The sequence below is a fragment of the Haemaphysalis longicornis genome, unplaced genomic scaffold (assembly GCF_048455015.1).
Source record: "Haemaphysalis longicornis isolate Haplotype H1 unplaced genomic scaffold, Haemaphysalis longicornis Haplotype H1 scaffold_81, whole genome shotgun sequence".
In the NCBI taxonomy this organism is placed as follows: Eukaryota; Metazoa; Arthropoda; class Arachnida; order Ixodida; family Ixodidae; genus Haemaphysalis; species Haemaphysalis longicornis.
Window position 1 is genome coordinate 87,881 of NW_027526449.1, and position 134,461 is coordinate 222,341.

Below are 134,461 nucleotides of genomic sequence, written 5' to 3' on the forward strand. Positions count from 1 at the left end.
TTCGGAAGCTCGTTCCGAACGCCACACATCGCTAAGACAGGAGCATACTTTAAACCTATCAAGGCGACAGCTACAGCGCTGCTACATGCGGTTCACTTGCGACAGCCGCCTCCTCTCATTCGGCGCAGCTGTTTTCCTTTTTGGCGCACTCTGCGCCGCCCTTTTTCAAATCCCTTCTCCGACACAGCAATGCTGTTTTCTATTCGTAGCATGGGATCCAAGCTCACGCTCCCAGTCTAACACCATTTTTGTGAGGCGATCTTCGGCTCACACCACCCAGTTCCAGCAACTTGAACATTTTTGGAAGATTCTGTGTAGCTCACTTAATTTTTGTATCTCACGCGTTCTCTAAAAAATAGGGTGATAAACCTTTTCTTTTGTTTCAGCAGGGTATTGAAAGTTCTTGAAAGAATGCCACAATATAAATCAGTTAGAGGTGACACCGTCACCTTCGGAAACCGTTTCATGCAGTGTGTTGTTGGTAAGAGTTAGGCTGCCACGTGGTGAGTGTACTTGTATCTGTTATTTCTGTTCTTGTGTAGCACCAAAAAGCAGGGACTGATGTGATGTCACTTACGGAAGCGTACGCAACGCGACTGTTTATTCAACATGATCTTTTTGTACGGTCTATGCATCGAAGAGGCGTCTCCGTTTTGCGGGCATCACTGCTATTCAAGGACCGGACACGATATGTTGTCCAAAGGAAATGACCTTCTCTGCCTAGTTGGCATTGCACTTATGCCCATGCGTCGGGTCTTTACTATGAAGTGCAGACAGCAGCAGACATCGCCTTAGAAGAAATGTTTGTGCCACCCACGCTGTTTCACTTCGGTGGAGCTTCCAAACCTCAAGAATGAATTTTGTCATTCGGGTACTACCGCTTCGCATGGAGTTCAACAAAAGAACAGAGGAAGACAAGGTGAGAAATAATTGGTACATCATGGGCAGACAGGCCAAAAAAATTCTTCCTACTTTTGGCCTTACTGAAAAGGAGCTTGAAAGCTGCACAATTGTGAAGAAAAAGTTTTATGGCCATTTGTGGCACCAAACGATACAGTTTATGAAAGGGGATGCTCCATCGCTAGAAACAGAAAAAGTCACTGCCCTTCCCCTCTGTAAAAAAGGGTGACCACCAAAGCTGTGCTGCCGAGCCTTAACACGAGCGACAACACGCTTTTACCGTGTGGTAGTCAAAGCGTAATGTGCCCAAATCAAAACATGTTTGTTCGAAATTTGCGATTGGGCATGCTTCTAGGGTAATTACCTGAATGCAACTTTGACTCACTAGATTTTTATTCCAATGGACAAACATGGGGCTGTCCGTTCCCATTTGTAAACGCATGTATAGTCACAGGAGGCGATATTTCCACAATACTTACAACTTCACTGTGAAATATACAAATTTGCAAGGCAAATAAAACTTCCCGGAATATTATAGTCGTCTCAGCGCCTAAACGTTGTGTCATTTGTTTCAAAAGTTTCAATAAAACAAGAGATAGAGCCCCTTTTTCTAATCATACTCCCTCCAAAAATGGACGCGCTTCACTGTGAAACTTTCTGTGTGAAAAAGCCATCTTACGAATACCAAATTTGTTTATTAATTAATAATTACTTAACCAAGTTTGTTTATTCATTTATTTATTCATTGGGAGTGCTTGCTGTTACGATTCAGCGCGCCGCTGTGCTGGAAGCTTCGTGCGGCGCTCTTGTCCTTTGTGGCAAAGCCTACCACTACGTGGGCCTTCCGTGTGGGCCCCTATCTGTCCTCGGTTGAGGGGCTCATGTATCCGGTGGTTGCTTTGTTCGCATTCGTTAGTAGGGTGGTATGGCGTAGCGGGGGATGCGGTGTGAGAGGAAGGGATCGGGAAGTGCCAGCGCGTGCACAACGCGCTGTGAACGCGCTGGCACTGTTTGCAGAAGCAGATGGTCCGCCGGCTAGCGTCTGCTTCGTTTTGGACCGCTGGACAGAGCCGACGTCGTCCGCCGTCGTTTCGGGATGCCTAAGGTGATGAGGGTGACAGTGAAGGCTAATCCTCAATATTGGTGCGTATCGGATTCCGCAACCATAGCATTAAGAAGAAGGCGAAAGACAAAGAAAATAAGGCCAAAGACGGCAAGCATGGATCAGTGCAGTTCGAAGGGTGAAGTAAGCTGGCAGAATTTAAAGATGATAGCTTTTCTTGGGCTACTTTAACGCAGAAAGTTTCGTGTGTGTCTGTCTGGGGCTCGATTCAGCCACCCGGCCAAAGTGAAACAAAATCTGCGCAATAGTCTTTTATACTCACAGACAAATCTCAACGTCTAAGTCCGGTGTCAGTGTTCATACTTGTCAACATTGGTGAAGAAAGAACAATACATGACGCAAATGTAAGGCAGAAAATCAATATATAAGTGATATCTGCGGTGTTCTTTTAGTAAAAAAATCATGTGTGCTTGGTTTTTGCTACAGCAAATGGAATACCACATAAACGGCAGAAAACCGTCTCCTGCTGTTGCCAGCGCTACCTCCTGGCGGTATTTAAAAAATCAAATGGCAATAGCGACGAAGGTGCCCCTAGATGAGATACACGTTCTGCTTGGAACGCTCGTGGAGTAGGGTAGTTTGGTTCTATAAATGTTGTAGTTGGGTGCCTCAATTCACGTGCGTCTCCGCTGTACGGCAGTGCTGGAATCGAGACACCCGACTTGGAACAGTGGAACGCGGTAAATTTAAATTGACATACGCAAAGCTCTTGCGTGTTATCTTGGGAGGAACGAGACCCGAGAGGAACGGCATGAGAGGTGAGCGGGAAACAGAAGGGAGGCCTTTACTTGGCAGGGGTGCCACTCGACTATCGTATTTCGAAGACATTTGCAACAAAAGGAGCAGATACGCGGCCATTTTGATATGTATTTCTGAAATTTCTGTTTACGTTTCCCCTCGTTAAAAATATGAGCCAGTTTTTTTTCAAATCAGTCCGAGTCCTATTCAGTTTCTTTATTAAAAAAAGGCTTGCTGCCAATGATGTTGTAGCAGCCCAGGATGTCGGCTGCTGAAGGTGGCAAGAAATCAGACATGGAGCTGGTTCGCAGTTTCAAGACAGGACTGTTTATTTTCCAAAGATGGGTGCGCTGAGAGCTTTTCCCGTTGAGGGAAAAAAGGGGACCTGCCGCGTCCTTCAAAAGAGAGAGGAAAAAGGCCCCCCGAGCGAGCAGACGACGACGGCGCCAAGACTAATGCCAGGAGTCGGCCGGACACAAGTTAAGCGCTCCTCAACCAGGGAGGAAGCGTCCACGTTCAGACAGCTGCAGAAAAATTCACTGATGACCCCGGTCGTCATGAAACACATACAGCCAGAACTCTATACGAACGACACTTGCGTGTTGTGTAATAATGCTACGGCTTCGACCATCCACTTACTGTGGGACTGTGAAGTGAGACCTAACGAGGCGGCAACCAGGACACTTACCGCCGTGGATCCAAGAAGCAATGCGCAGTTGTGACAAGGACACCCAACTATCAGCCGTCCAGCAGGTCCTGACGGCCCTCGAAAAGCAGCACCGGAGCGAAAGCTGCGGGGCGACGCCCTCCCTTACGGGTAGCGGCGCCTAACCCCGTAGCGAGTAGCGAAGGTGTGGTCTGAGTAGGGGTGTCGTCGGGATCGACGAGTGGCTACGTCCGGGCGCAGTCTACACAGTGTGTCTGTTGCAGGTATTCAACAAAGTCTTTCTTCCGTCTTTCCTTCCCCGAAAGGTGATCATTGAAGAGGGCGGGGTAAGGACCCTAAGCCGGTGGTGGCGTCGCCAATACGCATTTTCAACAAAGGCGCACTGTCATCAAGCCGGCGGGAGAGCGCAGAGAAAAGAATGCGTGCGGGTGCCGAGCGGTTTCCGCTACAGAGAATCTCCCGTAAGTTGCGGAGCTTTTAAAGAAAGGCAGCAGTTGCCAGCGGAATGACCAAAGGTCATAGTCCACTGGTCATCACTGAAGACGTACGTGAGAGGCTGCATGAACAGAAACATCAATATAAGCGGGCTTGGCGCGGTCGAAGGCGACGACTTCTCGTTTGCTGTGCACGTCTATTGTGATGGTCTTGTTATTACGTCCCAAAACTTTGAAACGGCCGTCGTACGGCGGAGTGAGGGGCGGCTTCGTCGCGTCGTGTCGCACGAACACGTGTGTAGCTGAGTTCATGTCGGGAAAAGTGAAAACCGTTGTGTTGCGGGCGATGCCAGGTGCTGTTGACCTGAGTTGCGCAAGCCATGCGCACAGCTTCTCGATGTGGTCGGAGGCTGCTGGGGCGGAAAGTGTGTGGTCGGAGAAGAATTCTCCTTGGAGGCGCAGTATCGAGTCGTACGCCATTTCCGCTGCGCTGAAGCGGATGTCTTCCTTCACTGTTGAGCGTAGGCCAAGAAGAACGAGCGGAAGCTTTTCCACCCAGTGCTCGCGATCGAGTTTCGCTGTAAATGCAGCTTTGAGCTGCCTGTGCAAGCGCTCCACCATTCCGTTTCTGGCGGGGTGGTAGGTGGGTCGAAAGCGCGGAAAAGAGGTTGCTCTGGAACTGCCGTCCCCGGACAGTTGTTATGCGGGCGGGGCAGCCAAAGCGGGTCACCCATGTCTGAAGAAAGGCCTGCGCGACAGTCTCAGCTGATATGTCCGCATTTGGTATAGCTTCGGGCCATCGGCTGTATCTATCGATGCATGGGAGCAGGTAACTGAAACCTTGGCAGGGCGGTAGCGGTCCCATCAGGTCGAGGTGAACGTGGTCAAACCGCTACTGAGGAGCCAGAAATTCCTGTACTGCAGCGCGAGTCTAGCGAGTCACCTTCACTTGCTGAAACGTTTCACATGTCTGAGCCCAACGTAGCACGTCTGCCTTGACGCCGGGCCAAACGAAGCGTTCTGATATAAGCCACTGGGTGGCGCGGATACCTGGGTGGCTGATGGAGTGGAAAGTGTTGAATACCAATCGACGAAAATTCAGTGAGACGAAAGGTAGGGGGGTTACCTGGGAGGTATCGCAGGTTATCGTGCCCTGAACGTAGTAAACTGCCATCTCCGAAAGCACGAGTGGAGATCGCCCACATTTCAGTATCGTCAACTCAGTGTCCTCCCGCTGAGCCGCGGCCATCGCCTCAAAGTCCAGGACTGTTGTGCTGGAAGCGTTGACACGAGACTAGGCGTCGGCTGCTTCGTTTTCGGCCCCCGGAACGTGGCGGATGCCTGTAGAAAACTCAGAGATGAATGAGAGCTGACGAATTTTTCTTTCTGAGTAGGAGGAACTGTTGTTGTTGAATACGTAGGTGAGGGGCTTGTGGTCTGTCAAGATGTAGAACTCACGACTTTCGAGGAAGTAGGGGGAATGCTTAATGGAACAATAGATTGCGATCATCTCCCTTCCAAAAGGGCTGTACCGTACTTCTGCAGGTTTCAGGCGTTTCGGAAAGAAGCCCAGCGGCTTCCACTGTGTACCCTCCTGTTGCTGCAGCACGGCTCCGGCCGATGTGGAGGAGGCGTCCACCATGAGGCGTGTAGGAGCGTCAGTAAGTGGATGGATGAGATAAGGTAGCCGTGGCCAGTACGTCCTTAGCTTTCTGGAAATCATTCTGGTGGTCGTCAGACCAACAAAAGTTTGGGGCCTTTAGGTCGTCTCGGCGCAGCAGGTCGGTCAACGGCTGGAGTACTTGAGCACAAGACAGAATGAACCGCCGGTGGAAGTTTAAGAGCCGAAAGAACTCTTCAGCTTGCGGAAAGATGTTGGAGCAGGAGACTTCTTGACGAATTCCACCTTCGATTCCAATGGCATAATGCCTTCAGCACTGATGTGGTGGTAGAGGAAGTTGAGAGCCCCGACACCAAACACGGAATTTCGAGGTTTCAAAACGAGACCATGCTCATCCAGACGCTGAAAGAGCTGGCGGAGGTGCTGTTTGTGCTCGCTAGGAGTTTTACTAGCCACTAAAATGTCATTCAGGTAGGCAAAGACGAAAGGAAGACCCAGTTTGACTTCATCCACGAATCTTTGAAAGGTCTGTGCTACATTTTTCAAGCCGTAGGGCATACGGACAAACTCAAACAAGCCAAATGGAGTTGTTCTGGCTGTTTTTGGTATGTCCTCCAGTTCGACTGGGGTTTGGTGGTATGCCGCTATGAGGTCGATCTTGCTGTATATTTTAGTACCTGCCAGCCGCGCACTAATATCGTGAATGTGTGGCAGAGGATACTGGTCCGGCGTTGTTGATGCGTTCAAGGTTCTGTAGTCACCGCACGGGCGCCAGTCATCCCCGTCGTCTTTAGGCACCATGTGCAGCGGTGATGAATGGTTGCTAGACGAAGGGCGTAATATTTCCAGCTGCAGCATATGCTCGAACTCACTGCGTGCAGCTTGAAGCCTGTTACTGGACAGTCGTCGTGGTCGGGAGGTGACTGGCGGCCCGGTGGTGACGATGTGGTGAGTCACGTTATGTTTGACTGGCTGTTCCGTGTTGTGGGACTTGGTGAGAGAATGGAATTCGGCCAGTGCGTGGTGGCAGGCAGATAACTTGTTGGAATGCGCAGATGCCAGATCAGCAGATGTTTGATTCCAAACCACTTACTTTGGGGGATGTGTTGTTATCCTTGAGGCAACGGTCACGTACGCTCACGTCCAGGTTGAAGTGGCTCAGAAAGTCTGCTCGGAATATGGAAAAATTAACGTCCGCCACCACGGAGACCCAGAGATACAGGCGCCTGAGTCCGACGGGTATTGTCAGCGAGCGGAAGCCGTACGTAGCGATGGCAGTGTTGTTCACCGCCTGCAGCGACGATATGTTCTTTCTACGTCAGCGATCCTCGAGGGTTGCCGAGGATCGCTGACAATAGAGATTTCGGCTCCTGTGTCGACTAGCAGGCGCGAGTTGTTACGCGGTTGACTACGAAGCACTGGAGGCTGGGAGGGGGGCCGATGGCGTAAGCCGCCGTTAACGACTGGCCGGAGCGTTTCCCGGAAACGAGCAAGGTTGAGTGCAGCGGCTAGCAGCTGTTCCGAAACGACGGTGGTACCGCAAACTCCGTCCTATCTATCTCGTGAATGGCTTCTCTGGAAAGAGCTTAGCTGAATTGAAGGGAATCGGTTGCGTCGTTGCTTGTCCTGTTGGGGAGCGCGAGACAGTAATAGTTCTGCATGGTCTCGGTAAAGTGTTGCACTTTCTCCTCAAGGCACAGTGTGGTGGTTCGTGCGTTCTTGCAGCAGCTATGGGCGAGAAGGTTGGAGGAGAGTATTCTATGATGCGATTGGCAAGTTGCGCCAATCGATCAAGGGACTTCTCTTCTGAACCAGCGAGAACCACGCGCACCGACTGGGGCAGCCGTTGCACAAAAAGTTCCCGAAGTGGGAGGTGGCCGTCCTGACGCACGTGCACACCGAGTAGTTGCCGCATCTGGTGCAGCAGTTGGGAAGGTCATTGGTCGCCCAGCTCTTCCCTACATAAGAGCTGTTTAAATCTGCTTTCTTCAGGCGCCTCGAGGAGGTCCAGCACCGTCTTTTTGAGGGTTTCGTATTCCCCTTGTGGGGGGGGTGAAACCAAAATGTCGCCGATAGCGTCGGCGATTTCTGGGGGCAGGGCTGCGACGACGTGAAGGTACTTCGTCGACTGCGATTCGATGCTCCGGAGCTGAAAACGAGCCTGCGCTTGGCTGAACCAAATTCTTGGATTCATAGGCCAAAACTTTGGTAGCTTCAGTTCTGTGGCGTAGACTGCAGGCGTGGAGGCAGCGGTGGTGTCGTTGGAGCTCATCGCGGCGTATTCGTTGAAGCGTTGTTCGGGTCACTTATTTTGTAGCAGCCCCGAATGTCGGCCTCAAGGAGGCGAGAAAGCAGACGTGGAACTGGTTGGCAGTTTCAAGACAGGACTGTTTATTTTCCAAAGATGCCTGCGCCGAGAGCTTCCCTCGACGAGGAAAATCAGGGGAACCCCTGCGTCCTTCAAAAGAGAGGAAAACGGCCCCCGAGCGAGCAGGCGACAACGGCGCCAAGACTTATGCCATGAGTCGGCCGAACAACAAGTTGAGCGCTTCTCCCGGAATGCGACCATTAAAGAGCGCAGGGGAAGGACCCTAAGCCTGCGGTGGCGTCGCCAATACGCGTCTTCAAAAAGGCGCACTGCCGTCGAGTCGGCGGCATACCGGGGAGAAAGTAATGCGCGTGGGTGCCGAGCGGCTTCCGCTACAACTTTTTCCCGCTTTGATAAATATATTTGGAGTTGTTTATCTGGTGCTGTTCGATGACGTCCATATATGGCGGAATAGACACTCTACAGAAAGGCGGGCCACACTGAATATTCTGCGGTGGCTTTTTGGTGGTTAACGCGACGACGCCATGAAAAAGGAAGCTTCGCGCAAGAACGCCGTTGTGGTTACGCGTTTGGGCCCATCGCTTCACCATTCTGCAGCCTCATAAAGAGTTTATATTTTTGTTGTTTTGTATGCGCTGTTAGTGATGCTGTAGTATTATAAGGTAATATGTCTCCGAACTGATGCCTACCTCTTTGCAAGCCGTGCGTTTACGTGGAGGGATGCTTGCGGAAGGTATGAACGACGCCAACGCCTTTAGCGTATTTCATTTTATTAACACGAAAATGTTTTATTCCGGGATGCACAAACATTTGAGTGACGTCATATCCGTCACGAAAATGACGCCATTACACATTTGCCGAAAAGACCCGCCAGCAGGACGTCTCTCGCCAAGCATACCCACAGGACAGCCACCGACCCGAAAATTATGTAAAGCTGCAGATTTGGCTGCACATTTAACTTTCCCATTTTACTGATTCCTATGACAGAGGAGTCAACTAGTTTTTTTGAAAATCTCCAGATCTATTCGTCCTTTTTTCACACTACCTTGATAGCTGCGTTTCACATGCCGGTCATGACTGCCGCCGTTGTTAGTGCCGAACATTTAGGCAGCAGAGTTGTTTTGGTGCAGGCAAATTCGAGCCTGCATTCGTGCTTCGCCCTGCCCGCGCCTATGAATGTTACAACCTCGTTGAACCGCGAACGCGCTCGCCTTCCGTTTTTTGAGAACTGCTTTGTGGTACAGTTTCAAGTGCAGATCATGACTGCCGGAGCTTTAACGCGAACACTCAGGAAGGCCAGTTGTGTCGTAGCAGCCAAAAATTCGAGCCTGCAGACGTGTTTAACTCTGCTTGTTTTGACATTTATATGACAGTAGATGATGATGATGATGTTTGGATTTTAATGAAGCAAGGCCGGCTGAAGGCAAAGAGCGCAAAAGGAAGGCAGTAGATGAGGAGTTCGGTTTAGGACTTTATTTTTTGCATTGACATTATGTGAATTTCACTCTCTCGTGGTGCTAACGGCGCATACCGTGCAGCGACCACGCCGTACTCGAACTGAATTAGAACCTTGCTTTTCTACAAACCTCGATGTAAGTACGAACCCACTGACGCAATGCACTAATTGTACTACTTATGGGATGCAGGTGGAAGATACATGGCATGTTTATAACTTGCGTAACTTATTTTTATGTATCCTAGCAAGTGTTTCCAACTGACATACGTACGAAAAAAAAAAGATGGATCGCAGGAATCCAGAGAGATGAGAGACAATATATTTTACTGTCTGCAAGGCAACGAAAGATTGTTCGGAGCATTTCGTGGAGACAAAAGCAGTGTCTTTATGTATGCTTTCGTCCTTCGTGCATATGGTTTAGAAAGTTTGAACAGTTTCAACGTGAGAGCTCGGGAAAGAACGGGCCCCGCATAGTCCGTTCATAGCAGCCCGCCGCCACTAGGGCGGGGCAAGGGCGCATCGAATAAACACAATTATAACTCGACGACTAAACGAGTAGGCAGCGGTCAGGCTATTTGTTCTTAGTAACAAATCCTGCATTCGTCTGCTGCTGTTCGGCATCACAGATGACGGTATTCTGCGCTGACATTGTAGGGTCTCCCAGGGTGTGTCAGTCGGCTGCCTCATCGAATAAAAGTCCAGACTATGCTGCTCTTCAAAAAAAGGAAGAACAGATAGGGTATTTTCCTACCCTGTTATGGGAAAAACGACGTTATTACGCCGCCACAGACGCGAGATGCTCTGCGGTTGCTGCTTTTCCTTTGTTTTCTATTCCTTCATGGTGGTGGTGCCCAGGGTTGCCGAAATGGCTTACCGCTCCCCCGCTAGCGCTCGGGACATTTTGCAAACGTCTATAGGCTCATATTCTGCATGTTTAAAGAATGGTTCTACCAATCCACCTGGCTATATTAGCTGCGTTCATTCTTGTTATTGCAAATTCTGTCCTGGAGGGGAATAAAACGAGTTCACTACTGTTTGTTCATTTTCTGTTTAACTTCATTTTTTAATAGTAATAAAATAGTTATACAGCACATTCTATGTATGAATAACAATTAAAAGTTATACACCACAAGCTGTCCTGTTGTTTCCCCGTACTTTCACCCTAACCCATTGATGAACTTAATTCGGGTTAATATTTCTTACTAAAGCTGCCAACAAAACTTCCTCAAAAGGCACGAAAAATTAAAACTCGGCGTTGTCACCGCACATTTTAATATCATGGACCCTTTCATTCCGTTTTGTATAGGAACAGCTGATTATTTAAATGGTCATAACTACATTAACGGGGGTCACGTTTATGCCACACTTCTCGCAAGCCTCAATGTTTCTCCACTAAATAATAACCGGGTGTTCGAAGTGCAAACAACTCAGCGAAGTAGCAAACGAGAGAAAGATGTGCAGTGACAGACTGAACCGCTTTCGCCTTGCTGACGAAAAGTCCTCTCGCGACGACCACCCAAAAACACATTTCATCCCGTAAAATCGTGGGGTCACTCGGCCGGTCGAGCGGTGCGTAGCAGACGTCGCGTCCCTAGGAGACGACCAGGAAGCGCCCGGCAAAATGAACTCAGTAGCTACTCTACGTGTAAACCTAACTTTTTTTTTGCTGGACACGTGCTAAGGCGTCTGGTTTTACAAGTCAAAAGAAAATTTTACTAGGACCTTACCTCAGCGTGAGCAATGTAACACGCGCGCAGCAAAAAAGCACGTGCCGAAGCGGCGGCAGCTCCCGTATACACAGGCAGAAAGACAACTGCAGCGCCCTCCGTTGAACCTTCGGTGGCCCCTAGATGGCGACACAGCACCAATGACGGGAACCGGGGAAAGATTGACTAAAGCACTTCCTTACTGCTCTCGTGCCCGGCCACCACCGTGATAAAGGTGCCTTAAGATCGACGAGTGAGGCAGTTAGACGAACCGCCGTGCGGTCGCCCCTCCGTGGTCTCTGTGGTAGCTAGAGAGTTGGGTGTAATGTGCGGTGAGCTGCAGAGAAAACTGACAGGACCGGGGTCAATGCAGAGTGGTGGCATATTTTTCGGGAAGTGAACTCTCGTAGAAACCTGGTTACAACTTGCTTTTGAAAAAAAAAGCTAACCGGTAATCATTTACACGATAATGTAATTGGTGGAATAAGGGCGTTACAGTATTCAAAGAAAGAATCAATTACTTTTATAAATTACAAAAAAACTATTGATTTCAACTACTCGATTACTGGTAACACGTTGCGTACGGCTCTGGGCACGACCAATATTGTTTCAGGCATCGGTCAGTGGGTCCTACATGAATCTTGTATTTACATTTCAGCTTCCCCATAAGGCATCTGGAAAGTTGAGGCGAAAACTATCATTCGAAAAGAAGCTTCTTGTATCCGAATTGCTGCCCTTGAAAATTGTCCGTGATGGTGATCGCCGACGGTTTGGAAACTGACTGGCGGGAGACAGTTTGAAAATAGATGTAATTGTTTGAATGTCGAAGACGCGGTGCACGGAGAAGAGTGATAGCCACGATACTCTAGGCAGACAATAGAGAAAAGCCTGCTTCGACTTCGCGGAGTTAAAATTTCAAACTCGTTGCACGAAATTGGAAAGTACGTGAAATAGAATCGTGCTTCACGATCAGTTTACGTCCAAAATTTGCGCAAAATATTCTCCCGCACCACTGACATAAATAAAGAGCGTGCCCTTTATATCTCTAAATAACAATGCCACCAAATGCCTACAAGTGTCAGCTTCTTCCGTAAAAACCACCTAATCAGGGATGAATGCTTGGGCTAATGTGAGTCGAGACAATCTCAGTCATTATTTGGATGTTGTAAAAACAAAAGTGGTCAAACTTCAAGGCTACAGAAATCTAGAGTGATAACACCTAGCTCACTTCTTTAAACAATGGTAGTGGTATATACAGGGTGAACGAAGTTAGCTCTCGGAGATATTGAACGAAATGTTTTCAGTTTATTGGTGAATGATCACTTATCTATCATAATTGCGATGCAGCAATTTCCACACCACATCAGTCGAGCAAAAACTAGCGGTGAAACGGAATCTGTAAACACTGTTGTTAGTAATCTTGTTTACAATGACATAATGGCGTGAGGCGAAGTGATTGTCTAGTCATAACTGGGCAGTTTCTAACTCGATCTTTGTGATTAAACAGACAGACGATGTTTCTACTGCATTCGGTTACTGCAATGTACTTGTATTTAAGGTTAACCTAATCATCTCTTAGATTTACGAGCAGTTAAGACTCCAAAAAGCGGGAAGAAGCTGTACACTGAAAACAGCTGTCATTCAATTGCGGGGATGATCTCCGCCACGGGAAAGGCAGGCAGAGCACCGCTGAAGGTCCCGATATGATGCAAACAGGGTGGCAGTAGGGCCCTCTTTTTGGCTTTTTTTATCACAAAAAATACGTCCAATTCCCATTTATGGACTATGTACAACCGGCGCAAACATGCCTTACCTTTTGGCTATGGATTAATTCTCCTCGGTCAATAGGAAACTTGGAAGGAAGGAGAAGAAAAGTTCAGGAGAGGGCCTTGAATATCCCGTGAACAGGCTGAAATGCGGTGGTTGCTAGGCAATTATTTTATGACCAGAGGAAAGGAACAGCATCAGAGTAGCACCAATGGCGGAGTGGTGTTGGCTCATGGAAAGCCTCCGTGTACTGCGCAGTCAAGCCGATATTCAGGGGTTGATGGAAGATAAAGGACAAGATAAGGGAATGAAAAGGTAAGATGAGAGAATAGGGAAAGTGCAGATAGCGAAATCAGGGCTGTCTTAAGGTGTCGTTTCCGGCTTCGGATTAGTGGTCGTAATGGAATGTCTAAGAAGGTTTTCTTTCCTAAGATTAACAAGGTGTGCGCAGAGGTGCGGGTAGATGGGAAGGTTTCGCCTGTTCAAGGAAAATAAGAGTGCATTCACTATCATTTCAGACATTTTTTGTGCCTCAGTATTCAAAACCCAGCGGCCCAAGCACTTGCCGTAGGCACTGGCTTACGCACGATTCCATTTCGGAGGTTACTGACTCTCACGCCACTTCAAAAAACAGCAGGATGCTGAAAAAGATAAATTTAGGAGAATAAAAGTAAAAAAAAAAAACAATAAAAGCACAAAAACAAAAACATCGACATTTAAAAAGCGGGAAGTAGTTACTCAAGCTACCGACACTCATTTCTTTTGTTGAGGGGCACAGCCAATGGCCGATGTTCGTTATGAGAGCGCAGTATTGATGCCTCGTTTGTTCGGTGCTGAGCATGCATTAGAAATGAAATTATGAGTAGTCGTTATGTCATTGTAGGCAGGGGTAATGACTCTGCATTTTTCACGCCCCCACACACCCCTTTAAAATTTTTTAAAGGGGGCGTGGCACTGGTGGGAGTCTTCCTTAAGCGATGGCCCTAACAATCCATCAAACCATGGGCCATTTTATTGTCACCAATAAATCGTTTCTTTATTAGGTTATTACGGCTACCTTTTTAAATTTGACTGGTGTACTGTATTGTTTAAACACTGAGCCCAATCTTGGCTGGAGATTACAAGCTTTGTTTGACGAATGAACAGAAATACTTGCGTGAAAGGGCTGGGAGTTTTGTTTCAAAAGCACACACTGCACTCGCGAAGTGGTTGAAGCTTTCCCCAACTCTGACCGAAGACGCAGTCATAATTTCTCGTTACCGTTGGAATGAAAATTGCGCCAAACTGTAGGTTCTCCGATTACCGTGGGCTACATAAATGTTTCCACCTTGCAGCGAAGTATTCAGCCACGGTTCTGCCTTTTAAAGACGATAGGTTTTAGGGGGCTACTGAAACACCAAAAGTTTGTTCCGTCTGTCTCTGCGTCTCGATTCAGCCTCCCGGCCTAAGTTTTAAGTATTGTTAAGCGAGACGTTTATACAGGAAAAATATCTTCAATCTTATTTAAAAAATTCAAGTATATGCTGAATATTTCCAAAGTTGTTCAGCAAAAAAATAACGTTAGGTTTATTTGATGAAAGATGTAACGCGTAAATGGGGTTCTTCGAGGTGTTCTATTGAAACATAGGTGTATACATTAACTAATGTGTCCCAGTCGTCATGATCAAGTCAAGCAAGCGGTACAGGTTAAAGATAGTACAAGCCTGTGCGCCAACAGCCAGCTGCCATGACAACGTGGACAGTTTCTACGACGACAATGACTCGGCAATGAAGACGGGAACAACAGAGTTTGCGATTGTGATGAGAGACTTACACAGACGTAGGTGAGAACCGAGTAGGTGATAGTTCCGAGGGAAACTTTGGAAGAGATAATAACAACATTCGACGGATGCAGTGGTTGAAGTTGCCGAGAGAAATACCCTCAGGCTTATGAACACATTCTTCTGCAAACGGAATCATAGGAGATGAACACGGAAAAGTCTAAACGGTACAACAGAAAAAAATTCCCCCGCATTTCCCCGAAGGGGAGTATGAGGAAGTGCGAAGCACGGGGTGATGCTATGAGGGGGAGTTTGTTGAAGTTTGGTGGCATTTTGCCCGTTAGTTGCAATTACACCCCCTCGTGATCACGTTCGGCTTAACACGCCTCGTTTGTCCCTCTGCGGAAATCTTGGTGAATTAACGTGTATGTTCGAGAGGAGGAGCGCACCGCACCGCAGCGCACCGCAGCTGCGAAGCGCCGACTGGAGTGAAGGGAGAGGAGGCGCAGTCACGTGAGAGAATGCAGAACTAGCGGGTTTGTAGTATCACGTGTACACCACGCAGTTATCAAGCCGCTATAACGCCGCTGAGTCCCCAACGCACGCCGCTGACAACGTAGTTTGAATGCGTTAAAGATATAAGGCGCGTTACTAACACTGATATCAACTTCGCGTCCGTGGCTTAGTTGGTAGAGCGTCGCGCTGCGGCCGCAAAGTCCGCAGATCGAAGCCTGGCGCCGGATGCTGTTTTTTTTTATATAGTGTGGTGGCCTGGCTGGCACGCCGAGAGAGGGTGTTGCGAGCTGGAGAGTAGTAAAGGGCTTTAGGAGAGGAGGCGCTATGCGAGCGCGACGATTCAGGCTCGCTTAAGAAGTGCATTCGCACTTATTCCTGGCCAATCTCCCACGTGGGTATGTGCCATGTCAGCGGCCAGGCAGCGCGCGCCCATCTCCCCCCGTTGCTAAGGAAGACGAAAAGCGCGCGCACCCGCAGCTGTTGCTATGCGGACGGCGGAAGGTTCGGGGTCGCTTATAAAGTGCATTCGCACTTAAAAAACGCAATTTACTTCATCCTTAGTAGAGAGTTCAAGTGATGTGGAGGAGGTGAAGGGACGAGGCGAGATTTGGAGAAGCGATCATAGGATGTTTGGGTGCAAAATAAAGGTGCACATAAAAAAGTAAAGAAGGAGACGAGCGAAAAGTAGGAAACGTAACATGGAGTAAGTTCGAGGACGCAGAAGTTTAAACTAACCCTTCAGGACAAATTTTTGCTCTTAACCGGTTTGAACAAGAACAGTGTGGGCATGCTAAACGACAACCTAACAAGAGTAATCTCAGAGTCCGCAGCAGCTGTTGGAGAAGCAGCGTCTACGAAAGTGACAAACTAATTCTGAAAACTAAGGAAGATATTGCGAAGCACAAGAACATGCAATTTTCGCGTATGGTGGGTCAAATTTAATTAGGCGAGCTGTTGAAATTTGTTAACAGAAGTGAAATGAATGAACCATTGCCTCGAAGATCACCCTGCGCGTGTTTTGCGAAGCGCACGCGGTCTGATATCAGCGGCCATGCTGCATAGTGGCTGTTATCAAGAAAACGCTTAACGAAGGAGGAAGACTAAAACTAACTATGAAGAAGCTAGCTATGAGCAAATACAGAATGTACGCACTTAGAGGCCAACAGATTAACTCTAAGCAGAGAATGGACGCCATAACAAAAATAGGGGAACGATTCTATATCAGACTGTGGCAGCTACGTAGTACCAGGGGAAGCTACTGAGCCCTACGAAAATATATTTACATGCCCCACTAGTAACCAAAGAAGAAGTAGAAAAGCCTCTCACGGACATAAAAAGAGGAAAAGCTGCAGTTGCTGCCATCATAACCATGGATCTTTTAAAGGAGGAAGGGTGTATTGTTCTAGAAATGATTGCTAGCCAATTTTTCAAAAGCCAAAGCAGTTTTTTGGTGCCCCTAGTTTGCAAAAGCTCTGACATAATTTTCATCTACAAGAAGGGGAACACCAGAAATCTTAAGAATTACACACCCATATGCTTTCTCTCAGTTCCATACAAGCTGTTTACCAAGTAATAGTTAACCGTCTATGCGAAAGCCTAGGTTTCCTACAACCGCGGGAACAGTCTGGGTTTAGAAAACGATACTGTACAATAGATCACATTCATGTCATCGTTAATAGAACAACCCAAGGAGTACAATACGACCCTTTGCATGGCAAGCGTTTAAATCAGTATTCTTCGCAGCAGCGCGTGGGGCATTGCAATACCAGGGAATAGAAGACACATGCAGAAGACTCTAAAACGACATATATGAGGAATTTACGGACAAAATATTCCGTAATAAGACAAGCGAAACGTTCCCGACCGAAACGGAAGTGCGACGGGGCGATATTTTGGCAGAACTGTCCACCGCATATCCGGAGGGGACATTTAGAACGTTTGACGTGGAAACGCACAATTAAGAATAAATTGGAATATTGAGCCTTCTGGGGTTTGGAGACGCCATTTTCTTGCTCCGTGCGTCTGTTGAGCACCCGCAAATATGCTCGAGGAAATGCAATTAGAAAGCTTGGCCATGGGGCTACACATTAGTACTAATAATTCGAAAGTAATGATTGATAAGCCTGCAAAAAAACTCTTTCTCCACGTAACTGAACGCTGAATCCCGTAAAGGATATAAGTGGCTCGGGGAGCTCGTAAGTGGTGATCGAAACCGGGGAGCTCGTAACTGGTGATCGAAACCACGAGAAAAAAAATTCCGGCGCAGATTACGTATGGGCTGGGGAGCACTTGGCAAGCACTCCGACATAATGAAAAGTGAGCTACGTCTGTCACTAAAAACAATAGTATCCCACCCATGCATGCTTATGGTGTTGAGTTATGGAGGGAAAACTTCGCGCCTTACTAAACTGGAAAGAAGGCTCAGGCCGGCCTAACTGGTCATGTAACGGAGGATGTTAGGAGTAACGCCCCTAACAGAGATCAAATTGCATGGATGAGGGAACAAACTCGAGTACAAGATATCATAGTATAAATTAGGAAAAAAATAGACTTTGGCTGCCCATGTAGTGAGACGAAATGAAAACCGGTGGACCACCAGGTTAGCAGAGTGGCTACAGAGAGATGGTCTAGAAGAAGGGACAAAATAAGAAAATTTGGAGGCGAAGGGTCCACGGCAGTATAAGACGGTTGGAGGTCAATGGGAGAGGTCTTCGTTTTTCAGTGGACTTAAATAGGCTGATGATAAATATGGGTGCTCGGTGTTTGAGAGAGATAATTAAAAAAAATGCAACGAGAGTTGTTGTAACCACAACATTAAAAACTAGATTGGTTCCCGAGCCTTGTGCTCATGGCTCGAGCACTAAGCCCACACTGTTTAAGTAGATGTCGCTTCAGCAGTGCCTAGGCGGAAAAATGGAACTACATACGCCTCCAATGGGTACATCAAGAGAGTAAGGAAACAGCGTATAAAGAGGGTGGATGAGGCCACGGAGGCGGTTACGCGGTAGGGGCGGCGGAACACTTGTCGTTTGAAGACATTTGCAGCGAAGCGAGAAGATAAGCGGCCAATTGTTTTTGTTTGCATGTCCGGAAGAGTTGCCATTGCAGGAAGTCCAATTTATGATTTCGCGCTGAATAGCGCTTAGTTGCACAGAGACGTCTCGACGGTTAGGAATTCCAGGTTAATTGTAAGCACTAAAACTGGGAAACGTATCGTTCACTGTAGCCAGCCGGAACACGTATCGTTCACTGTATAGCCGCAATGTGGCTTGCAAGCCACAAATGAGAGAAAAAGGTGGGGTTGGCGATGATAATACATTAACCAGTATTGAAAACTGTAACAACCCATTTATGCAGGCAATGGCGAGCTGTTCTGAAATGCTTGGAAATCTTTAGTAAAAATACAGTTAGTGAATGGAATCGAAAATGGCCTACATTTTTACAACCCACACCGCTGATGTGACGTTTCCTCTCATGGTAAAAAACGCGGTAATCATAACCCATAACTGACTTTGCTGCTGCAGTTTCTGAAAAGCCTGCGTACTGAACTGGTTCTAAGGTCAACATAATGTGGTCACATAGAAAAAGTTTTGACATTCAGAGCCTTTTTCTGAGCATAGAACAAAATGGCGTTCGTGATACCGCTTTGGAATAATATCTTTATTCATTTTTGAAACACTGTTTTGACGTGGAACTTCTAACAGTGCAGCAGACAAAGACTCGCGATGGACAGGAAACGCGATGCGAGTGTTACTCTGAACTACTCTGAAAACTTCCCGTCTATATAAATGATTTGCAGTCGCGTTAAAATTGCATTTATGTTTTTTTTAAATCGAAATATTCAGCAAATAACAGCTTTTATATAACTACATGCATCGAACTCCTCAGACTTAGAGAAAAATAACCACTGAATTCGACGGTTGATGCGAAAAGATGTAAAAACACGGGCGAGAAAAGTCCTCTGATGTTAACACGACTTCAAAAAAAGAACGAATGTAAAAGTTTTTTTCGTTTAAGCTCTGTTCATTCTTTTAACTTCTTTCATCCAGCTATAACAAGAAGGCAGTCAATTTGACATCTTTTGTCTCCAGATCCTTTCAGGAATTGTTCACTAAGCATCTGGTGGTCGTCTTTTTATTGACGTTGCCTTTCAGACACGTCCTTTTGTAGAAAAAGCCTGTTTATGGCCTGCCCGGGAGACAGTTGGAGGGGGGCTTTCGTTTAGGGAGCCAAAGAGCCAGAAGCTATGAAGAAACATCTGGAATTATTCGTGGCCCTTGTGGCCTTCGTAAGCTTCACAAAAGGTAGGCATCCAAACTTCTCAGAGTTAATTGGCTTGAGGTGAAAAATCCAATGAAGGTGACTGAAATTTAAACGTGTACATTAGTGTAACTAAATGTAATATATAGTTATATAGTTTGCATAATTGTCTTTCTTTTCTGCTGGGAGGTAAATAACTGGTACACCTACAGGAAAAAAAAAGGTAAAAAGAGCGGGCCTCATGATCCATTTCCTAAAAGAGATATTTATGATATCTTTCTTTCTAGCTGACGCCATAGTTTGTGGCAAGCACATCACAAATTTGGTAACCGCGGCTATGCAAAAAATATTACCTTCTAGAAGAGTAGCGCAAGTACCGTAAATATTTCTGCAGGAGTACCGCAAGGAAGCATCTCAGGACCCTTGCTATTTTGCATATACTATAATAATGATTTGGCCAATATTGGTAGCTCTGATAATATTATAATGTATGCGGATGACACGACCATGCTTCTTATTACGAAAAACTAAAGTGATGTGTTCCGCATGTCCAATGAACTGTTTGATAAACTGTCACGCTGGAGCGGAGTGAATTCATTGAAAATTATTGCAAACAAAACTAAAGCAGTCCTGTTTTGACCAAGAAATGGTACAGTTCACTGCCAGCACAGGCTAAAACTAGGTAATTCATAAATTGAAATTGTACCTATGGTGAAATGTCTTGGAGTAGTGTTTGAGCAACACAAGTCGTGGAGTGCTCATGTTGACCTCGTGTGATCAAAATTTTCTCGCATTACTGGTGTTCTTTCTAAACTTACGTTTTTTTTCGCCCAAAGGTGTGAAGCTTGTGCTATATCGGGCCATATTTTTATCGCATTTGCAGTATTGTAACTTGGTATGAGGAACAACAACTCAGGCGAATATTGCTAAACCTTTCAAAGTACAAAAAAACAGTTCGCATCGTCATGAACGCAGCATACGATAGTTATATAAGCTCCTTTTTTGAAGATATGAAGTTATTACCAGTGACCCATTTCTATAAATCCTTGCCACTCAAACGCTACCAAACCAATTTAAAGAGAAATAATAACGTACTATGCAGTGTTTCCAGACTTCAGCCTAAAATGTACCCGAGAAATATTCGCCGAGTTGACCGCTGGCACATACCGAAGAACCGACCAAATTACGGTGAACAAATGCTATGTTATCAGTAGCCATTTCTATTGAACAATGTACCATGTATATGAGACTGTTCCTGTATCATCCGTTTTATGTATGTGAATTTTATGATGCACCGTGCGTGTGAATTTCATGATGTGTTGAATGTGTAAATTTTATTAAATACCATGACTGCTAATCAACCAGGTGTTACATTATTGTAAATTTTATGTCTGTTCTGGTTGCATCTGCTTCGTATTGGGGCCGTGGACCCTGTCGAGCTCTTTCTGAGGCTTTTTGTTTACGGTCCCCAGCACTTTGTGTTGGAATAAACTGATTTGATTTTATTTGATTTGAAATTGCCTGTTTTTAGGAACGACTTGCAACCACAATACACAGGCGTAGTTCATTGATAGCGCTTTTAAATGTGTGCCTGACTTAGCAACGGGTGACTAAAAATACTGATCTCGGCACAGAACGCTTCCTATATATAGGCTTTGCGGAAACAAAGGCCCCATATTTCCAGACAGGGGGTAAATATGCCGGACAGAGGGTAGTTCGATGAGTGCTAAATAGATTTTGTGGCTATTACGAACACGATTCGGAATTAAGTTCTTGTGCCGTTTTTAACATCAAAATTTTGTGTAAAAAACAGTTCGCCGAGTTCGCCGTCATGCGAACAACCTGACCGAAATATTCGCTTCATGCCTGGTACCAAACATCTCTAAAGCTCACTCGTTAAAAGGTTCCCTGCGCTAAAACGTGCGGGAATATCGGGGTTGGTTTTGTACATGTGCCAAACTGAAACAAAACGGAAAATATTGTATGTATAAATTTCTCCTTACACTTCCATTAGCGCACATCGTATATTTTTGTGGGGAAGGCGGTAGAAAATGGGGCGCGGATTGCTTACTGCATGGAACGTTGAAACACTTTCATGGATATGCTGCGTGCACTTCAACTCTAATACAACTTTATTGTAATACTACGTTTAGACTTCGCGGTTCCTGGCAGATTACACACTGACATCTTTCTCCTAGGTGTTGCTTTTGTCCTAACCGCTATTCAAATTTCACCATCCTTAATACTCTGCCGGTAGTACTATCGGTTAGTGAGCGTAAGAACGTTTCAAAGAACAAAAATATGATGAAATATAAAGGCATGAATCATCTTTTATTGCCCCATAAAAAGACGTTGTTTATTGATTACTTGTATTTACTCGACACAGCTGAGAGTTCATATATTGCTTCAGAAACTCATACATGCAGTCACAAACGAAATGAATAAGCACTGAAAACGCCCTGTGAGAAGAAAATATGGAGTTCTGCGGCTAGCTTGGTGCATTTGTTTGTTTACGTGAATAAATATATATAAAAAACCACCAGTTGAAGATACTTCAAAATTGCAAACAAATTACACACGAAAAAACGTCACCATTTGGTCGTTTATGAGTACACTTACGATAGGTTCACTGGATTGGGTATTCACAGCTATCCGCAACAATATATCTTCCTGAAGTGCGATTCATGCGAAATGTAAATCTTCATTATAAATCGGAAACATATCACGCTTGCACAAAGTACTAACAGTGCTGAATATAGTATAGTTCAAGAACTTGTGACTGGATGACGGATGTCATTTGATAGCGAATTTGAGGAAAAGCGCGTCATAGGCGATATTCGGCAGTACTTTTAGCAAGAGTGATAGTGCGTTGAGAACACACGAGCCATAGTTTTATTGTATTTGTTGTAGCCAAAAAATTTACAAAACTACGATAACATTAACCATTATAAGATAGATGGTAGAACTCAAACTAATTTTTAAACTACTCATGCCCTCGAAAATGTGGGTCTAGTTCTTGCGAGTGGCGCTTTTTTCTGTCACGTAGCCAACCTTGGTGTTCCGGCAAGTGAGTATTCTAAATTATTCTATATTCCCAAATTCACAGAGCAACAAACGGGAAAGCGGGATATTCAAGCGCTGAGTCCGAACTAAGTAATTGCTGTGACTTCTGTCACTTAAACATGACAGTTATCATGACTCGAAAAGAAGTAGAAGGACATATGACAGGACCACAATGTAATAATATTGTCATAATAACAGGGCCACCATTCTCTACAAATTGTTGGGACAGGCAATTTTTTGGGCGCTAATGCGACAGAAGAGGGACTTTTCTTTTTCTGCTATTTGTAAGCATCAGTAGTAGATCTTGTACGTTCTTCGCTCTTGTTGTCCACTATTCTGGTGCAATCGAAGATAGGTGTGCACCTATAGCTTCTGCAATGTTTGCCGGGATGACCATTGATACATTTCTCCATGACGTAACTATCCTCTCTTAATCTCATTCACGCATTTCCACGTTTGTCATATATATTTTCGCTAGACAATAAAGGGACGCTATAAACAAGGTTTGAAGCCCATCGAATGAACCATCGTTGGTACCTGTTCCTACCGGCGGGAACAAGAGGTGTTTCTCTATTATCTTGAGTGGACAGCCAAAGGATGTTACAAGAGACGGAAAACAACAAAATCTTGCACACGTTAAGCAATCGTATTTAGATAACGCGACACTTTATCAACATATGGTAGCACTGCAATTCCTCCCTCTTTATGTTCTGTGGCTTTTTCTGCTATAGTCTTCGTCTTCTTAAGCACCCTTTTCGAACTGAATTTCCTGAGTTTCCGAACTCCCTCCCAAATTGTTTACTTCATGTCATTCGCATTCTGTCTGAGCCACAATTAATTCGTCCGCAGCTAAGCGTATTTTGCGGCTTTTACTTAGTGTTCCACAGCGAAAATCTCGCATATATTTACCAGGAACCCAACACAAGTGCTGTAGATTATGCAACTTCAGAATAAGTGAATGAGAATTTAATCTTGGCCAAACATCGCGTGCTTCTTCCGCCTACTAGAAGTGTGATTACGCGAAACGATGATGTGAGCGCTGTACAGGGAAGCTCTGTATTTGATTAAGGTGGTAATGCGCTTTGCTTTAATATGAAACCGTGTATTGACTCGGAAACCAAAATATCTCAGCACCGGGCATGGCAATTATGTGTCTCGATTCTGCGTGAAGTTTTTTTTGCACTACAGTGCAGACTTGCACTCGCCAATAGCCAAATTCGTGACTTAGTCTTGACGTGAAGGCTCGGCCATTGCTCTTGAATACATAATTTCAGGGGTAAATATTCTCATCTTCACTCTGGAAAACTTGATAAATGGGTAAACGTACATCGTTTTAACGCCGATACAGAAGCGGGAAGACTAAAGTGGAGGAACACTGGCAGGGCTGCGTGTCTGACTTGCGTCTGTTCGTGTCTGTCCTCACCTTGCGAAATTTTCGCGCTGCTGCCACTAAGTAGAGGATCCAAATGACCCACGGTATTACTTCCATATGAAATTTGGCTCTTATCTAAATAAGGAGACCCTACGTAGTTATATCATACCAAACAAATTTTGGGTTGGTTGTACTAGTCGGTTGCAATTAAAATAGGGAATCGCAGATTTTGTTGAATATAACTTTTAACAGACGTTAAATCTCGAAGTCTAGGGCTGAAGGGCATACTAGCTATTGGTAGCATACTACGAAATGAGAAACTGGGTAAGTGAACAAGTCAGGAATAAAGTACGACGTTTCAGGAGGGCTACGGCTCCCTTGTTCGCCATGAACGCAGTCACCGGAAGGCACCAATATTTGCAATCTTCTGTAGTTTTGTCAGAAATTTGGTTCAGCATGGGAGCCTGTGCCGTCATGCAGCCGAGGTGCGTCATATTCCTTACAAGACTACTAAAGGATAATTGTATCAATGCCTTCAAGTGACTGAATTTATTGTGAAGAAAAGCCGCAGCCTTGCCGAACGACAAATCTTATTTTTGTCTTCACGTCTATTTTGCCGGCGAAATGCCCATCTGGTTCACAGGAGTAATTTAAGAGAAAGTAAATGATTTCTGACAATATACTTATTTATGTGTATTTTTTATTAAATCTGGAATTCACCGTTTTTGCTTCAAAAAGTGGTTGCCAATTTTGCATTTCCTGTTTGTTGCAGGAAACGGCTTTGGAAGATTTTATCAACCACAACAGCAACAACAACAAATGCTACCTTATCCAGGCCTACAGCAACAACCACAACAGATACCACAACAAATACCACAACAGCCACCCCCCCAAATGGTACAACCACCATCACAAGGACTAACTCAACCACAACTACAACAACAGCAACAGCAGCTGCAGCAACAGCAACAACTACAACTACAGCAGCAACAGCTACCACAACAACCCCAACAACAAATACCACAGCAACAACAGGTGCAGCAACAACAAATGCAGCAGCAACAGCAACAACTACAACTACAGCAGCAACAGCTACCACAACCCCAACAACAAATACCACAGCAAATACTACCACAACAAATACTACAGCAGCAGCAACAACCGCTACAACCACAACCACAACCCAGTTTCGCCGCTCAGGGATTTCAAACACAGCCATCCAGAAGTCGTGGAGGAGTTTCGGGCGATGCTTTTATAGGAGGACTGCGAGGAGGGGTTGGCTCAGTGCAAGGAGCCGGTCTTGGAGTCCCGAGAGGAGGGAGTGAAGTGGCAAGCGCAGGTATTGCGAGAAAGTTTAGCTGAAGCGTCCCCAATGGGGGTCCTGGGGAAAGGTAAGAAGACGTTTTCAGCGCAAAATCTGGTGCAGGAAATGTCGGACAGCTTTCAAGCGGCGTGGAAACCGGAGCAATTGGAGGTGTTCCTGGCTCTGGCACCTTGGGTGGTGGCAACGGTGGTGCCCTTGGTAACCCGGCTGCAGGTCAGTAAAAATGTGACGGCGAAAATGCATCGAGCATCACACAGTTATTGATAAATAATTGAATGCTTCAGGGTTCCACTTTGCATGAAATGAGGTGATATTAGAATTTTGAACTGTAATGCTATACTGAAACCTAGAAAAGAATCCGGAGTGTAGAGCTCCGAAAGTTGTGCTTGTTTGTTAGTAATGACACTCTATTTGGTTGATTTATATGCATCTTGAGGCCGCCGAAGCTTCGAATAATAATTTAGAAAAAAAGTGAACAGTCCACAAATTTACGTTGCTTGCCTAGTTTATTGACGTGAGGCAGATTAAGATTATGAACGTTAGTAGCGTCCGCACTTTTCAACTTAGAGGGACAGCAAATTACGCCCCTCAAACGTAAGTTTAACACATCAATATTGTTTGCATAATTTGAATAGTTATGGCTACAACATTCTTGTTCCAACAGTGGGTTTGGAGCGTGACAATAAATTTGTAAATGCGAATGGTAACCTGGTCGTCCGTGAGAACGAATAGTACCAAAAAGGACACCGCTGTAAAGAGAAAAGTATAAAGGATGATTCATTCGGTTTCCTGAGAGATTTAAACATGTGTCCCTAAGGAAGGGGGCAAGTGCGCTAACACCTGGACTAACGCGGCACCCTGCAGAATGGAAAAGGAATTAGCCTGAATCATGCCCTACTACAGGTTAACGTGGCACCCCGTGAGTAGAACATGTCCTTGTGGAGTACAGCTTTGACTCTGGGGGAGCTGCCGCATATATGAACCTTTCCATAGATTATCTGCGCATGCGCTTGCAGCCTCCGTCGTAGCTTTTGATGGATCGCTCTCACCCAAGTCCCCGCGCCTCATGGGTGGCGTGGACACGCCGTGGTAAACTTAGAGATTTTCAGTGACATTTGGTGGTCACAGCCAAAGGGCTGACTGGACCACCAATCATTGGTACTTTGAAGCGTAATAATTTCCCAAATTGGACCGACAATAATTGGCTCTCCGAAGCGTAATAAACTTCGCAAACTTCGCACCAAAGGAGCAAACTTCGCGCAGGTAGTTAAGAGAGCGCATCCTGATGCGCATGCAAAGCAAGCATTTCTATCGCCTTGGTGCGTCCGGTGATTCGCAACGTTGGATGAGAGCATTGCCGGTTGTCGTAGTCAAAGAAGCCAGCATTGGCAATTTTCGTGTTTTCCACTGCGAGCACTCTTCTTGGCTTGGAAATGTGGATTGCTGCTAGCCAGCTTGTCGAAGTAATACTCGTGAAAAGCGAAGAAAAGAAAGGGAAGAGACGTAAGCACGACGCAGCAGTTAAGACGTTTCTGAGGATTGCTAGGCAGTTGCCTTCAAAGCGGGTAAGTAGATTTAGGTGCAGTTGCGCGCTGTTTATTCCTTCTCATCGCCGACACGCTCCCCCACCGCCAAGGTGCACAGGCAATCACTATAAAAACAAATTGGGAGCTGTTGGTGAGAACAGGTATTGCACCAATGTATATCGACAAAACCCGTGATCAGAAACACTGTCTCTACCAATGAGTGAGCCAGAGCACCGCGACGAAAGGGCTGCAGGTAAAAACCGGAAAAAAGAAGTTATGGAGCCGGCACCAGCATACGTGCCTTTTTGCCTCCATCCCGAGTTCGTCCACAGAGTTGAGGATACCTAGATACATAAAACTCAACGCAATTTTCTTCAAAATGTCAAGTTGGATTTCCTCAAATGACCAGACGTATGCCATCTCGACAGTGCCCGGCGATGGCATTATATTGTTGAACGTGGAAGCTGTAGATACCTAGAATACGAGGTTCATATCATGAGCAGCTGGCCGGTGCGAATGTTCCTGGTGATATACAAGAGCTCCAGTAGCCCGTTTTTCACCGTGCTCACAAAAAGAAAGACAGGTATCCCTCCGAGTGACTTTGCAGATTTCTGCTTCGATCGCACTCTCGTAGTTTGTGGGAGATACAATGTTGGAAATCTTGACGAGGGTTCCTTCCCGGGTTAACTTCAGCAGTATTCATTTTACGGCACTATGCCCTCATTTTTTGAAGTCCAGGTTGTGCATAAACGTTAGGATAACCCCAAAGTAGCGTACTGTGTAATCGCTCATCAGTATAGGGGCTGTCACCTGTCGCGGATGATGCGCTTCTGCCTAGTCACGGAAAGCACTAGACACCATAGGAAGAGGCCAGCCACCATCATTTTTTCAGCGTAATTTTTCCCGCTTGCTCAGGCTTGCTGCAGCAGAATTCTTCGATCGCTGGGGCCTTCTCTGCACCATCCTCCGCGTAACCCCTAAGACTTGCTAATGGAGCCTTTCTGATGGTCCGTGAGCACCACATTCTGGCCGTAGTCAGCATTAGGGCGATTCATTTTACTTCATCCTCCGCCATTCGTGCCTCCTATTTTTTAAAATAGCTAGAACGCGAAGAGAAAAAACGACACAAAAATGACGGGACGAGCACTGTTTCTGTTCCCGCTGTAGCAAATTTAAAATAACTACAAACTCGACAGGCAGTACAGCTTTCCAACTGGTCCGCTGTAGCCGTCGGTATTATAGAGAAATTTCACTGCTGGGCCGCCTTGTTTTACTGACAAGCTCAGGCTTGTTTTCCCCTTGGCAGGCACGCACGCAGCCGGAGCAGGGGAGCATGGCAGGCAGGTGGGCACAGGTGAATACCCATTATCGTTGAGTGCTCCACTCATCGTGGTCGTGAGCTGTGCCACCGTGCCTCCATAACAACAAATGTGGCGGTGGATATGGAGCCTTCAAGGAGCCTCCCAAATGTCCATCAGGCTGCCCTGTTACCGTTCACGAGTCCGCCACCACCGGGTTTGTTTGGAGGCTCGCGGGATCCTAAAGCCAGTTTGATGCTTGGAATTATGGCGGAGAATGCTGAGAGCGCCGACGCCAGTGGACGTTTCAGCGGGCCTGCGTCTTTCAGGTTGCAAAAAAAAAACTGCTAGTGGCATCCATCGGCTCATGCGACCGCCACACAAGAGCCATAGTGACATCCGGGCTGTCGGGGCACAATATTCTGCGCCAGTCCGAGTAACATGCGCCATCGTAGGTAGTGGTGGCGTTGCCCTTAAAGAGACCGCTGGCCTGGTCCTCCGTGAGGACGTCGGGAGCACCGAGGCACGCCCAGTACTTTCTCGATGAGATATGTAGCTCAACTCAGGAGTTCCTCCGGACTATAAAACTCCTCTGTAGTTGTGAAGACGTAAGCCACAGATGTCGTACTCACACGCAGCTTGCACTTCCACAACCTCATCAGCTTCTGCTGTCGTCTTACTATAACCGGATAACGCAGCCCTGTTTCTGTGCCTTATAATGGTAAAGTCACTGCTTGGTCCTCCGGTATCCCCCGCAGTTTTATAGAAATTAACCACGGAGGGTCAGGCGACGTAGACGGGCGTGCGTGTCCTGATAACCTTGGGGCCAAGTTCATACGCGGCAATCAAGTCAGTACCCAATTAGTCCAAGTCGATGTCCTCTTTGATGCTATTGTCACGGCTCATCGTGTATTTTTGCTTGCTGCTGACGGCGCACAGGTGCGTGCGTAGCCCGACGGTCGGCGTGTTTGGATCATTCAATAGTGACTGGGATTTAGCTAGGCCCCTTGTGATAGCATCTCTCATATTCACGGCAGCGAAGAAGCTTTTGCATGGAAAATTGTCCGGCCAATAAAGGCGACCGCGTGACCTCATCCCGAGCTCAGGTGGCAGGCAGTGGTCGAGGACAAAGCCCTTTGAGTCACGTGGATTTAAATGAATCCAGGGCCATGCATGCCTCAATGCTCGTGGCCTCCAGTCAGGCCTTCTCATGCCTTTGGGCTGCAGGCTAACAGGGCACAAGATGTCGCATAGGGGGCGTGAATGTCATAGAGCAAGTCGCCCGATCACTGGGTGGTTGACGAGACAACTGCCCACAAGGCGGGCTACGCTCATGCCCCCGCGTGACGGTGCAAACCGCTTGTTGTATTTCAGTTTCCTCAACATTACCTATAGTTATAAAGCCGGTGGTTAGCAGCAGGACCTGCCGCTGTGGCTCAGTGGCTGAGGCGTTGTGCTGCTACACGAGAACGCTGGTTCGATTTTCGTCCACTGCGGCCGCTTTTCTAATGGGGGCGAAAAGCAAAAACGCCCGTGTGAACGAGATTTTGGCCCATGTAAAGATCCCGACATCGTCAAAATTAATCCGGAGCCCTCCACTACGGCGCGCCTCATCGCCTGCTTTGCGTCGGCGCGTTAAAACCTACAATTAATCAAATCAAGTGGTAAGCAGTAGTTATGTAACCAACAGAGCCGTGGTTGCTAAAGATTTCTTAGATTTCTCACCTGCAACGTTAACCGCACGCCCTCAGTCGAAGGACTGCAACTTAAACATGCAAGTGGAATCCTTTCAACCCCTTCGTAGCATAAAAATGGCCTGCAAAGGAAAGCAAAAAGTTCAGTTTTATAGAATAACTCTTTGTAATGACCTCAACCAAATTAAAGTGCGTAGCGTTCTGTCCTAAGCAATAAATAAAAATAGCATTAAACCATTATTTTTGCGCTGTCGAACACCAGTAATGTCAAATTTGGGGACAAAACGGAATGATTACCTTGTTAACCGTATATCGAGGGTCAAGTAATGCTAGAACGCGAACTGGAGGCACCACTGAAATTGCAAGATCATGTTTGTCGGTGGTGGGGTTGGTCAGTGGCCGCAAGTTCTACAAACAAGTCCCCGTTATGGCATGAAGGGTGCGCAAGGAAGTCGACTTGTGTCGGCTCTGGTTTCACGCAATCTTCAGTAGTTTTCGAAAGCTTGCGCAATATTTCTGATTTGGATAAGGTAGCTCTACACGGGAACCAATTTTATTTTCATATTCTTTTTGTCTCCCTCCCGGCGAAGTTGCGAGTATCAGTGACGGCATGAAGTCGCGGAAACATTACATCTCAGCACCCCTGGAGGCTAGTGGCTGCGAAAGCATTGTAGTCGTATTTAAGAGCACGCCTTTTAATTAGTCATCATGCTTTGTATTAGTGTCTTCCTTCCTCTCGAATATTATGAGTAGGCCACATACCCTTGTTTGCATTTCCAAAAATATTACTCTAAACGGAAGGGAGATGCTGTTCCCGTGTGGGCTCAAGCCCGCCACTTTCTCAAGCCACCCAGCGGAACATACTGGTGTGCTTCATACATTAATTTTGTTCCTTTGAGCAACCTATAAAGTACTTCCGCAGGTCATCCTCAGTAACCAGGAAGTGGAATCACAGTTTATGGTGCGAAAGACATGGGTTCGATTCCCAGCAGCTCCAAAAAATTTGCTACACCCGTGATTTTTTTACTATAAAACGTTCTTTTCGGTCAATTCTTAACCTTTTTGTAAGTGAGCAGTCTACGTGATTTGGTCTCGTTTAAATGCTCTTAAGAGCGGGGCGCGGCACATCAACAAGAACAACAGCGCTAGTTTTTTGTACAAATCAGCACCTAAATGTTCATCCTTGCAAAATCTAACTTTAGTCAGCTACCATAACCGAGCTGTGTTTAGTAGGCGATTCCTGGTTGTTTTGAATTCTGAAGTCCCCTGGTTCAAATTCGTGCCTAGCCGAAATGTGTCGAATTTTTATAACTCAACATCTAGCATTTGTTAGCAAGAGCTTTCATGAGAAATTTTGTGTAAGTGCGAGCGTATACCTTATATGTTTTTTTCACTGTTTGAGTCGTTGACCATTTTACGTGGAGGCTGCGTTCCTTGGACGCGGGGGTTTAAACCCACTCAGTTGGCGTGAGCTTTCGTGTTCAATGTGGCAATATTGTGGTGATAACGAAAATAGGGTGCCAACTTGGATCCGCAAATACCTAGCGCGGAGAGTGAAGTAACAAAACAGAGAAAGTTAGAGGGCCCTGTAATTGGGATTAAACAAAACAAGATGTTCAAGTTAAATGTAGCATAATCATGCACATATATTAAATCATAGCTTTCTTGTCGGATGACGCTGTTGATAGTTTTTACAGAACTGTAGATTAGGATTTCAGTAATGGAAGCACCCAGTGTGCCAAAATTACAGGCGGGTACGGCGAAGAATAAGGAACGAACGGGTAGGGGAACGAACATGCCGTTGTAACAGGAACAGGTGGTCATTCTGCCGACGGGCTCACTGGTAGATTTGTCACCGCGTCAAATGATTGCACCAGTAGCCTAAAAATACCACTAGCTAACACTAACACGAGCTAACTCTAGCGTAAAAGTCAACACTATGTTTTATTTCTTATAGTAATATAGCTTTCCGTTATTCTCTTGAATGACCTAATATTTGTTTAGGTCACATCAAACTTTAGTATATTACACAGAGAAGAATGAAAAAGTTTGAGGGGTGGTTTTTGGAGCAAATATGCCTTCTGGCAAGACGAATGTTCAACAGGAAGTAAAATATAACAATGTTTGATAAATAACACTTGTTGTACCGGTTAGCACACTGAGGCGATTTCCCTGCATTCTACGCAACAGATGACATAGCAACCAATGTGAAACGCCGTATGCACCGTGATAATTAGCGCATAGAATGTTTGCCGCCTCATTATAAGGCGAGGAAACAGTGCTAAAACGCTAAAAGACGTAGAATAACATTGACTGCGTGCGCTCAGCTGTTTTAGTATACGCCTTGTTTTTGGCATAGCATATTTATAAGGTACGCAGAAAGAAGCTGAGAGAGAGAAAGCCACGCCTGAAGATTGGATAGATAAGCTGTGCCATTTTTTCTTCACATTCAGAACAGTTTTTTTTGTGTGCGCCTTTTTTTCTGAAATGGTGCTGCAATTAAAAAAAGATAAGTGTGTGTCTTCCAATTGATGTTCCAATATCAACAATATATTTCGCGAATCACATATTAAAAATGCATCTAATGTACACATTTTGTTGTAATGTAGGTTTTAGAATGCTTTGTTGTCCCTCGCAGGGCATTCAGAGGTTAGTGACAGCTTTTTGCTCCCCTCTCTGAGCTACTGTGTGGCCTAATTAAACTTGTAAAACAGGTATAAGCATTTTCTGTTCTGTGCATCAACGTATATTCTTCTGATATGGGATGAAGCTGTTTGACCATGTTCATTCAGTATTGACAATTGCCACGAAAAAATGTAGTAACTGTGCGAGCTTTGTAGACGTCCTAATTAACTGCTTTTTAAAGTGTAGTGTTCCGGATCTCACTGACGGAGTTCGTTACGTCTAAAACATACTGCAGGAAAGCCACCTTTTTTGACGATGATGATAACCGTGGTTGAAGTGAAAAAAAAATGCTTCCCATGGTCAGAATTGAACCTGAGCCCGTCACGTTATAAAGCCGATGTCTATCCGATACAGCATTCTGACAGGCTCGGAGCAGTTTGGATTTGGAGAGGGGTTCGTGGACGTGCAAAATTAGAAAAATCATGTACCCTTCTGTGTAACGACGTCGATGGTTCGACGCGAAGATTTCTTCGCGCGATATCAAATGTCGAAGGAACAAGGGGAAACCGCGTCAATCAACAGATCAACCTCTGTGCGAGCCCAAGTTGAAACTCAATGAACCAATGTGCAAATCACCTGAGAGTCAAAGTTCAAACTCAGACGACCACCAAGGAAACCTTCACAAGGAAGCTTCGGGTTCAAAAACCGTCCTTGTTAGGCACAGTGAAGCAATATTTTGTATTTATCTGACACAGAAAAAATTTTGCAATGTATGATTGTTTTCTAGTATTTAGAGTGGGATGCGTTGCAACATCATTGACGTGTTATTTTAAGGGCGCAAAATTACTGAACGCGGAAATTTCGACATGAACAGGATAATTTTAGGCGAAAAAAGGCTTTAGCGATTTGTTGTTTTATAATTCTTCTAACGCAGATATTATTGAATAAAAAGCTGTATATTAACATAACGTATAAAGAAATAGCTCATGAAGGCTTTCTGTTTCCTGTTTCTTTGCAGCAAACGGCATATATGGACCACCACCAGCGGGACCACAATTACAACAGCAACAGCCACAAGACCAACAACCAATGATACAACAAGAGCAATTGCAACAACAACAGCAGCAGCAACAACTGCTACAACAACAACAACAACAACAACAATTACAACAACAGCAGCAGCAACAACAACAAGACCAAATACTACGACAACAGCAACTACAACAGCAACAACAGCAGCAACAGCTACAGCAGCAGCAACTACAACAGCAGCAGCTACAACAACAGCAACAACTACAACAACAACAGCAACTACAACAGCAGCAGCAGCCACCACAGCAACAACCACAACCGCAGAGTTCAGGAAGTCAAAGCTATCAAACTGGACCTGGCGGAATGTCCGGAACAGGTTCGAGCAATGGTTTTGGTGGAAACCTCAGTCCCAGCTTAGGGTCAAGTTTTCGTGGAAGCTCGAGGGAAGGGATGAGCAGCGCAGGTTTTGGAGGGAGATCACCAGAAGGATTTGGCACACAAGCTGGTCGCGCTAGCATGGGAGGCGTTTCGGCAGGGACCTCTGGTGCCGCAATTGGCGTTGGGGCACCAGGACTTCCTGGAGGTAGTTCTGTCCCTGGCTCTGTGCTTGGTGGCAGCGGTGATTTTACTTCAGGTGAGAAAGATTTTTCGTTGTAAATTCATCGAATGCCACTCAATTGTGTAATAGTTTTCAGAGGCATTAAGCGCCTGCCCGAATCAAATGCTTTGCGGGCGCCATTCAATTAAAGCTTGACAACTTAAACCTACTATTTTAGCCTAATTCTAATGCACCAAAAATTGCGTTTTCTGAATCACGCGCTTTAGTATCATCTTTTGTTTCTTTAATATAGGTAAAGGTAATGATTTGTGGCACTGTCACTCACTTCGGCATATAGATTTTCCCCAGTGATATAGTTTACGGTTAGCTTTATTCTCCGAAAGCATGAACGATTGCCAAATGCACTTTATTTGCTTTATATACAAGAAAACGTCTGTGAAACGTTGGCACTTTAATTTGATTGAGAAGGGTAGCAGACGACAGCCTTTTTATTGTGAGAAAAGGCAAAATTTGATTGAAAGAAGTAAATATCTTGCCAGATCTAACATTGCAGTATGAAGACTCATTTTTGTGAGTGTCACTATACTACTAGATAGAGTGAGAGGAGTATATTATTCTTGTCAAACATGAGCCATCCTACATAGCTAAGCCTGAAGCCATGCGTGTTATCTTGTGATCAAGCGGGCGCAGAATAAAGGAGTAAACGAGAGGTGCTAAAACCTCTGGCTCTGCCGTAGAGTCCCAGCGTGGCCATGTTAAGCACAAGAACGCGTCTAAGCGACGGCAGTATTATTCCATTAGAGTACCCTCAGGAAACAAATGAAATGCCCTGATATGAGGCGAGGCTACACCCGAACGACGTATGAGGGCGTTAAAATGTCAAATTACGGAAATACTGCTAGCTACCGCGGTCGTTAGGGAACGAGAAATGTGGAGTGGGTGCATTCGGCATGACAAACATTTTGTGAACGACTTCTACTGTTTTAGCGGCGGGGTCGTGGACATTCACGTGAAATCATATTGGGCATAGAAGATGATGATAGCCCAATCTTAAATATTTGCGCGTAGTGTCCCTACCAGATCAAGCTGGTGACGCACACATGAGTATGTCGAATATAAATAAAGTAAGCACACAGTGCATTGATGTGATGAGAGGCTCAGACACAAGAACAAGGAAAATAAAATTAAGAAGAATGTTCTGTGGGAAACTGGAGTAGGTGATCGGAGCAGTCGGGTTTGTTATCGGAATAACTAAAATGAATTGATATACGCCTAGCATAAGAACGTTTGAAGGGAACTTCCAGCGCTTGCCTTCTTTAAGAAGAAAAATGTACGGTATATTGATGACTATCATATAAATACGTTGGCATCATAAAATTTTGGTGCTTTTGGACCTCCTAAAAATGGTTTGTGTTCGGCAGTGGTTTTCTGGCAGAAGAAAGTTTACAAACTACGATTTTGGTCGCAATGCCATTATGGTCAAAGATGAGATGGTTACACAGTGTTTTTATATTCTCCCGTCACAGTACACACCCAGTCGAATGTTTTCACTCCACATAGGTAGTTCCATCGGGCTACGTACTTAATGGCAGCACCTCTCACTTTTAATTTGCTTTAGGACATACTGGTCATGGAATGCATATCGCATAATAGTTGAGAAGTTTTGAGTGGTCGTATTATGCACGGTTGCGCCTGGACATGTTGCTGATAATAATCCACGTTACGCGTAAGGTATTTTTCTACTTAACGACCAAAATGTTGAAGAATTAGGAAAAAGAATTCCCATATTTTTTTTCAAATGACTAGCACTTAGGATCAAACAACAATAAGAGCTAGTTCATTATTTTAAATTCTTAACACTAAAACTAAGCGAGTGAAAATGTCTACTAGGTATTGAATGGTGTCACGAAATCGCGGGGAACGTCAGATGCCTTTATGTAGTTTTTAAAAAAATAGTTTTGTATAGTTATATGCTACTGCAGTTCAATTGCATTATTTCGAATTGGTTGGTTGCGGAGACATTCAGAGGGCTTTGTTTATTATTATAATCTTTACCACATTAAAATCAGCCAGTCCATTTCCATTTATGCTCCAAGGGTCTGTCGAAATGAAACGAAACAGCTATTTTCAAGTATACATACCTTTTCCTGCAGATGTTACGTGTGTATTAGAACTGTTTGCTTTGAAGTCGGCTTACACAAACTTGCATTTTTTGTTAACAGGAACAAGCGTATCGGGAATAAACTCACCACCACCTGTGCCATACCCACAACAGCAAATGCAGCAGCAGCAACAACAACAAGGACCCCAACAACAACTACAAAGACAACAAGCCCAGCAACAACTACAACAGCAGCAACAGCAACGGCAACAGCTACAGCAACAACAGTCGCTGCAACAACAGCGGCAACAACTGCAGCAACAACAGCAACTGCAACAACAGCGGCAACAACTACAACAGCAGCAGCAGCTGCAACAACAGCAGCAATTGCAACAACAGCTCCTGCTACAACAACAACAACAACGACAGCCGCAACAACCACAACAACCGAATTTAAACAATCAAGGGTATCCACCGATACATGGGGGAAGCCCTGGACAAGGTCCGGGCAGTGCCGTCAATGGAGGCTTCGGTGCAAACCCAGACCTGTCGTCAAGTTTACCGGGAGGCGTTAGCGGAGGAAATACAGGAGGAGCATTTCAAGGAGGTACTCCGGGAGGTCCTGTAATGGCAAGCTCAAGCGCTGGTATTGTAGGAGCTAGCAGAAACTTGCCTGCGGGGCCTAACGGTCAGCAGTCGAATGTTGGGGGAAGCGGCCTCAGTGGACGTGGTCCGGCCCGTGGCTCCTTTGGTGGTGGCAACAGCGGTGGCCCGAACCAAAGTTCAGGTAAGTAGAATTTTGCCATAAAAATTCATGCAGAGTACATATGCATATCACGGATATTAGGTATTTAGATAAAGCCATGCAACTCTAGATAGCGTTACAAAAATTTGCTTGGCTTTTAAGCAAACGTTCATAAAAAATGGGAATTTGCATGCGAATTTAAACATGCAGTCCTTCGAGTGTCCGCACGCCTAGAAAGTTCATGCTCAAATAATTTTCAGTTGCAACCTGAGCACTTACGCTTATCGCGGTGAGGTAGATACTGGGGCCTTCAAATGTTCCTTTTGTGCGTCATTCCACCTTGCTTGAACTTAAGTTGCTCAGAAAAATCCTTAGTTTTGAGTAGATATTCATCAGGAAGAGACTCGAAGCTTCGCAATATCGTTCTGAAATCCTTAATGATCCTCACCACCCTTTATTTTTGCGCTTTTTTTCACGTGGGCAAAAATAAAATGAGCGTCCTTACACCGCCCGCGTTTTATTAGGACTTAGATAGTCAGCAAGAAAGAGAAGTTAAACTCTGTGGGCAGGAGTGCTTTTTTAACCAATATAGACATTTTATAGCGATAACACTAAAGTACTAAAGGTAAGTTTTCAGGGTCAGTAAAACACTAAGAAGGGTGGCGGAAGGATGTTAACCGCATTGAAATATGAAATACCTTAAAAGGTTTCTTCACCTATGGAAAAAACTCAATTGTGTGTTTGAAATGTATTATGTAAATTGCTGTATATAAAAGTACCAACTATAAACTACGAAATCTCCGTCCTTTAGTTTGACGACGGTTAGAGCCGTTACGCTGCGAAAAACGTTCGGGACCTATAAACACTGAAGGCTAATGTAAACGAATATCCTGATTTTGATTTTTATGTAAACGAATATGCGTAAACAATCGTGTAGAGGCTGGAGCGCTGAATGGCCATTCATTCTTCCAGTATGCGTGAGGTATATTTTTGGTCGCGGTCATCCCCGCAACAATGTAACTGCTTCAATTATTTATGTTGTAAAATAACAAGACTCACACCTAGAAATTCCCAGACATGGGGGCCGGCCTTTTGTCAGGCTTCATGCGTGGCACTCGAATTGGTTATTTTTTGATACCGCAAAGAATGGAACCAAAAACAATACGTAAGATATTATAACCACCATGTTTTCTATTGTGTCAAATTCAATTTTTGGGTGGTGGCTAAATAAACAAACCACACCTTCCTATACAAGAGATGTGATGAAAAGGAAATATGTACTAAAGTCTTCCATTCGTCGCGACTGGTGTTCTCCAAAACGTATACGGCGTAAAAGTCGTCGGCCATGATTTCAGTCATTTCAGTTAGGGTGAATACATTAACATAACAAAGTTATTGGGGGGGAAATGTAATTGTGAATACTATGGCTATACAAGACCCTGAGCAAAGTTTAGGCGTTTTGTCTTACCCCATAAATCGTAAAAAAGTGATAGTAGGTAGAACGACGGTGCCTCATTTAATGGTAACTTTGGATTCTGATATAATTTAGAGCCCGATCTTTCCGTACTAGATGAAGGCTTATTGAGATTGGGGATACTCCATGAAAGCAAAAGATGCACGTGCGCAGCAAAAGAGCTATGTCGCCGTGTTTGGTATTTGTAAAAGGACTGAGTTCTTATGCTATAGTTCACATTATTCGCAGAAACAGTGCGTTTGATTCTTTAACATCAGCATGTGGTTCATAGCCACCGCCTAACGAGTGGCAGATAGCGTCAAAAACTGCAGTTTGTATAACGCAGTTTTGGTACCACATATGAGCTTTCGTTTGCGGAAGGTCTACGTTTAATGCTGCGTGCTGATGCTTTAGCGATAATAAACCCGGCTTTACTTCGCTTGATTAAAGCAAAGGAACTGTGAAACTTTACTGAACTTTTCTGAGGCTCTGCTATATGTCATTAAATGTATACGCTGGTACTCATAGACACAGGTATTCTACCTGCAGCTGTAGCTACCACCAATTAATCCCTCCAAATATGCGAGGGCTGAACTCATGGCTGCAAGATAGTTGAGATTTATAAAAAAAGTCGGTGATTAAATAAAAGATAGAGCCTAGTGTGCTAATATTATATAAACTGGGGTAGGCTACCACTGAAATTAAAACCTGCAATGGCCAACGCTGCAAATCGGCCTAGCGATGCAACCTATGTCGCGTATTTTGGTGTGTTTGTGAGATAAAGTCAGTTGTCTTCGGATTGCGGGACGTTGTAAAAATGAATGAGGGTAATGATATTTCTCTTATTGCTCTCCACATGACAACAATAAAGGAAGTATTAAGAGAAGGCTAGAACTCAAAATGATCAAAAAGATACGGGAGTCAATAATTTTAAAGCCTTAGAGAGAGGGTCGCCGCAGGAACAAAATTTAAAGGCACAAAACTGACAGTAATAAACAGCCTGTGCACAAACGTTTAGCAAACAGGTCTAGGTTGTTGACGATATCTATCACGAAGTCAATTCTGCCGTATATAAGGTAAACACTCAGTGTACGGAAGTGACGAGACGCGTTAAAGAAAGTGGAAGAGACGCGAGAAGGGCGAATTGACTGGGGAAAACTGGATTTAGGAGTATAAATCACCGAGTAGATACACGCTGTAGATTCCTGAACAGAGAATGGCATCACCCACACGCCTAGAGACCAGCCTCAATGGGCAGTTTAGGGGGGGGGGGGATTCCCTGAAGGAAACTCTGGCGCAGGTTTTGCTGGAGGCGTTGGCGGAGGCTTTAGCAGGCAACCCGGCGTTAGAAGCACTAGCCCTGGCATTACAGTAGGTTTGAGCAGTTCCTTTCTGCGCGAGCAATGGAGTTGTAGCTGAGAGTGCTGGTTTGAACAGCGCCATTCGAGGCGGTGCTGGCTGTGGCTACTAGGGTGTTAACGGTGACAACGGAGTTCTGGAAAGAACAAATTCTGGTTAGTAAACCTTCTGCTGAGGAATTGTGAAGACCGATGCCAAATTGAGCATAAATTTTTTCTGTGCGGCGTTTTGATCCTCAACCTAATATTTGTAGCACGATCGTATGCTCGGGAAAATAAAGACACCTTTCTGCTTCATATGACGGCAGTTAACGTTAGAAGAAGCTAGAGTTCTGATTCAGTGTATTTGTTGGGCAAAAAATTGCAGTTATATACTCAAAGCTTCGTAAATCTAGTATAGTGACCACCATCAGCCGACGTGCTTCTATTTGCGTGTTATATTCTCCGGTGACTAAAATGACATGCGGACCTTAGCACTACCGGTCCTTCATTTGCACAGAGAATGACAACCGAGCAATGCGATATAATGGCTTTTTACATCTTATGCAATATACATCTTGTAAAAGACGGGTAGGTTGTAGCAATAACACAGAACAGTACCAGACTCTACCTCGTAAGCCTAAAAAATACACAGGATTGCCTCGATCGCACGAAGCATTAGGTAAATTAAAATACCGCTGATACTGTTGTACTTTAAGAGGTGGTTTGGCCCTTGTACTGTAAAATAGAATAGACTGATTGCCTTACCAGAAAATATCATCTATAAATGATGTAACTCTTGCAGCTTGTTGTGGAGGTCAGGTTTATAGTACGGTTCACTCTTATAGGGAATACGCTAGCGCGTGGCTTGCGGTCCCTGGAGCGCTAGCTGCCGTCAAGATTTGTAACCACGGCGTATGCGCTAATGCGCTCGTAAGAACGGCAAGTGGCCCGTGTCATAGAGATTCTAACAATAAACACTAGAGAGGAATCTGGCGCTAGCGTCTATGCGGCTTACATCAAGGCCGTCGGTGTTATCATGGACCGCCATTAAATCGTGTGCTCGCCTAAGTTTTATTATTGGCTTGTACTGAAATGTTTTAATGACATCAAAATTAAACAAAATTTCGCACAAATGCGAAAAATAGTGGGCAATTATGTAAGTGAAAATTAAAACCGGCTGTTTTAAAACTGTGAAAATATGCTTTACTAGGAAGTAAAGCATATTTTTGCCGGGACGTTTGTGCCTGCTATTTTGCAGGCAAAGGTGGCAGTTACGAACAATGTAATATTTCCGGAGGAAACTCATTGGAGACTCTTATTTTATTACCATTAATCTTATTTATATAATCAGTTGTTTGAAGAGTTCAGAAGGTTTTTTGAGCGTGCCTATGAAAACGTCACCTTCGTAGTGAACCGGTGCACCAACCGTCAGATACAGTTTAACAAGAAAAAAAACGTGGCGTTAAACAGTATTGCACGATGACAAGAAAGGATGGATTCAGTCGCCCGTATCTGTCGTATCTTGTCTTCGTCGAAGTACCTTTTGTTTATTTTTTTCGTCGGCTACAAATTTTGCGGCGGCAAATTACCCACTCAGTCACACGTCCTTCGAATGGGGTATGACCAACGTCAGGTGCGATCACTCACTGCCTTCTGTTTCACCGCACATGGCTACCACAAACTCAGAATTATTTCGGCTTCCTCGTAGCTCGTAGACGTGTAATGCATAGTGAAGAAAGCCAATCCCCCAAACCCCTTAAGAATCCATTGTCATGCCAAGCCCAAGCCAAAAAGGGGGGTCTTCCCATAAACCCTCACGACGACATGAATTACCAGACACAGTTTCCTCTCTAGTATACTTACTAAGAAGCTCTATGGCCCACGAATTTCCTGGACGTGATTTGTCTGGCTACCAAACTGCCTGGAGTAAATCGTGGGTTTCTCGCTGCAGCCGCTCAATTGTTTTAAAATTCGGATCTATTCTCATTGGAACAAAGTCCGCACAAGATCCGTTCTTCGGCTATGTTCGAGAAATGGAACAAAAAGTTTCAGGGAAATTATTCTGTTAACGCGTGCGCGCATTGAAGTAAGTGTTGAAAGACACATGAGAGCAACCGTAGAGGAGAAAATTTATTGCTTATATTTTGTCGAAAAATGGTATATGGGGGCCAAATCTTAAAAGAATACTTTGTAATGCAAAGTAATGCATTGGCAATCATTAATGCTCTGTAAAACGGAAGCAATGTCCACTTGTGTAAAAAAAAAAATCCGCAACAATCCACCATGCAAATGGGGTTGGAATGCAAAGGTGTAAATGGCACCCACAACGATTACCCATGCGACGTAACTTAAATTCACTGACGTGGTTCTACAAATAGTGATACCGGAGACAAGTGAAATGCACTTAACCACAGCCTTTATTACTTCAAAGAGATATTCTTTGCTAAGGTTAAATCAATGCATGATGCATGAACGGTGGTCGGGTGAGTTGTACTGGTATAGCACATGAGTGCAAAACTATTTTTTTTATAAAATTAGAGAAAGCTCAAATTTGCCGTTACCCGATGTTACTTTTCCGTCTCTGCCGGCGCCGACGGAGGCGACGAGATCAGCAGCAGAGACGGAGGACGAGCAGGAGGCGGTGGAGGGAAAATGCTTTTATTCGGATTTCTATGTGGTCCAGAGGGCGGTGCAGGAAAGTGGTTCCTAGAGTTCCTCTTTATAGCTCTCGCAGGGAGCTAAGAGTTGCGCGACCGGCCGCCATCTTGTTATCCGGACTGCTGCGGGAAAGGCGCCCTTCGCGAGTGTAGGAGCCTCGTCGCAACGCTTCCGACGGCGGCCGACGCGTGGTGGGGGCGCTTCGGTCGGCGGCGCCTTACGGCGGCTAGTTCTAGTTCACTATAGCTACGCTGGATTCCTGCGATGTCGCTCACGCTGCTGCTGTTCCTGGGCGGGGCGCGGTGCCGCCCGCGTCGGCGGCTGCGGCGCAGCCGTAGTGGGGGCTTCTCTCCGCGGCATGGATAACCGGAGTGACGTCATCACGGCGGCGCATGGAAAAGGGTCGCGCAGCTCTTAGCTCCCTGCAGCAGCTATATAGAGGAACTCTAGTGGTTCCTTCACTGGAGCCCATATGCAGTCCGCGCCTTCTGTGCTCTGTCCACCAGCTGAAGCTTGGTAGGCAGAGATGGACTGGACAGCAGCCTCTCCCATTGGTCTTGTTTGTGTAGCTGACGGAAAGAAAGGAGGGTGTTCAGGGCTAAAGTTGCAGACCCCATTTATGAGGCGGAGTGTTCCTACTTATGATCAAAATTTACATTCAGCGTCGTAGCGATCCGGGTGCATTAATTGAAGACGCGTAGGGTGTAGGAAGAAGCCGGATTGTATAAGCCGTAAGGTAGTTTGTCATGTCGAAAGTTCGGGGCAAGGCGAAGGTAGGGTCTGCCGCAGAAGGCGATAATGCTGGGTTACGTCCCTGAATGAGACAAGCGGATGACTGTCCCCGTGCAGCTCCATAGCACGGGCGGTAAACGTGCAGGTTTGGTGGGAGGATTCGTTTCCCTCCATGAGAGCGTGAGCGGGTGTCCAGATCAGCTGAATAAAACCATTTGGGGAATGGTTTTTTAGCACACGCAGTGCAGGTCCGGACACCAAACCCGACTGGTAATTTCTGCCGGATTGTTGGGAATAGGTGACTACCTTCCGAACCCCTGGTTGAGTGAGAGCCAACGCGATGCCTGCCTCTTTTGCTGCCGCCATGTCTTTGGTCTTGAGTGAGGCCCACGCAAAGAGGTTGGTTCTGGGGATAGCCAGGATGATGGCGTATTGCTACCCTCGATGTTGGGAGGCGTCTGTGTAGATGACTTGCATGATCCCCGCCGATGGTGGTGTTGACCGCAAGAGCCCGCGCTTGTCGGTAACCCTTGTCGTGCGAAGGGTTCATATTTCTAAGCAAATGCAGCCTCTTTAGTTCTTGTCGCCAAGAGGCCTGGAGTACGTCCCGCGGTGTGACATCCTGTGCTGCCTAGCCAGTAAGGTGAAGGATGCGGCGACCCACTGCAGCTGTGTTCAATCGGAGCTTCTGGTTAGAAATATGGCCCTCTATGAGGTCTTCGGTGTTGTGGAGCCCCATCATAAACAGACTCTCCATGGACGCACTCATGGGAAGACCAATGACCTGCTCAACCGCCTTTCTAATCATTATATCAAGCATCCTTATGTCCTCCTTGCCGGGAAGAAGACAGGGGGGTGACGTAAGTGATTTGTGAGTGGGCAAAAGCTTGAATGAATCGAAAGGTATGGCCTTTCTTGAGGTCTCGCTTCTTGATGGCAACTCGCCTTATCCTGTGCATTGTTTGATGTTGTTTTTGAGTTGCTGAAAAGATACGTCACTCTTAGTGTTGGCCTGGAGATGTAGGCACAGGATCTTCACGCTGGGGCTTGGAATGATGGCCTGGCCATCAAGGAGTATATGAATGTCTTCCTTGATGTGGCGTTTGGCGTGAGGGCGGACGACAAGGATATCTGGTTTTTGTTGTGTATACTGAAGGCCACAGGCTTTAGCACATTGATGAAGCTTATGAAGCACATGAAGCTCACAAGATGCCATGCAATATTCTGAGCTTCCTTTAATTTTTGTAACTCCTTGCGCATGCGCAAGGCATGCGCACGGCCGATACACGTGCCGTGGGCAGAGCGCAGCACGGCACGAGAGGTCACGTGACGCTATCACGTGGCATTCAGTGAGAATGCAGAAGGAAAAGGCGCAGATGTGCTTGGTGAGTGCACCACCTGTCTTCGCGTCTCTGCGTGGGCTCGTAGCTCTCATTCGGTAATCAGAGTAAGAAAGCTCTCGCTTTCTTACTCTATTAGTTCCAGGTTCCATTCCTGGCGGTGCCAGCAATTTCTTTTATTTGTTCGTGGGGCTTTTCCGCTGACACCAACGGTTGCGAAAGAACCCTTGGGGGGTAGAGGTAAAAAGCTTTGCTTTAAGAAAGGTCGAAACGGGTATCTCAGCGGAGAACAATGCAGTCATGAAGCCACTTAAAAAGACAAGTTGAAAGGCCGCGGAAAATCTGTGGCTTCGCTTTTGAGAGTGAAAAGATGCGCACCGTTTGGTTTGCTTTTATTTCATTCGTAAAGTGCGTAACAATAATCATAAGTTGTTCTTCGCGCAATGTTTTTATTTCTTCCTATCTCAGCCTTCATAAAACCTGTGCAACTTAAGCTATGCACACTAGACTTTGGCGATTCAGTAGCGTGTTACGTCCCATCCAGCGTCAATCACAGCCCTTATCCTTCTAGGCAGGGAGCAGTGGAGCGCTTTCATGAATAACGTATCGCGCTTTATCCGTTTTAATTCTGCCAGTGCAGCAGCCCACAGGTCATCTGCAGGGTTCTAGTGGAGACTTAGGCGCGAGAAGCGATGACATCATCCTGCACCTCACATTTCTCATTAGATTTAGATCTGGGCACTGCGGGGGCCACATGAGGACCACCACTCCGCGCTGCTGCAGAAGGCGGTACAACTTCCCTAGCAGGGCGAACAGGCGAGCGGTCATGCTGAAAAAATGCGGTCATCTTCCGCAGAAATACTACTAGTAACGTGGAGAAGGCCCTGCGTGTCCGCAATATGGCTGTATACGTCCGCTCTGAGTTGTTTTTGAGTTGTTTTTGTATACGAAGAAGGGTTCCGAGGCCGTCGTTAGTTATGCATTCCGAGCGCTCAACACAGTTCGTCCTCGGACTGCGATCGCTGTAAGAACTCGGGCCTGAATCTGAAGTCGGGATAAAAGCAGGAGCTGCGCAAGTTGTATAGCAATATTGTAAAATGTAGAGCGCTTATTGGGTAATGCAGTCATTACATAAAGGAGGGGACACGCCCTTGGAAACAGGGACCAGTGATTAATTCTCGGCCGTCCTGACATTTGTGATGCTGGCATATTCCCGAAACCGCCCTTGTGAGTCACTATGATGGTATCAGAAACAGCCTAGAAAGTGTAAATCCGTTTTGACCCCGGCACTTACGTGAGCCTTATATATATCTTTTCTACGTCGGCGCATTGAAACCCAAATATACACTTACAGTTACTGGGAAAATTGCAACAAAAATAAAAAATGGGAAGGATTCGGGATAATACGCTTGACACGCTAAAGACGTGTCCTCTGATCACATTTTGTGGTGAAAGAACATTGAGCAGTGGAGACAATTCGCCTCCGATTCTCAGTCGTCCATGTTTTATGCTGCCGTGCACAGGTCAGGCGCTTCGACGTATTCGCGTTAATCAGTATAGACTTTTGCACAGTGATCTGGCTCTTCGGTTCTGAATCAGCCAGCTGCCGTTCTACAGTCGCTTTCGAAGAAGTAAGTTGAAGACACTTGCCTATTTCTTGCACAGAAGCTCATGAGTTGTCATCCACAACAACCGTTTCACCCATATCTTCTTCGCGACTTGTCACACGTAGCCTTGGTTTGCGAGGGGCGTCCTTGATTCGGTTTGTGTGCCTGAAAGCCTGAATATATCAGTTAACCGTCTTTAAAACGTCGGTTTTCTATGGTAGCGAAAGCCTGTTGACTGCACTATTTCGTATACAACTGCACTATACAGAGGCTTTCGTCCTCTGGTACCCTGGCCCCGTAAGTTTCGGAGCCATCAGCAAAAAACTGCTCGCTAGGAAAATCCGCCCCCAACGGTGGAATTATGCCAAAGTGATAATAAAGCCTGCAACTCATGCAGCCTTGTTAGAGAGTCATATTTTCCTCACCTACTGTTCTCACCAAGTGGCCCCTTTTGATAACAGAGGAAGCAATCGAACCTTAATATTGAATTGAACCGTGCATACCAACCTTGCTCTTCCAAGTATAAAATGTTTGTCGAATAAAAAGAAGGTTCCTATGTCTCGCTTAAGGAGTATGTCGCGTCAGTATGCCAACTTTCACTGACTATGATGATGATCGTGGGTAAATAACAGAAAAAAAATGCGTCACGTGGTCGGAATCGAACCTGGGTTCCTCGTTTTTTTGAAGCGAGCGCACCTCTATCCGATTGTTCTATTTCGACACGGTAGAAGCAATTGGGATTTGGAGAGGGGTGTACGAACATGCAAAATTTGGCAAAATAGGGCGGCACCCAACCGTGTAACGACGACGACGGCTCAAATCAAATTCAAATCCGTGGTCGTCCTTAGGCTGTTTTTATATTTAGTATAGAAATTCTAAATTAATGAAGGCTACCTGTTGTTCGGTGTATGAGAAGATTGAAAAATACTTTTAATAGAAAGAGGTTGTATCTTTCTTATAAAAAGAGGGCTGCTTCCTTGTTCGCGATACAAAAAAGTCTGAGAAACACGTGGTTATCTGTTCGTATGCAAGAGCAAATTTAACTAATCCAACAATGCAATACACATGACTGAAACCTGCTTTCATAAACATTGAAGTTGTAGTTTCAGCTTCAGCTAGCTATTTTACTCAGGTTTTTTGTGACATAATAAGGTAACCGATAGCCCTAAATCCGTAGCACCTGTACACCGCAGCGACAAAACAGGACAGGAAGCTAGGATACTTTGGTTCATAGATGGTAGTATTGGAATCAATACGCGCCATATTGTACCATTACAACGCAGACTTTGGAAAAACACCGCGCTGATGAATCTTGATAAGATGGAATCAAGTGATAAACCCGAAGTAAGCAGTTGCGACGGTAGGTTCTGACGAAAAAATACACTACAAACAGGACGGGCTATTCGGTGTGAAACATTGAATGGGTAGTAAGGATAACTGAGCGAGTAAACTGGCTGGATTTGTGGAGAGAGATTGGCATGGGCCACATGCGAATGGCAGCGGTCTTGGAAAAGACTGGTGGATGTGGGAGCTGGGGGAATGCGTGCGCAGGTTATGGAGGAGGTTTCGGCGGACAACCCGGTGTTGGCGCGCCTGGCGCTGGAACTGCGGCAGGTACCAACGGAAACTTCGCCCTAGGAACCAGACCTCAGATGGCAAATGTAGGAGCAAACGGCCCTCTTCAAAATAGTTTCACCCCTAGCTTCCAGGGGGCTGCCAGCGGCAACAATGGAGGTGAGAAGAAAATTGCATGAAAGATTATCTACGATGCATAACAAAGAGACGAATCATGATCTTGGGGTTGCTCATGCCAGAAAAAAATGTGTTTCTTTCGATGGCTTTAATTTGAAACTAACTAACGCCAACTCACAGGGGCCTGGTGTAGAGCAGTGAAAGTGAGGTTTTGCGATATTATTCTCATGCTTCATCTCACGGTAATTTATTTTGGCAAGAGATAGGTGGCAGTTTGATTGTAATATCTGCAGCCGTGAGATATCGCAGAGGCAAGCGCGGATTTGCATTCTTGAGGTGAAAGTGTAAATATTCCGCGAGCGTGTTTTATATTCTTCTTTAGACAAACTTGCCTAAAACAAATTAGCTATCTTTATAAAACCATAGACCACCTTTCAATTTGAAATGGGGGTAACAAAGTCGTTACAAGTGCTTTCATGATGCTGTGCATATGCCATGTGATCATATGTCGTGCGTAGTGATCTGATAACAAAACCAAACCCTAATTTATAATGCCACCTGAAAATAAAGGTTCGGTGCTTCTGGGACACTATGTACTGCAATTTTGAAGTTAATCTGTGGTTTCGTGGTTGCGTAAAAACAGCTTGCTTTCGCTCTCTTCCTCCGTACGTATACCTGAAAAAATCTGTAAAAATAGTGGTGCGCAGCTCAAACCCGCGTGTGAATAGGACAGTATTACGCGTATCACGCACGCTTCAAAAAGCGAAAAAAAAATTCAACCCTACCTCCTCTAATATTGATGAATTTTTCAGCCTGCGCAGGACTTAGAAGGAACTATACCAAAAGTCAAACACTCCTGTCACCGCGTTACCGTGAAACATTATCTGGTTTTTTACACTTTTCAACAAAAAAACTTGATACCTCTCAACATGATTGATAATGTAGTTGTTAGCGAAAATACAGAGATCTGTGGAGCCGTGAATGTGTTTTTAGTGTTTAACTCTGATAAAGCACCTAGTGTTTATGTCTCCTAACGGTAGTACTCCTGAGTTTGTTCCTTGTGTTGCCGCCCCACCTATCGACAACGTATACACTAATGAGGACGGGATCTTTTCGTTTCCTAAACTGGAATAAAATAGTCATCAGGAACAGATGTGATGCCGAATGCTTTTCTTGAAAGGTATGATGAGTAGCCTGCTAAATATTTGTGTTAATGTCCCAGAAATCACTCTCACGAGCTGTATTCCCGAGCATTTATGAATACGCAAACATCAGCCAAATACCACAAAAAACGAAATATATCACTGCCCAGTGCAATAGGCCTATCTATATACTGCTCCGGAGTGTCAAAGTGTTTCAGCACATAACATTCCAGCTTATCTCAGATTATCTCAAAAACAATACGTTACTCGATAATCCCCAGAATGGGTTTCCTTGGCGCTTTTCTATGGTAGCACAGCAGCCCGAAACTAACTATGACCTCGCATCCGCTACCGACAGAGAACTTCAAGTAGATGTCATATTTTGGGAATCCAAAAAAGCTTTTATCTAGGTGTAGCACTCTAAACTTATCCTAAAGCTAAAATCAATGTTGAAAAATGATTCATTGCTCGCTTGGATTCCAGCGTGTGTGTTAGCTATGCGATATGTGGTAGGCGTTGGAGAAAGAAGTTTTGAATCCGTCCACGTAGAGCGTGGAATCCCCCAGCGTCCAGTTTTAGGACCAGTTCTTTTTGTAATATGAGTAATTATATTACCTCAACATAGCAACAAAAGTAAATAATTTGCAGATGATTACATTTTGCACCATGAAATCAAAACTTCTAGCAACCCAATTACTTCAAATTCATCTTAAAGAAAATACAGGAATGGTGTTCTACGTGGCAAATGACAATAAATTCGAGGAAGTCGTTACACAATGACTGTAACTCCCAAAAACATCCGTAATGTTCCAGTATTATGTCAATAAATAATGTATAAAGGAAGTTCGTACCTACAAACACTTAGGCGTAGTTTTTACCTTTGACTTCCGGTGAATCGACCACTTAACACACACTGTGAATAAGACAATAAAAAACTCGAATACCGCAGAGGAGCTCTCGGAAAATGAAAACGCAAAATTGAGCGACTAGTATATAAAACATATATCCGGGCTGTATAAGCATATACAGCTGCAGTCTAGGATCCATACACTCAAACTAATAATAAGAAGATACAAAAAATGCAGGGAAAAGCTATTAAGTTTATTTTTAACTCTTACAATTGGCGTGCACCTCCATCAAGTCCTCTACGGACAGCAAACATTGAAAAAATGTAGGCCCGATGTTACCGGGATAGGTTAAAGGTGTGATATCTCATATATTGTGATAATATTGGCATAGCACAAACAAAGCACATCGAACCAAACCAACGGCCCTCAACACGCTCCTACCACTAAAAAAAGTCAATTTTTTATGTCGTACAGATGCGTCTTAGCAGTTTTTTCTCCACGCACAGTAGCTGATTGAAATGCTTTACCTTTCAGCACGGTGGATTTGAGCTCTGTGCTTGTGTGTTCTTAAAAAAACTCCCGTAATTTTTTTACAGTTTCTATTGCGGCAAAAAAGTGGTGCACTGCTTCCCTGTTTTTTTAGTTGGCGTGGAGCGCGTTGTGCCCTACTTATTACACTGTTTCTGCGACTTTGTCATTAGCATGTCACGTAACTAGCTCTTACGCCCATACAAGTATGTGAATGACTGTTTTACATGTTGAATAGTATTGTTCCCGTTATAGTCTATCAAACTGTATTTCTCCGCGTTGTTAGGTGGTGAATGTGCTTGTACCGCGTTCACCCACTCCTGCTTAAAGCTCCACACTCAGGCCAGCAGTATGTAAATAAATGTATTTATCAAAAGATAGACTGTTGTAATATTGATTGAAGAATGAATGATTGATTGATAAGAATGTTTGACGTGTCTACACTGCACAGGCGATTAGGCACTCCGTAGTGGAGGGCTTCAGATGAATTTAAGCAACCCGTACGTTTTTAAACTTGCCGAAATCTCGAACACAGTGCCGTTTTCGCTTTTTGCCTTAATCAGAAAAGCTGCCGGCGCGGCTGGGAATCGAACGGATTGACAACTATTTGCGACAATGCGAATCAAGAAAACATTGTCCTTTTTTGTCATAATAAGAGCATGATCATAAATCACATCACATATAAACAAAAAAAACTTACATGGCCATTCCTCACTGTATAAAGCACTTGATGCGTACAAGGCCAATTACAATCCTTTGATCTAAGCATGCCACCTTTTACGTATTAATCAAACTAGGAGAAACAGAAGTCTTGGTTGTCGTAGTTAGACTAACTTGCATAATGCTGTCTAATCAACATTTGTTAGATGGAGGCGTTACCCATTGTAACAAATTTGGCAGAAATACCATTACTCAGGGCAAAGCCCAGATGTTTTGAAAGCCCTACGAAATTGGAAAAGCCTAACGTATTTGCAGGTTTTTAGGAGGCCTGACTCTATAGTCGCTGGACAATATAAAATGTCTCTACGCTACCAGTTACCTGCCCAAGAAGATTTTGTGGAGATGGTAATATTTTATTAAAACGTTCTATTCACAGTAACTAAAAAAGACTATGTCACCGTGTTCGCGAGTTTTATAGACTGTGAGTAAACACTGAGAACTACGTATTCGTACGTAAAAAATGCAGATTAATCACAGCACCACTGTGGTTGGGTATTTCTCGGAAGCGGTTTCACTTAAACATCTGGTAATTTGTCCAGTAAAATATTTAATATATTTTTCTGAAAAACTGCCATTCATTTAGCACTGGTTCGGTCACACGTGATAGCTATCGTTTGCGGATGTTGTGCGTCAAAGTGCTGCGTACGTTTACCACAGTGCTGACATTGCCAGTTAAGGAGGAGGTATTCTTGAATTACAAGGCTTATGAGAGCCTCGTTTACTAAGAAAATTGGGATTTTGTTAAGCTTGAACTCAGGAGAGAGAAGGTGAATGCAATACAAAAAAAAAGAATTCAGTGTGTGTTTTTAGACGTTTGGTGTAGCTAACTGAATGGATACATTTCATTCAAAGTATCCGGTATAGCCAACCTGTCGCAACCACAATTTTTTTTATAGTAGAACATTCGAACTGCTTTAACAAATTGGCCACCAATCAGAAGTAAATTCTGCTTTTAGAGTCACTAATGCTGCACGTTCATGCTGGGTTACCATGTTAAATCACCCTTTTCATGAAGGGAAGACAGAGAAGATTGGTCTGACTGGCCTGGATAAGAACCCCATTTCATCAGACGGTCATTAAATTATCCTAGTTAGGACAAGGTACAACATAAATAAAATTCTTACGTGCGCCACTACAGTGAACCCTGTTGCCAGTTCCTACTAGGCCAACTAAAGCCCGAGGAACAAGGTAACCGCGTTTCCCAATAGGGATGGGCTCGTCACAAAACGATAGGTTTCAAACAGGGAGAGGCCATCTCGGTGGAATCCGTACGGAATCAGCGCACACGCGCACACATTTGACTTGTGAAAAAATTGGGCGTTCCGGATTATAGTAATAGCTGTCTTGGATAAATCTTTGGTGGAGGCCTAAACGGAGAAAACGCAGCCGCAGGTTTTGGAGGCGGCTTTTCTGGACAATCCGGCCTTGGAGCTCCCGGCACTAGCATTGGACAAATCCCCAACGGAAACTTTGGCACCGGAGGTGTTCCTGCTGGTGCGACAACCAGCCCTACTCTAGGCGGTACTGGCCCTATTTTCACAGGCCCTGGCAGTGGCGGCCGCATGGGGGGCAACACGATTGGAGGTGAGAGCGAATTGGAGGTATGATTTTTCTCGGAGAGTCACAGCAAAATGTAAAGCGTCAGAAACCGCCAGTAAATAAAAATGGTGTGAGGTTTCATTCGGGTTGAAGGTAAATAGCTCTTACTTCCCTAGAACGCGGTGTAGGGCACTAAAAGTGTTTTGCCATCACCTGTCTCCGCTTTTTTAAAAGTGTATTAGGCCCACAAAGGGTAGCTGCATGTTTTGGTGTACTTTCCATGGCAGATTGATATTGCAGGATATCGAATGCTTATATTATCAAACTGAAAGAACATACAATTCGTGAACATACCTTATTTGGCTCTCTTCTTTTCGTTTACCAAATTAAGTTTGATATCCATAGAAATCAACCAGCTTGTTTCAACAAAAAATTGTGGCATGGGGCAGTTCTGCAGTTTATTTTATAGTGGTAGATATAGCCTTTAAACGGTTGCTTTGCCACTTTAGTGTAAAAAACACTACTTTTCGAATGTTGCTTGAAATATAGAGCAAAGCGGATGCTGGGTGTACTGAAGCATTTCCAAAGCTTTCTCAACTGCGGATAAGAGCGTGCCTTTTTTTTATAAAAATGCATAGAATATCCCATTACACTTGGAAAAAATAACTGCGGGAATAAAAATGGAAATTTTGATTTCTGAACACAGGAGCCAAGTAGAAAGCCAGGCAAATTTGTAGGCAGATGCAGCAGCACTGTAATTATACGTTTAAGTATGATGCTCAGGCACACGGTCGGCCACGATTACATTAAACACTGCATACGTAGAAGGTTGTGAAAACCCTAGGAAAGAAACGCGTTTGATTTATGTAATAATTAGTAGTACCAATATACGATTTATTGTAGCAATTATGATCACTCCTTTAGTATCTTTTAATAAAAGAATTGTAATAACAAAACGTTAATCTCTTGTAACAAATATTTTCCCAATGCACCGTGACTCAGATTGTACATTAGGTGTTTTAAACCAACACCGAAGTTATTTTGTCTTAAGGACGCTGCAGGTTTATAATCTGTTTTGAGGTATATTTGTGGTATATGGTGGTTTAAAATATGGCGGTCCTGTAGACGGCAAATTTTTAGCACCTTTTAGTTAGTATTGTGAGGAAGGTGATGTTCTGGGAAAAAAAATCTCGGGCCATCCCCACTAACGCAAAACCTTGCGAGGGGTGAAGCCCGCAGTGTATAAGTGCATTCAAAGATTGTAAGTCTCTCTCTCCCCACACGGCACGCGCTGATTGGGCGCAGGAGAAGTGCTGGTGGGACAAGCAATAGCGCACTTTCTGAGGCGGTGGCTCCGTCTGTTGCGTTGAATGGGACTTAAACAGCTAAATGATCGACGGACTCGTCGTAAGTTGTCTTCGTGTCACACGCCGAAGCATGCTAAAAAATATGCTTTACAGGCTACAACTTGTCGTTTCAAAGGAAGTTTGAGACGGAACTTAACCAATTTCTGTTATTATTGATATTCAACCCTGATTGTTCCTGTATTTTAAATAGTTTAAATTGTGTTAGCGTATTTTAAACCGGTTTTATCCAATATAAACTTGTTTTGACCTTAATTTGACAACTTTATTTATCGTGAAAACTTGAGACGACGACATGAGACACCGACAGCCCGAGCCCCTAGGGTTCTTCGCCCTTAAAACTGGGTTTATATCGGCGATGGTGAGTTTTTTCGCCGTGTTGGTGATGTCTACAGGTTTGGAAAAAACAAGGGGGATTACCCGTTCGAATGTAACTGTCCACCTTTCTTGTAGCAGCGCTTTTCTTTAGTAACCAAAGGCAGTGGTTTTAAAAAATATTGTTCCCGCCAGCAAAATTGGTTTCTTCAGTCTTCTACATACTGTGGTATGGTTGCTCAGGTTCGGTCATAATATGTAGGTTTTGACAGTGGAATTTCTGCATTAAATATTACGTACTGATGTCACAGTTGGGAGATTGGCATACAGAAATAGGCTGGGCAGTTGCATATTATGCCTACGTCTCAAACAGCATCGATTTATATATTGTGGATTTATATTGTGCTCGCACTCAATTTGTAGCAAGTAAACGAATTACAGACACAGACTGGTAATTTTTTCTGGAGATTGGGTGCATGTAACTGAATGAATGCATTCATGTAAACTACTCAATATTAGCAGTTTGCCCTAACAGCAACATTGAGATTTTTTATAGGCGTATCCAACCCGGTTCAAATAATTGGTAGTTAGTGAGCACTCACAATAGACAGTAACGTCCTACTTTATAATGGGGTTACCAAGTCATCTTAGCAATTTTGTAAAGCAGTGGCAGAAGAATTTGCAGTGAGTCACAGCCGCTGTAAAGCACTTTAATGTAATAGCGGTGAAGTGAGCAACAAAGCAGAAGAGATTGTGATAAAAGTGTTTTCGTGTGAACAGGCCATTGCTGCAATATTTCACGCTTATGTTTTTCAATACAGCTTGCTATGTTGACAGAAATATACGCTGCTGACAGTTTCAACGGGGGAATTGGGTCAAAAATGCTTATAGAAGCATGCAGCGCCCGATAGAGTTAGAGGCTTTAATGAACAAATCGGCTATCAACAGGAAGTAACTGCTCTGCGGGACTCCAGTCAGACTAGTCAACGTGGTAAACTCGCAAGTTTTTCGGAGGGAGAATGCAGGAACTGCCATTCGGTGCCATCGGTGTTGAGGAGGCTTTGGCGAAGAACTGAGTAAAAAAATGCAGGCACAGGTTTGGAAGTTTGATTGCGGATGTTTGGAGACTTCTGAAGGAGGCAGTGGTAGACAATGTAGTGTTTGGGGCTCGGGGATCAGTTTCTAATGGAATATCCCGCACAGGAAGTGGTGCGAGTGGACTGGTAACTGGTGGCACAAATCTAGGCGGTTCTCAGCTTGGAATATCTGCTTCTGGCGGCGGAGGTGGTGCAACTGGAGGTGAGAACAAAGCGGAAGGCGCACTATTGACGCCGCGTAACACACTTATCTAGAAAAAAATGTCAAACTTCAGGTTCTGCTTTACATAAACACGTGTGGAGGGTTATATAACATAAAGCCTAAATCACCCCTAGTTGTGACGACCAGGTTTAGAGCGGTAAATTTATTTTTGCCATCAGCAGTTTTAGATTCTCGTCACGATAATTTAATCTTGCAAGCGCTTCCTGTCTGTTTTTGTAATTTCTTGGCCAGATAGGAATAGGTATATTTGCAACTTGCCTAGCTGGTTTGAAATGTAGGAACAGCAGGTGGAGTTCAACTGACCTTGCGCTTGTTTGATTATTGTTTTTAAATGTGAAATAGTTTAAAATATTGCATAAAAATGCAAGAACTAGGTTTAAAGTGTAACAAATATCTACAGCTGAATGCCTCGAGTTTACTAACATCCCTAGAATCGTAATATATTTGGTAGGCTTTCTTGACTGCAGAGGAGGAGAACAACATTGATGTTCCAAAATGTATTTGATAGTTTGAGGGTCCTGAAAAGGACAACCGATCGAGGCTACAAGCACTGCGTTTTTGTTTGACGAACCGAGGGAATAGTTTCCCTACGAATCAGGCATCGGCTGCTAGGAAAAGTCTGTGCAGAGTTGGTTTTGAATTTTAAATTTGTGCCTACGGTTAGTAGTATGACGCGATTCCTACTGAGCAGATGCACCGTTTTTTCCTCGCCAAGAGCTTGCTTGCCCTTCCGGTGCAGAAATTTAGCATAAGCTATTAGCAGTTGATATGTAATTCTTGTGTCACAGCTATATAGCTGCGGCTAAAAACGTTCAGCAGGAACTATACACATACCGTAATATTTTTTATCTGCCTGGAGGCTCGATGCTTCAACTAAAACAGGTGTCCTTAATTTTTCGGCAGATCTGAGACCATTAGTGGAGAACAGCAATTCGATTTCTCTTGCAGGCCCAAATATATTTTCAGAAATTCAGATTGTAGAGAATTATTCTGCGACAATAGCGCTTGGTCTATAAAAGAGCTTTCCCTTGTTGTTTTAAACATAAACGATAAATCATGGGGCCAAAAAAACAAATACCTATAAAATGTCAATGTAAAATGTTTTTTTTTTGACCAAACCAGGTAGGCAATAAATTTTACTTTGAATTTTCCCCTTAAACACTACGACGATACAGGCATCATTGAATCTAATGTTGAATATCCTTGTAATTGTTATAATTATTTTACGCATCACCATATCCGTATAACCCCCACAGCTAGATAATTGCAGCTAAATAAAGGGAGATAGTATGAAAGTTTTGGCGCACTACCAAAAAGCTTGTATTCAAGACGTTTTTTCGTCAGCAGGAATAAACTGAGCATAATAACTACAGTAGTAGCCATTGAGCGTAACAAAATTCCCAGCAAAGTAAATGTTTCCTTACTTCGTTTCCTGTGGTCTGTGTCTCACCAGTGGACTGGCTCACGGGAACCATTCCAAGGGTGATTCGGGTGAGAGACTTAGTGACCGCCAGACAGACAGAGAGACAGACAGACAGAATTCGATAATAACGTGCGCTGCATATTTTGTCGGGGAACACGGACAGTGAAAAAAAAGACAAAACCATACGATGGTTCGCAAAATAGCAACAGGTTTATTGAACGCTTTATCGTTATTTATAAGCATGCGATGGTGAGTGTACGTTAATAGGGTAAACATGATATCTTCGTGCGCGTGCGCTCATGTGCAATTGGACTTTTCTTTCATCATTTTTATCTCTTTTTCTGTGAGCCTTATTGTGGGCAGGCTGATACATTTCTGAGGTTCCACAGACAGCATACTGAAGACCTCAATCACTTCCCGAACCCTTCGGTCCATCGAGCTTGACAGCACACTTGCTTGCTTTAGCTTGGGTTTACATCGGAATTTGAGCAGTGGGCTGCAAGGTGGCCTGGCGATTGTATTTGATTACAAGCATTCGCACGCGCACAAGACTTCGCACGCGCACGAATATATCATGTTTACCCTATTAATGTAGACTCACCATCGCATGCTTATAAATAACGATAAAGCTTTTAATAAACCTGTTGCTATTTTGCGAACCATCGTATGGTTTTGTCTTTTTTTTCACTGTCCGTGTTCCCCGTCCAAATATGCAGCGCACGTTATTATCGAATTCAAGAGTGCACCAACTAACCCCTAAACATGTCTTTATTAAGGCAGACAGACAGACAGACAGACAGACAGACTGTGGAAGCCCAAAACTTTTGCGTTTTGGTAAAAGAAGTTATCAAATCGACTTTTCCCAGAAAGATTGAATCAAGCACAAAGTTGCTGTAATTTAAACATTGAGCTAGAAAGAAATAAAGGAACGAAACGCCGCTTCTAGAGAATATAGGCTACAGATTTCCGTTCATGATTCTCCTTCTTTGAGCTGTGAGAAGCCGGCTCTAACGAGGGGCGTCAGACGTAATCAGTTGAAAATTGTTTCCAGTTTGTCCTGGTGGGAAACTTAAACATCTAACCGTTGTTACAATTAAGCGGAGAAAATTTGACTCACTTAGTATTTGCGCGTTGGATTTGTTATGTCAATCGAAATCCAGAATACTAAAAGTAATATTAGAGAAGGGTCACACAGGACCTGCAGTCATAAGGTTAGGCATAAATATAAAGGCATCAAATACAAGGCTTATAACACGACAAAAAATACTCTTCAGCCTAGGTAACGACTTTCTTGAGTGAGTGGCAAACATTACTATTTAGAACATAAGAGGAGTAGTAATCCACAGAAAGACATAAAACCATGCTTAGAATTCCTCACTGCTCGGGTGAAAAGCGAAGAGCCACTATTTGCGTGAACAGCCTATTGGCAGGCCCCGTATTTTAGCGTTACAAACCTTAATTGCTGGAACGCATTCCATCGTATTCGCGTGATGAATTGGTATGCGTATGCCCTGAGGACTGAACAGTCGCGGTGGTGATAGAACAGCCCTGCGTAAGTCAGTATTAAAGGGACCCTGCAACACTCTTTGAGCAGTGCAAGTAAACCTGCGCAACGCTTAGATCACACTGCCAGGAATACCTGAGCCAAATATTACACGTGCACGTGAAGCGGTGAGCGCGCAAATCGATGTGAAAGACGCGGAAAAACAAACCGCTCTCTCTTCAGTTGTCCTCATTATGCATGGCCTGAGGGACGTCACATAGGCCATGGCTGCCCGATCGGCTGTCACTGGTCAACTTCGCGGGTAGATTCTCCCATTTCCGTCGTCGTCATCGCTGTGTACGAACCTCTTCTATGCCTGAACCTGTAGGCACAGTTTTGCTGTTTCTTTTGTGTTTTGAGTGCGCGCGGAGTTTGAGTGATGAGCTCAATACTTCCCTTTCAACGGGACCACTCGACTACAAACGTTTATTGCTTCAAAAACGCCCTACCAGCCCGAGCGCGCACTTGCGAGCAGGCACCCATGCCTGCTTTTTTGTGGCACCAGACCGGAAATAGGCCCCTCCGCGTTGCCGAGAAAAGGAGAAAACTACCCGGCATGTGATATATCGAAGGCCGCCGAAGAGAACGCCGCGAGCCGCCCCCCTCTCCGCTCCGGGAGAGAGCGCGCAGCTTTCGTCGCGTTGCCCGCGGTCGAGTTGAGAGGGAACGATTATGCGCGATTTCTCATCGCGCGTAGTTTCGTTAATTGTGAACGGATTTTCATAATTCTTGCGGGAGGAGATTTCTGGGACAATAGACTTTATCCCAAAATACATTACTAGTAGTCGATGGCAAGTGTTGCAGGGTCCCTTTAAACTCGGTGTAAGTGTTCGAATGATTTGAGTGAGTGTCAGTGTACAATGACACTGACAGTCCACCCTGGAATTTCCAGGTTTATGGGCACTGGTTTGATCTTCCTTGTTTTACACATAAATTCTCTTGTAATGCGCTATGTAAATAGGAAGCTTATTGTTGAAAACGTATGAGAAAGTAAAATGAAAGAAATAAACACTTTTCTCCTAAATGGAAACGTAAAACACGCTATGCTTGATGCACTACAAAAACTGATGCTTAGCTTCGTCCAACGCACCGTATAAGTACATCTATGTTTAATGCTGCGTCAATTTAAACTAACCTCTGTTTATTTATTTATTTTAGGTTATTTTATTTTAATGTAAATTCTAAATATACATTTTATTTAATATATAATGCCGCTTTTATTTATTTAGTGATGTTTGGTCTCAATTCTTTTTCTTTATTTTTTTACCTCACGCGCGTGCCCACATAATGGCCTGCTCGTCGGCGAAACGAATCAATCGTGGCTTACCCATAGACCTTTGATCGTGAATTAATGTCATCATCTACATCAGAGCTCCTTACGGTTGACATTACGGCATCTTGCTTAGCATACACACATTGCACGTTCAAGTCAATTATTTCATGGTTCATTTGGAAGTAAGGAACAGTTGTTCGCCAAACACATTCTAACTTGAGAAAATTCAGATAAATTGTGGATATAATGCCGATTAGTTAGTTCTTCCTGATTTTGCCGTCGTAAATTAGGTGTGTACAGACGCTCAAAAATGAAAGGTGATCATGCGAGCAAGTGGCCTTCAGTTCAGTGCGCAAAGAGAACGGTACATGCTTTGAAGCATACTCAAATTCATATTAGTAGGACATGCAACCTCGCGCCATTCGTACGAACTGTGCGTGTTTGACGTTTCCAGTGGGCGGCGTTAGATCGCGCACCCTGTAGTGAAGGCCACACGCTGGCGGGATCACCTTGCATTTTTGGGTTACTGTATATACAGCAAAGGCAATCACGTGGTGTATACAGTCAAACTTTCTTACAACCTTCATCCTTTTATTGACTGTAATCATACACCCACGATGTTCTTTCCTCTTTATCCGCGCAGAATAGGTGGGTAAAACATCGGCAATGATTGTATTATCAGCACGTTTACCTATCCTCTGCTTTAGCATGTTTCACAATTTACACAGTAGCTGAAACGAACTCTGACCGTGACAGCTATTGCGATATGTTTAGTTGTAATGTGTGAACTGGTAATTCACTGGCGATGTAAAATTTTCGAGAGAGTTTAGATGAAAATTATATACATTTTCCTTCTCAATTGCATTCTGAATAACGCTTGCTATATATTCCGGGTTAACTGGGCCAGAAAGGGTTAAAGGGTTATGTTACAGATGTTTGAATGTAACTTGTGGTGAAAGTAGATTTGTCGGAAAACAAATTAGGCATATTAAGACAAAGATATTACATACATATTCCCGGCTTTTCGTTCTGCAGGTCTCCCGCAGCCCACTCCTGCTCTTCGCGCCAATAATCAAGGTAATATATAGTGATTCCTTGTGTTAGTTTTTGTTTTGGCACACGGACGTAAGTACTCATTCTGAAAAAGACTGTAGAACACTTCCTATAAACACTTTCACTCTTTCGTTGACGTCTGGATGCGTGGTGAATTTTATACAGTTATCACCCAGCATAGAGCAGCACTCCGTGATTTGCTCGTCGCAGCAGAGCCATCTTCCGTTTCGCTTTGCTTTTGTGTCTTTCTTTTTAAAGTGGCTACTACACAATGCGTTTATTGCTGCAATAGTAAGGACGCAAGTCTGGCCACTGCAAAAATCTAATAATCTAATTCGATCGTTAGAAAAACTCCAAAACCTGGAGCGAAAGAAGAAGTTTTTGAGCAATTTTTAAGCTATGTGATGGACAAAGAGCAGTAATGTTTGTCTCAGGTACACCGTGGAGCGGTATTCGAAGAAATGAATTTGTTTGATTACTACGTCCGGAAAGCATTCGGGATTTCGAAAAAACAAGTTGAAGAAGTGTTGAAATGTATTTTTAAGATTACAGTTTGAAGCAAATTAAAGCCCTGAAAACGAGTGAAAATTTTGCCGCATCAGACCACGGAGAAGCAGTTGGCCGCGCGGTAGCTCAGTTGTCACGCACAGAGCGCGCAGTGAACGCGCATACAACTTAACAGCAACGCTACTCGCAGCAGTTGCCAGTTAGTCGCGAAAGCGCAGTCAACGTAAAGGCCACCAGTGCCTCCCGATATCAGTTTTGGATGGTAAGCACCCTCATACTTCCTCGTTATCCCCATCTCCACATGCTAGCACTCCACACAACGAGCGAGGCCCTGGTATTACCTTGGCTGAATCGTAGAGGTCACATTGACACTACGAGGAAGTGACAAAATGAGGCGTTTTCTGGGTTTGCAATGGAGTGCGAAAACTTTCGACCGAAAAGATTTCGGATAGCCAAAAGACTGGAATTTGAAAAATCATGCGGAAAAAAGGCTGTCGAGCGGCAAGCGTACTGTAGAACATAACATGTCAAGGATGACCACCTGGCTGCGTTGCCTGCTTTCTTACGAGAAAAAGAGTATTGATGATGTCTAAGGATTAGAGTTTAAAGGAAAGGCATGATTTCTTTTGTAATATTTGCATAGGCTGGCTGCTTTAGATGCTCACACCAGACATAAAAGTTTCTAGTTAAAAGGCTGAAGCGGATTCCAAAGGTTTTTTATGTACTCATTGCCGGTTTGTTTGTAAGAGAGCAGAGGAAAGCTTTACAGACCACTTCGGTTTCAAATTTATATAACCATTTGGACAGACACCTTCATGTGGTTTTATTTAGGTTATTAAAAATATATTTCCCAAAGAAACCAAAAACCATTGAAGGTAAACCCAGAAAAACATCACGCTGAAGGCTATCAGCTACGAAGTTGCCATAACTAAAAAGATTACTTTTCGCTTTCAGTTGGTAATACCCAGTCCAGATATCCAGAATGTGTCAAACACAACCATACATGACCCATATAAAATCAAGGTATTAGTAAATGAGGCGAAGAAAACATAAAAATACTACCGAATAAATGCTTGAACATCAGAATTTGCTGTTCTCCACCCGCACATAGTGAATGATGTTTGATGGAGTTACTAGGGCATGTTTCCGAATCACTATGAGGGCAGTTTACCAGCACACATGTTGCATATCAATATTGGCTCTTTCGCGAAATGATTCCGAAATTATTAGGCCCCCGTGCCAATGTTTTCGTTCCTGTTTTCTTGTTCAATAACGTCAATTTAATATCACAAAACACTCATGTATTTTTACACTTTGGCTAAAGAGCGGCTGCGTGGGGCGCTTATAGGAAGATAGTATTACTTACGTGATGACGAAGGAATGTGAACGGTTGAAATGACTCCGCTTTAATCCGTTCTGTGGAACAAAAAAGGTACCATGCCATCACCATGAAATACACTGTTTCTAAAGTGTTGACCGTCTGCATAGTTCTACTAATTGTCAAGGCAAATTAATTATAGAGGGAATTTTGTACGGCGCACACAATAAATTGAGCATAACGTTCGGGTGTATAAACCGCATGATTTTTTTTGTTGTGGAAAACGGGGCATCTCGACGCTTTTACTTGTGTATCATGAATATTGGGTGCTGAAAAAGACGCAAATTTTTATGGTATTTTATGCGCTACTTTAGGGAAACCATTGGAAATTGTGGCTTTCAAACTCGTCAACTTTTTATTGTACTTCACTGTGAACTAACGTTACTGTTGAACTAACTTGAGTACGTTCAGCACATAACAGGCTTGACGATTGGCTCGTTGATGAGATGTAACAATATTGTGGAGAGGGGCAGATCACACTAAACACTTATCTAAGATTTTTAGCTGCCTACGAGCCCTATAGTCGCATTTAGATTTCTTTTACAAGCTCATGTCGTGCCCTAATATAAATATTTCAGTGCGGTACTAAACAAATTTGAAAAGCTGTGACAACTGTGAGAATAGCTTCCTGTGCATGTGGAGCAATGTTTGAGCTGTGACCTCTTGATGCGACCAATTTAAATAATTCAAATATTTACACGCAATAGAATGGTTAGAATGAAGGCGGCATGACATTGACATAACAACTCGTTTGTGGATTGAGGGGCTTGAAGCCGAACTGATGAACTTATCCCGCACGCTCATCGATGCCCAGCTATGGTTGGACGTGACCTACGACCAGCTTTGTAGTTAGGAACGTCCTCATAGCAGCCGGCGACAATTGGGGCAGCGCGCCAAGCAAATCTAGTGTAGGGAAGGTGCGCTCTGTCAGGTAATGCTAAGTTTAAAGGGCCCCTGAAAGGCGTTTTGAGCACACTAAATGAAGTAGCGCAATCGTTAGATTGGGTCGTCAAGGTCATCTGGGCCAAGTATTACTCTTTTACGCGCAGCGGAAAGCTCACACTTTTGTTGCAAAGTTTGTCGCTTTTTTCTCACCCTTTCCTTCATGTTTTTGGACGCCGCCATCTTCACATGTCTACATCATCGATTCCCAGATGTTCGTCATGAGATGTTCGTCATGCGAAACAAAGGCGTCCACAACACACACACCATCGCCTCCTGTAATGCCAAACGCATCTCACACTTCCCAATGGGAGTGAGTAGTACGCCTGCAGTGCCCACATGTCGCGAGGTGGGGCCCCGAGCTGAACCGGGATCACGCGACCGTAACTGACTTCTGGGTAGGTTTGTGCCTTGTTGCCAAGGCAACCGATGTTTGAGATTGTCAAAGAAATGGCGCTCGCTCCAGCACTAGAAAGCTCAGAGCCGCGCCGGAGCGTGTTTTGCCAACGTTGCCGCTCTCCACCACGCGTCGCCGCAAGCTTAACTGGTCACATGATTCAAGCGTTTCGTGCATGGGTTCTGTATCGGTTTAAAATGCCTTTTTCACATGCCGCCGGAAGAATTACCACCACCGCAAAATAAGACCCTGCACCAGCGGGGCCACATCTGATACGGCGCTTTTTGGATAAACAGTGCGCGGTGCATGAAAGGGACCGAGCGCACGATCCACCCTGAGCGGCTGCGAGTTCGCCGCCGATGAAAAGTCACGTGCTGCCCTGCAGCAACGCACACCGCGAAAGGGCAAGGCCAGGCCGCCGCACAAATGCGGCCAGATTTTTCGTTCGCTTTTCCAGCCTTGAGCGGAGTGAGGGATTCATGGTGTGAACTAGTTCACTCTAGTGTGAACAAAGCTTGCCCGTAGCAGACGGCAGTATGCGGAGCGCCATAGCGGAAGTACGTCACCGCTGAAGCGCGCAGCAACATGGGAGGGAAGGCTCTCGCGCCATCAACAGCGAAAGGAGGAGGAAACGCGGAGCGACGATAATGCGCGGTTTTTGATTTACGATTTCTCAGCTAATACTTATCGCTTTAGCAAAATTCTTGCGGGAGGAGATTGCTAATACCTTGTCCTATTTGGTTACATGTACATCCTCTGTGTACATGTACAGCTTCTGTGCGATCGCAATGCGACCTTAGATTCCTAATATGAGTTTTAGCGGTGATACCAATCAACAGCCACCGTACATATCAGTACTATATTACCGGTCAGCGCCTACAATCTACTGGTCCGTCCGCACCTGCGTGTTACCTGTGCCAACATCAGCGCAGACAAGAAAAGCGCACTGGTGCCATACCAGCCTGCTCGACTACCTTACTTTATTTCTGAGCGTTTACGTTCATTGAAACACTCGAAAAAATTATTGGCTCTGAATTTACGTTGAGAAGCTTTTCTTTTACGTAAATCTCTTTTTCACATGTGCGAAAAGTTGCAATTGAAAGGAAAGGCTCAGATTTGAGTGAAGCCTCTGTATCAGACAATTTTGTGTGTAACAGCACCGACGATTTTGTGAGAAAACAAGCTATTTTTCAGGGAAAGGTACACTAGTCGACACACACTTTTCCCGTGGGTCCTTCAAAGCTTTCACACACTTTGTACCAGGCTTGTACCCTTGAGGTGGGTTGGAAATCCTACAAATGGTAAAATTGGGTATGACGGTCATCAATGGTGAGGGCTTGCGATGAGACCCGTATTTACCTTCGAGATATCTTTTTCAGGGCCTGCTTACGCGCCGAAGCGATAGGATCCATGTCAAAAGGAACTTCCTCAGGCCTGCAGCATCTGGCCTTGCTTAGCTGTCCGCAGCAATACACAATCGTGTACTATAAGGCGTTCTCTGAAAATGCGATGCAAAAACATTGCACAGAATTTCTAAGTAAACGTTCCTGCTTTCTAAGCAATTTCTAAGCAAACAGTGCGAAGGCATTTTTTTACTAGGTTTCCCGCCGAGTGTTCTGCCGATTTCGACTACGGCATACAACACGAACATCAGACTCTGTGAAAGTACTTGTCGCAGAATCACTATCACGCTACTGTGACATTGGCTTGCCTGAAGCTAGCTAAGGCCAACTAAGTCTGCAGGCATGATTCCTTTACAAGCCCGTTTCTTTGTGTGGCTTTCTTGTGAGACAGGTGCTATGAAACGTGCCTCAAACAAATGGAAATTGAAAGTGAACATCCTTTAAAGAAATATGTCTGCTAGGGTGAAGCGTGATGGAAACTCAAATAGACGAACCAAGGGCTTTATTTAAAGGGATCCTAAAATATCGGAGACCATTCGGCTCCTTCATCATGGGTGACTGTGTTCGACCTTTAAACGCAATTTTATAAGGTAGCTTCTTTTAAACGAGAAAATAAAAAAAACCTACCTTACAAAACTGGTATTTGTGGCTGAACACAGTCACCGCTGATGAAGGAGCCGAGTGGGATCCGATATTTTAGGACCGCCTTTGATAAATCTCTTCCTTGGTGTAGTTGCCTTTTCCTAAAATGAGCATTGACCACGCGTCATTTCTGTTTCATTTTTCCCGACGAAGTATATGCAACAGTGCGAGAAAAGTGCTTCCTTGTGTGTATTTTTTCGGATTAATGCCCTAGAACATGGGTCAGCAACCTGCGGCCCGCGGGTAAGCAATATGCAGCCTTGGCACGACGTCGGATCTTTTCTCCCTTTGTCACTTCCTACCTTAAGGCTGACATGGCAATTCTAACCTTCAATGGGGTTATACACGAATCAACTGAGAATGAGTCCAGTTAGTCCTTTCCCCATCTTCACACTTAGCCATATAACGCCTTCACTTCATTTCTTTGCACCGGTCAAAGAAACACCCTTACCCCACCCCACTGCAATTTCCCGTCCGACCCTTCTCATGTCGGCTTCATGCAACTTGCGCCTCCACCTAGAAAGGTTGGCGACCCTTGCCATATCAAAAAGCGCTCTGTATATTTCTCCATGTTTTGCTTTCCCGCTGTAGACGTTGCTCTGAAACGGGTGGGACGCTATGGAACGCATTAAAAAATTTTTACCATTTGTGGGCGCTTTTTGCGGCGACGCCCGAAATTCGGAGTATGCCAGCGAAATTTTTGCTTTCGGTAATTATTGCAAGTAACTCACTAAGCACGCCATCGAGCCCGCAGAATATGTGTACTTCGCGCAGTGCGAGTCGGCAAATTAACGGCAACAAACTGCGAAAAAGTCGAAGCAATATCAACGGCAACCCATACAGATGTGTATGAAGCAGCAAACGGCGCTTGATACATGGAAATTAAAAGCAGAGCCTGCCACTGCAGTGGTATCGGAAGGAACCAAAAGCCATACAAGCAAAATAAATTTGGCACGTCGAATCGACGAAGATGAGTAGGTCGTTATCATAAAGCCGGTATTTATTGACCAAGACGAAGCCTAAATATCAGTCAGTTTTGTTGCCGAGTTTCAAGACACATGTAGGAATAGCGACTTCGAACTCCCTCAACGTTTTCGATGCGGAAAACAACTTTTGCATCTTGAGCTCATATCTCACAAAGGCTCCGCTAGTTATTTAGCCAGATGAAACTATTTTGTCGATCGACCAGTCGAAGAAAACTCGTACGTCGACTGGTTAACACTCCACCAGCACTAACACATAACTTTATCGAAGAAAGCGAAGTGGTCCCCATGATTAATCATTTCAAGGTGTGCTTAGACAAAATTTACAGATTTAGGTAATCATGTAAATATCTTAGGTTAGTGTGGAGACAACGTCCTTCGAATTGGAGCTGCAGCTTTTTCGGATAAGGGTGTTAAAATAAATTTTATTTGTTTGCATCCGTGAGAAAGTTGGCTACTGGGCCACATCCGACATCAACCCTCGCGTGAAGACTTTGGGTTGGAAAGCCGAACGTTTCAGAAACAGACGCGCGACCACTGCCGCGTATCGTAAGGTTCCTTACGAACACATACTTCTGCTTCGACAAGGTCTTCTACAGGCAAGTCCACGGTATCGCAATGGGTGCCTCCGTCTCTGTTACTGCTGCCAATCTTACGATGGAATGGCTGGAAAATCGCGCACTCGCTTCCTTCAGTCCACGCCCAAGAATTTTTCTGCGCTATGTGGACAACTGTTTCTGTGTGGTTCGACACAGCGCCTTGGCTTCGTTCACTGGGCATCTGAACAGTCAAGAAAAGGCCATCCAATTCACACTAGAGACTGAGGTCGGCCATAGACTCCTATTTTTGGACGTCCTTGTCAGCCGATGCAATGGAACGCTCTCGTTTAATGTGTACAGAAAGGATACGCATACTGGCTGATACCTAAACTTTCGGTCCGTTCACCCTGACGCTCACAAAAGGTCTGTTGCTGCCTCGCTCTTCCGCCGTGCGAACCGCTTTTGTACGAAAGCAGAAGACCATTTCACCGACCTCGACAGGGTACGAAACGATCTCTCGGCAAGCGGCTATCCCCGGGCGTTCTTGAATGGGGTGGAATGCCGCCTGTCCAATCCTGCCGGACCGGCTGATCCCCGACCAAGAAAGCGTGCTGCCATTCCCTACGTCCCTGGTGTAAGCGAAGCCTTGTCCCGCGTGCTGCGTAGTTATGACGTTGAGGTGGCTCACGTGCCTGCGTGTAAGCTGCGGAACGCACTCGTGGGCGGTAAGGACAGGCTTCCAAGAGAATCGTTTCCTGGCGTAGTCTACAAGATTTCCTGCGCAGATTGCGATTTCGCTTACATAGGTGAATCGGGTAACTTCAAACAGAGATTACGGCAGCACCAGAACGATGTAAAAAACAAGCGTGTGGCGTCGAATGCTCTTGCCGAGCACGTGGGTGCAACGGGCCATGGGATTGATTGGGATAATTCCACAATCATCGGCCAAGAAAGGCACTTCAGATCGCGGCTCTATCTCGAGTCTCTGGAAATACAGACGACACGTCATACACTTAATCGAAATGAAGGATCCCTCCCCCCGTCGTACACACGCTGCCTACGTCACGTGCTCAAGAAAAATAAGCGTGCATGAACTTTTATTCGCCTCATTGTGAACAAGGCTTCAGTAACGAAGCCGAAACGTCTTGTTGTTGTTTTAAAGTTTTTAAGTTTCTTTTGGTCGGTGTCTCCGCTTCTACTCCAACATGTTTCCAGACCAGACGGGTTTTCGTCAAACCCTCGACTTCATCTTCCTTACACTCAGAATAAGAGATGGATTGGGGAGGGGGGGGGGGGCAGTTAGACTGCTTGCACGATTATGGAGAGGCCTGTGACACTGATTTCAAATAGTTCCGAGAAGCCAGGTCTGGAGCAGGTTAGGGATACCATGATGGAATACTTTTTATACGCCTCGAGCGCTACCTGTAGGGGCGCCACTGAAATCCCCCTAGCGGCCCGTTTCGAAACCAGCCGTGGGAGTTGCCGTCCCGCTCCGCACTCTCGCCGCTGCTTTTGGGCCACGTTCGTGGCTGAGATTTACCATTTGCACGCTTTTCAAATATGAATTACTGTGAAGCAATCGCTTTGTTCGCACATTTAGTGTATTTAAGAGAGCGTAAACGTTTCTGGTGCGATCTTAGTGTGGTACATTCGGTCTGTATGAGCGCCAGGTGTGTGTCACAGACCTATGTCGCGAAGCCGACATATGCATGGAGCTGATTGTAATTCCACTGTCCTGAAATTTACTAACAGTGTCTCCGTAAGCAGTGTTTCCTCAGATGGTCATACGTTGCCTGTACATCATGATGTAAATCGGTTTTGTGCGCCTATATATCCCAGCGGAGCGCTCATACCTCACAGCACGCTAGTTACGATTGATAATATAATACCTGAGATATTGATCACTACCTTAGACAAACAATGTGGCATGAATTGCACGAACGCTCTACAAACGAAGGAAGGTAAATAATACAAAACTATACCAGGGGGTATGGTTTTGTATTATACCAGGGGGTATAGTTTTGTATTATATTAGATATAGTGCTGGGTCGTCTTGTCCTGAGGTGAGCGCTTGCTGCTACAGATCCATCATCTGCTACAGATATCCTCCGCGTCCAGCGTGGCGGCGCGTCCGCGACTAAACGCGTCTTCGAAACATTACACAGGGAGCCTGCAGAAACTACCACAAACCTAAATCAGATGGACTTATTAAATACCACAACTCTTCCAGCGACACCTTTTATGATTGTGAACTCCCTGCCCTGTACTTCGAAAATGTGTCCACCGAGTGATAAGCTGTGCGTTGAAGTCGAAAAACTAAAGGAAATTGAACGCGCAGCTTGTGTGTGTGATTACTAGATCGTCCATTTCTTAATTTCGCTCTGAATTTGTGCCCAACGACAGTTAAGCGTCCACCTCGTCACCTCCCCCCCCCCCCCCTCTCTTGCGAAATATCAATGCATTTCGCATCTAGTTGTGTAATGACCACGACCTTACTAAAGTTTCGACAAACGTTTTTAGCATTTCAGAAGCTGCACTGGTTTGTTTTCATTCCCGTACGAGCCGTACTGTTTCTTCCAGACTTGACAGGTCATTTATTTTTCCGTTATCTCATTAACTTTCCAATTTGTCCTTGCTATATGGCGTGAGCGGGCACATATTTAAAGAACCACAGACTTGGAATATACTTAACATTTGCGCATAAAATATAGTTAACGTTCCCATAAAAGGCACAAATTAGTGCCTGGTGTTGAGTAATCACATCGCCGAAACATGTTTTTCTGCGATGTATATATTCGAAACAAAGGCGCATTAGTTGTCCCCGCTGCAAAACGAAACCAGCCTCTCAATGTGCCAGTATCAGGTATAAGCGAGGCGACAACCGAATTCACTTGTGCCTGACGTATTCGGAGGTGACAGTGGTGATATGCTGCTGCCGTCGCCGGCGCCCGTAAGAGCGGCCTAGAAGCGCCCAGAACCGCACCCCAGATAGCTGTGGTTGGCGTTCGAGCACACTACCAAGACGCAGCTGTTAAAGTGCCCTAAACGTACCATTTGCTTACGGATTTCACAATAACAAGTTTTTTAGAGGGCGGAAAGGCAAAACGAAGCAAAAGAGAACTAAAACCCTGCGTGAGCCCCAATGAGCCGCGTAGCGCTGCTCTCGTAAGCGCCGCGGAGAAGCGGTGGCAGGCGGCGCAGCGATCGCGAAGCTCGAGACGTATAGCGTACGCTGGCAACAGCGGAGCGTATATTACAACTTCTGGCGACATTATGACATCGTTTCCTGCATGTGTAACTCTATTTCGGAAATAGTTCTAGGAAGGGTAGGTAAAGCAATCTGTGTCGCTTCACGGTTGTCGCTAGGGCCGCTACACCTCCACGAGGGACTGACGTCATGCAGTGTAGACACCCTGGAACAACACAGTGGTCTGTCTCGGATTGTCGAGCGCCCAAAAGATGGTTTCTTTGAAACCAGACTTATACAACTCAAATAGCTGTGGAGAACCACATACACCGTTATCGACCATGTCTTGTATCTTACAACAAAAACAGGCTGAGAGATACCAGCTGCATCGGAAAATCAAGCGCCACCGAAAACTTCTTGGCACCACGCCTTCTAACTTTGATAAGAGTAGGGAGCAGTAGCTGGTTGTGTTGAAGCAACATTTACTTCCTTCCTACAAAAAAGGCCAGAATCGCCTTTAATTAAAATAAAAATTAGTCTAGTTGTTGAACTCCTAATGTTTTATTCATATGATAAGGTAAGTGTCCGAAAGTGCCCGAGAAAAATTTATAGCAAATAGTTCTTGTTTAAACTTCCTCAGATTGTTGCGTATTTCCTGATGTGTCTTGAAAACAATTGCTGCAGAAGAGTAAAACTCAATATTTACGGCGCGATTACAGCCTCTTCTCACGCTCTGCACGATGCCTTTTTAATTATGCAAGAAGTTTATCAGGACAGACAAAATATTATACACACAAACTCAGTGCGTTTATTAAGCAATCTCTTTTCATCTTTATTGGTCGACAGAACCTGCTCAGTTGTGTATTATGCATCACGAGTAGCGCTGTAGAAAAATACATGTTCTCAGAGCCTGTTAAGGAAGATTACTGAAAAAAAAATTGTGATGCCGTTTGTCGACGCACTTAGATTTTCTCGCGTGTTGGAGTGGTCGCCTGACTAATATCTGTCGTTTTAACATATTGAACAGTCTTTATGAGCAGAGCAAAATACTCTGGACGTTTATAAATTCACAGCAAAAGCTCTTTGCAGAGATATCGGCGATGGTGATAACTAACGTGTACTAAAATTTGTAAAAAGTCTTGTCAAATAAAAATTGCCATAAGCAAACTAGAATTGCCAAAATGAGGCGCACGTTTTTTCATTTAGTGCCATTGAGAGTCATTTATGGTGGCTCGACATATTGCGTATGGCTACCATCAATATTCCGCCTTCGTGCACCGCTTAAAAAAAATTACGTATTAGTGAGCCATACGCAACCAGATACAACCTTCCTAACTTAATTTGAACGCGTATTTTATTTTGTCATTTCACAGCAACGTCAACCACTAAGCGCCGAAAGAAGAGAAAGCACAGCTACCGGAGACAGATTGTGATAGGTAAGAAACCGGGTTTTTTAAAGAAGTAAATACCACGCTTGATTTCCCGTCTTCGCTACCCTGCATAAATATCACTATAGATCCTCAGACACGTCGTTTCGTAGAAGCATTAACGCTTTTATTTGTTTTTTAAGTCCCAGGCTGCAATAGTTAGAAAACTAGATTTTGCCCACCCTCGGGATATGGGCACAAAAGTGCCGAATGCCCACATCATCGCTGGGCAGGAAGTTGTAACGCGTCTCGGTAGAACCTTCACAAAAGAATGACGACGACTGTGTCCTGGTCAATCTTGTATAGCCTAGGGTGACAGAAATGAAAAGCGTGTACGGTTGTTATATGTTGCTGCCGTGCTGTTGCAGTTTAAACCATGTTTTACGGCACTATTCATTATGCTTTTTACTGATTTATGGTCTTAGTATTTTTATAATTGCTGGCTTATACATCGCTTGGTGAGCTCACAATTATCGCAGTAATTTAAACGTTAAAGAGTGAACCGTTTATATGACGCAGAGCCGTATCAAATGTATTTATTTGAAGTGTGCGATGCCGGATGAGGCCCACAATATCTATTAATCTAAGACCAGGTAAATTTAACCAAACTTGTAGGTGTAGTTTGGCCCAAACAATAACACAAACAAATCTATCTGTTTCCAAGAAATATACCAGAGAAGAGTACAAAAAGGTTGTATGTGCTTTTACAAATTCGTAGGGCAAGTTGAACACAAAAACCTTTAAAATGATCGAATATCTTGCGAACCCATCAGTTCAACATTCTGACCTACCCCTCTTTGCTCTCTTGCAAAAATGATTTCAAATGTGAGGTATCACGTCCATGTTTGTTGTTAAATTGTGCGCAGCTGCAGTAGACACGAAATATTGAAAAAAAATTGTGGAAGAAAAAAACCAAAGAATAAAGTAGTTGAAGTACTCATTGAGGCCCCTTTTAATAACGAACCTCGCACCACAGAAATTTGACACTCAGTGCTTGTGGAAAGGAAAGATTCTTGCTCCCTCCGCCAATGATTTGAAAGGTATGGTCTTGCTGACCAGAGCTCCTTTGACAAGGTATTCTTGTTTGCAGTACTCCGCCACATATTCATTTGCCACAGCGTATTGGGCATCATCGTACTTGAGTAGCAAAAGAGCGAGCACGTGGCTAAATATTGTCACAAAGTTTACAACAATTCATAGTCTTTCTAGTAAACGAGGTTGATTGAAAATATTCTATGCAAAAAAACTACAGATAAAACACAAGCGTTGAAGAAACAGTCAGCAAAGTACATGCACATACAGCGTCGGTAAAAACGAATGTCATGGCGTTTGCCCCGCGAGTACATATCTCTTCGCAATTAATGCTTCTGCAATTGTCGAGCTGCATTGGGAACACCGGCAGTCAGAGACGAACGCTGCGGACTGGGGACGACAGCGCCACAAACTCTCCCTAACAAGTCACATCGCCTGCGCGGCATATAAAGGACAGGGAGAAAACGTGCGCTTTGAATCCAACACAGAAAATACAGCCGGGTGCATACAGACGCTGGCAACAAAACCCACAAGTTAAAGAAACAGAAGACATTGTTCTTGCCAATATATTAAATGTTTTCACAGCTTAGCGTCAATAGAAAAGGCGGATTGTAAACATAAAAAAAACTTTTGCAGAATGTTCCGGCGGCGAGTGTCACCGAGTACAGCGGTAGGTTCAAGAACCAAACATGCCTGCAGAAATCTTGGACAGTATTCCGAGTACGTATCAGCTTTATATTTCGCTTTTGGTAGAATAATCTGGAGGATTTGCTAAATATTAAGGGAAAGTTGTGAGGAACTGTGAAAATAGCCTAGCAAAATGTAAATATCCTACGGACTTTGGAAAGGCAGACATTGTAATAAAATTCCTAATAACGAACTGACCTATGTAATACTATATAGTACGCAAAAAGTATGAACTGTACATGCTGCAGCAGGCGACCTGACGGAGTGCATGCTGCCCAAAAGCTATCGTGTACGGACTATACCATTTTAAAAATTGAAAATTAAAACGGGTGGAAAATCTTAAAAACACTTCATTCTAGAAACTTTTGTATAGTTTATGTTTGCACGCATACAAATTTGTGCTCAAATATGAGGCGAAAGTGAGTTTCTTCAAAACAGCATTTAGAAGCTTCACACGAAGAAACCTGATGCGCTAAATTTCAATTATTAAATTAAGGTTTCTGCTGATTCCAGAAATTTTGCGGAGAAACAGCAAGCGCGGAAAAGTCGAGTTCATCCAAATAGAGTGATGCAAACAAAAATCATAAAAATATCACAAAGCCAGCTGGCATTTCATCAAAAGGCCGCGTCCACCCCTAGTCCAGGGGCTTTGAGCCACTGTACCCTGTTTTCCCCACAGGCTGGCGTTTGCTCAGGCGAGGTAAATTTCGCCAGTGCTCAACCTTCCCAGAGTACAAACCTACGACAAACATGTTCTCTGAAAGGTGGCTACAGAGTCATTCACATGCTGCTGCATTAATGTCGGCCATGGCTCCGTACCAAGATGGGTGTCGAAATCTGACTGACTTTGACTTTGACATCATGTGTTTGTAGACTACAGGACTGCTTCATTTTCACGAATTCACGTTTGTGGCCACAGACATTATAAGTTGCTTAATGAATGATTTTCTTCCTTTTGGTGAAGCGTATAATCTTGTTGGGGATACAGAGACACCTTCAACAAGCCGCTTGGTAATTTTGTTGGGGTTCGTTCGCAAAGTTGAAAATTTTCTAGGCTGGCACATGTTTTTAGGGAATTCTGTTGGTTCAGGGATTGCCAGATGGAAGGGGTACAATATTGATTCCCGTTTTCTAAACCGTAGACAAGTATTCTAAAAAAAGTTCTGCAATTGAGGTGGCCACCACTCAACCTTAATTTGTATGACTCAAAAGTACACGATTTTGTGCGAGTACGCGTATCTCCCACAAAAGTTATAGCGCGCACATACAAAGAGAAAGGCGAGAAGGCGGAAATACATAGCAATACCTTCCATTTATACTTATTTGAAAGACACGTCCATACAAGACTTAACATCCTTATCATGGTCTTACAATCAAAGCCGATGTTTTGAAGTAGTACGAACAAATGCGAATTTTTTATCCGGTAATATATGCAATGGCACAACCACACGTTTCCTGATGACAACGAACGTGACAAAAGTGTTATCCAAATTTTGCTGCGGTAGAGAGCAGGCAGATGACCATCGGGATACCTCACCTAATTAGGGCTGTCATAAGAAAAAAATACGCAAGCTGCTCTTTGGAAACACGCTGGTGGCAGGAATATAGTGACGTACGTTACACAAGCCTGCCAAAGGCTCTGGCACGCCAAGCCTACGTTATGCAGCTGAAGCTCCTTAATTTGAACTTCAATAATACGAATTAAAAAATAAGTGGAACGGTTGTAGTCCCACCAAGCACCACTATGTATTCAACAGCCCTTCAATTGGAACGTCAGTACGTTCTCCTTCGTATAATTCAAAGTACGTGCCACAGAAATGACTGTTTCGCGCTCCCGCTGGCTATTGTCATGAAGCCAAAGACGACGCAGTTGTTTTCCAGGAAAACAAGTTTACTGCAGCGAACTTGTGCTCCCCTAACCTCTAAAAGAATACACAGGCGGCCAAGGAGCAGTCAAGAAAGTGACGTCCGCAGACGAGCGTCAGCGAGTCAAATGCTGCGGCGTCTGCTTTGCGGGCATATATTACTCGGCGCGAGGGTTTCTCGAACAGTCGAATCGCATCCAGAACACTGTAGATCGAAGAAGATTATTCTGGGCTGGTGACGTTAGTTCGAAACACTCTCCCTACCAAAGGAGATAAGACATGCGGTATAAAGAATGAAACATGCGCTTCACTTGGCCTACAGATAACAGATAACATCGCCCGGCGCTGCCTGTCGGCAGAAAAAATCAAACAAACCCAAAACATTGTTCGTGGCAATACCTTCGCCTCTAAGAGGGCATCTACCCGATTCTAAAATAAAAGACACTCCGAACAAACAACAAAAATGTCCATCATTTTGCGTAGTAAGGTTTCAGGCGAACCACGTGGACGACTTCGGGTCGCGTGCGTCGCGGTGATGTTCCGGAATCACCATCGGAGATCACCTAGTAGGAAAGTTGGCCAACACGTAGATTCTGGTAGTGTCCGAAATATCGTCGTAGAATCTTCTCACTGAGTGCGAGTCATCAGATGGGAATCAAAACCCACACACGATCCCCTTGGTGGTACTCGGCGTCTCGGCGTCAGAGGTTGTAGCTGCCGGCATCTACCAGCTGCTGGTTCGTTATACGAACTCGAGCGAGCTGGCGCGCATCCACCGCCCGCTGAAGCTATCCTTGGACGTGGGCGTTGAGGTCGTCCTCCTAAACATGCGGAAGCATGGCGTCAAGCATCGTACTCGGCCGTCTTTCGTAGACAAGCTCAAACGGTGTCATCTGCGTAGTTTCCTGAATCGCCGTGTTGTATGCAAACGTTACATTTGGGAGGACTTCGTCCCAAGTCATAAGTTCAATGTCGACGTACATAGACCGCATATCCGCGATCGTCTTGTTCAGACGTTCCATTAGTGCGTTCGTTTGGGGGTGGTATGCCGTCGTTCTTCGGTGATCCGTGTTGCTGTAGCGTAAAATTTCTTGCATGAGCTCCGCAGTGAAGGCCATTCCGCGGTCCGTGATTAGGACTTCAGGGGCTCCATGTCCCAGCCCAACATTGTTTATGAAGAACTTGGCGACTTCTTGTGCAGTCCCCCTCGGAAGAGCGGCGGTCTCTGCGTGGCGCGTCTTCTAGTCTGTTACAGCGACAATCCACTTATCGGATCACGACATAGCCAAGAGTATAAGAAGGTATATTCCAATTTGTTCGAAGGCCTTGATGGGACGGAGATCCGCTGCAGAAGTCCGGCGTGTCTCCTCGGTGGCGTTTTTGTGGCTGGCAGTCATGGCAGCTCCGAAGGTAGTGAGTGACGTCGGGTGTAAAAGGGGGCCAGTAGTACTTCATCTTGATTTTTTCAATTGTGCGAGCTCTGCCGAGAGTTCCGGAAGACGGATCGTCGTGGCATGCTCCCAAAGGTTTGTCACAAAGGTCTGATGGGATGGCAAGAAGGTAATTCGTTCTCAATCCGGGGCTGAAATTCGTCTTCACGAGGATGGAGGTTTTCAGGCTGAATGCTGGAGAGTTCCGTTTGAACGCTCTAGGCACGGCGACGTTGCGTCCTTCAAGGTAGTCGATCATGATGCGTGAGTCTGGGTCGGCCCGCTGCTGGGCGGCTAGATCACTCTCCGTCACGAGTACGAAGAACGCGATGTCTTCCTCGGAGTGTTGTGGTGGCGAGTCGATGGGGGCGCGGGACAGGCAGTCGATGTCGGAGTGTTGCGTGCCGGATTTATAGACGATTCTAAAGTCAATATCTTGCAGGTGCACGCTGCACTGCCCTAGATGGCTAGAAGGGTCCTTCTAATTGGCGAGCCAACACAGTGGTGGTCTGTCATAACATTGAATGGTCTACCATGCACCTATGGACGAAATTTTGAAATGGCCCATATCATTGCGAGCAACTCTTTCTCAGAGGCCGAGTAGTTTTTCTCCTCCTTCGACAGACCACGGCTGGCATAGGCATTTGTCGTTTCGCAACCAGTTTGCTTTTGGACGAGGACGGCACCCAAGCCTATAATCACTGTCGTCTGTGCGCATTTCCGTTTCGGCGTTTTTGGCGAGATGAGCGAGCACGGGTGGGCTTTGCAGGCGTTGTTGCAGCTAGCAGAATGGGTTTTTTTTGGGCGTTTTCCTAGCTGAAAGGGGTGCTATTATTCGTCAAACGCGTGAGTGGCTCCGCAATCTGTGCCAATTTTGCGACGAAGCGCCGTTAGTATGCGCACAGTCCGAAAACTCTTCGCACGTGCGACGTTTGCGACGAAGCTCCGGTAGTATGCGCACAGTAAAAAAAAAACCGTCGCACGCCCTTCTTGTCTTTAGGTGTTGCTATGTTCGCTATAGCTGAAGTTTTCGCCGGGTCAGGCAGGACTCCGGCGCCGTTGATGACATGGCCCAAATCTTGAGTTCCTCGTATGCGAAGCGACACTTTTCAGGCTTTAGGGTTAGCTCCGACGAGCGAATAGCCTCGAGTACAGACTCGAACCATGCAAGGTGTTTCTCGAAAGTTCGGGAAAATACCTTAACTTCATCAGTGTATACAAGACAGGTATGCCCCTTCAGGCCAGATAGCATGGTGTCTATGACTCTTTTAAACGTTGCTCGTGACGTGCACAAATCTAACGGCATAACTTGAACTCGTTAAGGCCGTCCGGGGTTACTAATGCAGTTTTAGCTCGGTCTCTCTCGTCCACTTCGAATTGCCAGTACCCTGTCTTTAGATCCATTGATGAGAAGGATTTCGCGTGGCAGAGGTGGTCGAGGGCGTCGTCAATTCGTGGCAGGGGGTACACGCCCTTTTTGGTCATTTTGTTCAGTCGCCGTTAGCCAAAGCAAAACCTGATGTGCCGTCTTTTTTCTTCACGAGTGTGACTGGCTCAGCCCAGGGTCATTTCGGTGGCTCTACAATGTCGTCGCTGAGCGTGTCTACCACTTTGCGCCCGGATGGCTTCACGCTCGCGTGAAGACACGTGGTACAGTGACGGTCGGCTAGATCGGGCTCCATCTTTGGTTATATTTCGGTGCTTGACTAGAGGAGTCTGACGTAATTTTGAGTTGGAGAACAACACTCGCTGTAGCGGGCGCAGCAAAGACAGTAATTTGTTACGTTCTTTTTGCGGTAGCACCGCATTCACGTCGAAAATATGCGCAAGCTTGACGGCATCTTCGGGTGTACGTTCAAAGTCTGCGACCGCGATCACGGCACTCGCTTCTTGCGTTTCTTAAAGGAACGCAATTACAGCGCCCGTTTTTTAATGCTGCTACCCTCGGTGAAACTAGCGACCAAAATGTGGTTTATTGGCGTTGCTTAAAGGGCGCAATGCCTCTTGCGACAGGGACACCGCGGTCGAGAAGCAACCTGTGGTCAGTCGGTACGGTAGCGTCGACGTCAGGAGCAGCATTTTCACAGTAGACGGTGATCATCAAGCTTGCGCGGAGTGGCAGGTTGACATGGTCATCGGCGATCCTTACAGCAGCGCGGAATTCGGGGTTCGGTTCCGGCGTCATGGAAAGATCGGAGGAAGCCGTTACCGACTTGTTCTGTAGATGAATTATTGCACCGTTGTCCGTCAGAAAGTCAATTCGAAATATTAGTCGCGGGAGGAGTTAGGCAAAATGACGAACGCGGCAGTGTACGTTGTGCTGGCTATGGTGATGTGCGAGGTGCACCTTCCACTTGACGTTATGAGATGGCCTTCTGCTGTGCGTATGTGCAACCCGTCCGATCTTGTCGTAAGTTTCTTCAGCTTAGACGCTAATGATCCGCTTATTACTGAGCAGTCGGCCCCCATGTCTATGAGGGCGACTACATCAAAGCCGTTGATGGACAACTGTTCGCCGGACGCCGCCTTCCTTGAGTTCCAGGTGCGTCAAGGCGTCGTGTCTCGGCTTGTACGTGTCGACAGTCGGGAACTATGCATCGTCGTTATCGTCGGCTTCTCATCAGCAGGCCCGGTCATGTCGGGTACGCGTCGCACCATTGGGCTGTCATCGCGTTCTGGAGTCACGTCAGGGTAAGATCGTGTCGTGAGGTGGAGGGCACGGTGTTCGGTGCGTGCTAGCGTTGTTGGAGGGTTTTCGTCTTTCAGCCATTGTGCAACTTCATTTCCAGAAGTTGCTACATTTATTTTCCCCCCGTGGGATGGTGGACCATCCACGTGAGAAGTCAGCAGTGCTACGGCGGTTCGGCGACTGGTATGGTAAGGCGACGGCGAATGGTTGAAAAGCGCTGGACCTTGGTTGGTGTTGGACAGGTATTCTTCCATCTCAGTAGGGCGCTGGCCGGGTAGAGGGCGAGGTGCGTCGTCAAAGAATCCTCGCAAACCGAGTCTCTTGTAAGGGCAGTGATGGTAGATGTTGTCGGCCTCTCCGCAGTGGAAGCACAGCGGGAGTTTATCGGGAGTTCGCCAGACGTCAGTCTTCCTCGGCGTCTGGTATTGAACTACAGGGGGTCGCGCGGACGATAGTGGATGGCGGTATGGCTGGGCCTCTTGACGACGGGTTGGAGCCGCGCGGGGTCGACGAAGAGCTGTGGAGTAGGTTATCGCTTGCGGTTCGTGGGGGGCTTCGGATGCCGTAGAAGTTCCCAGTGCATGCTAAGCCTCTTCGGGGATGACGACAGTCAGGTGAAGCCAGTTGAGGTTGCGGCGTCGTTGGACAAAACTTTCGCAGTTCCTCCCTCACCCCTGCACGGATGGTCTCGCGCCGTGTGTCGGATTTAACAGCCCCGCACCGATCGTCTCGGAAATAAGCGCATTGACCGGGCCATCGTACTGCCACATTCGAACTTCCAGCGTCTTCTCCATCGCGGCCATCTAAGACGCGAATTCGGCCACCATTTAGGATGGTTGCGGCCATGGCAAGCAAAAATCTCTTTATTTACCCCTCGCAGGAGAAACCTTAGTTTTTTACTTGTCATTTGGGGATCCGCACGTCGAGACAATCTCTTCATCTCCTCAACAAAGATCCCTACCCTTTCGTTGGGGTGTTGTGCGTGCGTTTCGAGCATAAGAGGGGCTCGTTCCTTCCGCACGAGAACGTTTTCAGGAAGTCGCTCTTGAAGAGAGTCCAGTCAGTCAGAGAGCTTCCATGGTTTGCGAACCAAGTTCGAGCTGCATCCTCCAAATAGGACACATGACGAAACGTATCTTCGTCGTCCCATCTCTTAAAAATCCGAATACGCTCCACTTTCTCCAACCAGTCCTCAGGGTCTTCAGCGGGAGATCCGCGGAACCAAGGTACTTCCCGGAGCTGTGCAGGGCAATGGGGCGCGTGGCTTCATGAACCATGATGTCGGTTGCGGCGGTCATACTCCTCGTTCTTTCTAGTAGACGACCAAACTTGGCCGGTAAACCTTGAAGTCGGCGGCTTGCACAGCTTGGTTTGTCATGAACCATGTTTTGGGTTGCGTTGTCGGATTACAGAGGGCGTAAGGAGCATAGAGGGTGCGTACCCAGCACCTCCACCAGACTTCACGAAGGCAAAGACGACGCAATTGTCTTCAGGGAAAACAACTTTACTGGAGTGAACTTGTGCTCCCCTAACAACGAAAAGAATACACAGGCGCCGAAGCAGAAGTGAACAAAGTGACGTGCGCCGGCGAGCGTCGGTATGTCGAATGCGGCGGCATCGGCTATGCAGGCATTTATTACTACGCGGGCATTTATTACCCAAACATGATGGTTGGCACTATTCACGTGGCTGTGAGTAACAAAAAAAGGTGGTAAAACGGGATAAAATTGATATAATGTCCCAATGGCGGCCGTTTTGGAAGATTTAATGTTTAGACGTAGATGTAGACGTTACTCCAGTGTTATGAGGTGCCCTCACACATACAGACATTACATATAAGGTCAAGAGGGCAGATCTAGTCGCTACCTGTGACGACTAAAAAGTGGAGTACGAAGGAGCAGTGTGGCCGTCCGCCACAAACTCAAGACCGGATTAAATGCCGCTCGCCTCTTGTTGGGCTTTTCAGAAGACTAAGCAGCTCCTTTGGCTGCATTTTCTTGTAACGGTAATAAGGGGCTGGATGTCCGTTTCGTGGGCAGAAAGCAGACTGCAATCTCGGACGTTTAAAACAATAAAATTGTAACGTGAATTGAATTGAATGGAATTTATTTTGATCACAACTTGTACACGTGTTGTACAACAGGTGTGAGGGCAAAGTGGGAAAAAAAGCTGCTTGACGGCAGCTCGACGCAGCCCCACCCTCCTGTGTTCTACAAACGACTGTTCCGAATGTTCTCCAAACACTGTGTACTGTAGTTCCTTGCTTTTATTAGTTGAAAGTTTCAATTATTTGAACTGAAATGGCGTCGCTTTACGGTTCGAATGAACGAGTTTATGCTTTATACATTTATGCGGCTGAAAACCCACACCATATGCAAACTACAAAAGGACTAATTCCTGTTTTGAGGGAGCTATACATCATAATCGAAACAAAAATGGCTGGAGTAATAAACAACCAGCCAGTACCAGTCACTGCCCTGCAGTTTGCTCGGCTGCAATAAATCTATGCAGCCATACTCCTTCTCCGTGCATGGAAATACCCAATTATTTACACATGCAGCAGCTTTCCTTACTTCAAATTCGTGAAATTATACGAAAAGAGCGTTACCTCTGCAAATAGGGTTCTCGTTTGTTCCGCCAAAAAGTAATCGTGTCATTTTTAGTGAACTCAGCCCTGTACTTTCTTGTCCGTTTGCATTAAAAAAATAATCCCAAACTTAGTGCATACCAATAACAGGTCGCATTTGGGTTTTTCATTCGATAAATTCCTTTTAGAGAAAATTGAAGCTTCCGGTTAATTGCAATAACTTATACAAACATTTCTTAAATTCACATTTCTGTATCTGTACCTTCATGTATTGAGCGCTGTTGCTGCTAGCCAAATTTTCCTCTATAGAATGCTTAACACTCCTTTTTTCTTTATGTCTCTGCAGGTAATTTCCAGCAAGCCTACTGATTCCTGCTTCTGGCTACTCGGAGCTAGTGCTAGGCACTTTACTCAATTTCTAAAGTGCAATGGCAAATAAAGTCGCATTTCACTATTTTGTAAAACGTTAAAAACCACCGAAAATAAAACGACACTACTACGGCTTCGTGTATTGTGACAGACGCTGCACCCACGTTGCAGAGACCTGTTGCTGGGTGACAATAAATTAGAGTTCTTATGTATGTGAAACTAATTGGGTTCGTAAAATTGTCAAAGTTTTCAATCATTGAACAGTCGTTACCAGAATTGCTCTGAGAAAAAAAAGCTTCTGCCTGCGTAGCGATTTTCATATTGAATATTAAAAAATATCACTTTGGTGTTAAACTGCGGCCCCCTGCTTGAGAAAAAGGAAATACTCGGCGTGCTAAGGTCGCCCTGGATAGTAGTTGTAACACAGCAGAAGTACATTGCACTGACGCCATGTAACAAATGACGTTATACACCCTGGGTAAATATGCAGTGTTTGAGTCATTTGCTCTATGTGACCCATATTTGCCACACATAACCCGACTTACGGGAAAACACGAGCATAATTCTAGCCAGAAAGTCCTACATAAGTTTTTAGTTGATAACATTTATGGTTGATGGTTATGCTTGACTTGCTCCAAGTGAAATTTATACACTCTTAGGCAAAAAGGACTAAAACAGGGACTAAAATACAGCCGTTAGTCTTCGCGGGCGACCGTTCATCTTCAAGGGGAGTATCTGCGGCAGAGTACGTGCCGTGTGCATAAATGCGGACTAACTGTTCGTCCCCGCCGATCTATAAGGAGTAACGGGAAGACCAAACGCATGCAGTTAGTCTTTCTGCTGCGTCGTTAATCCCCTAATGGCGTCGTCGTTGCCCTTTCGCGCATATGTCTCCGAGCAGTTTTATATTTCCACAACACAAGCCATTGCAGCCACTGGGTGCTTTAGATGGTGCCACCGGAGAAAATATTGATGTTAGTTATAAGAAAATCGCCCAGGGTTAGTAGAGCGGCGGTTAATGGCAAGGAGCGGCGAACCGCGATTGCCATACGCTTCTCGGCGAGGTTTTGTTGATACGCTGTGTTGCATACGATTCGTGCGAGGTAAAAACGGCCAATGAAAGCTTTCAAGCGCCTTAACAGTAACGCAAAAATTAGTGACAATAGCAAAAGTGGATTCCTGAGCCTAATGAATATGTATGTGTTTAACAGACGAGAAAAAACGCATGTTGCTGATGACAACTGCAAAACAAAATAGCTCGCTACAGGTAAGCGTCTCGAAGTTATCTTTTACACTCGGTACATAATTGCCTTGGGCACCAAAGTTATGACAATGCTGCAACTGCTGTAAAACCCGCTTGCATTTCCCAGTCGCAATCGTCTAGCGACGCAAATTTGAAGAATTCAGGCTAAGCAACACCGAATTCGCTTTCGCCGATGCAGGAGAATATGACATGTTTCCTTATTCTGACACTCACACAGACGACACCTTTCACATACGTTACATAGAGCACTTAACATATGTATCGAACACTAAGAAAGCACTTAGCTTGCGCTAATTTGTGCGGAAACAAATGAGTCGTCCGATCACCCAGCCACCTATCTCAACAAGGCGACGACGAGTTGATTGTTATTTACGAGAAAAACTATGGTTGTGAGGCTCTACTTCGAATCGAACTGAGAAATAGTCTCTAAACCTAGCAAAGCGCTAAGCGCAAGGCGCAAAACGCGGTCACGTTCGCTTGCACAGATAGAAATTCGGGCACTAGTTGCAATGGATCTGTTGCGTTATGCACAGAACTACATGCTATACACTTGAGTATTATCAGAGTCCTTCAATGCTTTGCAAAGCATTGAAGGACTCTGGTATTATCTACAGCTGCAACCACCTGTCGGCGTGGTCCAGCGGATAGCGCGTCTGGTTCCTTGTGTGTATTCCCGGGCGTCAGGGGTTCGATCCCTGCCGGTTCCGGAATTTTTTTCTTTTCTGCACTCTACGCAGTTCGTCCTTGGGGAGTATTGGAACGGACCATCCGGGTGGGGGACTAACCGTTCGTCCCCTCGCAGTTAGTCCCCAAAGGGACTAATGATTGTGGCAGAGGCCGTTAGTCCCCGAAAGGACGAACTTTTAGTCCTTTTTGCCTTAGAATGTGGGCACTTAAGCAATCTACCCGTAAATGATCTTGACGACGCTTCGCTGTCGTCAGGATCATTATGAGCAGCAGCGCACTCACATCACGATACCAGTGCCCATTGGGATTGCTACTGTGTTCTTCACCACTGGCAGGGCAACTTCTTCCATACCCCTGTAATGGAGAGTGGGATTTGTGGAAGGCGTGGGGATTCGTCGTTCGCCGATGGAGGATTACCCGCAAAATTCCAGGGGCGTAATCCAGCACTTGTTTTCTCTGTGTGCTCTTACCGCAGCAACTTTGCGTGGAGAGATTGCTGGGGCGATTGGGTAGGAGAAAATCCAGGATGCTATAGGCTTGCAGCTAATGTATAAACTTTAGATAATAAACGCATAGCAACGGCAATTCAGCTCACGGTAATCACATGCCCTGTTATCACACCTGTGAATGCCGATGTTGCGGCAATAATCACGGATGACTGATTCATCAGGTCGGATGTATCGCGTGAGATTCATGCCTCAAATGTCTGCACTTGAAGCACTGGTTAGAGCTTCCGTGTGTTTTTATGATTTAGATTTATCATAATTTTACGGTATTCTGGGGCTGGCTACCGTATATTCTGTGAGAGTAGTGACTAGTTGACATTCCGTGATACCCACATCAACAAAAATAACAAGAAACCACCCAGAGAAACAAGCAGCGCATGTGTGGGTCTATTTCTCTGTCCTTTGGTTTTTGCGCTGTGAGGATGGAGAGATATTTTGAGTTTGAGAAGTGTAAAGCACACAATTTTTCAAATCTCAGACGAGCAAACCCTGTATATTATGCTAACGAATTGGAAGCAGGAGGTTTCGCCGCTGACTAGCTGACCGTCGACTGTGTGAGGAAAGATGATGACACGCAGAGAAAAGAAAAAGTGACATGTTAGAAAAAATGACACGCAAATAAAAACAAAGTAAGTATACAAACCAATAAAAATTTGTTGGATCCTTCGAACTTTCTAAGAATGTGAATACAAAAGCATAATTAGACTTTCTATGGATCTGCTCTTAAATTTCACGTGATTTGTTTCCGCGCCCTGCATTACTTGACTAGCTTACTAGAGAGCACACTTCGAAGCTTGTTACACTCCCTAGCCATCACAAGGAGTATCTTTAGCTCGTTCTCCTCGCTAGTCGTCGCCAGGAACATACGCTCCACCAATCAAAGCTACCATGACAACGCTCCGACGTACTGTTCTCTTGTGACAGCGTCAACACTCCTTTTGCGCAGCTGTGTCTTTTTTGGTGAGCTGCATCTTCGTTTCTGAACGCTGTCCTCGAACCCCTACCGCACTACTGTTGGCATTTCCGGCCATGTGATCCGTCACTCACACATCCCGGCTCTGGCAATTTCAAGTTTTCTTGATGATTCTGTGTAGCTCACAAAATTGTTTTCTATTGGTCTTGATCCATGAAACATTCAGATGTAAAGAATTTTTCGTGAAAAGCTTCTGTTCGAACACATTTGGACGTGGTGCTGGTAAAGGGGAAGTACACGATGCCAATTGTTAACGAGGGTACTAAAAGTTTCTGAAAGGGTGCCCTAATATAAACTATTGATCAGTACCATCGTTCAATTGGAGTACCGCTTTATGAAGGGTGTGCTTGGGGACAGTTAGGCTTCAAAGCGGTGAGTGTAAAGCTGGGCTGCATAGCTTTAAGGGTTAAGATACGCTGTAAAAGTTAGGCTACACAGCGTTGATCTCTTATCTCTAGTCTCGCCACACATATTGCCTTTGTGACGTCACTACCGAAATTGGCTCAGGTTTAACACTTTCAAACATAGTTATCATGAGCAGCAGCAAAGATAATGGGCACATTGTCTTGTGCAATTTGCCTTTTCTTGAGATTTTGTACGCTGCCGTATAGCTATATCTACTGGATGATAGAGTTCAGACTTTCGATTGTGCAGAAGGGCACCGATCACCACCCAGCCGGTGCGCCATCGATGGCGAAACTGAGGAATGAAGCACCGGAAAGCCAGCGGCAAAGGAGGCGTTTGTGGGCGTGCACTGAGTGCTTCTCTTGTATCCGTTCCTGGAAAATTAGTCAGCACAATGTTTCAGTGCGCAGCCCTTAAGCGTCTGCTACAATTGCTTGGCGGCGGCGACAGCGTCTTCACGTAACGCAGCTATATACTAAACCCCAAATCGAAATTTTCCAAAGGTAACCCAACAAAAAATTATTTTATTGCTATTTCAAGATCTGCTACCCTAAAAGTTTCGCCAAAAGTTGCCCAAACTAGCTTTCCGGACACATATGCAACTCCTGATGCGAATACGCGTATAATGTATTCAGTGGGGCATTTAAGAAATTATATTTTGAAGATCTTTCGCTTAAAAGAACACAATAGCTGGAGGGCCCTCAACCATGGGTAACCGAAAGTACCAAAGTGTACGTCTCTCTTAATAGGAGTTTCTTAAGCGCTTTACAAAAAAAAAGGAACACCGTAAGATATGTTTAAGCAATGCAGAAACAAAACCATCGCGTTATGAAGAAAAGCTCAAAGGAATTATATCAACCACTTATTAAACCATGCGGAAGCGGAATAACCGGGTGTTTTTCGGGAGCATTTGAACAATTTTTTGAGGTTTAACAAAATCCATCTCTTCAAGATGTTGCTTGAAATGACAAATTGCTGCATGGTCACGAACAGGCAAAGGCTTTTAATAAATGTTTGTGGCAGGTATAAAAGCATTATTTATCTTGGATGTTTAAAATATATGGCCGCAAATGTGGGCGAGAGTATATTCGTGACGCCGGTCACTAGCCATGGGGATACCAGTTAGATTCAGACTATGAGAAACAGCAAACGTACAGATATTGATGACCTCCAAATCCAACCGGTGAAGTTTGCTTGTGATGTAATCGCACGGGTTCTTGAGTATATCATCAACCTGATTTTTTTAGCGAGTATCTATCGTAGAAGGGTGCGGGCCTCCAAGGTCTCAGTTATATTGAAATTGGAGATAAATCAGCTTTTTTCTCATCGCAGTTCATTATGAATCTTTCCAACTATTTCTTAAAGTATTGCAAAAGTTTTCGGTGACAAGATTACTAGTTTTTTCACAAAAAGTACAAAAGTTTAATCGATTGGCTACATACAGGGCTATGTAAAGGGAAGTCCACCGAAACAACATTTATTGGAGTCGAAAATGAGAAACACACTCTCAGTTGAAATTATTATTTCAAAAGCATTTGATTGCGTTAATCCGGAAATATTCCTTTTGAAGCAAGGGTGCAACCTTTTCCGATATACCTTCCTAGATTTAACTCGCTCATATTTTAGACAACATCAGCAAGACAATATTTGTTCACGGACAGCCACTCTACAACACAAGTAATGATTGTGATGCAACTCACAGGAGCCTACTTGGACATGTTTTTTTAAGCCTTTATGTTTTACGATACTGCGTGCGTCGACCCCAACGCCAGGGTAAGGAGAATAATATAATAAAAAATATTTACCGCTCCAGAAATACAGACACAGAAATACAAACCATACAAAAAACCTGTTGTAGACAGCTTGAGGAGGCCGCAGCCCCCTTTCAACTTAGCAGCGTCGTGAAACTGCCAGCCCACTTATAAAAAAGAAAACCAGAGAAATAAACAATAAAAGCTTACAATATTACATTTCTTTTCATTACACGTAATTGTCGTCATTTTTCCGGGCGCACAACAAAAAGAAAAACCAGCAAACAAGGAATTGTAAAATGCTGACATAACCACGAAGGAAAATTTGAGCTGCTTTTGCGCGGTGTAGCGGTACTTTTAGAAGAGTTGTCTGTATCACAGTTTCCATCTGACTGCCAAGCAGCGGTGTTGCAGTTTCTGTGGCAGCAAGTTGAGTTGTTTTTTTGGATGATGCAGTCAGCTATCCGACAAATCAGTTGTGTTTGCCAGTACTTTGTCGACAATATCACCACACGCTTATAAGTTCATGCAAAGCACGTCAAAGGAGAAGCAAAGCACTTCGAAGGTGAAGCTTGCTCTTCCGAACACTATTAGGCGTGTTTGTGCAGCATTTAGCATTAGCCCTTCGTAAGAGCAACAAAATGCTTTATACTTTTTATATGCAAAAAATGGTGTTATCACTGAAGGAAGATGAAAAGGTTGAAGATCATGAAACACGAAATTAGTTTTAGGTCTCATGTTCAACATACATGTGGTTCTTTTGTCACAGGGGTAGCCACAAACAGCAATATTGCTGCCAAGACAGCGTACGTCTTCACGCTTCAGAGTTTTTTTTTCGCCAAACGAGGACATTGTGCGTATTCTACGCGTTGCGAAACTAGACGCAAAGGACATTCATTTCTTTCTCAGGCGCCTCATTAAAAAAATAGAAGAAGCTCGCCTTTGGGCTATCGCAAGTTGTGACAACAATGCCATAAACCGGAAAGCCATGTCTTTTTTTGTCATACCACCAAATGAAATGTTGGCTTCCACACCCATCTGATCCTTCAGGACCTTTGTTCTTTGTTTTGGACAGTGTTTATATTCTGAAGTGCATGCGTAACAACTATAGTTAAATCAACGTAGTCCCAGAAATCGCATATTTTTTCCCATATCAGGGAGCTTTCCAGTAATGGGAAGGTGCTAACGGCATCATTTGGTACTTTGAGGTAGGTACATGAGCAGGAAAGGAATGAGCTCTTGCGGTTGGCCCTTGCGTTATAACTAAAAGCAAAAAATCCATCCCATCCAACGTGGAGCGGCAGGATGTCGAATTCGTCCTGAAGATTTTCCGCTGTCAACTAATGCAGCACTAAACTTAGCTGAACTAAAACACGCCAAGGAACAGCCGAATTTAGCTGCATCATCTTGACATGGTGGAACATTGTAAACGTCAACACGCCTCACAGAGGACAGCGCCTATAGGGCAGCTTTTAAGAACCTGTCAGAAGTATGTCTGCCCCTCAGATCGACTGCATGAACAGTGTAATTGACCGGCTAGACTTCTGAGAAGGTCTGAGAATGATGAAGGTCACCTGACCCATGAAACACACATCGCATTCCACCACACTTCACATGCGCTTGTAGAAGTAACCCAGTACGGCATTGAAAACCTTGGCTTCTCGTACCTGTTGCTGGGGAAGTTCTGAACTGACTGCCTTGAGTAGAGGTTAGGAAAATATTGTCAGTTGTCGCGAGCACCGTGTCAAGTGTCTATTCGACAGATATACGAATATGAGCACAAGCGGAGACTGCAGAAAGTACTTGAGCTGCCCAATGTACGGTTCCGGTTCTGTTAACAGCCTAGAAGAATTACAGCATTTAGACGTTCTTATGAGAGGGCAAGATGTCGCAAAAAAGCAGCTCATGCTTTGTGCCAATACGTATGTGGTTGGTTACTGTGCACATGGTGCTACAAAACGTCTTACACTTAGCTCTTGCCAGGACAGCCTGGTAGTCGAAAACCGGAGTTTTGACAATGATGAATTTGCACTCTTTGTCTCTGCCAGGAGAGGTTGTCTCGTGTTCTGTCGCTGTTGCGATGTAGGTGCCACCGCAATGAGGCAGAACGCGTCACACATTTTCAAAGCAGCAAGTCAGCTGAGACCGGCGCCAGCGTATGCTGCTCTCTGATTTCAGGTCATCAACCTTTTTTTGTTGCGCACAGTTTCTCCGTGTAAGCGGTTTGCGTGCTGGATGCTTTACGCTTCGAAGAGGCCAAGGAGTGGTAGAGGACAAGGAAGAAGAATAGGAGACGCGTCGCCGTGGCTACCACGCCCTCTCAACTCTCGAAGGCAGGCATCTTCGCCCACTGCAGTAACCATGTTTTCGTCCTGTACTGCCCGCTTTAATGACACAGCGACATGGTTGCATTTACAGAGCGACGCGAAAATGTTTCGCACGTGCCAAATTTATATGCCCCATTATATGGCCCCCAGAGAACACCCACAAACTCAGCAGACTAGAGAAATGAGAGGAAGCTGGCCAACTACGCCCTCGACACTCAGCGACAGCTGATCCGAATAGCGAAGATTCGGGCAATCGAAACTAGGGCCCTAGAAAGAAGGCTGCACTCGCTACTCTAGCCCCACCTTCCCCTTGTCCCTTACATCAGTCAAGTTTTGTGACTTACCGCTACGAGAGAGAAAACGTGCGGAGCCGTGCACCGACCTGTATGACTTGCTGGAATCGCGCCCCGGGACAGAGCTATTCGCGGGTGACCAAGATCTTCTAGAAAAGACCATGGTGTTAGATCAGGGCAAGTAGGCTGCGGCAGAAACATGCGAAGACGCATGAACTGCCGACTGCAATGCTCCGAGAAAATGGTTTCACCCCTTTCTTTGCGCTCGGCTCACCGCGAGGCAAAAGTACTCAGGACTCGGCCGTTCGACGAGAGTAAGCCTCAAGTGGAAGGTAAACTGACTGGAATCTATCGGACAAGTAAGGTAATAGTGAGCCTGAATGGAAAGAGCGCCAAACGGCGAGCAGTAAAAATTAAGGGCCAAAGTAATATCCGAAAACCTGGTAGCGCAAGTCGCAAAGTACCGGATGCATCCCGCTGGTTTCGAAGTTACAAATGGGCCTGGAGAATCAATCGCAAGGGGAAAATTGCGGAGGGATCCGTAAAGCGTTGTTTTCAAGCGGAACCCGTGAGCCAGGCTTCATGGCTTAGGCGCAAAAAGGTGAAGTTGAAGTATAAGATCAACGGATTGAATTGAGTTAGCTCGAAATGGTTTTCTTAATAAATTTAGACTGAGGTAAAACATATTGTTTTTTAGCAATTAGAAATACCGGATAGTATTGTATAAAGGGAAGGGTTGTACTTTGTCAAATTGAGGTGAATGTTTTGGAAATTGTGAGTAGCTGAGAAAATTACATGATTACACCTTGCTGTTCGCAAAATATGAAATTGCAAACGTTGACTTTCGTGTTTTGCTTTGTACTGTACTTTTTACGTCACGGCTTAGGTAGGTCATTTGTGGCACGTCGTTTACATATGTCAGCAAGGTTATGGTATCGATAAATAGCTGTAGTTTAACTTCATGGTTTCTCTGCTTCTTGCGTTACATTGTGTAGGCAAAGTGCTGCGCCGGTTTGGGTATAATTAATTTGGAGTTTATAGGCCATGAATGTTGGTTTAGTGTTTATTTTTTTAGTGTTTTCAGCGTGCTATACAAGGGAACTGTGTTGGTGATATTAATGGTATTTGTGTGGAGTGCGTATGTGCAAAGTAGCCAATACGATCAACCCTTGTTAGCACAAACCAAGTTCTCATGGGAAAAGTGTTTTCCCAAAATCACTTCTCTTGTTGGGGGCAGATGTTAGGACGCGCTTGTCGCAGCGCTTGGAAATGATGAAGAAGAAGCGTTTGTGCCGTGGCCGACGATGATTACGTGAGAAAAGAAGAACAATGGAAGCGGAAGCGAGGTGGTAAGTCGCAGGCAGGAGGAGCGCGGTGATCGGTGAGTTTTCAGCTGCACCGCAGCACTCAGGCGACCTTAAGGGCGATCAACATCCTCCTCCTGGTCTGCAAGATTCAGGACACCTCTACAGCGACCGCAAGTCAGCCCTCTTCTGGAAGCAGGGAGCAGCGTCGGTAAGCCGATTGGGACTCGCACGGAATGGGGTGTTAAGGGAGCTACTTGCAGGGCGCCACCGTCCAGGGTACCTGCGCTTTGCGCTACACCTCCTTGCTTATCTACAAGACTGGCGAGAATTTGGCAGCGCCGACAAGAACGGGCAAGAGTGTCGACCACACCAACGGCCAGCGCCCCACTCCAGTACTACGATTTCATAGACGTCAGCACAAGCTTTATTCAGTTGAACATTTTTTCATAAAGGCTCTACTCTCTGCTGGTTTGATTTGTTGTTGCACTGTGTTTGTGTATTTTGCCACATAATTGTCTTGTTAAATATACTTTGTCCGTGTCCGCCATCAACACGCCTCATCCTTCTCTGACAGTTCAGCCAAACCCCCTCACCAACAAACAAGCCGCATTACAAAGATGGCGTGCGCGACGGGACTCTGAGAAATTATGAGGGATTTGAGGAGGCAAGTCTCGGAGGAGAGGAAAGTACTCGGCGCCGGACATGGATTACGAGGAATTGTTAGCGGTTGGCAAAGAGCTGGCTCCGGATGGAAACGAGCTCCGAGAGTGGATCGGGAAAAAGGCGAATGCTGCGAGACAAGAGAGGGCGCTAGCAGGAAAGGCTGATTATCGGAGGTTCGAGCTCAAATTTGATATTGCTGACTGCAAGATGTGGCCCGCGGAAAAGTAAAATTTGAAGCAGGCATTTGCAGACCTTGATATGGGAACCGCAGAGCTAGAGTGTCGCCTTGCAGAAAAGGGATTCGAAAACAAAACAATCAACTGCCGCACGTGAGCCAGCACATTTTTATGTCGGACGTTTTATGTAGGCTATAGGATAGACTAGTTACTAATGCATTTGTCTTTTATAGTTGTCTTGTGAATACACCTTGTCCTTGTCCGATGTCACCCGCCTCACTTCTTCACCGGCAATTCTACCGTAACCTCGTTCATTACGAAAACAACTTAGTTTACAAATATCTTGTTTTGACCGTTAGACCTAATACTCCATCCGAGAACTTATTCGAGGGATTGGCATGGGCATAAAAGTGACTGTCCTGACCCGTCAGTGCAAATATTTCACATGCTCGAAACAACCATGAACGTATGCTGTGCATGCAGGGAAGCAGGCAATAAAATTAAGTTAAGGCACTCTACCTATGTATAAAAGAAATGTAACGTCCTTTCCTCGACGTGAAACGACTTACGAAAAACAATTTGCCTTGCAACACTGCCTACCGCCCCCCTAAGAAGGCAACGCTGATCATCAGCAAGAGGCGAAAGATGGCGCGCAAGTGGTTGAAAAGACCGCCGTAGCAAACAGTGACCGTTGGCAGCTGCTTGAATGACATGCATCCAGAGGCCCGTTTCTGCAAAGCTATTGGTAGTTCTGCATCGTTTTATTTTTGAGAGACTGTGCGTCACTGCACCCAGTTGGAGTTTTCAGTTGCAGAGAAAGCTTTATATATTCCCCTCCTTCGTGCTATGAAGAACACGTGTCTTTTTTAAAAGCAAAGAACACAGATGCTTGCGTTTGTGACAGGCTGTTAGGATGTTTTTGCAAATGTACCATGCTACATATTGGAAACAAGCAATGTTGCCAGTAAAATGATCGAACTATCGGTCAGGCTGCTGCGCCTTATTTCGTCACGGCTTGCTTTGCTTGCACCGGTGTGTGACATGCTGCATCGTGATTATGCTTGCCCGGAACATTTGTCGTTTTTTTGCGGTACACACGAGCTTGATAAACAATTCGTAGCTTCCATACTTCTCTTCTGGATTTGCTGCTGCCGAATACCTATTCCGTTACGCCATCTTTCGCATCCTTAGGTTTGGAGAGGACGTTGATGAGGCCGAATATATACCACATAAGATTCACGGGATATTTCTTAAGAATATGTCAGCATCTGATTCATCTTCCACGAGAAATGATTAGCAGCAACATTGGTTGCCTCTCTCTTCTTTGGTTGTCTACAGATATGCGAATTTCTTACCCCTTCTTCCCGTTGCTTTCTCTTCTTTCCCCATGCAATAACCACAGACTCGACTTTACAACGAGTACGCGTGGCAGCGGAAGCCAACGTCTAAGGCACCCGTCAAGACGCCGCGCGACCGAACGGGCGCGTCGGCAGAGGAACGGGCCGAACTGCACTCGGCAAGTTACAGGTCACCAGAACCACCAGATTTGAAGGCCAATAACGCCAAGTACTGAAATGACCATACGACCTGATATAGTGATGCAGCCTTATATCCACATCACTCAGTTCACGTGGTCTGCATTGTTAACACCAGCAGGACAAGAAATGACCACGCTGACACTGCGTACAACATCAACCATGTCGGTACAACAGGCTGTCATTGTCCTGGCTGCGAATACCAGCAACAATGCCGTCACAACATTGAAGGACTCGCAAGCGGCATGCGGAGATTGTCAACGAGGACTCATCAGTGCATCAGCAGTGATAATTTTCAAAGCCACTGAAGAGCAATCCTATAGTTGTACATAATCTGGGAGCCTGGCCATGAATTCTTCAACTGTGGACAAAGTGAATCCCGCTATAGCCCGCACGTGCATACAGTAGCCCGTTACCCGAGAGGGGCAGTCAACGTCCCCTACTATCATAAAAAAACAACCGCCTTTTCCAACCCACAGACATCCTAGCACACTATAGGCATATCAGTAGAAAATTCCCACCACCTCATCGTGGTCTATGCAGACAAGAAGGCACCCTCTTTCTGGATACTGCACACGTTTGCCTTTCAGAATAGCACCCTCCTCCGTGCTATAACCGACTGTATACATCCCTCCCTTTGAAATTTTCGTCCCACGCCTGTTACTCTCCGCCACCAGATATGGGAGTTCCAAAAATATTCCTACCCTACTCCGCATCCCTTCTCTATTCAATAAGAAGATTACTCGTGTCTCCCACACTGACCACGGATTCAAGCCTTCGAAAAGGCCTTCGACGGCAAGCCGCGGTCTGGGTATCCCAGAGAAGAGATTCCTTCAAGCGCGCGAATCACCTGCCATCAGCACTTATGCTCATAAATCAAGATTTATTCTCTATCTCTCCTCACGTTCTCTTGACTGCATCGTAATCTGCGTTTTGTCACTTTCTCTAATATATATCAACGCCGTCGTCGTAAAAATTTAGGCTGAAATGGCCCGTGTATTTCTCACGCAGCCCGTTCAAAGACCAGCATGACGCCTAGTGCTATGCAGTGGTGTGGCGTACATTTGAGAACCCACTACGGATAAGATGATATGGTTCAGAAATATATTTGTTCACATTAAAGTTTTGTATTGGTTTACATTTTAATGTTTTACATTGGTGTGTTGGGTGACACCACTGCTTCGATATAAAGGCAATTATCTCCCAATCACCTTGTTTTCGATGGCCTGACCTTAGCACAGGCGCACTTGCATGGAAAGAAATGAATTTTTAGGTAAGGGCGTTTCATTGAGACCCCGAAAAGCCCCCTTCTTGCTCTCTTTCCAAGATACCAACTTCGGGGCCTTTAGGGAAAACAAACCAGGCACGCAGAAACGTCCGCAACAACAATATGTATGGTAAGTCACGGGAGTGTATTTGTTCGTTTAGTTTTTTTATCTGATATTCCAGGCAACCGCGTTTGGTAAATTCGAAGAAAGCACCGTTCCGAACACACGCGAAGCAGGCCATCACTGGATCTAAATTTTCTTTTTTGCGATGGAATAAGTCGTGGTTCTGTGTCCTGGTTGTGTTTACATGCTAGATTGCAGGTATCTGACGCAGCTTTTACGGTGCGATACAGGATGCCATCTGTGAATGAATGCGATTCTGAGTTGGCGTGGAGCTGCTGAACCCTGTTAAGCTTGTCGATGTCGTATTCTTCTAGTTATAATAGGCCATCACGGCCAAGAAAATAGAACATAGATGGGGTTGAGGTTGTTGTGTCCAATCGGTAAGCCGAAGTAAGCCATGAGTTCGAACAGCTTGTGGAAGCATACGGTGATAACGATGGACATAATATTTCGGTAGCATCGCATTTTTGGAGCTTTCTGTTAGATGTATTGTCGACGTTGTTTCATCGTGGGTGGAGAGTGCCTCCTTTGTAAGGTTTGCTGAAAGGGAAGCAACATGCCGTAGGGCTTTGTTGTCGAATATGGGTGCGGCTTTGCTTATTTGGACTTTGTTCGCGTCGTTCATTGGTTAAGGATGCGAGGATGTGCAGTAGTTGTTAGGTCGATAAAGCGGGGTTGGCTTGGAGAGAGTGGCTTACGTCTGGTAGCTTTATTGGCCTCCTGAAAACCAAGTAGTTTATTTAAAACAGCTTCCCAAAATGTTTTTTTGGAGTGGGGGGATTGCGGTATCTGTGTACACTTCTTCACCAAGAATGGGCCAAGTTTGTGCACGGCTTAGTGTGCCTAACCGTTCGTTGAAGACGAAGCGCAATTTTTTTCTTTGCGTTGTTTGCACGTATTAGATTGTCTTCTGAGTGGTCTCAGCAGTTTTGTATTTTGGAGCAGTCTGGTTTTTTACGTATTCCAGCTGTTGACAGGGCCGCATCGACGATGTCAATGCTGCATGTTACGTCTGTCGACTCGGGTAGGAGGATTCAATAAGGTATTGTTTCTTCTCCCATCTCTTGTCCATTCTTCAACGAGCCGGCACTATTTTGGTGTATTTAAGCTGTGTTATATAAAGGCCCATTCAAAGCACATAAATATTCTCAGTGCAAGCCGCCATTATGGCTACAACCGAGAGGAGAAGATATTGAGAACAAACGAAAATGTTGTGGACCCCAAGGTGTTCTGACACCCGTTAAACGTACCGAAAAAATATATGAACACATCTCAGCACTTTTTGTAATTTGTGACTAAGTAAGCCCTAATTTGCTGCCCCCATTCGCCGAAAACGCCTAGTTTTGTGCTCATTCTAATTGTGGCTGGTGCAGCGGTGTGCTGGGAAACTGATGCGTGTGCTTTATATGCTACCGGACACCGAACTGATATCCTGTGCTGCTACTTTTCTTTTTCCACCTGGATATGCGTTGCTTGGGAGCCCAGTCCTCAACTTGAGTTTTTATTCTTTTTCAAAGCTGGTGCTAAACAAATCTGGAAGGCGTAGTGCTTTGGAATACTCCTAGAACAGCTAGTGTCTGTTCTACAGGCCAAAGCCAAATGCGGGCGCGGCCTTTTTGTGCAAATGTGTCATTTTTTCCGCACGAATAGATTGGCAATTCTTCAACAATTTTACAAAAAACTATTTCAGATAAAACAAAGCAGCGTCAGTTGTTCTTGCAAAAAATATCTATAATGACAAACTTCTGTTCATTTGGTGAAGGGTACACTTCCTGATCAAAAACGCTACAGTGCCATTTTAAGGATGTATCATGTACCATAAAACATTGCGGGAAATGACAAAAGAAAAATAATCGGTGCAACTGTTTTCGTAATAGGCCTAGTGTATTATCGGGCACTAACCGCATTTAACGAGCCTATTCTTATATCTGCTTTTGCCGGTCCTTTAGGGATACAATAAATTCATTGCGACGCCAATGGAGAAAACTTCGGCACCTAAGGTAATTCCAGTTGGGGCATCATACGGGTGACAACAAAATTTATTCAATTAGCTGTAAGAGTGCGTGATAACTTTTTGGCAGAGCTGTTCTGAAGGCAAATAAGCAGTGGAAACCGCAAAATACTTTCACCCACACTTTGGTTGACTGTCATGGAGGTAAAATATACATCAGGAACACTAAGACCAAAAGTTTGCATGTTCATTGTGGAGAAAAAAACGTAATCATTGTGTACATGGCACTGTTTTTTATTAAAGGTGTGCAAATGACACATTTGAGATAAAACTTCTGTTTGTCACATGAAAGGCTTTCCGGCTGGAGCACAAAAAATAGCGCAAAGAAAGGGGCGATGTCTGTGCGGGAGGACAGGCCACTGAGAACACTGCTGTGTGTAAAAAGATTTCGCTTCGCGTCCACTAGTTTTTTGTCCAAAGCAGTGATAATACCCTGTCAAAACAAGCGGCCCCCGGACGCTACTCCCGCTCCCCTGTTAAAATATAAAATACAGCCGTGCGCTGTTCACAGAAGCCATTAAACCGCAATAGTTACATCATGCGGTGTATGAACAGCACGTCTAGTGCTGCTATAACCCTTTTATCGCGGGAAGCATGAAAGCAAGAATTGTTTCTCATGTAGCTATTCTGCCACAACCTCCCTGGCGAATTTGTTGCTTGTGATTTCGTTTTCATCAACAAGTGTTATCCAAGCGTCGTAAAAATCCTTTTCTCCCACTTCAGAGATATATTGCCGAGAAAGCGGCCAAAGAAAGCATTTGTAGCAATGAGAACCAGGCACAACGTTTTTTGACCAGTTTTTTTTCTCAGAGTTTGGTAGTGGTAGGGACTATGGCTTTGTGATTAGTAATACAGATTGGAAACAGCACTGTTTTATCCAGAAAGACAAACATCAAGCTGTCCGCTTCGCTCCCGTTGAAGCGCATATAACGGAACCAGTTCAAACTTCTGTAATGTTGACAACTTCGCAGTGAACGAATAGTGATTTGTCAATAAAAGCAGCTGTAAGCATAAGGTCGTCTCTGCAACCAGTTGCCAAAAAATGTTTGATCAAAAACTTCGACTAAAATATGTGTTACAGTCATTCTCTGCTGCCATACTCCACCCGTAAAAGACCGTTATTCTAGAATGTTTACAGCTTTACTGTGCACAACTAACCAATTCAAGTAAGTGAGACGTGAAATAATGATGCATAGGTCGTGTCTGTAAATTGTGGGATACTGTTTTCTGTAAAGTCTCAAAAGAACAAAAGAAACAGCCATTTCTGCTGCACAGTGGGGACTAAACGGGATTTGCCGCAAGATGTGTTATCTGCCCTAGATTAGTTCTGTACGAAAAAGTTTAGACAATCTACCCACTCAAGGTTTTGTTGGAAAAACACCTTCGCAAAATGTTTAACGACGTCTTGCGTGTTGACCACTAAATCATAACCTTCATAACCTATCTGTTATTGGCGGTGATATGTTTGAGTGGCGCCCCCTGGCTCTGGCGTCGGCTGATGGACTCGCTCCGCTGTCGTCTGCTACACTCCATTTGTGAGGGGCAGCAGTGTCTGGGCTAGAAATCGCCCTATTTGATGCTTTAGTGCACTAAAAAACGTATTTATAGTAATTCGGTTATTTTTGCCAGATACTGACATATCTGAATAATTTGAAGCTGCATTCCCCACAAGTTTGCAACACACGAGGAGAGAGAGAACAACTTTCTTCAGAGCAACGTTCAGAAGATTGTGTACAACTCGTTCTGTCTAGCTTATTCGCGAGGTTTGGCACCCAGAGCTCCTCGATAAGTACATATTCAAAATGCATAGGCTTTCCTACAGTATTTTTGAGATGCTCTTATGAAGACTCAACAGTCTAATGCTATGCACCAAGCAGCGGGCCCCTACACGCGCATCGCACAGCAGGAAATAAAGCGGCTGTCTTCAATTTGTTTTCTTTGTGTTGGCCTGTATCAGATGAGGTTCTTTTTTTTCTGTGCCCAACCCACTAATTTTTCTGCACCGTCACAAACGTCTTATTAGTAGGTTTGGGGATGTTTGGGAGGCTCACAAAGATCGTGTGGATATTTTCTTCAGGCTGTATGGCATAAATTCCCTACTTCACAAATTGGCTTTTGTTGTGGCTGCGTGCAAGAACGTGCATATCCACAGCGTGTGTTGTTTATTCACATGCAAATACAATGATAATGTTTCTCCTACGACACCGCGATCGCGCCCCAGACAACACTGTCCAGAGTACTCGAAGGCGGCTTTTGTGCTCCGAATTTCTATCATATAACTATAGTAATCATAACGATCGGACTCTCAACCCGAAGAATTATGGCGTGATTACAGTGTTGCAGGCTTATTATACTCGCTAAATAACGCAACAAATAGTATACGTGCGCATATTAGAAGATTCGAAACCGATCAATATTTCCAAGCAGCTCTATATTGTTTTCCAACCCTTCCAGTCATAACGAACAAATCTTGGCCTTCTCGGGATGGCGTTCTATAAATTTAAGAAAATTACTCGTACTCTCTTCTCCTGCACTGAGGAACGGCCGGCACACTAATCAGCTCGATTTTACTCTTAAATCATTTTTTTCTCCTCCTCGTCGTCCTCCTCTTGAGTGCGGCTTTTCTTTATGCATATCTGAATAACGGGGAGAAATGGCTGTGGGAAATGTACCTAAATATGCCTCCAGGTCTGAACAAAGATAGTGTTACCGTATCTCTAACGTAGACGTGACTCGTTTTGCTAACTAAACGTCAAACCAGCACGCGCGCGCACACACAGTAGGTTATTTAGACCTCCACCTACACTTTTCGCGCTATAGTGCATGTCGGCATACTTTCATGCCGTTACAACGTAAAGTGATGTAAAACAGTTCTTTCTTGCGTTCGGAAAGGTTTCAAAAACTGTTTTACCTTACATATGATTACCGGGAATCGTAATGCTTCTGCCAAAGCCGACAGCCCCGAAGGCCGGGAATTTCTTTTGATCTTGTATTTTCGCTCTTGTCTGTTACTAGCAGCTGGCTGTTCCGTTCGTTCGAAATACTGCTTAATGCGGAAGCTCACGCCCAGCTCCGACTCTTCACACTCCGCACAGGACCCGATTCGCAAGGAATGGGGCGACGCCGGCAACGTTTCTTCCGTAGCGATATCCAAAACAATACTTTAACACGCCTTGAGCTAGTGTGTGCGATTTTCAGCTTATTATTATGAAAAAAAAGTAACGCACAAGCAAACATCAAAAGTCAACCGAGCGCAAAGAAACAGCAGGGAGAGCGCGCCCGGGTGAAGCAGACGACAAATGCGAGAATCCCTAAGCCGACGTCACGAAGGCGCGCTTCGCAGGGCCTCCCGAGCTCGCGCTCAGCGTCAATTGCGATGCTCTAACTGACACAGGCCATCCGTCGAACATACTGAACAGTTCAAGGCGCAACCATAATTGCCCAATCCTATTTTGCGTGTTCAGCCCGGACAAGATGACATCAGGCGACTGGTGCGGCCAGTTATCGTGGGGTTGATCCTGATTTCACCTTCCGAAATAAACGGGAGAGTGTAAACGCAATGATCTCCCGCTGGGTTACGTTCATCTAATGTTCTTATTATTCGACCGATTGATTGATTGATTGATTGATGGATTGATTGATTGATTGATTGATTGATTGATTGATTGATTGATTGATTGATTGATTGATTGATTGATTGATTGATTGATTGATTGATTGATTCATTCATTCATTCATTCATTCATTCCAGGTGGGGTTGAACATGCGGAATCTACACATGGTCTCTAAGGCGTGCTTTAGTTAGTGGAAGATTCTTCAATAATTTTGATAACTTGGGATCTTTAACGTGTGCCGATATTTCGACAAAGGACTGTTCTAACTTTTTGACGCTATCTGAAAAGCAGCCACCCCGGCCGGGATCAAAACCGCATTCTTGGGCTCACCACCAGCGCAGCGGCTTAGCCATTGAGCCACTACGGCTTGTTAATGAAAAGCGAAAATAAAATTAGGTTACTAATCAAAAGAATGGAATGCTGTTACCTCTAGTCTAAGCAAGGTAGTTCAGTCTCTTCGTGCCACAACGATTACCCGCGTTTCATCAAAACTGTTCTATATTTCGTTTGTCTAGATACAATTTTTCCCGCCAACGTGACATGAGATGATTGTGTACACCCTGTTGTAAAAAGGTATCTCACACCTTAACGGGGGAAACGGCTGATAAATCTCGTGATTCCAAAACTGGCTTACTCTAAGCGTTTTTGTGCATTCTAATGGTCACGATACCATCAATCATTTAGGAGTACCGCAATCAGTTTTATCTGTGTTAGCTCTATTTGCTGAAAGAAGTCGTAGGTATATTGCCGCGAACCATACATTGGGTTTGTTTATTTGTGTTTTGCTTTTACCGCCTGGCTGCGCCGGTCTGTGTTATCTCTGCGCCAAGGGAAGCGCGTGTTCCATTCTTTCTTTCTGTGCCGCATGTGTTATCTGTTGTGATAGGGAGAGCATTCCGATCTAACGTGAACAGCCCAGAATAATGTTCTTGGATCTACTATGTTCTCGATGCGAATCGACGTTTCGAGAACCACGCGCGCCGAAAGATAAAAAGCCTGCAGTGCGGACGCCGGGGCATTCGATTCGACGACACTCGCCTGTGCAAGTCACTTTGTTGACCGCTGCTTCGCCGCCTCTGTATTCTTTTGAGTTGTTAGGGGAGCACAAGTTCACTCCAATAAACGTGTTTCTCATTCAAGACAACTGCATCGTCCTTGTCTTCGTGACATCTGGTGGAGGTGCTGGGTACGCACCCTTCATGCCCACTACAACCTCGGGAAGCCGCCAAGCCAGTCCAACAAGAGCCAGCCTCCGCCTGCAAGATTTACCACCCGAGTCCGGTCTACTACCGGAGAAGACGAAGAAGAAAGACGTCGAAACCAGCACCATGCTCAACCAAGCCAATCCTCCTGTCGTTCTGTAGCAGCCACGGGAACCGCCATCATTCCGAGGAGCCCCCGCAGAAGACCCAGAAGAATGGCTGGAGAAACTGGGGCGCGTCCGGAAATTCAACAGGTGGGACGACGCAGAAACGTTCCGGCACGTTTTCTTTTACTTGGAAGATTCGGCTCGCACTTGGTTCGAGAACCACGAGAGCTCCTTGACAAATTGGGCTCAGTTCAAAAGCGAGTTCACTAAGACCTTCACTACCGTGGTCAGAAAAGAACGCGCAGCGCTTTTACTTGAAACTCGAACGCAGCACCCCAACGAAGGGGTAGTGATCTTTGTTGAGGAGATGAAGAGGTTGTTTCGACGTGCGGATCCAGAGATGACAGAAGAAAAGAAACTAAGGTTTCGCATGCGAGGGGTAAAGCAGGAGCTTTTTGCTTGCCTTGTCCGCAATCCTCCCAAGACGGTGGCCGAATTTTCGTCTGAGGCGGCCGCGATGGAGAAGACGCTGGAAGTTCGAACGAGGCAGTACGATCGCCCGGTCAACGTGCTGGTTTCCGAGACGATCGGTGCCGGGGCTACAAGCTCCGACACACTGCGTGAGACCATCCGAGCAGTGGTCAGGGAGGAGCTTCGGAAGCTTTTTCCGACGACGCCGCAACCTCAAGTGGCTTCCCTGACTGACGTCATCCGCGAAGAGGTCCAACACGTTTTGGGCACTTCTATGCCATCCGAGGCACCCCGCGAGCCACAGGCGATGACCTACTCCGCGGCTGTTCGTCGACCCCGCCCTGCTCCAACCCGTCTACAAGAAGCTCCACCGTACCGCCGTCCACTCTCGCCGCCGTCCCCACTGTCACCGCTGTCGACCGAACTGCCGTACACAGCCCAAACCCAGACGCCGAGGAAGACTGACGTTTGGCGAACGCCAGATCATCGTTCGCTGTGCTACCATTGCGGAGAGGCCGATCACATCTATCGTCGCTGCCCGTACAGGAGACTCGGACTGCGTGGTTTCTCCGTCGACACCCCACGCCCCCGACCCAGCCAGCACCCTACCGAGATTGACGAATACCTGTCCAACACCAACCGAGGACCAGCCCGCTCACACCGATCGCCGTCGCCCTACCCATACCAGTCGCCTAACCGCCGTAGCAATGCTGATTTCGCACGTGGAAGGTCCCCCAGCCCACGCGGGGTTAACTAAAAGCAGCAACTTCTGGAGGTGAAGTTGCTCTACGGAGAAAAACTGGAAACCCTCCAATGACGCAAGGACGCTCTGAAGACAGTGATTCACGACATGCCCTCATCCAGACGACCCGACCTAACCCTGACGAGACTCCCGAACACGACGACAGCTACACGGCGCGACGCGTACCCGACCTGACCGAGACGTCCGTTGAGAAGACGACGACAACGACGATGCACAATGCCCGACCGTCAACACGTACAAGCAGAGATACGACGCCCCGACGAACCCGGAACTCGAGGAAGACTGCATCTGACGTCAAGGTGTCCATCGACGGCTTTGACGTAGTCGCCCTCGTAGACACGGGAGCTGACTATTCGTTAATGAGCGGACCATTTGCGTCTAAACTGAAGAAAGTTATGACCAGATGGGACGGTCCGCACATACGCACAGCAGGAGGCCACCTCGTGACGACAAGTGGAACGTGCACATCGCGCGTCACCATAGACGGCACAACGTACCCTGCGGCGTTCGTCGTTCTGCCTAACTGCTCCCGCGACGTAATTCTTGGAATGGACTTTTTGATGGACAACGGTGCAATCATCGATCTGCAGACTAAGTCAATAACTTTTTCCCCCCATCACTCCATGACGCCGGAACCGAACCCCGAACGACGTGCTGCTGTAAGGATTGCCGATGATCATGTCACCCTGCCACCCCACGGAAGCTTGATGGTCGCAGTCTACTGTGAAGATGCTGCTCCTGACGTCGACGCTATCGTAGACACTGATCAAAGGGTGCTTCTCGACCGTGGTGTGTCTGTCGCAAGAGGCATTGCGCGCTTCAAGGAACACCAATCCCACATTTTGATTACTAATTTCACCGAGGAGTACCAGCATTTAAACAAGGGCGCGGCAATTGCATTCCTCGAAGAAACGCAAGAAGCAAGTGACGTGATCGCGGTCGCCGACTTTGAACGCACACCCGTAGAAACCTCCAAGCTCCCGCAGCCCTTCGACGTGAATCCGGCGCTACCGCAAGAACAACGGAACAAATTATTGGCTTTGCTCCGTCGCTATAGCTAATGTTTTTCGTCGAGCGCAAAACAACGTCAGACCCCTCTAGCGAAGCACCGTATAATAACCGAAGATGGAGCCCGACCTACCCGACAGTCACCATACCGCGTCTCTTCACACGAACGGGAAGCCATCCGGACTCAAGTCGACGACATGCTCAGCGACGACATTATACAGCCATCGAAAAGCCCCTGGGCTGCGCCCGTCGTACTCGTAAAGAAAAAAGACGGCACATTAAGGTTTTGCGTTGACTACCGGCGACTGAACAAAATCACGAAAAAGGAAGTGTACCCCCTCCCCCGAATCGACGACGCCCTCGACCACCTCTGCCACGCGAAGTGGCAGAGGCGGTCGATGGACCACCTCATCGATGGACCTGAAGACCGGCTACTGGCAAATTGAAGTGGACGAGAGAGACCGAGAGAAGACTGCATTTATAACCCCAGACGGCCTATACGAGTTCAAGGTGATGCCGTTTGGGCTGTGCACAGCACCAGCGACGTTTCAAAGAGTCATGGACACTGTGCTAGCTGGCCTTAAGTGGCACACCTGCCTCGTATACCTCGACGACTTTCGACGAACACCTTGCAAGGTTGGAGTCTGTACTCGAGGCCATTCGTACGTCGGGGTTGACGCTGAAGTCTGAAAAGTGCCGTTTCGCATACGGGGAACTCAAGTTTTGGGCCACGTCGTCAACGCCGCGGGAGTCCTACCTGACCCGGCAAAAACTTCAGCCATTGCGAACTTCCCAAGTCCGAAAGACAAGAAGGGCGTGCGAAGATTTCTCGGGCTGTGCGCATACTACCGGCGCTTCGTCGCAAACTTCGCACGCATTGCAGAGCCACTCACACGCTTGACGAAAGATAGCACCCCTTTCAGCTGGGAAAACGACCAAGAAAAAGCATTCTGCGAGCTGCAAAAACGCCTGCAAAGCCCGCCCGTGCTCGCTCATTTCGACGAAAATGCCGAAACAGAAAAGCACAGCGACGCCAGTAATATAGACTTGGGTGCCGTCCTTGTCCAAAAGCAAAGCGGCTGCGAAAGGGTAATCGCCTATGCCAGCCGTGGTCTGTCGAAGGAGGAGAAAAACTATTCTGCCTCTGAGAAAGAGTGCCTGGCTATTATATGGGCGATTTCAAAATTTCGCCCATACGTGTATGGAAGGCCATTCAAGGTTGTAACAGACCACCATGCGCTGTGTTGGCTCGCCAATTTGAAGGACCCCTCTGGCCGTCTTGGGCATTGGAGCTTGCGCCTGCAGGAGTTCGACGTTACAGTCGTTTATAAATCCGGCAGGAAATACTCCGATGCCGACTGCCTGTCCCGCGCGTCCGTCGACCCACCACCACAAGATTCAGACAGCGCGTTCTTCGGGATCGTGACGGGGAGCGACCTAGCCGCCCAGCAGCGTGCCGACCCCGACTTACGCGTCATAATCGAGTACCTCGAGGGATGCAACGTTGCCGTTCCGAGGACCTTCAAACGCAGCTTAGCAGCATTCAGCCTGAGAAACTCCGTCCTCGTGAAGAAGAATTTCAGCCCCGGAAGAAGAGCGAATTACCTTCTCATCATCCCCGCGGACCTTCGTGACGAAATTTTGGAAGCGTGCCACGACGACCCGTCTTCCGGACATCTGGGCACAGCCCGCACTATTGGAAAAATGAAGGCGAGGTACTAGTGGCCCGGCCTTACCTCTGACCTCACCAACTACGTCCGGAGCTGCCGTGACTGCCAGCGACGAAAAACGCCGCCGGCAAGACCCCCCGGACTTCTGCAACCGATCGCCGTCCTATCGAAACCATTTCAACAGATTGGAATGGACCTTTTAGGCCCGTTCCCTACGTCACGATCACAGAACAAGTGGATTGTCGTAGCGACAGACTACATGACGCGCTACGCAGAGACCACCGCTCTTCCGAGGGGGACTGCAGAAGAAGTGGCGAAGTTCTTTATAAGCCAAGTTGTGCTGCGACATGGAGCCCCGGAAGTCCTAATCACAGACCGCGGAACGGCATTTACTGCGGAGCTGATGCAAGGAGTATTACGCTACAGCAACACGGATCACCGAAGAACGACGGCGTACCACCCCCAAACGAACGGACTAACAGAACGTCTGAACAAGACAATCGCAGGTATGCTGTCAATGTACGTTGACGTTGAACATAAGACTTGGGACGAAGTGCTCCCGTATGTCACGTTTGCGTACAACACGGCTATCCAGGAGACGACGCAGCTGACGCAGTTCGAGCTCGTCTACGGTAGAAGGCCGACTACGATGCTCGACGCTATGCTTCCGCTCGTAGAAGACGACGACCTCAACGCCGACGTCCACGGATATCTTCAACGTGCGGAGGAGGCCCGCCAGCTCGCTCGAGTTCGTATAACGGACCAGCAGCTGGTGGATGCGGGCCGCTACAACCTCCGACGCCGAGACGCCCAGTACCAACCAGGCGATCGTGTGTGGGTTTGGACTCCCATCCGACGACGCGGACTCAGTGAGAAGCTCGTGCGACGGTATTTCGGACCCTACCAGATTCTACGGCGTGTTGGCCAACTTACCTACGAAGTGATCCCCGATGGTGACTCCGGCACATCACGACAATGCACGCGGCCTGAAGTCATCCACGTGGTTCCCTTAAAACCTGTCTACGGACGATGACGAACTTTTCTTTTCATTTGTTCGGACTGTCGCTTATGTTAGCATCGGGTCGATGCACTCTTAGAGGGGGGTAATGCCGCGAACCATACATTGGGTTTGTTTATTTGTGTTTTGCTTTTACCGCCCGGCTGCGCCGGTCTGTGTTATCTCTGCGCCAAGGGAAGCGCGTGTTCCATTCTTTCTTTCTGTGCCGCATGTGTTATCTGTTGTGATAGGGAGAGCATTCCGATCTAACGTGAACAGCCCAGAATAATGTTCTTGGATCTACTATGTTCTCGATGCGAATCGACGTTTCGAGAACCACGCGCACCGATAGATAAAAAGCCTGCAGTGCGGACGCCGGGGCATTCGATTCGACGACACTCGCCTGTGCAAGTCACTTTGTTGACCGCTGCGTCGCCGCCTCTGTATTTTTTGAGTTGTTAGGGGAGCACAGGTTCGCTCCAATAAACGTGTTTCTCATTCAAGACAACTGCATCGTCCTTGTCTTCGTGACAATATGTTTAAAATACCTGATGGAGAATGTCAATTACGGAAATGTGTTCTTTGAAGAACAATTAAAATACGTTTCTTTATAGCTACACATGCAGTGTAAAATACTGAGTAGTAAGCAACAATATTGAAGCAGTTCTCACTTGCTAGCTCAATGAAAGTCGAAAAATAAATTATTTTACAAGGCATGAGAATTCTTTTTAAGCGCTCTATAAAATACTCCATGTTTGTACCTATACATAAAGTATAATAGAAGAGGAAGCGACAAGTGTTTAAATACTTTCAACAACATCTGTATTGCAACCACGATAATGAGTTACACCGGAAGACATCGGAAATCTTGGATTCTTGATACGGCGTTTTTGAACCATTCAAACCCTCCAACACTGCCTAATTAATGCAAACCTAAAATTTTGACCTCTTTACTTTCAAACTGGGAAGTTGCAAAAAGGTGTAAGTGAAAGGAAGTTTCATTCATGAAAATATTCATTAGGGTATATTATATTAGGTGCGCCTGAAACGATTGTCGTGTTCCGGTAATTTGGCCGCAACACCGCAAGGAAACGTTTGCTTTCAAACTGCTGCTACTTTCGTCTTGTAGTCACGAATCTTTTGATAGTTTTTGTGAATATTGTCACGAAGACAAGGACGATGCAGTGGTGTTGAATGACAAACACGTTTATTGGAGCCAACTTGTGCTCCCCTAACAACTCAAAAGAATACAGAGGCGGCGAAGCAGCGGTCAACAAAGTGACTTGCACAGGCGAGTGACGTCGAATCGAATGCCCCGGCGTCCGCACTGCAGGCTTTTTATCTTTTGGCGCGCGTGGTTCTCGAAACGTCGATTCGCATCGAGAACATAGTAGATCCAAGAAGATTATTCTGGGCTGTTCACGTTAGATCGGAATGCTCTCCCTATCACAACAGATAACACATGCGGCACAGAAAGAAAGAATGGAACACGCGCTTCCCTTGGCGCAGAGATAACACAGACCGGCGCAGCCGGGCGGTAAAAGCAAAACACAAATAAACGAACCCAAGGTATGGTTCGCGGCATTACCCCCCCCTCTAAGAGTGCATCGACCCGATGCTAACATAAGCGACAGTCCGAACAAATGAAAATAAAAGTTCGTCATCGTCCGTAGAAAGGTTTTAAGCGAACCACGTGGACGACTTCAGGCCGCGTGCGTCGTCGTGATGTGCCGGAGTCACCATCGGGGATCACTTCGTAGGTAAGTTGGCTAACACGTCGTAGAATCCGGTATGGTCCGAAATACCTTCGCAGGAGCTTCTCACTGAGTCCGCGTCGTCGGATGGGAGTCCAAACCCACACACGATCCCCTGGTTGGTACTCGGCGTCTCGGCGTCGGAGGTTGTAGCGGCCCGCATCCACCAGCTGCTGGTCCGTTATACGAACTCGAGCGAGCTGGCGGGCCTCCTCCGCACGTTGAAGATATCCGTGGACGTCGGCGTTGAGGTCGTCGTCTTCCACGTGCGGAAGCATGGCGTCGAGCATCGTAGTCGGCCTTCTACCGTAGACAAGCTCGAACGGCGTCAGCTGTGTCGTCTCCTGAATAGCCGTGTTGTACGCAAACGTGACATACGGGAGCACTTCGTCCCAAGTCTTATGTTCAACGTCAACGTACATTGACAGCATATCTGCGATTGTCTTGTTCAGACGTTCTGTTAGTCCGTTCGTTTGGGGGTGGTACGCCGTCGTTCTTCGGTGATCCGTGTTGCTGTAGCGTAATACTCCTTGCATCAGCTCCGCAGTAAATGCCGTTCCGCGGTCTGTGATTAGGACTTCCGGGGCTCCATGTCGCAGCACAACTTGGCTTATAAAGAACTTCGCCACTTCTTGTGCAGTACCCCTCGGAAGAGCGGCGGTCTCTGCGTAGCGCGTCATGTAGTCTGTCGCTACGACAATCCACTTGTTCTGTGATCGTGACGTAGGGAACGGGCCTAAAAGGTCCATTCCAATCTGTTGAAATGGTCTCGATGGGACGGCGATCGGTTGCAGAAGTCCGGCGGGTCTTGTCGGCGGCGTTTTTCGTCGCTGGCAGTCACGGCAGCTCCGGACGTAGTGGGTGACGTCAGAGGTAAGGCCGGGCCAGTAGTACCTCGCCTTGATTTTTCCGATAGTGCGGGCTGTGCCCAGATGTCCGGAAGACGGGTCGTCGTGGCACGCTTCCAAAATTTCGTCACGAAGGTCCGCGGGGATGACGAGAAGGTAATTCGCTCTTGTTCCGGGGCTGAAATTCTTCTTCACAAGGACGGAGTTTCTCAGGCTGAATGCTGGTAAGCTGCGTTTGAAGGTCCTAGGAACGGCAACGTCGCATCCCTCGAGGTACTCGATTATGACGCGTAAGTCGGGGTCGGCACGCTGCTGGGCGGCTAGGTCGCTCTCCGTCACGATCCCGAAGAACGCGCTGTCTTCATCAGAGTCTTGTGGTGGTGGGTCGACGGGGGCGCGGGACAGGCAGTCGGCGTCGGAGTGTTTCCTGCCGGATTTATAAACGACTGTAACGTCGAACTCCTGCAGGCGCAAGCTCCACCGCCCAAGACGGCCAGAGGGGTCCTTCAAATTGGCGAGCCAACACAGCGCATGGTGGTCTGTTACAACCTTGAATGGCCTTCCATACACGTATGGGCGAAATTTTGAAATCGCCCATATAATAGCCAGGCACTCTTTCTCAGAGGCAGAATAGTTTTTCTCCTCCTTCGACAGACCACGGCTAGCATAGGCGATTACCCTTTCGCAGCCGCTTTGCTTTTGGACAAGGACGGCACCCAAGCCTATATCACTGGCGTCCGTATGCATTTCCGTTTCGGCATTTCCGTCGAAATGAGCGAGCACGGGCGGGCTTTGCAGGCGTTTTTGCAGCTCGCCGAATGCTTTTTCTTGGTCGTTTTCCCAGCTGAAAGGGGTGCTATCTTTCGTCAAGCGCGTGAGTGGCTCTGCAATGCGTGCGAAGTTTGCGACGAAGCGCCGGTAGTATGCGCACAGCCCGAGAAATCTCCGCACGCCCTTCTTGTCTTTCGGCCTAGGGAAGTTCGCGATAGCTGAAGTTTTTGCCGGGTCAGGTAGGACTCCCGCGGCGTTGACGACGTGGCCCAAGAACTTGAGTTCCCCGTATGCGAAACGGCACTTTTCAGGCTTCAGCGTCAACCCCGACGTACGAATGGCCTCGAGTACAGACTCCAACCTTGCAAGGTGTTCGTCGAAAGTCCGGGCGAATACCACTACGTCGTCGAGGTATACGAGGCAGGTGTGCCACTTAAGGCCAGCTAGCACAGTGTCCATGACTCTTTGAAATGTCGCTGGTGCTGTGCACAGCCCAAACGGCATCACCTTGAACTCGTATAGGCCGTCTGGGGTTATAAATGCAGTCTTCTCTCGGTCTCTCTCGTCCACTTCAATTTGCCAGTAGCCGGTCTTCAGGTCCATCGATGAGAAGTACTTCGCGTGGCAGAGGTGGTCGAGGGCGTCGTCGATTCGGGGGAGGGGGTACACGTCCTTTTTCGTGATTTTGTTCAGTCGCCGGTAGTCAACGCAAAACCTTAATGTGCCGTCTTTTTTCTTTACGAGTACGACGGGCGCAGCCCAGGGGCTTTTCGATGGCTGTATAATGTCATCGCTCAGCATGTCGTCGACTTGAGTCCGGATGGCTTCCCGTTCGTGTGAAGAGACGCGGTACGGTGACTGTCGGGTAGGTCGGGCTCCATCTTCGGTTATTATTCGGTGCTTCGCTAGAGGGGTCTGACGTAGTTTTGCGCTCGACGAAAAACATTCGCTATAGCGACGCAGCAAAGCCAATAATTTTTTCCGTTGTTCTTGCGGTAGCGCCGGATTCACGTCGAATGGCTGCGGGAGCTTGAATGTTTCTACGGGTGTGCGTTCAAAGTCGGCGACTGCGATCACATCACTTGCTTCTTGCGTTTCTTCGAGGAACGCAATTGCAGCTCCCTTGTTTAAATGCTGGTACTCTTCGGTGAAATTAGTGACCAAAACGTGAGATTGGCGTTGCTTAAAGTGCGCAATGCCTCTTGCGACGGAGACACCGCGGTCGAGAAGCAACCTTCGATCACTCTCTACGATAGCGTCGATGTCAGAAGCAGCATCCTCACAGTAGACGGCGATCATCAAGCTTGCGCGGGGTGGCAGGGTGATGTGATCGTCGGCGATCCTGACAGCAGCACGGTGATCGGGGTTCGGCTGCGGCGTCGTGGAGTGATTGGAGGAAAATGTTATCGACTTGGTCTGCAGATCAATTATTGCGCCGTTGTCCGTCAAAAAGTCCATTCCGAGAATCACGTCGCGGGAGCAGTTAGGCAGAACGACGAACGCCGCAGGGTACGTTGTGCCGTCTATGGTGACGCGCGATGTGCACGTTCCACTTGGCGTCACGAGGTGGCCTCCTGCTGTGCGTATGTGCGGACCGTCCCATCTGGTCATAACTTTCTTCAGTTTAGACGCAAATGGTCCGCTCATTACCGAATAGTCAGCTCCCGTGTCTACGAGGGCGACTACGTCAAAGCCGTCGATGGACACCTTGACGTCAGATGCAGTCGTCCTCGAGTTGCGGGTTCGTCGGGGCGTCGTATCTCTGCTTGTACGTGTTGATGGTCGGGCACTGTGCATCGTCGTTGTCGTCGTCTTCTCAACGGACGTCTTGGTCAGGTCGGGTACGCGTCGCGCCGTGTAGCTGTCGTCGTGTTCAGGAGTCTCGTTAGGGCTAGGTCGGGTCGTCGGGATGAGGGCATGTCGTGAATGATGGTCTTCAGCTAGTCGCTGCGTCGTTGGAGGGTTTTCATTTTTCCGCCGTTGTGCAACTTTACCTCCCGAAGTTGCTGCTTTTAGTTTCCCCCGCGTGGGCTGGGGGACCTTCCACGTGAGAAGTCAGCAGTGCTGCGGCGGTTTGGTGACTGAGACGGGTAGGGCGACGGTGAACGGTTGAAGCGGGCTGGTCCTCGGTTGGTGTTGGAGAGGTATTCTTCGATCTCAGCAGGGCGCTGGCCGTATCGGGGGCGTGGGGCGTCGACGGAGAACCCTCGCAAACCGAGCCTCTTGTAGGGACAGCGACGGTAGATGTGGTCGGCCTCTCCGCAGTGGTAGCACAGCGGGCGATTGTCGGGCGTTCGCCACACGTCGGTCTTCCTTGGCGTCTGGTATTGGTCTACAGGGCGTCGGGCGGGCGGCGTTGGACGGCGGTATGGCTCAGCCTCTTGACGACGGGTTGGAGCAGGGCGGGGTTGACGAACAGCCGAGGAGTAGGTCATGGCTTGTGGTTCGCGGGGTGCTTCCGACGGCGTAGAAGTTCCCAGTGCGTTTTGGACTTCTTCTCGGATTACGTCGGTCAGGGAAGCCACTTGAGGTTGCGGCGTCGTTGGAAAAAGCTTCCGAAGCTCCTCCCTGACCACTGCTCGGATGGTCTCTCGCAATGTATCGGAGCTTCCATTTGCAGCACCGATGGTCTCCGAGAACAGCGCGTTGACGGGGCGGTCGTACTGCCTGGTTCGAATTTCTAGCGTCTTCTCCATCGCGGCCGCCTCAGACGCGAATTCGGCCACTGTCTTCGGAGGGTTACGGACTAGACAAGCAAAAAGCTCTTGCTTCACTCCTCGCATTAGAAACCTGAGCTTCTTTTCCTCGGTCATTTCAGGGTCCGCACGACGAAAAAGTCGCTTCATCTCCTCAACGAAAATCACGACTCCTTCGTTGGGGTGCTGCGTTCGAGTTTCAAGCAAAAGCGCGGCTCGCTCTTTTCTCACCACGGTAGTGAAGGTCTTAAGGAACTCCCTCTTGAATTGAGTCCAGTCGGTCAAAGAGCTCTCATGGTTCTCGAACCAAGTTCGAGCAGCATCTTCTAAGTAAAAGAAGACATGCCGGAACGTTTCTTCATCGTCCCACCTGTTGAAGATGCGGACGCGCTCCAACTTCTCCAACCATTCTTCGGGGTCTTCAGCGGGGGCTCCCCGGAACGATGGCGGTTCTCGGGGCTGCTGCAGGATGATTGGCGACGTTGTTTCTTGCACCATGGTGTTGGTTGCAGCGTTCCTTCTCTTGGGCCCTTCTGGCAGAAGACCGAACTCGGGCGGTAAATCTTGCAGGCGGGGGCTGGCTCTTGTTGGACTGGCTTGGCGGCTTTTCGAGGTTGTAGTGGGCATGAAGGGTGCGTACCCAGCACCTCCACCAGATGTCACGAAGACAAGGACGATGCAGTGGTGTTGAATGACAAACACGTTTATTGGAGCCAACTTGTGCTCCCCTAACAACTCAAAAGAATACAGAGGCGGCGAAGCAGCGGTCAACAAAGTGACTTGCACAGGCGAGTGACGTCGAATCGAATGCCCCGGCGTCCGCACTGCAGGCTTTTTATCTTTTGGCGCGCGTGGTTCTCGAAACGTCGATTCGCATCGAGAACATAGTAGATCCAAGAAGATTATTCTGGGCTGTTCACGTTAGATCGGAATGCTCTCCCTATCACAACAGATAACACATGCGGCACAGAAAGAAAGAATGGAACACGCGCTTCCCTTGGCGCAGAGATAACACAGACCGGCGCAGCCGGGCGGTAAAAGCAAAACACAAATAAACGAACCCAAGGTATGGTTCGCGGCAATATCGCTTTCGGCAGAACATTGGCCACAAGACAGCAAAGAAACGTTTGCCTTCAAAATGCTGGCTACTTTCGTCTGGGAGTCATGAATCTTTTTTATTGTGTTTGTGAGGATTGCTTTCTGCGGGGTATTACGCCAATATTTCTGTCTGACTGTTCATTCTGCCTAGTGATGTTACTAATGGGGGTGCTTGTCGTGGTGCGGGAAACACAAAATGACGTTTAAGCCGTCAGTTTGGTCTTTTCACTTTGTATACTGTTGGAAGACATATGACTAGCTATACAAAAAACGTTTCAAAAAGATGTGACGTACATAAATGTCGGCCATGACAACCCGAGCAGGACTACGCGCCACATACTCCTTCGTCTTCGTCAGCGGTGGGGAAGCAGAACGCTATGCAGCATTGTTAGCTTTGTCTTTTCCATCACAATACGTACAGAAAAAACTAAAGGCAGATTGAGATTGAGGCATTTACCTCACCAATCGACGTACAGCAAGCCCTGAGAGTAAGAAAGATTTTGGCTTAAAAAATGCAGTTAAATTTCAGGAATCCTCCCTTTCAGGGGAAATACACTAAAGCTGTTCAGACCCCTATTTTAACTAAGACGTTTGACAAAGCCGAACTGTGTTTGAATTTTCTGCAAGTTCTGGTGACACTCCCTCGTCTCCATAACACTAAAACAAACAAGTTCATTGTTTTGTTGGTTGTGCATTCAGCGTTCGCGGTCAAGAAGACGCTTTGCTGCACGGGTGAAAGGAAAGCTTAATAGAGGCCCGTAGCTGTTCTCCGCATTGCTAGAATTGTGGCGGAAACACTGTTTATTACGTCATTGTGACGGTCGCTCGAACAGCGTCGCCGCCACAGAGCTAAAGGCAGGCTCACCGAGATCTAGCATCAATCCTCGGCCTCGCCAGTGAGGAGTGGTTGAGTGGAACGGTATAGAAAAGACGAGAGTGAGCATGGGGGACGCGAACAGTGAGGGCAAACGTGCGTGAATGGGCGCCCGCGTAGGGTCTCGTTTTGCTGCGTCAGTGAACGAATACGTGGCTACTCTCAAGCTTTTCTTTTTTCACAATGCTTGGCAGGTTTTGAGCAGCTGCGCTAGAGGATATCAAGGTCTCGAATGATTGCTGTGAATAGGAGCACTCGCCTCATCATACAAAGGCGTATGTTTCTGAATCAACGCGAACCGCCATAGCCAGGGGCAAGGCCGTGTCTGGAAGGGACACGAAAGTGCAAAGCAAGTGGCTTATATCAGTAAGTTAGGGTCAGTAATATTTTCCAAAACTTACGGTATCAGCAGTTGCTGAATGACAGTGATAACGCCTAATGTGTGAAAAGAGGTATTTTCATCTAGTGCATCTTCCAAGCACCAATTTTTCACACAGGGAATCGCAAATGGTAAAACGACTGGTGTAAAATATTTGAACGTTATTCCGGAAGAAACCAAAGGCAGAGATATTTAGTTCCAAACAAAATATATGCAGTAATATATGAGGGGCCCGTGGTGCTTACAAGCCACAGAGCTCTGCAAGCAAGCATTACAAACTAGTAGGCCTCATCGTAAGTGGAAAGCTATGCTTCCATGTGAATTTTGTTGAAATGTGTTCCCTTGCGGTACAAGCTGAGTGAGATGGTGCATGCGGGAGAACGGGAGAGCCTATGGTAGCTACATACCGCTAACGGCTATAAATGTAAACAGTATCCTCAGGAAAAAAATTGTGACGATTTGTACAATCGGCTACTCTCTTTAGTCACTCTGGCAGTCAGCTTCATTGACGGCGAGTTGAGCGTCTTTTTTACTCATTCTCTCAGGAAGCAGTACATCGACAAAAATAATTGTTAGGAACCACGAAAAACTGGTGCTCAATGTCTGACTTTGCCTTAGCGCCTACTTTTTAAGACGCCCGCAATACTTTTTAGAGCGACACTAATTATTTATAGCCGGTGTGTGTATCTCTTATGCGTTTTCTGTAAGTACCCAGTCCAGAAAACGCCGGCGAGCAAAGGCCGGGTTCGGAGAGAGGATGTGGCGCAGCCGCAGCTGAGGTGCGGTAGATGGTGTGGATTTATGTAGGTGGCGGTGAACCCCGGATAAAGGTGAAGGATGGAAGTAGAGCATGCAGAAGCAGTCAAGTGTCGAGAGAGGGTGGACTGAATGTTACGTCACAGAGTAGTAGTGCGGGAGTGTTGGTACATACTCATAATCAACAACAGCGCTTGAACGGGACCTAAGTGACAGCGCTGAGCCTTTCCCTTCTTCTGTCTCGTTAAAGCACTGTTGTTTAATATCAGTGACACCGAAGCTTGGTGCTTCATCGGGGAACTGCAGAGAATAAGAGAGAAATGGCGCAGAGTGGCGCCATTCGAGGCTCAGCAGAGGTTGCAAAAACTGTGGCACCAGTGTTCCGCGCAGCATTAGGGACATGAAGATTAGGGGGCACGGCGGAGCTGCAATGGAAGCGCGCCCAGGAAGAAGAAAGTATCACGCCGAACGCGACACAGCCGCTCTTGCCGCCAATCATGACGACACCGCCGGGCGGCCAGAGGCAGCACTTTTGTGCAGTACTCTTGACGGCACCTTGGTCAATCATGTTTTGTTCCGGGAAGATGTGTTATCCAACAGAACCAAAACCAGTTAGCTGGTTAACACTCACCATATCAATGGTTCGATCCACCAATTTGGCCGAAGCACAACGTTGAGGGTCCTCTGGTCTGGCGAAACGTGGTCAAAAACTATCTCAACCTACTTGATGACCCACACCCCTAGAGGAAAAAAGAATCTTTTGAGAGTAGCCTAAGTTCTATGACTATGGCAAAACTATATGTTACCTCCCACGAGTAGATCACTAAAAAAGCGCGCATTAGATAAAGCCCATGTGCAGGATGGGCAATTTAAACACTTACAGAACAGGTACCCCTGAGAGACAAAAAAAGTGAAAAAACAGAGAAAAGAAAACAAGGGTCTGATAAGTACACGATTAAAGATTGGGTAGTACGAATTTTAAAAAGTGCGCCATTTATTTTCTAGTGTAGCCACTAAAATTATGTTTACTTTTAGTTGCCTCTAATCTTTGCGAGAAAATTAAGAGCCAGTTAGAAGAGTACTCGAAAACGGAGGTAACCAGAATCACTTACGTAGAGAACAAGGCAGCGGCTGGGCGCTGTGCGACGTGCTCTTACTGACACAAATATATAAAAGTGAAAGCAAAATTTTTGTGTTTGGGTATTTATTTTGTAGCAGGCGAGGCAGCCTTCCGTTTCAAGGCAAAGCCTAGAAATATCGGGCACGCGGGACCTTGTAGTTGAGACCGGGTTATCCAAGGTTTGCCGTATTTCATTACATCAAGCCGGAAGGTTGCCGTTCTCCACGTATTTGGCCGCTATAGGATGTTCAAGTGGGCAGAATAATCAAACGTGTTTCGAACCTAGGCTGTATATGGTTAGGATCCAGTAGACTATCTCCGCAAACGTAAACCAATAGATTTCCTCTTTGCTACAACAGACACCTCCTTCAGAAGTTAGGAAAATTATGAAAGGAGACGCTTATACAGCCAAAACCATTCCGAACCACGTACTTGTAAACATTGTGCCTTATTCATACTTGAGGCAAAACATGGACATACGTTATGCTAGCAGCTGTCTTTTATTGAAATTATATTTACGCTTGATTTTTCTGATAGCTCATAAAAATGCGCCATGAAAGCAATATTTTGTTCGAAAAATACAAAAAGGTCTCGTATCTGAGCCTAGATTTAATGGCGATTTTTCAAGTCTAACGGTGACAAAACGTTCCAATAAATAGCGCGCGAGCAGTGGGACGCGAGAAACTGAGATTTTTCCAAAGCTAGCTTGCGTTTGTCGTGCGAAGAGTAAGGCGGAATGGGGTTAGAATAAGAGGTCGGCGGTGGTGAGAGGCATTTCCGCTACACAAGAGGAAACAGACTGTCATCTTTGGACGACATTTGCATCAAAGTGAACAAATGCGCGGTGCATGTCATTCGTTCTGAAGATGAAGAGCAGCAACAGAAGGAATTTCGGTGCTTTGTTTGAAGGTAAACGATCCAGGGACGCAACCGACACTCAAAAACGAACTATAGCTACATCTTCGCTGGCTTACATCTTCAGTGAGAAGTACATTTGCAGTGAGTACGCCTGTGGTTGCGAATGCGAGCTGGGTACAGTATTAAAACACAAGGCCCAGTAGTCATTGCAGGAGATAGCAATGCTTTTCTGTGATGTACTCAATGCGTGCCACAGTCGCAATCCACGTATTTTAGTTTTGATGTGCATAACAAAACACCCGCATATTCGATGAATCTAATCAGCGGAATTCCCGCACAGTTGACCAATGTCTTAATCACAAACAAGCAAAGACGGGCTAGTCATGTTTAGCTAACGCCTAAATGGCAAAATTCTAGATGCTAGGCGTTTCCTAAAGCAACAGGAAGCATGTAAAGAATGTGCTGTACCCCGCTTGCAACCAGTGGTGTTAGAAAAAGATTTGTTTTGCAACGTTTATGTACTGTAGCAGCTGTCGTATGCAGGCCTTCAAAGGCTTCCTTATATTGTTATTCGGCCTGCAGGAAAAACACGGTTGCTGATAGAGCATAGGGAGGATGTGAAGTGTTACACCACTTTTGTAAGTCAAAACCACTCTTTTTACATTCCGTTTTTGTTCCGGTTACAAAACACGGCAATATTCATCCCGTAAACCCTTCGCTAATGTTGTATCTGAGAAGTTTGTACGGAAGTTTGTGTTTTCGAAGTTTGGTACTACCCTGTCATAGAAACATCTTTTCAATTTGGGTTCTCTGTTTCAGAAACGGAAACTGAAATTTAAAAGCGATAAAGTATACGCGGAATGTTTGTTGAGGTACCTTTTAAATATGGCTCAAAATGGTGCCAAAACTGTAGTAAATGTATTGTTTAGTGGCCGGAATTACTGGAAAACTTCGCAAATAAACGTTGAATATTTGGGAATTTCTTAAGACTCAGGCAGAAAACCGCAATTGAATTCAACGTGGTAGAGGAACAGATATAAGCCCACACGCGATAACCGTACAATGACGTAACATAACTAAAAAAATGCATCAAATATGTCTTTTCTTAGCAAATCTCATTCGCTCCGGTAACTCAGACAGCTGTCAATTTGACGTCTTTTTTGTCTACGTCTGCTCTCATAGGCATTGTTCAGGAGGCTTTGCAAATCGTCTTTGTATTGACGCGGGTTTTAAAACGTCTTTTTGTACGAAAACTGTCCGTTGGCTGCTCAGGAAGACATTGAGACTGGGCTCGCGTTTTGCGAAACCACGGAGCCAGAGGCAATGAAGAAACACCTGGACGTTCTCGTGGCGCTAGTGGCCTTTGCAGGCTTCACAAATGGTAAGGGTCGCGCAACTTTCAAGGTGATTTGTTTGACATCTGAACTTCAGTGTAGTGAATAAAAATTCCCAACTCTTATCTAGGCATTACCGAAAATTAATGATAAAAATAATAAATTTCGCAGCTTAGCCTACCAAAAAACGCATGGCCATTACAATTACAACAATGTTATGAAAGCAAAGCATTTCTGAAGGTTGCCAATTATTTTAATGGTGTCTTTATTACCAGGGGCCACCATATCTGTGGAGAAAAAATGTTACAATCACTTATTATGATTCGAAATACATGTTTATGAGCATCCAAAATTTGTTCTGTAGCAAAGCCTACAACCCCAAATAATTGGCGTATGATGTTCACCTTTGTCGTAAGTGCAGTGTCTTATTGCCTGCTTTTGAAGGCGCAATACCGGTTATAGAAACCTATGTTGTGGGAAATGGTGTTGCTGCGTACGAACTCTTCGTAAACCGAGGTTAATTTTCCTTGAAAGGGAGGTTTGGCAAATATGCTCTGCACAAATATATATTACTGCTAAGGAAGTTGCTAAACGTGATCGTGAGAATTTTTCATTGAATTTTCCTATATATTGAGCCTTACGTCGCGGGAAGGCAACAGAAAATATAAATGCCCAGAAACGCCAAATTATTTGAAATATAAATGATTCCTTCTAAGTTGTACCTTACAAAGGTAACTTCTGCTCGCTTCAATAGGTTTGTGTTTGTGGGACCTAACAAAACATGGTGGTTTGTTCTCAAAAGTTCGTAAAAGTTCACATAATAAAACCAAATAAAATACGCTACACTTTTATATAGCCTTATCCTTCTAACAACCACCGTTTATACGTAATGCATATGTTATCACAAATGACAGAGAAACGCCTAACAGCGTTTCGGCATTGCAACTTTTCATCAGCCTACCAGAAAATTATGGCTGAGGCGTTACCAAACATTGGCCTTACTCATTATAGCTTTGATATCCGTTCATTGAAAAACTATACCTTGCATTATTCAAATCCCATACGATCCCCCTAAGCCATATTTGCGCGTCTGAACAGGGGCCACTCAAGACGTAGTAAAGGGAATGCAGTACCCTAGGTTAGAGCTTGTGAAAAATATTTGTTCCAAGACTCGACTGCACTATAAAATTATACTTCCTGAAACATTGCATTGTGCTTTGCAAGGTATTCGTTTGTTCGTTGCTTCGTTTAGTTCGGAAACAGCAGAGAAAATATATTGGTGTATATGTTGATACTCTGCCACTAAAACAGTTAAGACAAATAACGCAAACACGTTGCATGCAAATATTTTAGGTTCCCTTGCGACAATGGGCATACAAAATAGCCGATGTAGATGATTCTTCGAACTTGAAATAGGCTGTTTACGCGGTACGCGGAGTAAAAATGAAATAAACAGAAAATATTCACTCAGGTAATGGACGCAATTTTGCGAAAAAAAACTAATTACAACTTCGAGAATGTGCGTAGCCTGGCGCCTGGTTCGTTCAGTGGCATGTTGGCAAGAAGTAGCGGCGATAATCCTGGCCCACTTGCTTATAAAAATAGAAAGAAATGTTCTTTTCACACCACGAATATTATACGCCGTGACAATTACGACGTTATTTGGAAACTACTTAGCTGCATGCCATGTTCAGCTTCATCCCCTGCGACTAAAGGACTTGGTAATTGCTATCGCACTCGGCAGGACCAGTTTTATCGCAGAATGGTACCGAGGACCTGCGTAGGCTGAGGTGACATTCCCTGCTGCTCGTAATAAACTACTGCTGGCCCTAGCGCACACTACTCATATTTTTATTGCTGTTTTTCAGGAAGCAATCACCGATTTTTAATAGGACTTTTCGGATAAAGTTTTACCATTAAGCCCACAAACAAACTGGCCGACGCATATAACTTAAGAAAAATCCTGCTCTAGATGCAGCAAATTTAGGCTCTCCTTTTATCAGTCCTTTGCGTGCCGGTTTCTGTAAAAAATAAACAAAGTGGTTTAGTCATCTTTGAGACAATCATTTTTGCTTACTAAAAATTTAGAAATTGATCTGTTTACCAACGATAATACTGCTATAAATAGATCGGACGTTTGCTGATGAATATGCTGTGAAAACCACTACGTTTGCGACAAAAAAATCATGTTTTTCGATAAGAAATCATGCATAGACAACCTACCCCAAAAAGAAAAAAAAAATTGTTCCCTCCCTACTTACTAAAAATACTTAACAGAAAACTTCCGGACTTGTTGTGCAGTTTCTAAACGTTTTAACGATACGATGTCGGATCGTTTAAACGCGCCATCGTCATTCCTTGATCCTTTTTTTCACCAACAAGGAGAGGAAAGTGGGCGCGTTTGCCTACATTATTTTGGCAAGAAAATAGCGCTAAAAACCACAGGGACCACAGAAACTAGATGTACACAAGCCACTGTAATCAATTGGGTTTAGAAGGTTACATCTTTTTTCTTTTGCGTGTTTTCCTCTTCTTTCTGTTTACAAGAGAAGCCATGAATAAGCGCCTTTTTATAGGCATATATCTCGGATTGACAATCGTATGCTCGTTTATGCTCAGCCTCATGGCGTGCCAAGCACAGTCAAAACGCCCTTAATTTGGTGAAGTTACGCTGAATAATATCATCGTAAACTTTTACTGATCGGAATATACTCGTTTGACGAGTTTTATACCTAACTCCCCTCTTTTGTGGTTGCCAGTTGGGGAGTAGCTCGAAAAGCGAAAAACAACTCGTCAGAATGCTTTTTCTTTCTGCTATGCACCTGGGGAGTTTGCGCTTGAGCAGCGAGTTTTTTAAAAGCCATCAAAAAAAGGGAGGGGGCGATGGTTTTGTGTGGACATCTATTTGGGGCCCCATTTGTACTTTTGTCCCCATAGACCGACAGTATAAGTTTAACACGTTTTTTAGAAGTCGCAGGTAGAAATAAAAGCGATGGTTTTCTAATCGGTTGTCCACGGATGAGGAATTTCAGAATAAGTATAAGGTGGACTGCATGCACGTGCGTGTGAAATGTTATTTCTGCTGATGTTTCGGAATGAAAGCAAATGTAAAAATATCTTTCCGGCCTATTCGCTGTTTCCTGCACTTTTACTGCTCTGCTTGCCGTGGAATTGTTTCATTCCGCCCTTTGCGCACCTAATGCGCCTGTGATTTTTTCTCGCTAGCGTTTGCGACGTAACTACGATCTACTGCCGTATGCTGCGATATGGGAGATGTCCATTAGATGAAATTTTGCTGTAGAAAAATGTGTTTCTGTGCACCCGAGCACAGGAAAAATATCCGAGGTACCGTTTGTTGCGAAACAACAAAGACGCCTCTTCTAGTGAGGTTGTCGCTGATGGGCAAACTAAGGTGTAGCTTGAGTACAGAAGTCCCGAAAGCTGCACATGCCAATCAGTGATCGGGGGAGGGGGGGGGGGGTTAGGGAATAAACCATTCGTTTCAAGGAGCACTAGTGTTTCAGTTTCTTTGTACGGCGAAGTCTGTCCTGTGCTTGTAAATGAGCGGTTTTTTTTTTTGTAAATGTGGGGTTTTTTGAATAAACCATTGCTAAAGCAAACAGTTACGCAAAAGCGCAGGTACCATATACTAAAAAAAACTACGGATGATTACAATGTGATTGTAGTCCGAAATTGGGACTGCAGCTGTTTCAGTATCTTTTTATAGCGATAAAATTGAGGCAAATAAAAAGTTGGGAGATGCATGCATGTCACTCACAAAGAACCCTATTTTCAAAGCAGCTCTGGGTTTCTGTAGAGAGCCCACGCTGAGCCTCAGCTAGAGTAGCGCGCCTTAGCAGCAGCGGTTAGACGAAGCGCTTGCACGGGTTTGCGCTAGCCATTATTTTTTACAGAAGCGGCGGAGGGACTATTGTTTCGAGAACTGGACTGTGACAGAGGGGACGGGCCTTGACGAGCTCCACTCTAAAATACCAAATGGACGTTTAACCTGCCTTCTGTCGTGCGAGTGTAATCTGGGAGTTTTTCAAGTGGATTACATATGATTACTTAAAACATGCACCCCGCAGTAGTACGCGGGGGCAGTCGTAAATTCATTTAAAATAAAGTAATAAAAGATTCATGGGTAATCGTCAAGAAACGTGTTAGCTTTTTTTCCTGTCACCCTCGCGAAGTTTTATGACCGGGTCAATAGGCACGCCCGTGGCTGGTTTAAAGGACCGCTAAAATACGGCCATTTTCTCGAACGAAGCCCACGTTTTTTGGTTTTTCACCATGTCAGCGGTAAACCTGTTTCTCACCTAACAAGCATCATTGGCTGCCTATAGCGCCATTTTGCTGTTTCACGAGTGTCGGTGTTTTTTGTTAATGCTGCTTCCCAATACATCCTATTTTGTGCCGGCTCGGCGCTTGCACTCCCTTGGCCCTCCATTGTACGGTGAGACATACATTGATTTTGATTGAGTATGTGGTTTAAACGCGCCCCACGCTACACAGGCGATAAGGCACGCCGTAGTGGCGGGCTCCGGATTAAGTTTGACCACCTGAGAATCTTTAATGTGCGCCGAAAATCTCGAACACGCAGCCGTGTTTCTCTTTTTCGACTCGATCAGAAAAGCGGCCTCCGCTGCTTTAACCGCGTCCCTTAAGATCAGCATATACTCTTGGACAAACGGCAAGGAAATGCAGCGAAGGCGTGCGGAAGTGAAGAGCCGTGGCTTAAACGTGCAAACAGGCCGGCCGTTTGCACAAAGTCATTGTCCATTGCTGTCAAACTCGGCTTGCCGTCCACCTCTCTTCGGAGGATATACCGTTTTTTTTTGTGCATCTGCGGTTTTCTCTGAAAAAACAGATTTAGGGGCGACATTTTTTGCCGAAGTGGCCTCAGTTTATTGCTCACACAGAGAAGAGCACGAGCCGTGAAAGGCCCACTAGCGAAAATGCACGAAGCAGCGTAGCCCCCTAGTCCACCCACTTTGCCATTGCGGATGTTTGATATTTTTTGAAATCATTGATATGATCAGATACTCTTGTGAGGACGGGGCTCCTCAAACGCCCAGCGAAGGCTGCCGGATAAGGATACACGTGATTTTCTGGGGTGTATTTTAGCGATGTGAAATGAAGGGAGCGATTCCTTTAAAAAGTACAGATAAGACGAAAGAAGACGAACTTTCGCAAATGCCTGGGTATTTTCGCTTGGTAGTGTATAATACTGACCCGCCCTTTTTTGCTCATATTAGCAAACACACGCAATGTTTTTGTTTTTGTTTTTGGCTACGCATACGAATGTGTTTTCCGAAACAGTAAAATAGCGTTTTAGAGGTGAAAATGCTAATTACGGTTTTATCAACTGACAAACAAAAGCGTCAATGGACGCTCTCTTTGGGTTGTAGGACGTAACGTATCTACTTATACTCCAAGTGGGCCGTGCTAGCAATGGTAAAAAAAAATACCAGATTTAACTTCATTGCTCACATAAAAAAATCAAAATACATTTGCTATTGTATTTTAGTGTAAGTAGCAATAAAAAAATTTGTATTTGAGCATACAAGGTTATTGTACGCAATGACCAACGAATTTATTTAAAAAACATGCACCCCTTCTTCTCACAATCACAATGCTTGAACGTGAAGCTTTTCTCGTGAGAGATTCCTTGGCTGTCGTCCCGGGTAGGACTTTTCACTCTTTAACGGTTTTTATAAACTTGACTCGGTGAGCTTGGGACTTTCATACGCGCGCAGTTTTGCACTCCTGATCACAGGCGGCTTTGATTTTTGACCCTTGGCCATTTTGATTTCTCACCAAGGCGTCCTTCGCGCTGAAAACCTCGTCGTCGTTTGACAAAAGGGGTGCATAATTTTTGTAGCGGTGAGCTGCACTGGCCGAGCCTTGAGCAGTTTTCGCGTGGCTCCTGGAGAGCCATGCTGCGCATGCGCGAGGAGCAGTGGACGTCGCCACGGTGCACAGCTGGCGCTCTGGTGGCCAAGCGTAACGGTGCCCAAGGGTGAGCCTGTGGGCGTTTCAGCTTGACGAAAGTGGTGTGGTCCATCGAAGCCTTGCACGTGTCGCCGAACAAGTCAGTTTAAAATAGATTTATACGCCCAGTGGCTACGTCTATACCTAGTCGTGAGGCAAGTTATCTGTGTGTGGTTTGCTGGTGGACTTCAATGGTGCTCCAGACTCTCTTGGTTTTTCCTTTTAAGGGACACGTTTTAACCTGGGACTTAGCCAGTGTTTCCAACTGTACAGATGACCGAATGGGGGAAACCACCATTGATCTTGTGTATCAGAGGACAGACAATCAGTTCCAAATACTGCTTTGGGGCCACAGAGACGGCAGCGTGTTTACTACACTGACCACCAAAACTGTCCCTTTGTGGCAATAGAGAAGCAACCAGATGTTTGGGCAAAAAAAATAAATTTTTACGTGTGTCCCCATAAAGGCGTATACCGTGTGGGTCAGTGAAAACAGCAGTAAGCCTGATAATCAAGCTAATCCTAGACAAACCAGGGACACTAAGAATAACCAGCTCAAACCCTTAGCTCAAGCTACGTATATCCTAGCATAGCCGAGCTAAGCCACTGCTAATTTTTTTTTCTAATGTTTCCATGTCCCATGCACCCCTCTCCAAAATCCAAACGTCTATTGTGTCGGGAGTGGACGCAATCAGATACATCTCGGCCATCATAATGCGAGGGACTCAGGTTCGCTTTTAGACACAGGAAGCGTTTTTTTTTTCTTTCACATCTCCCACGACCATTTATCATTAACTGAGAAAGCTGGAGTTCCTGCAAAGATAGAAAAAAGCTTCGCTTTAGAATCGCACTAGGCTTCTTTTTTTTTGCAGAATGGACTTTTTCCTCATCTCTTTCACCCAATTTATCACTATATTGATAAAAAAAGAACTGCTGCCCTAAAAACACTTTACAAGTGTTTAGTTTTCTTCATTCGTGTATTGAGCGCACAGCGAGAAGATTTTTTTGCCAAATAATCAGCTTTGAGCTTGTGAAAGTCGTCCAGGCCAAACCTGTGAGCCACAAAAGGCGGCCGCAGCATATAGAAACAGTTTTTTTCTGATGTTGCTTGACTAATTAGCGCCAGTGGGTTTTAAATATATTTTACACCTGGTGTCCTAAGAATTCTTATTATTCTTTAAGTTTTTGGCTTTAAAGGTAAAATTAGCGGTCCCAGGAAGACAACTCGCATAGGGGGGGTACTGACTTCTGATCCCTCAGAAAGATATTGTGTCATTAGCTGTAGCCATCTGTGTATCAGCACTTTTCTTGAAAGTGGACGTCATGTCCACCCGCTGCAATAGAACGGGGGAGTTTTCCGGTTACATTTGTATTCACAACTATCAAACAATCATTCGCGTACGGTAAAACGTTCGGGCGCTAAATTATAGCGCACCTAATCCGTTTTGCGTGCGAGGAAAGCTCTGTAACTTGCATTTTTCCTAAGTAGCCTTCGTTTTTGTAATGTTGTTTGGCTAGGAAGACCTTTGGCCTAAGTGTTAGCGGGTAAGCCTTCGGCACGACCAAAAACTGCAACAAAATGGGTCGAGTGTTATTCCAAAAACGTTTGCACGTTTAAAAAGCCAACAGGGCAGTTTCTTGGTTCTAAAATTACAACCAATAATAAAAAGATAGCTTTGCGTTTGACCGCTTTTAAAACCCCATTGCATTGGCAGTAAACCAGAAATAAGCCCACTTGCGGTTTCTGTACAATTTTTGCTTATACTTCTTTTACCAGCAAAAGCGATGTGAAACTATATAAGCTTTTTTGCTGACACCCTTTTTATTTAAAAGATTGAAAACAAAAGCCAATTTTTTAAGCACTCCTAATGAGACTTACATTAAACAAAAGGAATGTTTTTGGTGAAAACAGCTACATCACAGCTTGTGAGTTTTACAAAAATCTTGATTTTGTTTTGTTATTTTTATGAATACGCAAGACAATGCTCTGCACGTTTTTGGTGTAATTGAAGGCTTTATAATGCTCTTATTATAAGTTTATGCTGCTGTAAGGTATATTGAGAAACTTTGAATTGTCTATCTCGGTAAAATCTAAGGATGTACTTGTGTGGAAGTAAATGCGGAAAGGATGTTTTAAGCCACCCGAAATCGTAATACGCATGAATTTAAAAGATGGAGAAGTACGCGTATTGCGAAATTTATATTCCTTTCCGCAGCGGATAAAGCCGCTGCTGGTGTTTTCTTTAGCATAAAAAAAATTGCCCGCAAACAACTTGTTTGCCGTTTTTTTCCTGTTTCATCCCGTCTTTTACGCAACTTATTGGGGGATAGCTATTAGAGCGTCGCTACCTATCGTTATGAAGGAATCACGAATTTCAATTGCATTTTACGTATCTCCCAGATTCGGAGCGGCGCTTGGTCGAAGGGAAGCATTTTACCTTAGTGTCCACTTAGAGAGGCGGGACAGGTTGAAAACTAGGTTAACAAGCTTTTTGTGGGCCAAACAGCGTACGCTCATGTGACTTGGCCAGAGTACTGTATTAGGAGGCTGTAATCTGTCATATTTGCGGATCGTTTTTTCCGAACTGGGACTAAAAAACTGGACACTAACTAAAACGAAATAAGGAAGCATGGGGCACAATTAGGTTTTTTATCGGCAGTATTAAGAACTTTCTTGAGTACAGTTTCTCAATGTCCCGGCAGGGTTTGTGTTATTCAACATGTTTAAAAAGTTCTACAAAGCACATTTCGGGTTTGTATGCGTTGTGTAAATGAAAACAAAAAATTTTTTGGCCCTCAAAGTGCGAGGACGTTTACTTGTTAATTATATATAATATTATTACTGGCATACTCTATTAGTATGAAGTGCACTAAAAGATGCAGGAGGACTGCAGAAAAAATCCCACAAAAGGTCAGGTTGACGAGGCTCCTGGCTCCCCACGCTGCTAGCGTACAAAAAAATATGTCTTATTGCCAAGAAAAATAACTATTTACACCTTCTTGTAATATTTTTCCGGAAAAACTAGATGTAATATTGCGAAAGTTTTGATTCAAATTTCTACTGACAAAATATTTTGTGCTTTTTTTCCCTTTAACAGCAGCCGCCCCTTGGACGGATCATTTGGACAAACAAACCACAAACAGCTATTGCAACAAACCCAAACAAAACGCAACCGCCCCCAACAGCTACAAGTGCCGCCGCAGCTACCACAATTCCCAACACAACAAACAACAACAACCACTACAACTACAACCACCAACAAAACACAAGGACAAAGGCCAGAAACTAGTAGAACAACCCTTCCAACAGCAACCGCCACTACCACCACCCAATAGAGGTGGTCCAGGGATTTCAGCAAGGATTTGGCGGAAGCTCTGGAGGAGGTTTTTGGCCGGGGCTTTAGTGGAGCTCCTGGCAAACACCCAAGCAAACTGGTTCCGGTTGGACCAAGAGCCGGCTACGGCCCTACAGGAGGCCTTACAGGAGGTCTCGGACGTAAGCAAACGCAGGGCCTGGTCTTGGAGGAGGTTTTACGTGGGGCCTGGGCACTTTGATCGGTGGAAATAGTGGTAGCCCAATGAAGCCCTAGTTTCAGGGTCAGTAAAACATTTTGCGGTAGGAATGCATGAAACCGTTTCCAAAGTTACCTGAAAGTGAAGGGGCGCTTCAGGCGTCCCGTTTTGCATTTAAAACCATATGCAGCAGATTTTTATGTTAAAGCTGGAAAAACTCTCCCAGTAGTACATGTGACTTGTAGGGCTCTAAAAAGTCCAGTTTTTCTGCGTTTATAAGTTTTTCTGTCCTTACAACGCGATTCTCTGACTTACATGAAGCTAGCTTTTTTTTTCATAATATGAATCTCGCAGTATATTAGATTTTTCCTCCGTAAGGCAGGTGGAGTTTATTATTAAATACCCCCGAGATTTTCAAACGATTCTGCAAAACGCACAATATTTTGCATGGATTCTCCATGTTTGCCTATAAATATATGGTTTTATAAATTAGGAAACTACATTCGGGCTGAGAGTGGTAGTGAAGGGGATAGGCTGGAAGTATTTTTTTTGCAAGAATTGGGGTCTGAATGCTTCTGGAAAATTGTTAGGTGCCTGGCAATGATGAAAACTATTGCACAGAAAACTTAACTACCAGTCCTCAATATTTGCCATTAGGCAAAATTGGCTAGTTAGCCTGGTAAGCTTCACAAACGCTCAAGGGCACGTAAAGGTTTTTCCGGATGTTTTCGAAAAGCCGGCTGTTTTCTGTTTTGTGGCATGTACTTAGTAGTTGATTGGGTATGAATTTTAAAAAACTGTAAACAAATAAACGCCTTCATTTGACTGGCGAAAAGACCAGTTTATGCTGCCTCTATTATTTTGAATCCACCTTAGTTTAAAATGTGATAGGCATTATTGATTTTTCGGTGTGCAAGGACGCGGCAGAAAAAAACCCAGGAATAAAACACTACCACCATAATGTTTTTGTGTGGGTTGGAAACCAAAAACATTTGCGCATAAACATGTCCAGAGCGATCCAAAATTGGCCGTCGGTTGCTGGCGATTTCCTCGGTCATGAGTGCGATAAGCTTTTATAGTCCATCCCCACTTGTTATTCGTGCAAGGAAAAAAAAATCTTTAAAATAAGAGCACTTACACGAAACTAGCACAAAAAAAAATTAGAATACACCTAGCTGATTTTTCTTGGCTTATAAAACTACTTATATTTTCGTCATATGCCTAACAGATAAACTTTTTTTCTCTGTATAAATACAAAACCAATCTTTGAAACCCTAGCTAATCACCCACGCGTGTTTTTGTACGGCTTATTTTTATTGCTTGTTTGAGGCCTAAAATACACAAAACTCGTTTTTCGTAATTAGGAGGACTAAGAAAACGGGAATTTTCGAACCTGCTACAAATTTTTCTTTAGGGACTAATTTTGCGTGAAAAATGTGTACAAAGACTTGCAAAAAGATGTCAGAAAAGGAGACCAACGTCAGGGAGTGGCAATTCATTGAAATACGGGGCGGCGCAAGAAAGGCTGCCACGTGAAACACGGAAACCGGTTCGTTGCTTGTACCCAATCAGTCGTGTATCGACTGCCGCTAGCTTGTGGCAAGGACTACATCGGGCAAACAGGCCGATGCCTGAACATATGGTTACGGGAACACCACAGTTCACCGGTGGGTAGGCCCTACACGCACCTGGCTTCGCACTGTAAAGAGTGCAAGGTACAGGGGGGGGGGGGGGGGTGCAAAGCCGTTTTCGAAAAAAACAACCGTGTTGTTTAGGCACAGGGGCAGGACACAAAGGGAGATAATAGATGCTTGGAATATCAGCCGGGAGGGGTTGGTGTGCGTGAGTCATCCTTCAGTCAGTCTGCAAGAAGCGGAGTTGGCGTTTCTCGGACGACACGTGCGGTGATAGGATATTGTGAGTTGTATCTTTTATGTCCGGGGTAATGTTTATTGATATTCTTTGTATAAGTGTTAATCAGTTGAATTATGTCGGTTGGTCGCCCTATATATTTCTCTTTCTTAGTCAACGTCTTTCCGCGCTAATTTTCAAGATGAGTCAACACCAACTCGCCCAACTTGACATCCTGTTATTCATTTCCGTCTAAGTATTTTCTTTTCTAGTATTTCCTTTTCTAGTATTTTCTTTTCTAGTAATATTTTCCAAGTATTTCCGTCTAAGTATTTCGTCGAGCTGTGTGCTGACGTTTCCTTTAGTTGATCCTACAGTGCAATGTGGAATGCTTAAATTTAGATGGAATGTTCAAATTTAAATGAAAATTTATATAATTCTTGAATGAAAACGAATATTATAGGCCTTTCTGCATAGACGTGAATTACTCACAAGAAGAAATAGTAAATACAAATTTACTGGTGTGATGTGAGGATCCCCGTCCTATACATATATGTATTCTGTGTTTATATGCAAGTCTTGTGAATATTAGGAAACACTTTATACTTCTTCCATCGCAAGGTTTCGTTAAGATTTCGACACTTGAACACGTAGATACTGAAAAGCGTTTTAATATTGCTTTTGTACCGGAAACTCTGGTTGACGCCTCTGCTGATCCTCCACATGGAGCAAAAGCTAAACTCTAGGCCTTGAACCCCAAGTCCTAGCTTAATCAGAGTGAATTGAACTGGGAAAGGACGAGACAAAGAATCCCAGTGTCCAGGCAGGCTGTCGCTTGAATAGGAAACTGGAAAAAGGTAACACTCGAATATTGCTAAGGAAAGTTGGTTAGCTTTTCTATTAATTTGCACTTCAATCGCAGATTTCGATAGCATGAGCTTAAACAAAATTTTAGAAAAGCAATTTTATTGCTTTTAGGAAAGCAATAAAAGCAGTATGGTGGTGAAAAGCGGGAATACTTTGGGTTACCGCAGTCAAGAATAAACAAAAGAGATGAGTTAGGATACTTGGTCTACAATTGTGTGTCCTGATGGTGAAAGAATTTCGCAGGGTTACGAGATAAGTGAGACCGTTTAGTCCTACATTGTAGGATGCAGAAGTTAGACATCATATTCCCGTGTAACTGTTAGAAAGTGGTCGTTGTCAGCTTATGATGATTCCAGATATGCATAACGTATGGTGCTCAGTACGTGTACGGTAATAATGGGAGGCTAAAACGAAGAAAACCTTGCAGACAAACGGGTAGTCGAACGTGCAGCAGGGAGAACTGAGAATGTTATGCTTGAACATTAGCACTGTGTGTGTCGTTTTCCCTGTCTTTTCATTGCACGAGTTATCTGTGTATCTTAGGGGTGAGCCAACTAGCCAACACTGCATTTTAAGAACAGCCCTGGAGAAGCTCTGGCTTAATTGGTGGCCGCAGCAAGTTGTTCTTCGAGTAGGATACGAAAATGTTTCGTGTAAAGCTAGCTATCACTTAATACTACATGTGGAGTTTATTAGTTCTTAATAAAAAGACAAAAAGTTGCCCACACGGAAGTAGGCCCTGTCTCTTCATCTTTGTCCCATCCGTGTGCGAAATTTTACGTTTATGTAACTAACTCTCACTGTGTTTGGTATTTTAAAGGATTTGTGTTCGTTGAGTGCTGGGACATGGCGCATATTTGTAACATGAATAACAAAAAAGACGTGTTCGGTTGCCCATTGCTTACGAAAGTTAAAATAAGGAGCCCAGTAAAAATATTTCTATTAAAATTTTTATTCTATTTCTCTTTATAATTACCAGACAAAGACAATTTGGTTAGTGTTCGTAGTGCTAGACACGGCGCCGCCTTGGGTGTTGATGCGCTGCCCGAATATTACCGCGGTGTTATTGCCTCGAATTCGCACAAGTCGTTTCAGGTATATAAAACGATTTATAGCGCGAAATGTACGCCTTTTAGAGTAAAGGAAAGGGAGCTTTCTTTATATATTACAACTGCGCTTTCTCAGCCTTTCATTTGACCATTAAGCGGTGAAGCCGTATTAAAAATAATTTTCGGGGCCCTGAAACTGGTAGTGCTACATAAAACAAGTAATCCAGACGTTCCGTTGCCCCTTGTATTCCCTTCACAGCAAAATAATGCTGGCTTACAACGTGACATTCGTATATGAAATTCCGAGGAAAGCACGTACTAAATGCGCTGGCCTGAGCCTATTTTTGTGTGTAAATTCTTTCTCTGTTTATAGGCCATATTTATATTATTAATAATCTGTATTTCACAGCACTCGATATATGTGCGGGCCAGCCTAAGCCAAAAAATGTTTGTGGGACCGTGCACGGCAGTTGCTGCACAGCACGGACGCAGCAATAAAACATTATATCGTCTGTAAAGGAAAGAATAAAAATAAAAGAAAAAAGCAAAACGAATGCACAAAGAGAGTTGAAGAATAAAGTAACCACCAGAAAATGCATACAACAGCTTCAACAATTGAACATTCCAGCATTTAACACAAAAACAGCACCTTTAATTTCAGCATGGGTACTAAGAAAAAACAGTTCGGAGGGAAGGCAGTTGAGGATAGAAGGGACGTAGAAGGTACGCAGCCGCTTACCATACGTAGTGCGAACCCTCGGCACAAAACAGGAATCTCGTAAGCGCATCGTAAGCGCTCGTGAGGTCACATTGAGGCGTGTTAGTATTTAGTGTTCATGGGACTATATATTTTTCGACACCACTGTTTATTTAAAGAAAGCAATAAAATCAGGCATTCTTGACAAATGAAAAACGTCTTCATGCCACTCAAGCGATGAACGGTACATTACAGACTTAAGAACTGATTTCTAAACAGAGTTGATTTTGTGTTTCCAGAAGGTGGTACAG

The 134,461-nt window shown here is 45.5% G+C and overlaps 1 protein-coding gene across 3 annotated transcripts; it reads left to right on the top strand.

Annotated features, from left to right (window-relative positions):
• The first annotated feature begins 19,155 nt into the window (after positions 1-19,155).
• On the top strand, positions 19,156-82,732 carry LOC144150949 (uncharacterized). 3 transcript variants are annotated; one of them, XM_077682254.1, is made up of 12 exons: positions 19,157-19,321; positions 24,485-25,051; positions 25,139-25,249; positions 33,198-33,845; positions 35,993-36,658; positions 47,298-47,480; positions 52,069-52,260; positions 55,098-55,193; positions 60,489-60,530; positions 71,858-71,920; positions 73,580-73,663; positions 82,548-82,731. In XM_077682254.1, exons 1-11 carry the CDS (start codon positions 19,264-19,266, stop codon positions 73,615-73,617), a joined length of 2,664 nt encoding a protein of 887 aa, XP_077538380.1. In that variant the 5' UTR covers positions 19,157-19,263; the 3' UTR covers positions 73,618-73,663; positions 82,548-82,731. The 3 variants fall into 3 exon arrangements, with proteins under 3 accessions (XP_077538381.1, XP_077538380.1, XP_077538379.1); XM_077682253.1 differs by having other exon boundaries at positions 19,160-19,321; positions 52,063-52,260; positions 82,548-82,730; XM_077682255.1 differs by lacking the exon at positions 55,098-55,193 and having other exon boundaries at positions 19,156-19,321; positions 52,063-52,260; positions 82,548-82,732.
• The last annotated feature ends 51,729 nt before the right edge of the window (positions 82,733-134,461 follow it).

Excerpts from the sequence above, each read along its gene's own strand:
- LOC144150949 (XM_077682253.1), top strand. The coding sequence starts at position 19,264 with ATGAAGAAACATCTGGAATTATTCGTGGCCCTTGTGGCCTTCGTAAGC. Across the intron at positions 19,322-24,484 it reads CTTCGTAAGCTTCACAAAAG|GAAACGGCTTTGGAAGATTT; the intron begins GTAGGCATCCAA and ends TGTTTGTTGCAG. Across the intron at positions 36,659-47,297 it reads TGGCCCGAACCAAAGTTCAG|GTTATGGAGGAGGTTTCGGC; the intron begins GTAAGTAGAATT and ends ATGCGTGCGCAG.